The following is a 139637-nucleotide window of genomic DNA, read 5'->3' as shown; positions in this document are numbered from 1 at the left end:
GGCGTCTGGGAATCTAGCAGTGATCCCCTGTGAGGAGTAGCTGGATCACCTGAAGGCTTCCAAGCACCTCTCGGCTCCATCAGAGCGCTAACCACAGTTAGCTGCTGGCCTAACTTCCTGCCACCATGTCCGCCTCCGCTGGCTGCTCCCCGGCGGCCCACAGCTCGGGCCTCGGTCCCGGTATGTCCATGTTCCGATGGCTGGAGGTCTTAGAGAAGGAGTTCGACAAGGCGTTTGTGGACGTGGACCTTTTGCTGGGAGAAATAGACCCGGATCAAGTAGATATCACCTACGAAGGAAGGCAGAAGATGACCAGCCTGAGCTCCTGCTTTGCTCAGCTCTGCCATAAAAGCCAGACGGTGTTTCAGCTCAACCACAAGCTGGAGGTGAGTCCCCCCGCCCCGGCCCTTAGGGGCCCAGATAGTCTGTTAGGGGCCCAGATAGTCTGTTAGGGGCCCAGATAGGCTGTTAGGGGCCCCGATTAACTGTTAGGGGCTCAGATAGGCTGTTAGGGGCCCCGATTAACTGTTAGGGGCCCAGATAGTCTGTTAGGGGCCCAGATAGGCTGTTAGGGGGCCCGATAGGCTGTTAGGGGGCCCGATAGGCTGTTAGGGGCCCCGATAGGCTGTTAGGGGCCCAGATAGGATGTTAGGGGCCCCGATTGGCTGTTAGTGGCCCCGATTAACTGTTAGGGGCTCAGATTGGCTGGAGGTGAATCCCCCTGCCCCGATCCCTAGGGGCCCAGATTAGCTGGAGGGGAGTCCACCCGCTCCGGCCCCTAGGGGCCCAGGTTGGCTGTTAGGGTCCCAGATTAGCTGTAAGGGCCCAGATTAACTGTTAGGGGCCCAGATTGGCTGGAGGTGAGTCCCCCCGCCCTGTTCCCTAGGGGTCCAGACAGGCTGTTAGGGGTCCAGATAGGCTGTTAGGGGTCCAGACAGACTGTTAGGGGTCCGGACAGGCTGTTAGGGGCCCAGACAGGCTGTTAGGGGCCCAGACAGGCTGTTAGGGGCCCAGACAGGCTATTAGGGGCCCAGATAGGCTGTTAGGGGCCCAGATAGGCTGTTAGGGGCCCAGATAGGCTGTTAGGGGCCCAGATTAGCTGTTAGGGGCCCAGATTAGCTGTTAGGGGCCCAGATTAGCGGAGATGACAGCCGGTCAAACAGGTTCCTGTCTCTGTTTCAAACGTTTGCATTAGAAATTAGTGGGGAGATCAAATCTGACAGGTCTTTGTGTTAATGTGGGAGCAGATTTAATCTGGATTAGGAAAGGGTTAACAAGAGGAATTATCTGAAATATCAAGTCAGTACAGACATGGGGCTCCGTTACTATGGCAACTGAGGCAGTGAATGCAGCTGGGAACCGCCTGTGAAAGTGGAGCTCCTTCCATCATCAGATAGATCTGCACTCTGCAGCACCTGGATCTAGATATCCTCTAGATATCCAGGTGCTGAGTGACTGCCTTTTTATTCTGTTTTTATTAATACTTTTACTATTTTTCAAGGCTCCACTTTTTAAAACATGAAATTGTCCAGTGAGCTGTTTCCAAACGAAATTTCTTTTTGTTTTACACTTGTGTAAACTAAACGAGATATAGAATCTGTCTAAAGTCTAAACCCTTTACCCTTATTATGGATGGAAGTATGCATTCAGGAAGAGGGAGGGAGGGAGGAAGAAAGCAGGAATTAAAGAAATCAGCCTGTGGCTATGTCCTGCAAAGCAGGAGGGAAAATCATCCATGGCAGATGAGGATGTCAGAAGGTCCCTATGCTAACTGAAGTATCATAGGAAGCATCCTGCTTCCTTGTCCCAGCTCCTTCCTCACCGCAGCTCCGTTCACAAACACCTAATGATGCCGTTTGCTGAGGAGGAGCTGTCTGTACTGGTCGGAGGTTTTCAGATGAATGTAAGGGACAGAAAGGCTGATGGGGCTGCTGCTGGTGTTACTGAAAGAGGAAAATGACAGAAGAAAAGTACATTTCTAAGATTATAACCTTTTGTCTTTTTTGGCTCCAAGCTTCAGTCTTACCCAGTAAGTTGGAAATAAAAGTAATTTGTTGGACTCTGAGTAGAATCTCCATTCAATTCTGTGTATTTATAAACGGATTAAATATTTCAGTCTAGGTTTAATTCAAATCAGTTCAGTTTATTTCTATAGCACCAATTCACATCACTTCATCTCAAGGCATTTTACAGTTCATCATGTCATCCAGTCAGACTGATTCTATCTAAGGAAAACCAGTTGATTGCATCGACTCATTGACTCAAAGGCAATCCCTCACACTAAGCATGCTTGTTGCAACAGTGGAGAGGAAAACTCCCTTTTAACAGGAAGAACCTCAACCACAATCACACTCTGTGTGAGCGGCCATTTGTCGAGGCCGGCTGGGGTTCAAAGAGACAGAAGCAGACATACAGTAAGAAGCAGAGTAAAAAAAGGCTATTGTAAACCAGCTCCACAGGTGGCGGCGTCCAGGAAACACACAACCAGGCAGATGAGCTCTGAGCCAGCTCCCATGTCAGAGGATGAAGAGAGCACATCTAGTCAGTCACAGTGAGAGAAAGAGGACTACATTGAAAAACAGGGCAATCTCGAACATCTATAAACAAAGGTGTTGATGGCAGCAGCACAGCTGATATTTCTCTCCAGGATGGAGTCACAGCCAAACAGGAACAGACCAGATGAAGCTACTATGAGAAAAAGCAGAGAGAGCAGAACGTTAGAGATTGAACTAACAGATTCTGCAGAGTGGGAGAATAGAGATAGAATGAAGCAGGGAATAGGGTCCCTAAGTCCTCCAGCAGTCTAAGCCTATAGCAGCATAACAGGCTCAGGTTAGCTCTCTACTTTGGATGTGGTATTAAAAAGATGGAGCCAAGGAGAACTCAAACTAGACTAAAATGGGAAAGAGGTATCTGACCAAATAATCACTAAAATTGTTTTCATTTCCATCATCAGTCTTCAGGCTTACACTTATTTAACATCTTATCAGAATTCATGCTGGTTAATTGCATTTATTTTGAAAATAAAACAGTTTGACAATGAAGGTGACGGTGTACTAATTCATCCTATCAGCAGCTGGCTGCCATCCCATTCCCCTGGTTGTAATGCCAACTCTATTAACCGTTTACCTTACATTTCTGAACTCCTGATTGGGTTTGTGTTTTGGTTTGTCAGGGGTCAGGGGTCACAGCTCTGCTCTGACTCTCTTCTTTCTCCTCCGACTTTCTGATCCAGGCCCAGCTAGTCGACCTGCGCTCTGAGTTGACTGAAGCTAAATCTGAGCGGGTGGTGGTGGAGAAGGAGGTGCATGACCTGCTCCTGCAGCTTCACGCCCTGCAGCTCCAGCTGAGTGCCAAGCAGGGTCAGGCTGAGGACTCTGACACCATCAAAGAGCGGCTGGTAGGTGACCCAGAAGGTTGGCTTTCTGTCACGTCTCTCACAGTAGGGTGGGCGGGTCCATCCCACAGCAGCAGGCTAACACTACCAGTCGAGGTGGAACCAGCCTAAATTCAGCCAATCAGTGGTTTCTTTCCATTAAAGTCATCATGACTTCAGAGCCAAGCTGATGGCAGTGAATTGATGATAGATTCAGGAAATGAGAGTCCTGAATGGTTGTTGGTGAAGAAACTGATAGACTCTGAGCTCCACCTTCTGCTCTATCTGTCATCTCCAACGTAGCAGAGCAGCCTCTAACCTCCACCTTCTCTGTCCTTCTCTTTCCTCTGCATCAAAGCTTGCTACCACTTTGGAAGACATGGTAAGTTTTGTTTGTTGTTGTTGCTTTGATTTGACCCTGAAATGCTCCAGGACCAGTTAAAGCTTTTCCACCTGCTGGGCTGGAAGTTCTGTTCTGTTCTCTGGGTCTGTCAGGTCCCAGAGAACGAGGACTGATCTCTGAAATCTTTTCCTAGTCAACCGGTTGATGGAGGCTCTTCCTGCTCCATCAGCTGTTTGGTTTGAGGAGATCAGACACACAGAAACCAGGAGGGTTGGAGTTTGGCTCCAATAATCTTTTATAAACCAGATCTGGGTCGTCTCTATAAACCGGGTCCTCATTATAAATCAGAACCAGCTAGTCTTTATAAACTGTGTTGTCTTTATGAACTGGAACTGGGTCGTCTTTAAGAACCAGAACTGGGTCATCTTTCTAAAACGGAACCGGCACGTCGTCGACTCTATAAACCTGACCCGGTCCTCATTATAAATCATAAAGCAGGTCATCTCTATGAACCGGATCTGGGTTGTCTTTACGAGCCGTAACCGGGTCATCTCTATAAACCAGAACTATGACCTGGACGACTGAGAACCTTCACCAGCAAATCAGAACTGGTCATCTATATAAACTGGGTCGTCTTTCTCCCAGTCTAACCAGGCTTTCTCTGTCACAGGAACAGGAACTGGAGGCCAGTAAGAAGGAGAAGCTGACCGAGGCCAGACTGGAGGCAGAGGTGCGGCTCTTTAAGAAGGAAAATGAGGCCCTCCGCAGGCACATTGCAGTACTGCAGGCTGAGGTGTACGGCGCCAGACTAGCTGCTAAATACCTGGACAAGGAGCTGGCTGGCAGGTAAGGGTGAGTGCTTGGTACTGATCCAGAAGGCCTAACAGGAGGCTCTGGGTTCTGCTTCAGGTTTTCTCCTGGAGAGCTGAAATCTTGAACATCATCGCTTCCTTCTGAGGTGTTTGTAGCTGTGACGGCCCACCAAAGGCAGCTCATTTCTGAAGCTGGTTCTGTGGACCATCGTCACCCATAATCCGAATGTTACTAGTCCGTCTCCATGGAGCCCAGCACTGCTGTAGCTGTAGATGTTGATATCTTCCTTTTTCCAGGTTTGCTATGCCTCCAATTAGTGGACAATAAAGTGGGGAATGATGTGGTCTCCTTTTCAGGGTGCAGCAGATCCAGTTACTGGGTCGAGATATGAAGGGACCCGCCCATGATAAGCTGTGGAATCAGCTGGAGGCAGAGATCCACCTCCACCGCCATAAAACGGTCATCCGGGCATGCCGAGGACGCAGTGACCCAAAGAAGCCGCTGCCCTCCCCAGTGGGACATGTAGGTTTGACAGACGCCAGCACGTCCTCCGTTCCTCCTGACCGTGGGGTCACTGAAACTTACCTTCTTAAATCCCAGGAGCCAGATTCTCTGAAGAAGAGCCAAGGGGTGGGCCCCATCAGGAAGGTGGTGCTCCTCAAAGAGGATCATGAAGGCCTGGGGATCTCCATCACTGTAAGTTGTGCTTCGTCTTCCTGTTGTGAGCGGATAACCTTACCATAGTTCTACACTTAGCCTTACCTTAGAAACCAGGATCTGCAGCATGAGGACCTGGTTCTTATGCCCAGTAGGCCTGTTCAGAGGGAGATGCAATTAAAGTCATACTGGAAGCACACATCTGGTGGAAGATGGAGTTTGAACAAGAGCAGTTCTAGTGTGGGAGCCCAGCGGGAAGCAGTCCGGACCACCAGTAGCAGGATGCTGGTCTTTAGAGCTCCTGGGAAGTCTTTGCAGAAAGAAATGAGTTAGCAGGATGAATATCAGGAGTGCTAACAGAACCCTGGGCCCTGCAGCCACATCTGAGCTGTGGGCAGTAACTGGAACTTGAATATCTCACTATTTCTGAGTGGCTTCTGTATGACTGAATATCAATCTGTTGTTAAAAGGAGCTCCAGGAATCCCTCCCTACATGTTCTCCTGAGAGCTTTATCCAAACTCAGAGCCTTTCATACAAAGTAACTGTTATTGAACGCTGTAGGCACTGGTTTAGAACGCTCTGAGTGGCTCTGTTATACAGGCTAACTGGTTTAGAACGCTCTGGGTGGCTCCGTCATATAGGCTAACTGGTTTAGAACGCTCTGAGTGGCTCTGTTATACAGGCTAACTGGTTTAGAACGCTCTGGGTGGCTCCGTCATACAGGCTAACTGTTTTAGAACGCTCTGGGTGGCTCTGTCATACAGGCTAACTGGTTAAGAAAGCTCTGGGTGGCTCTGTGATACAGGCTAACTGGTTTAGAACGCTCTGGGTGGCTCTGTCATACAGGCTAACTGGTTTAGAACGCTCTGGGTGGCTCTGTCATACAGGCTAACTGGTTTAGAACGCTCTGGGTGGCTCTGTCATACAGGCAAACTGGTTTAGAACGCTCTGGGTGGCTCTGTCATACAGGCTAACTGGTTTAGACGCTCTGGGTGGCTCTGTCATACAGGCTAACTGGTTAAGAACGCTCTGGGTGGCTCTGTGATACAGGCTAACTGGTTTAGAACGCTCTGGGTGGCTCTGTCATACAGGCTAACTGGTTTAGAACGCTCTGGGTGGCTCTGTCATACAGGCTAACTGGTTTAGAACGCTCTGGGTGGCTCTGTCATACAGGCAAACTGGTTTAGAACGCTCTGAGTGGCTCCGTGATACAGGCTAACTGGTTTAGAACGCTCTGGGTGGCTCTGTCATACAGGCTAACTGGTTTAGAACGCTCTGGGTGGCTCCGTCATACAGGCTAACTGGTTTAGAACGCTCTGGGTGGCTCTGTCATACAGGCTAACTGGTTTAGAACGCTCTGGGTGGCTCTGTCATACAGGCTAACTGGTGTAAAACGCTGTGGGTGGCTCTGTCATACAGGCTAACTGGTGTAGAACGCTCTGGGTGGCTCTGCCATAAAGGTTAACTGGTGTAGAACGCTGTGGGTGGCTCTGTCATAAAGGTTAACTGGTGTAGAACACTGTGGGTGGCTCTGTCATACAGGCTAACTGGTTTAGAACGCTCTGAGTGGCTCCGTGATACAGGCTAACTGGTTTAGAACGCTCTGGGTGGCTCTGTCATACAGGCTAACTGGTTTAGAACGCTCTGGGTGGCTCTGTCATACAGGCTAACTGGTTTAGAACGCTCTGGGTGGCTCTGTCATACAGGCTAACTGGTTTAGAACGCTCTGGGTGGCTCTGTCATACAGGCTAACTGGTTTAGAACGCTCTGAGTGGCTCCGTGATACAGGCTAACTGGTTTAGAACGCTCTGGGTGGCTCTGTCATACAGGCTAACTGGTTTAGAACGCTCTGAGTGGCTCCGTGATACAGGCTAACTGGTTTAGAACGCTCTGGGTGGCTCCGTCATACAGGCTAACTGGTTTAGAACGCTCTGGGTGGCTCTGTCATACAGGCTAACTGGTTTAGAACGCTCTGAGTGGTTCTGTCATACAGGCTATCTGGTTTAGAACGCTCTGGGTGGCTCTGTCATACAGGCTAACTGGTTTAGAACGCTCTGTGTGGCGCTTCATACAGGCTAACTGGTTTAGAATGCTCTGGGTGGCTCTGTCATACAGGCTAACTGGTTTAGCACGCTCTGGGTGGCTCCGTCATACAGGCTAACTGGTTTAGAACGCTCTGGGTGGCTCCGTCATACAGGCTAACTGGTTTAGAACCCTCTGGGTGGCTCTGTCATATAGGCTAACTGGTTTAGAACGCTCTGGGTGGCTCCGTCATACAGGCTAACTGGTTTAGAACCCTCTGGGTGGCTCTGTCATATAGGCTAACTGGTTTAGAACGCTCTGGGTGGCTCTGTCATACAGGCTAACTGGTTTAGAACGCTCTGGGTGGCTCTGTCATACGGGCTAACTGGTGTAGAATGCTCTGGGTGGCTCTGTCATACAGGCTAACTGGTTAAGAACGCTGTGTGTGGCTCTGTCATATAGGCTAACTGGTGTAGAATGCTCTGGGTGGCTCTGTCATACAGGCTAACTGGTTTAGAACGCTCTGGGTGGCTCTGTCATACAGGCTAACTGGTGTAGAATGCTGTGGGTGGCTCTGTCATACAGGCTAACTGGTGTAGAACGCTCTGGGTGGCTCTGTCATACAGGCTAACTGGTGTAGAACGCTGTGGGTGGCTCTGTCATACAGGCTAACTGGTGTAGAATGCTGTGGGGGGCTCTGTCATACAGGCTAACTGGTGTAGAACGCTGTGGGTGGCTCTGTCATACAGGCTAACTGGTGTAGAATGCTGTGGGGGGCTCTGTCATACAGGCTAACTGGTGTAGAACGCTGTGGGTGGCTCTGTCATACAGGCTAACTTTTGTAGAACGCTCTGGGTTGCTCTGATATAAAGGCTAACTGGTGTAGAACGCTGTGGGTGGCTCTGTCATACAGGCTAACTGGTTTAGAACGCTGTGGGTCGCTCTGTCATACAGGCTAACTGGTTAAGAACACTGTGGGTGGCTCTGTCATACAGGCTAACTGGTTTAGAAAGCTCTGTGTGGCTCTGTCATTCAGGCTAACTGGTGTAGAATGCTCTGGGTGGCTCTGTCATACAGGCTAACTGGTGTAGAACGCTCTGGGTGGCTCTGTCATACAGGCTAACTGGTGTAGAACGCTCTGGGTGGCTCTGTCATACAGGCTAACTGGTTAAGAACGTTGTGGGTGGCTCTGTCATACAGGCTAACTGGTGTAGAATGCTCTGGGTGGCTCTGTCATACAGGCTAACTGGTTTAGAACACTCTGGGTGGCTCTGTCATACAGGCTAACTGGTGTAGAATGCTGTGGGTGGCTCTGTCATACAGGCTAACTGGTGTAGAACGCTGTGGGTGGCTCTGTCATACAGGCTAACTTTTGTAGAACGCTCTGGGTGGCTCTGTCATAAAGGCTAACTGGTGTAGAACGCTGTGGGTGGCTCTGTCATACAGGCTAACTGGTTAAGAACGCTGTGGGTCGCTCTGTCATACAGGCTAACTGGTTAAGAACGCTGTGGGTGGCTCTGTCATACAGGCTAACTGGTTAAGAACGCTGTGGGTCGCTCTGTCATACAGGCTAACTGGTTAAGAACGCTGTGGGTGGCTCTGTCATACAGGCTAACTGGTTTAGAAAGCTCCGTGTGGCTCTGTCATACAGGCTAACTGGTGTAGAACGCTCTGGGTTGCTCTGATATAAAGGCTAACTGGTGTAGAACACTGTGGGTGGCTCTGTCATACAGGCTAACTGGTTAAGAACGCTGTGGGTCGCTCTGTCATACAGGCTAACTGGTTAAGAACGCTGTGGGTGGCTCTGTCATACAGGCTAACTGGTGTAGAACGCTGTGGGTGGCTCTGTCATACAGGCTAACTGGTGTAGAACGCTGTGGGTGGCTCTGTCATACAGGCTAACCTTTGTAGAACGCTGTGGGTGGCTCTGTCATAAAGGCTAACTGGTGTAGAACGCTGTGGGTGGCTCTGTCATACAGGCTAACTGGTTAAGAACGCTGTGGGTGGCTCTGTCATACAGGCTAACTGGTTAAGAACGCTGTGGGTGGCTCTGTCATACAGGCTAACTGGTTAAGAACGCTGTGGGTGGCTCTGTCATACAGGCTAATTGGTGTAGAACGCTGTGGGTGGCTCTGTCATACAGGCTAACTGGTTAAGAACGCTGTGGGTGGCTCTGTCATACAGGCTAACTGGTTAAGAACGCTGTGGGTGGCTCTGTCATACAGGCTAACTGGTTTAGAAAGCTCTGTGTGGCTCTGTCATATAGGCTAACTGGTGTAGAACGCTCTGGGTGGCTCTGTCATAAAGGCTAACTGGTTTAGAAAGCTCTGTGTGGCTCTGTCATACAGGCTAACTTTTGTAGAACGCTCTGGGTGGCTCTGTCATAAAGGCTAACTGGTGTAGGACGCTGTGGGTGGCTCTGTCATACAGGCTAACTGGTTAAGAACGCTGTGGGTCGCTCTGTCATACAGGCTAACTGGTTTAGAAAGCTCTGTGTGGCTCTGTCATACAGGCTAACTTTTGTAGAACGCTCTGGGTGGCTCTGTCATAAAGGCTAACTGGTGTAGGACGCTGTGGGTGGCTCTGTCATACAGGCTAACTGGTTAAGAACGCTGTGGGTCGCTCTGTCATACAGGCTAACTGGTTAAGAACGCTGTGGGTGGCTCTGTCATACAGGCTAACTGGTTTAGAAAGCTCTGTGTGGCTCTGTCATACAGGCTAACTGGTGTAGAACGCTGTGGGTGGCTCTGTCATACAGGCTAACTGGTGTAGAACGCTGTGGGTGGCTCTGTCATACAGGCTAACTGGTGTAGAACGCTGTGGGTGGCTCTGTCATACAGGCTAACTGGTGTAGAACGCTGTGGGTGGCTCTGTCATACAGGCTAACTGGTTTTCATTTTGAAATGCTCATCTATAGTATTGAAATCTATTCAGTAAAGTTTATATTAATTTCACAGGGCTTTAGAACCATGAATAGATCAAAATATGAAGTGTATTAATTGCAATTAACAGAGTCCCATTCTAACCGCATAATAATTTGTGTTATGTGTTCAGGGTGGGAAGGAGCACGGCGTTCCCATCCTGATCTCAGAGATCCATCCCAACCAGCCTGCAGACAGATGTGGAGGTCTTCATGTGGGAGATGCTATCCTTGCTGTCAACAGCATCAATCTGCGAGACGCCAAGCACAAGGAGGCAGTCACCATCCTCTCTCAACAGGTAACATAACCATTCTGTTGGCTGGATCTGCTCGATCTCTGGGATCAGCTCTTCCATGCTGGAGCAGCTCCTTTATCTAACATGCTGCCTTTGTATATCAGCGAGGACAAATAGAGTTCGAGGTGGTGTACGTGGCCCCTGAGGTGGACAGTGATGACGAGAACGTGGAGTATGAAGATGACAGCGGCCACCGGTACCGACTTTATCTCGACGAACTTGAGGACAGCGCCACAACATCGACCACTAACAAGTGCTCAGCAGCACTTCAGGGTAGGACAAAGACTAGTATGTATGTTGCCATGTTTGTGTTTATTTGTGGGGACAATTTCCCAGAGATATGCTCCATTTTGACATGGGGTACAAAGGACAGGTCGCCATGGGGTACAAAGGACAGGTCACCATGAGGTACAAACAAAGGACAGGTCGCTGTCGCCATAGGGTACAAAGGACAGGTCACCATGAGGTACAAAGTGGTACGAAGGACAGGTTGCCATGGGGTAGAAAGGGGTACGAAGGACAGGTTGCCATGGGGTAAGAAGGACAGGTCGACATGAGGTACAAAGGACAGGTCGACATGAGGTACGAAGGACAGGTCGCCATGGGGTACAAAGGACAGGTCGCCATGAGGTACAAAGGACAGGTCACCATGAGGTACAAAGGACAGCTCGCCATGAGGTACAAAGGACAGCTCGCCATGAGGTACAAAGGACAGCTCGCCATGAGGTACAAAGGACAGGTCACCATGAGGTACAAAGGACAGCTCGCCATGAGGTACAAAGGGGTACGAAGGACAGGTCGCCATGGGGTACAAAGGACAGGTCGCCATGAGGTACAAAGGACAGGTCGCCATGAGATTCGAAGGACAGGTCGCCATGGGGTAAGAAGGACGGGTCGCCATGAGGTACAAAGGACAGGTCACCATGGGTTACAAAGGACAGGTTACCATGAGGTACAAAGGGGTAGGAAGGACAGGTCGCCATGGGATACAAAGGGGTACGAAGGACAGGTCGCCATGGAGTACAAAGGGGTACGAAAGACAGGTCGTCACGGGGTACAAAGGGGTACGAAGGACAGGTCGTCACGGGGTACAAAGGGGTACGAAGGACAGGTCGTCACAGGGTACAAAGGGGTACGAAGGACAGGTCGTCATGGGGTACAAAGGACAGGTCGCCATGAGGTACAAAGGACAGGTCGCCATGAGATTCGAAAGACAGGTCGCCATGGGGTAAGAAGGACGGGTCGCCATGAGGTACAAAGGACAGGTCACCATGAGGTACAAAGGGGTAGGAAGGACAGGTCGCCATGGGATACAAAGGGGTACGAAGGACAGGTCGCCATGGAGTACAAAGGGGTACGAAAGATAGGTCGTCATGGGGTACAAAGGGGTATGAAGGACAGGTTGTCACGGGGTACAAAGGGGTACGAATGACAGGTCATCACGGGGTACAAAAGGGTACGAAGGACAGGTCGTCACGGGGTACAAAGGGGTACGAAGGACAGGTCGCCATGGGGTAAGAAGGACGGGTTGCAATGGGATACGAAGGACCGGTTGCCATGGGATACGAAGGACCGGTTGCCATGGGGTACGAAGGACAGGTCGCCATAAGGTACGAAGGACGGGTCGCCCCGGAGACCAAGGTTAGGTCGCCCCGGGGACCCAAGGACAGGTCGCCCCGGGGACCCAAGGACTGGTGGCCATGGGATACGAAGGACAGGTCGCCATAAGGTATGAAGGACAGATCGCCCCGGAGACCAAGGACAGGTCGCCATGGGGTAAGAAGGACAGGTCGCCATGGGATATGAAGGACCGGTTGCCATGGGGTACGAAGGACAGGTCGCCATAAGGTACGAAGGACAGGTCGCCCCGAGGATCCAAGGACAGGTCGCCCCGAGGACCCAAGGACAGGTCGCCCCGGGGACCCAAGGACTGGTGGCCACGGGGACCGAAGGACTGGTGGCCACGGGGACCGAAGGACTGGTGGCCACGGGGACCGAAGGACTGGTGGCCACGGGGACCAAAGGACTGGTATCCCCGTGGACCAAGGCCTAGTTGCTATGGGGATATATTATCCTCATGAGGATAACGTTAAAGTGCTCAGGAGAGCTACCATCCAGCTGTCACTGATCAGATGTTTTTTAATTGGGAAGCTGTGATTCTGTTAAGCTCGATTGGTAGCAGAGTTCGGAACCGCGGTTCTAAAAGAACCAGACCAGTAGGAATGGGCCGTCTGGAACATAAGGAACCATAAGCTACATTAATAAAGATCATTTTGTCCTCAGAGCCCTAAAATAACACTGGAAGGCTCTAAAGTCCAGGTGAACTACCAGGAGTTTGGAACTTTAGTGAAACCAAATAAACAAGTCTGAGAAGTGACATTATTCAAAAGAAGCAAACAGGGAAAAGCCCTCGTTATGAATGAGAGTAAAGCTGACATGGTGCATCTGTCCGTCAGCGCTGTTAGCTTTTTCATTCAGGAAGCAGCAGCAGAACGTCTCTGTGCTTTCACAGCACTTTGTTATAAAACAACTGAATGATATAGATGATTATTGAAGTTATTCAATGAGGATCTTTAGAAAAAAGCTTTTTAATGTTGCTAAGTAAGCTGCTTCAACTTTTCTAGATCTCAGCGGCTCTGGATTTATTTCATTTTAATAGAATGTTGTCCTGATCGGTCTGATAACTGACAGAAAAAACAAGCCTTTCTGTAAATTGGCTTATAGAAACACTTCTGTTTATAGAAATTAATAGTAAAAGCATTCTGTTTGAGTGATGTCCCTCCATTAGACTGGTTCTGATATTTTACTCTGGAAAATGAGTGGTGAAAGTAGTGAGGATTTATGCTGATATATTGGGTCGGTATTGGTACCGGTCGATACTTAAAGCTGACTGTATCAGAAATGAACAAGTTCTATGAAACGCTCCCAGAAATAAGCTCTAGAACACAAACATGACAAATAAAGAAAGGGTTGGGTGCGTTTACAGAAGGTGCAGGTCAGCATGTCAGCTTTTAGGTTGTAGCCTCCATCAGCGGGTCGCAGGTGGATGGGTTGGTTAAAACGGACCCACAATGCCGGTTTCCTGGGCTGTTATGAAAGAGGAGGGTTTTCTCTGGGTTCTTCTGGATCCGATGTCCAGCTCTCTATTCTCTGTTCTTAACAGATCTTCCTTCTGTCCTTCAGATCTGGAAAAGATGTCGCTGAGCAACGGTCCGGAGAATGGAAATCCTGGGATGGCGACTCAGATGGACCCACAGGCAGCTGCTTCAGCGCCGCCAGAGAGCCGCTCCTCCTCATAAAGGCCCACTGGACCTGTAGAGCTTTGGACAAGAACAGAAGCCATTCTGGGACAATCTGAGGGGGGGATGGGGGTCTGCTCAGTTCCTCTGGTGAAGGCCAGCGTGTTCTTCTGGATCCTGGGGGGTAGTGGGGGGCGGGGCCTCTTCCAGGCTGCTGACTGAACTTTGATGCAGTTTTTTTCTTGCCTTCTTGGCTTTTCTTGACTTTTTAAAGTAAATAATCATAAAGGAAGCATGATGCAGATTAGAGTCTCTGACAACCTCACTGAGCGTCCGTCTGTCCTAAACGTCCTTTTCTCTCCAGCGTCCATCTGTCCTAAATGTTCGTCTGTCTTAAACATCTGTCTGTCCTAAATGTCGATCTGTCCTAAACCTCCTTCTGTCTTGAACATCTGTCTGTTCTAAATGTCCATCTGTCCCGAGCGTCCGTCTGTCCTGAACGTCCATCTGTCTTAAACATCTGTCTGTCCTAAATGTCTGTCTGCGTCCGTCTGACAGGGTGTCACCGTATCACAGCTCACAGACGTGTTCACATCCACATCCTGTTAGTAGTAGACGTAGAAGGCCGTCTTTCTGCTGACGTCGGGCCCTCATGAGGCCCCTCTATGGGTCTGTGGACCCCGTCCCAAAGGAAGCATCCCACCTCCTTCTCTGCTCTGTATTCTGCCAGTCTTTTTATTATCTGCCTGCTTGTTTAGACTAAAATAAACAATTTATTTGTCAGAACTCTAACAGCCTAACAGTATTTTGTCACTTTATTGTTTTGACTCTTTAAAAAGGATGAGGCTGTTCTTCAAGCATTTAGGGAAAGTTTGTCTCACTGGTTTGCTTTCATTTAAAGGAGAAGTTCGCTCATATTCAGAATTCAAACTTCTGAAAGTACTTTAAATCTGAAATGATTCCATCCTGTTCAATAAATGATCAGTGTTTTTAATTCAGAGTAATTTTCATGTGAACGTGCTTTACTGGAGGCATCCATGTTTGTCAAAGAACACTACTGCCACCTACTGGTTAGTGACGTCACGGTGCGGTATCGGCTGTTGATCAAGTCCCAGTGCTGTATCTGGTGTTTGTCACAACGCGCTATTATCCAAGTCATCTTGAAAACATTCTTCTTCCAAATGTTGGCTACATATTACGGGTTTTTTCTCTGGCCAGAAGTTCGATGGCAAATCCTCCCTCTTCAAGTTGGCGATCCAACGACCAACCCGTCCGTGGAGGATCAGGAATCAGAAAGGTGGAATAACTCTTTTTTTTTCTATTTTACCCGATGTATTCCAGCATCCAGCTGCCATGCACGTGGGCATTGTCAGTTTCACTATAGCTCTGGTGAATTTCAATGGTGAAGTCCTCTGGAAATCTTCAATAATTGTTGTTGATTGCAGATGTGTCTAGTAGTTCCCATTGATTTAGCTTGTAAAGCGGGGAGAATGGCGCTAGGCTTACCGCACCGTGACGTCACTGCTGGAAGATGGCAGGAGGGAGGGGTTACTATATTTGGGCAAATATGGCCGCTCCCAGACTCAGTGATCACAAAATTATTAGTTTTAGGTATAAATAATGATCCATTGATTATTCCTTGCTGACTTAAACAAAGTTTACCCCCAAGGACCCAGTCCAGGTAGAGCGGGTCTTTGGAGTACGCAGTTGCTGAAATCCCCGTTTTGTCTGATTACAGGTCACTGGATTGGGCGGCTATCAATGGGTGGAGGTCAATCCACTAAAAGGGGTGTTTAGTTTAAACTGTAAATTAGTGGTCAATCTCCCGATCTCCCGCTCCCTTCTTCCCTCATTCGTGAACAAGATCCCAAGATACTTAAACTCCTCTCTGAAAAAAAGCTTGAAGACGGATGAGAAGGAGACCCGGTAGAATCCATTAGCAGGATGTTTAACGGCACCGTTGGACCTTTGGGATCATCTGTGGATTATGTGCAGAACAGCAAACATTTAAACGTTGCTTTACCCTAAAAACTGTACCCCTTAGTGATAAAGTCAATTAAGATGTCTTTAAAGTCTAATTTCTTGGCATGCTGATGCTCTATAGACAGCATTGCCAGATCATTGAACCTTTCTGGGACATCCTAGAGCTCAGGTAGTTTATTATCATCTTCATTTTACTGAAGGCCTGCTCTCGTCCAGCCAGTCGCAGGTAGAGATGGGAAAATACATCACAGGTTCTTTCATTTCCAATAACAATGTTTGTGTGCACAGTTTCTTTCATGACCTGGAAATCTTTCATAAAGCTCCTCGGTTTATTTTTAATATTTACTCCAAAAGTCCCTCAAGCCTTTAGTGTCATCTTCCCTTTTTCATTTTTTTTTTTCTGTGCGCCAGACTTCTGAAAACCTGACATTCATCATGAAATGAACAGTTTAGAGCAGTAATGACTTTATGGGAACTTTTATAAATAAGATTCATTTTAATCAAAATAAGATCTACGACGGTTAGGGAGAGAAATAGATTCAGTATATCTATGCGTTAGGATTACAAGTTAAATAGTAGCTTATAACATTTTTATTAGCTCTTTGGTTTTAAGATTTGTTAGTTTTGCAGCAGAGTTGTTAGTTATTTATATGGCTGTCAGCAGTAGGAGATAAACAGGTTGGACACTTTTGGGCATCCCAGGTTCTTTGGGTTGATCCTGGTGGTTCTTAATAAGTGATGAAGTATCAGGGAGCAACAGGAACCTGGACTGAATCCAGTCTCTGCCACAGGTGTAGATATGACACTGTTGGAGCATTGGAGAGCCCCGCTGGCATGCATGCTTACAAGATTATCGATTGTCACCCTTCAATACAATAGTTGAAGCTTAGCTTAATAGGCCAGTTTCAATTAGCAGGTTTATCAAACTCAGACCTAAACTCTGGCTTAATCTAGCCTAAGGTCGGAAACTCTGAGTTCTCAGTTTAACAAAAGCTGCAGTGAGTTTAATCAACTCTTTTTATTTCCAATCAGAGTTGAACACGTGCGCAATAAGTATGACAACAGACAACAGGAAGTGCCTATTTCACCCCACTGGAGCAAGAGATATTAATACAGAATTACATAAAATATTGGAAAGTGTGTTTAAAAGAAACAGCAGGAGAGGGAGATGGTGAAGGAGAAGATTGTTGCTCGAGTTAATGCTTAAGTTAAATGTAGTTCCTATGGCAGGCTGTTTTAACATTTATTATACACTAAAATACGATTCATCCTGGTTGAAATCACATTCCTAGTTAGAACTGTAATAACAGATTTTCTAAATTATTTTCTGGGCAAAAACTGAATTTTCAAAAGTAAAAAAAAAATATTTGTATAAGTAAGAATTAAGGTTTATACGGTATACCTAGAAATGTTTATACATTTTTAGTGGCTGTTTTGACTTTTACTAGATTGACAAATGATTGACTAATTACATATTTATGATGTCTGATATTTGTTTCTAGAGACCCGGAATGTTTATTCTAGATGTGAAAAATGACGTTTAGTTTAAAAAGCTCATTTTATTTACAAGGAAAAAAAATGTATTTCAGATATCAGAAATACACTGCTCAAAAAAATTAAAGGAACACTTTGAAAACAAGATCTCAATGATCATGCTGTTTATTTATACTGATATGATTAGAATGTCACATCATTTGATGGAAATGAAAATGATCAACCTACAGAGGGCTGAATTCAAAGACACCCCAAAAATTACAGTGAAAAAGTGATGCGGCAGGATAGTCCTTTTGCTAAAATTTCATTGCAGCAACTCAAAATGGTATTCAGTCATTTGTAGGCCCCCATGTGCGTGTATGCATGCCTGACAACATCAGGGCACGCTCCTAATGAAACGACGGATGGCGTCCTGGGGTATCTCCTCCCAGATCTGGACCAGGGCATCACTGAGCTCCTGGACAGTCTGAGGTGCAACCTGGTGGCGTCGGATGGATGGAAACATAATGTCCCAGAGGTGTTCTATTGGATTTAGGTCAGGCGAGCGTGAGGGGGGCCCAATCAATGGTATCAATTCCTTCATCCTCCAGGAACTGCCTGCATACTCTCGCCACATGAGGCCGGCCATTGTTGTGCACCAGGAGGAACCCAGGACCCACTGCACCAGCATAGGGTCTGACGATGGGTGCAAGGATTTCATCCCGATACCTAATGGCAGTCAGGGTGCCGTTGTCTAGCCTGTATAGGTCTGTGCGTCCCTCAATGGATACGCCTCCCCAGACCATCACTGACCCACCACCAAACCGGTCATGCTGAACGATGATACAGGCAGCATAACGTTCTCCACGGCTTCTCCAGACCCTTTCACGTCTGTCCCATGTGCTCAGGGTGAACCTGCTCTCATCTGTGAAAAGCACAGGGCGCCAGTGGCCGACTTGCCAATTCCGGTATTCTGCTGCAAATGCCAATCGAGTTCCACAATGCCGGGCAGTGAGCACAGGGCCCAATAGAGGATGTCGGGCCCTCAGGCCACCCTCGTGAAGTCTGTTTCTGATTGTTTGGTCATTCACACCAGTGGCCTGCTGGAGGTCATTTTGTAGGGCTCTGGCAGTGCTCCTCCTGCTCCTCCTTGCACAAAGTTGTAACCTTTGTTACCAAAGTAGTAAATGGTCGTCTTGTTGTTGCCCCTCTAGTGCACCTGCTGTTAATTTCATTAAGACCAAAGCAGCTGAAACTGATAAACAACCCCTTCTGCTACTTAACTGACAAAATCAATATCCCAGAAGTTTGATTAACTTGATGCTATAATCTGATTACAAAGTGTTCCTTTAAATGTTTTGAGTAGTATACATATTCAGACAAACTAATAAATCTCCAAACACCCTGTCATAGCCTGTTGTAACCAGAATAACATTATGGTGTAATCTAGTTTACTGGGTGAACGGTGTTTGAACTGTAAAGTGCATAGAGATGATGTGTTGTGAATTGGCGCTGTATAAATGAGCTGAATTAAATTGGTGGATCAATGTACCTATTTAGGTGAAATCACCAGTCCTAATTTCACCAGGAAATAAAACAACAGGATTGGCTTTAAGAGGAGGAAGAGACAGAGGGCAGAGTTCATGGAGGAAAACCTGCTGCTGAGCCGGTTAGCTCTGAGAGAATGTTACCATGGTAACAGAAAAAGGTTGAGGAAACTGTGATTTCAGTAAACCTGCTTTGTGAAACTGAGCCTCGAACTCCAACCTCCCTGATCCTGATTCCTCCTAGAAACCAACACACAGTTGTGAACAGAATGAATGGTTTCCTACCATCAGAGAAATGCTGTGTTTGATCAGCTTGTGTGCCTGACCTGGAGTATTTGCAGACCCGTGCTCTCTAACACCCACAGAGGAAGAAATATGGAAGACACACTAATTCTCCTAAGCCTAGAAATCAGGTCCCTGATTCACCCTGCAAGTACCTGCAGGTCAGATTAAAGCGCATGGAGGGTCAGGGTCACACAGGCTTCCACGATCAGACACAGTAGAACCAAGCGACTGTATTCAGGTCCTTGTTAAACTGTTTTTAGATGTTGGACTAATCATGTAGACTAATTTATTTCTGTGTGTAAAAGACTCAAACAGGTCAGCACATCTAGGAGTTTTACTTCTCAGCTCAGTCATCCTACTCTGAACAGGAGAACCTGAACTGAAGCTAGGAGCACAGGCAACAGTAGGAATACTGAAGGCTTAGATTTAAACCGAAGGCTGAAACCAACCCTGATCCCAGTAGAAGCACTGGTCTGCTGGGATGGGGTCCCAGTAACTTTCTACAGGGTTTCAGGCTGGACTGCAGCAGAACAGTCGGCCTCAGTGACTTCTGTCAGTCGTTTCAGACACTCTGTTAGCCAAGAGCTTCTACGCCTTTGTAGCTGGTTTTATCCTTCCAGTAAACTCTGTGGTCCCCGGGAGCCGCTGCCACCTGTTGGATGGTCTCTGTTGGTTCTGAGGAAACTCTACGGGTCATCAGCTGATAGACCCATCAGAGCAGGTACCACAGCTGCTTCTAGTTCTGCTGCAGTGAGGGAGGTGTGCGGAGCAGAAAGGATCGTCTCTGAGTTCACTCAGCTCTCCTCCACATTGGGACAGCGTTCTGCCATGGTTCTCCTTAGCTCATCGATGCCTCTCCTCAGAAGGCCGACTTCAAGCAGCTTGGAGCTCAGCTCCTCTCCTGCTGCAGCAGCCTGAAGCTCCGGCTGGTCTGCAGAGACGCTGATAGCTGGAGAGAGACAAGGGGTCATTAGACCACAGGACATGAATCCAAGATCTGACTGGTGGCAGAGAAGAAGTAAAGCAGGGTTAGATGTTGTGGACGTTACATTTCATCCCTAGAAGAAGAGACAGGTTGGCCTCTTTGCCCTGGGCCTGGTGAGCCAGGATGCTGCAGAAACCTCGCAGGTCAAATAGACACAGTGACATCTCCTCCAACAGCTGCTCCACCTCCGACATCCGTCCTGGAGAGGAGACCTCCACCGCCTTCCCCTGGTCCTGGACAGCAGAGTTCAGATCAATTCATTCATAAACCAAGGTCTGAATAAAAGCCGAGAGCAGCTCATCATCATCTCTAAAACTAAAATAATACTTCCATAAATACAGCTGGATGTGCCAGGGATAGGCTCTGAACCTGCCACCATGTCTTTAAACTGGTTTTCCTTCGCCCTCTATGAATGAAAATGTTAATTTCACTGCTAAGCTGCTCACTCACTGTTGACAAGACGTATGCATCAAAATTTCGTGCATACATGAGGATAATAAAGTTTGTCTAAATCTAAAGATCTTTATGGGCAATGTGAGATCTTTAGCAACCAGGTTAGAAGAACTCTAAGCCCTAGCAAGGACCCAGTCAGATTATCGGTTATACAGTGTTAGGTGTTTCACTGAAACCTGGCTGCAGGATCATACCTCAGACTCCAGCATCTCTCGGCCAAGCTTTCTGACCATACCAGCAAACAGAGATTTAAAGAGGACTGGTAAATTCAAAGCAACTGATGGTGTCATCCAGGACATGTTAGTGTGATTCATCATTACAGTCCAGATATTGAACTCTGTGGTTTTTTGGCAATATTATTTGCCCAGAAAGTTCAGCAGTGTTCCGTTAGTAACCGTTTACTTTCCACCTTCTGCTGTTGCCGACACTGCAGGTGATGTAATCAGTTCTGCTGTTGATGAGCTACAGACAAAACAGCCAAATACATTTGAAGCAGTAACTAGTTATTTTAAAGTCGTATTTTCATTTCTGAATTGTCCCGAGTGGTTCCCGACTTTACCCGAGTGAATAAAGTGAATGTGATTGGCCGATTATCAAGGGGACTTCCCTACGACTTTAATCATTTCCCACTCTCTGCCAACAGTGTGTCAGTTGCCTTACCAGAGAAAACAACTGTTTAAAAAAATAAGCTGAGCGTAATCGCAACATTTGATTTCCCTCTGGGATTAATAAAGTTTCTTTGAATTGAAGTAAATTAAATTAAATGAGGCTAAGAACTGCAGTAGACTAGAGGTCAGTGGCTGCTCAGCAGATGGCAGCTCACACTTAGCCTGGTTCTGCTGGAGGTTTCTGTCTGTTCAAAGGGAGTTTTTCCTCTCCACTGTCACTACAAGCATGCTTAGTGTGAGGGATTGCTGAAGAGTCGATGAGTCGATGCAATCAACTGGTTTTCCTTAGATAGAAAACTGCTGACTGGATGATCTGGTGAACTATAAAAAGCCTTGAGATGAAATAAACCTATAGAAATAAACTGAACTGAATTGCTGCCCTCTGCTGGTGTCACACTGGAACCACATCATCACACCTGAATTGCTCAATGATTAGACATAAATCAGAAGGATAGGTTCGATATGTGGATGCTGCATGTTAAAGAGACCCGCAGCTTGAACCAAGCTAGCGCTGCTTACCCAGCAGTAAGGTCTGGGCAAGGAGTTTGACGGCTCAGAGCCCAGAACCAGAGATGAGGTTCTGGCCATACTGGCCAAGTTCTCCTCCTTCTGCAGAGAAGGTGCCAGTTGTGGATCAGCAGAACCTTGTTTCCTCTGCAGTCTGGCGCTGGTAGCCTAGCAGAAGAGAAATGTTGAAATGAGCAAAGTCTTCACAAACCATTCTGACATGTTTAGTCATAAGGATGAGTGCAGGAAGAAGGTTTCTCCTCCCTGCTGGATGAAGCCTGCTATTGCTAATGTGATCATAAAGATCTTAAACACAGACTTTAGTGTAGCAAACAGGGATGCACCAGGAGGAAGTCCAATAAAGCCTTTTATTAACAATTAAATTAAATTCTTTAATTGTCCAGCTTTAGTCCTCCTCCTCCTCCTCCTCCTCCTCCTCCTCCTCCTCCTCCTCCTCCTCCTCCTCCTCCTCCTCCTCCTCACATCAAAACATTATGTCTTTGGGAGACTCTGGCTATCAGGTATAACGGGCAGCCTAGAACCCAGCAGGTATAACGGGCAGCCTGGAACCCAGCAGGTAGAACGGGCAGCCTGGAACCCAGCAGGTAGAACGGGCAGCCTGGAACCCAGCAGGTAGAACGGGCAGCCTGGAACCCAGCAGGTAGAACGGGCAGCCTGGAACCCAGCAGGTAGAACGGGCAGCCTGGAACCCAGCAGGTAGAACGGGCAGCCTGGAATCCAGCAGGTAGAACGGGCAGCCTAGAACCCAGCAGGTAGAACGGGCAGCCTAGAACCCAGCAAGTAGACGGGCAGCCTAGAACCCAGCAGGTATAACGGGCAGCCTGGAACCCAGCAGGTAGAACGGGCAGCCTGGAACCCAGCAGGTAGAACGGGCAGCCTGGAACCCAGCAGGTAGAACGGGCAGCCTGGAACCCAGCAGGTAGAACGGGCAGCCTGGAACCCAGCAGGTAGAACGGGCAGCCTGGAACCCAGCAGGTAGAACGGGCAGCCTGGAACCCAGCAGGTAGAACGGGCAGCCTGGAACCCAGCAGGTAGAACGGGCAGCCTGGAACCCAGCAGGTAGAACGGGCAGCCTGGAACTCAGCAGGTAGAACGGGCAGCCTGGAACCCAGCAGGTAGAACGGGCAGCCTGGAACCCAGCAGGTAGAACGGGCAGCCTGGAACCCAGCAGGTAGAACGGGCAGCCTGGAACCCAGCAGGTAGAACGGGCAGCCTGGAACCCAGCAGGTAGAACGGGCAGCCTGGAACCCAGCAGGTAGAACGGGCAGCCTGGAACCCAGCAGGTAGAACGGGCAGCCTGGAACCCAGCAGGTAAAACGGGCAGCCTGGAACCCAGCAGGTAGAACGGGCAGCCTGGAACCCAGCAGGTAAAACGGGCAGCCTGGAACCCAGCAGGTAGAACGGGCAGCCTGGAACCCAGCAGGTAGAACGGGCAGCCTGGAACCCAGCAGGTAGAACGGGCAGCCTGGAACCCAACAGGTAGAACGGGCAGCCTAGAACCCAGCAGGTAGAACGGGTAGTCTGTGCTGACAGTGAAGCTGGGCTGTTGCTATAGATCAGGCTGTGAATCTCTCCAGAATTTGAGTCCAGATCCAATAAAGATGCGATCCAGTGAGGTTTTCAGATGCAACCTGGAGAATTATCTCATTTCAACCATAAACCCAGAACTGTTTCTGCAGGGATGGAATGAATCTACAGGTTCTAGGATTCAGTTCACTGAAAAGAACTCCTGTTCTCAGCTGAGCCATCATGCTGGGGTCAAACACAGCAAAGGACTCTGGTACTCTGTGCAGAGTTCCAGGGTACCAGAGTTACCCCCCCCCCCCCCCCCCCCCCCCCCTCCATGCTCCCTTTAAACCAAGACAATAGAGACATTCTGGTTCTGATCCAGACATCCAGAAGGTACAGTTTACCGTTAGCTGTGACGTTAGTCTCTCAATCTCCTCCTCCTGCATCCTCAGCACCTGTTGGAGGGGCAGCCATTAGTATGTTTCTGACTTCATTAGCTGAAGCAGTAGCTGCTCATAATGATGATGATGATGATGATACCCTGTTGCTGTAACGGTGCTGCTGCAGGAGCTGAGAGTTTTCCCCCTTTAGCATTTTGAAATCTTGCACCGGAAGCCGAACGCCATCATCCAGACACTGCTGCACCTTCTTCCTCAGACTGTCAACCAAACAGAGACGTCTGAGGTGGAGGCATGACAGGAAGTATGAGCGTGTAGGTCAAACACCTCACCTCTGAACAGATGCCATCAGCTGGTTCTCCGTCTTGGCTTGCATCTCAATCAAAGCGTCTTTCCTCTGGATCAGAGCACATCCTTCCTCTATGCTCCTCTGCAGCTGAAGCACCGTGTTCTCTAGATGCTGCTTTGTTTCTTCCAGCTTGTCCTGCTGACGTCACACAACATGAGATGAAGGACGGATAGGCATTTCTACAACTGGAGGATCCAAGGAAAAGCTGATAGAAAGCTGGAGAAGCCCCCTGTCAGCTTCCTACTGTGACAAACTCCTGTGTTTGATCCAATCAGTCATTGCCAACTAAATCATTTCAAGCATGAAGAACACTAGATCTCAATTTTTTGTTAATTATTTTTCCAATCAACAGCTGGAGTTTGTCAGCAGGATCTACTGGGAGCAGTTATATTTAGCGGCTTTTCAGACCCCTTATGCCCTTTGATTTCAAAAAAGCTCCTAGCGCCAAATCCAGCGACTTCTGCTAGTGGAGACTTACGTTAAACTAAGGGATAATAATGATATTCATGTATTTTACAGTGCTTTTAAAGAAAGAAAAACAATAACATTTATAGAAAATGAATAACTCATAGCTAAGAACTGAAAATGATTAAAGTAACAAGCGATAAATAAGGTGAAATGAAAAGTCTTAGAAAAGAGGAATTACCTGCTTGGACTGGACCTGCACCTGGCCTGGTGTGGGCAGGTCAGAGAGGTACTTCTCCAGGGTCTCGATCCGCTGCTGTCTCTCCTGGTTCTGCTCACTCTCTCTCTGGCACTTCTTCTTCAGGCTGGTGATGTAGCGGTCCCTCGTCTTTATCTGCTCACACAGAAGCTCCGTGATCAGACAGGGAAGCAGACATGTTGGTTCACATTGAATCCAGGGTTTAAACTCACCTTCTCCTCCAGTTTCCTCCTCTCCTCCTTATATTTCAGGATGACTTGCTTAAAGAACTGGTCCAGATGGAGAACTTCCAGCTCGGCCGCGGCTAGTTTCTCACCCAGTTCTTGCTCCCAGCCCAGCCTCTCCGCTCTGCAGGACGTCCTCACTGCTGCTTCCTAAACCACAAGCATTGCTTTGGTGAGTTGTGGAACATGTCAGAGAAGCTGAAGTCTCGTTGGCGTCTCACCTGGGCGTTTGGGGGGGTGAGCGGCCCCCTCTGGCCGACCAGAACCTGCTGAGCTCTCTGCTCGTTCTCTCTGATCCAGACTTGCAGCTGGAGGATTTGCAGCTTTTGACTGAAACACAGAAAGGTTTGGTTTCAGTCACAGCTCCCTAAAGGCAACCCTTAGACCAAACATCCTGGTGAAGATTCTCCGTCATCCAGGTCATAGTCAGTCCAAAACAGTAAAAAAAATAATCCGTTGGACTTTGTTTCCAAGTTTGAAGACGTTTCATTCCCATCCCTGAAGCTTTTTTCCAATCAAACATCATCATCGCAACCCTTGACAGGGGAACAGAAGACCTCACCTATTGGGCCAGGCCAACAATTCCTGCTAACGACCCCCCTTTCAGAGACATAGACAGGTATGGGGGATTGCAGGCTAACAAAGAAGCTAAACCACCCCCGTTCCAAAGGGATGGACCCGTTCATCCATTTCTATTTGCTAATTATCTAAACAAAAACAAGGCTTTGTTGTTCCACTCTATATATAAAACCTGGAACTTATTTCTGACATTTTTAATTGAAAAAGCTTCTCTTCCTGGATGGGAAGAGAAACGTCTTCAAACTTGGAAACAAAATCCTGTGGATTTTTTTTTGTTTTGTTACTTTTTTGAACTGCTTAGACGAAACACTTCAACACTCGTGGAAATGTTTGTCAAGCAGACGGATGGTGGACTGTGGGACAGCCTGGTTCTGTCCATCACTTTGTTGGAATGGACAGAACCAAGTGAGCTACACGTCCCTCTGCCACGGGATGGACTGGCTCTTCTTCGGCAGCGCTCAGAGGTTTTACCATTTGGTTCTTCCTCATGAAGCTGCAGGTTCAGACCCATCTTCCAGGTCTGGGTAGGAACGAGTGGTTGAGGCTCAGGCAGTACCTTTGGATCTCCACCTCTCTCTCCCTCAGAAGCTTCTCCTTCACCCTCAGCAGAGTGTTGGCAGGGATGGACCTTCCTCTGAGCGTCTGCTAGAACAAAAACACAGCAAACAGAACCAGGCATTAGAACATAGATCAATGCTGCACTTTGCTCATTGGGTCCAGGATCATGGAGCATTTCTGGGGGAGCAATTGGTTCTAATGGACTTGGGGGCCTGTTTTCCATGATGGAAAACCATTGGGCCATGTGTTCTACTGGCTCAGAAGCCTTTCTGCCATAGTGAGGCTTCTGCTTGGGCTGCCTGTAGGAACAGTGGATGGTGATCCAGAACAGCATCGACCAGCAGAACAATGGCCCACAGTTCCAGCTCTCCAGGAACTCAGCAGTTTGTGAAGAAAACAGGAAACCAACAAAGATTCAAGCAACCAGATTAGCTTCCAATTGAACTTTATGAGACAGCAGAAGGTCTGCTCTGGCTGTGGTTGGGGACCTCATCTAACCAACCCAAACTAGATCAAACTGGTTCCTTTAATCCCCAGAAGATGTGCTAACATTTCCATCATAAAAAGTGTGAGGGATTGCTGAAGAGCCATCTGCTGAGGCCGACTGGGGTTCAAGGAGACAGAAGCAGACAGAAAAAGAAGCCAGCTCCCATGTCTGAACCATTTCCTTGTTTTTGCTTTCTTTTCCTGTTATACTTTCTATCCCTGCTTTGGATTTGGCCTTGATGCGTCCCTATCCTCCAGCTTCAGCATCTGATGGAGCCCTCAGCAGTTCTTCGCCCCACTGCTGATCTAACAGAACAGGTGCAAACTGAGTTTAACAGGATGAACTAGAAAGAAAGAAATTAAAGTCTGTGTAAAGCTCTGCCTGCAGAGTCCACAGGGCTCCATCTAAACACGCCCCTTCTGTTCACCTCCAACCATCTACCCACTCGCTGCTCATGCTTCAGGAAGGCCAGGCTAGGCTAGCCTAGCTGCCACTTCCATCCTGACCATTAGGGTTGCCAAGTCTGAAAAGGTTTTGGTGAGGCACCGCCTTCCACCCCACAGACATTATGACTTTACTTTGGCTTATTATTGTGTGAACAGATTTTGTAAATATTGTAATCTTTAATGAGGGAATTTGGATTTTATCGTGTTTAGAGCAGCTGAAGAGTGAATCAGAGCAAAACAAATGAAAATAGAAAAGTTGAATGATAGGAACTTCCTCTATTGTTCTATTTACTGGGTTGGAATTTAATAACAGGTCCAAGGTCTGTGGAGGACAGCGGCTGCCCCCCCGAGCTGATCCTTGAACATGGGCACGTTCGCTACCTCCACGTGCAGCAATCATCCATACCTGCTGGAGTCCAGGCTCCTGATGCAGCAGGGAGAACGCGTCCACTCCCCCGTTCTCACCAGGCTCCGTTCCAGGGTCCAGTTTGGGCTGGTACTCCATCTGCTCGTTCAGCCACATCTGGGTTCGCACAGCCGGCTGGATGGGTGTGTCTATGGGTCGGTCCACCCAGTGCCCCTGCTGACCACCCCCATGCAAACTGTTGCACATGCAACTGTGCTTCACAGGAGAAGAATGAGAGGAGGACGGAGATGGATCTCTCCTCAGACCAGGAGACCTGCTGCTGTGTTTGAGGCCACAGGAGGGGTGGGAACCAGGAGATCTCTGCAGCGCGCTGCTGTACGCCGTGCTGGATGATAGAGGCAGGTGAAGCTTGACTTTAGAGTCTGTGTTTTTCCTTCTATACCCATAAAGCATACCTCTGTCCAGAGAGCCCTGGGCTCCTGTGCTGTAAACAGAGCAGGATGTCTTCATGGAGCTCTTCTCCACCCCTGAGGACAGCTTGGTAAAAGACAAGGACCTCCTGATGGGTGGATGGCCTCTTCTGTCCGTACTACTCTGGGCTTCTACAGTAGAGCTGAGGGGCTTACTAATCTTGCAGGACCTGTTCCAACAACTCAGGCTGTGGGATGAAGAGGACATCTTTAGGAAAACTCCAGGTGAGGATGAAGGAGAAGACATGGTAGCAGAAAGGAGGCCATCTTCCTCCTGCTGCGACAGAAGAAGGGTGGACAGGGGAGTCATACTGGAACTGGAGTCATCTGTGGACAGAAAAGCACGTTTCCATCAGGGGGAGAATCACTGCAGGCATTTTATTTCAAGCATATTTCAGCAGAACAATGATCTTCATCTGCATTTAATCTAAACTGAATCTATACTATTAACTTTCTACTCCATTTCTAGGAAGCTGCTAGTTCCTTGTTCTTTTTGGCTCAGCTTAGCTTTATAATGTTGCTGTTTTCCTTTATTGAAATGTATTTTCCTCATGGCAGACAGCAGCCCTTAGGAATAAATCTAGAGATTTAAGTTGTTCAGTAGGATGAGTTCCCAGAGCAGAGCTGCAGTTTCTCTGCTGTAATAGATTCAACCTTTAACCTCTATTCAGTAGGAGGAGAATCAACACTCTTGTTTTCTCTTTGGTTTGTTTTTTATTAAGAAATGATAATCATAATATTTGCCCTTAGTTTTTGTGTCTTTTTTGTCCATTCTTTCCAGATGGTGTAGAATCTATAGCAGATGGTTCTATGCATCAATAAATCAGGTGGTTTCTGAAAGTTACAGGTTCTTTAAAATGACTCTGAAAATGACATAGAAATGTACTGATAAAGAATATTTAATTTGTATTTTTGAATACTTAAGTATTTTCAACAGTGAATACTTTAATACTTTAACTTGAATAAATGTTTGACTGAGTAACTTTTACTTGTAGTTCAGTAATAGTTGACAGTGAGTATTAATACTTTTACTCAAGTACTACAGTTGAGTACTTCGTCCACCAGTGGACATACCTTCCAAACTGTCTGAGCAGTAAGTACCGATCCCTGTGTCCCCGCCGTCAGACACGGTGCTCTGTCTTCGTCCAGAACAAACCCTGCTTCCGGAGCAGAGGAGGCTGCCTTGCCAGGTGGACTCATGCCCCAGGGCCCACCCAACTGAGCCACAACTGGACCCTGAAACAAACCAGACACAAGCAACCAGAGGCCATTAAATGGTGGTTTATAGAGCAGCTGATGCCCAGGCAGGATGTTCTCCTGCATCACAAACATCAGCATGTTAACAAAGATGAGACTCTCAGTTATACAATGACCCCAATGTGGGGGAAGCTTGTTGCTTTGAACTCAGATTTATATTTGTCACATCAAGGTTAAAGAACATAACCTGAATGAGATGCTGCTGCAAAGTCTCATAAAAAGATCCAGAAATAAAACAAAATACAATAGGCTCTTGCAGCCTTCGCTGCTCGGGCCTAATGACCCCCAAAGAAGTGGAGGGAACGAGGCAGAAGACGAGGCAGAGGATGAGGCAGGGGACGAGGTGCGGAACGAGGCAGAGGATGAGGCAGGGGAAGAGGCAAAAAACGGGGCATGGGACGAGGCAGAGGATGAGGCAGGGGACGAGACAGGGGACCAGGCAGGGGACGAGGCAGGGGATGAGACAAGGGACCAGGCAGGGGACGAGGCAGGGGATGAGACAAGGGACCAGGCAGGGGACGAGGCAGGGGATGAGGCAGGGAAAGAGGCAGAGGATGAGGCAGGGAAAGAGGCAGGGGAAGAGGCAGGGGACGAGGTGCGGGACGAGGCAGGGGATGAGGCAGGGGACGAGGCAAGGGACGAGGCAAGGGACAAGGCAGAGGATGAGGCAGTGGAAGAGGCAGGGGATGAGGCAGGGAAAGAGGCAGGGGACGAGACAAGGGACGAGACAGGGGATGAGGCAGAAAAGAGGCAGAAAATGAAGCAGGGCACAAGGCAGGGGACGAGGCAGAGGATGAGGCAGAGGATGAGGCAGGGGATGAGGCAAGGGACGAGGCAGGGGATGAGGCAGGGAAAGAGGCAGAGGATGAGGCAGGGAAAGAGGCAGGGGACGAGGTGCGGGACGAGGCAGGGGATGAGGCAGGGGAAGAGGCAAGGGACGAGGCAAGGGACAAGGCAGAGGATGAGGCAGTGGAAGAGGCAGGGGATGAGGCAGGGAAAGAGGCAGGGGACGAGACAAGGGACGAGACAGGGGATGAGGCAGAAAAAAGGCAGAAAATGAAGCAGGGCACAAGGCAGGGGACGAGGCAGAGGATGAGGCAGGGGATGAGGCAAGGGACGAGGCAGGGGACGAGGCAAGGGACGAGATAGGGGATGAGGCAGAAAACGAGGCATGGGACGAGGCAGAAAATGAAGCAGGGCACAAGGCAGGGGACGAGGCAGAGGATGAGGCAGGGGATGAGGCAAGGGACGAGACAGGGGATGAGGCAGAAAACGAGGCATGGGACGAGGCAGAAAATGAAGCAGGGCACAAGGCAGGGGACGAGGCAGAGGATGAGGCAGAGGATGAGGCAGGGGATGAGGCAAGGGACGAGGCAGGGGATGAGGCAGGGGACGAGGCAGGGGATGAGGCAGGGGACGAGGCAGGGGATGAGGCAGGGGACGAGGCAAGGGACGAGGCAAGGGACAAGGCAGAGGACGAGGCAGTGGAAGAGGCAGGGTATGAGGCAAGGGACGAGGCAGGGGATGAGGCAAGGGACGAGGCAGAAAACGGGGCATGGGACGAGGCAGAGGATGAAGCAGAGGACGAGGCAGGGGACGAGGCAGATTACGAGGCAGAGGACGAGGCAGAGGACGAGGCAGGGGAAGAGGCAGGGGAAGAGGCCAAATGTGGCAATGAATGAAGCCGTGAATGAGACTGACTGAGGCTTTGAATGAAGCAACGAATTGGATCAAATTAATCTAATTCCAATTGAATTGATTGGATCATGTCCTGATTAATTCTGTACAAAACCTGTCAGAGTGAGACTGTGTCACTGGAAAACCATAGATAATGATACAGTGATTTATGTTAGAGATTTTATCATGCCATTTGGAAAACTGAATTCTTTCATAAGTAGTAGTTTTTTGTGATGGTGGTCAGTCCCATTAACATTTGTGAATGTTAGTAAATCCTTTCTGTATGAACGAATCAGTCAGTTCTGTAGTACATTCCAGCTTTTACCACATCTGACAGTTGGCCAAACCTTTCTTGCACAGCAGCATTTTGAAACAGTAATCCATACCTTTGTTACACCTCACTACTCTGCAGTGAGACTACTGTAATACGCTTTATTTAAGGTTGATCCAGCAAAATGCAGCCGCATGCCTTTCAACTGGAGCTTTTCAGAGGGAGCACAGGACTCCCATCCTGGCCTCCCTTCATTGGCTGTCTGTTCATTTTAAAATTATTTTATTTGTTTTTAAGTCTCTAAAATGCCCCTCCTTAAATCTCTCAGCTTCTTCACCCCTATGCTCCCACTCTGTACCTGCTGACAACACAACACACCAACACATAAAAACAGAGCAATTACACAGATAGAGAAATGTTAATAGAATAGACATCCATTATCTGTTCTAGGTTGTGTCCCTCTCTTCTTGTCCCTTTTCTTCTTGTTTTCCTCTCTATGTTTTGTACTCAGCTGACTTTTCATGCTGTCTCTAAAGGAATGAAAGATTGTTTCCAAGCACTAAGCTCACTTAGCTGATTGCTCCTTCCTGTGTTTCCAAAAAGGCCAAAGTAAATAACCCAGTCCTTCTTTTCACTGTAGACAAGCCATGATCTGCTTATCTGTTCTCCATTGTCATCCATCCATCCATCCATCCATCCATCCATCCATCCATCCATCCATGAGCCTAGAAACCCAGCAGGTAGAATGGGCAGCCTAGAACCCAGCAGGTAGAATGGGCAGCCTAGAACCCAGCAGGTGGAATGGGCAGCCTAGAACCCCAGCAGGTAGAATGGGCAACCTAGAACCCCAGGAGGTAGAATGGGCAGCCTAGAACCCCAGGAGATAGAATGGGCAGTCTAGAACCCCAGGAGATAGAATGGGCAGCCTAGAACCCCAGGAGGTAGAATGGGCAGTCTAGAACCCCAGGAGATAGAATGGGCAGCCTAGAAACCCAGCAGGTAGAATGGGCAGCCTAGAACCCCAGGAGATAGAATGGGCAGTCTAGAACCCCAGGAGATAGAATGGGCAGCCTAGAACCCCAGCAGGTAGAATGGGCAGCCTAGAACCCCAGCAGGTAGAATGGGCAGCCTAGAACCCCAGCAGGTAGAATGGGCAGCCTAGAAACCCAGCAGGTAGAATGGGCAGCCTAGAAACCCAGCAGGTAGAATGGGCAGCCTAGAAACCCAGGAGGTAGAATGGGCAGCCTAGAACCCCAGCAGGTAGAATGGGCAGCCTAGAACCCCAGCAGGTAGAATGGGCAGCCTAGAACCCCAGCAGGTAGAATGGGCAGCCTAGAAACCCAGCAGGTAGAATGGGCAGCCTAGAACCCCGGGAGATAGAATGGGCAGCCTAGAAATGATGGAGTTAGAATGGGCAGCCTAGGAACCCAGCAGGTAGAATGGGCAGCCTAGAACCCAGCAGGTAGAATGGGCAGCCTAGAACCCAGCAGGTAGAATGGGCAGCCTAGAACCCAGCAGGTAGAATGGGCAGCCTAGAACCCCAGCAGGTAGAATGGGCAGCCTAGAAACCCAGCAGGTAGAATGGGCAGCCTAGAACCCCGGGAGATAGAATGGGCAGCCTAGAAATGATGGAGTTAGAATGGGCAGCCTAGGAACCCAGCAGGTAGAATGGGCAGCCTAGGAACCCAGCAGGTAGAATGGGCAGCCTAGAACCCAGCAGGTAGAATGGGCAACGACTCTACTCCAAGCTCCTCCCAGGTAACTGAGCACCTCACCCGATCTCGAAGGGTGCGCCCAGCCACCCTGCGAAGGAAGCACATTTCGGCCGCTTGTATTTGTGATCTCATGATCATAGGTGAGGGTGGGAACATAGATTGATCGGTAAATCAAGAGTTTTGCCCACCGACTCAGCTCCCTCTTCACCACGATAGACCTATACAGCGACCACATCACTGCCAACGCTGCACTAATCATCTGCAAACAGCAAAGTTGATATCCTGAGGTTCCCAAAGCGGTCATTTTACTAAAGCACACCCTTCGGTCCCCCTTTTTAAAGATAGGGACCACCACCCCAGTCTGCCAATCCAGGGGTACTGTCCTCGACCACCACGCGATACTGCAGAGACATGTCAGCCAAGACAGTCCCACAACATCCAGAGACTTAAGGTCTGTGACTGTGACTTCCGCCTGGCTGATCTGCGAGTCCACCTCTAAGTCCCTAGCCCCTGCCTCCTCCTCGGAAGGCGTGACGATGGGAGTGAGGAGATCCTCGAAGGACTCCTTCCCCTGCCTGACAACATCCCTAGTCTATGTCAGCAGCTCTCCACCCACACTGTAAACAGTATTGGTGAAGCACTGCTTCCCCCTTCTAAGGTGGCGAACAGTTTGCCAAAATACTTTCGAGGCAGACCAATAGTCCTCCTCCCTGGCCTCCTCGAACTCCTCCAAGACCCGAGTTTTTGCCTCTGCCACCGCACGAGCCGCAGAACAGTTGACCTGCCGGGAACATCTTAGCTTGCACTTGCTACAAGGCCGGGTAGGCCACCTTCTTCAGCTTGACGGCATCCCTTACTTCGGGTGCCACCACCAGATTCAGGGATTGCTGCCACGACAGGCACCAGAGACCTTGCGGCCACAGGTATGAACGGCCGCATCGACATCGGAGGATGAAAACATGGACCACTCCGACTCCATGTCTCCGACCTCGCTATTATTTAATTTGGATGAAATAATAGCTGCATGAATCATGACAGCAGACAAGATAGAGGAGAGCAGGAGGCGGGGTTACCAATCTACTCGCTCTGGAGAGCAGAGTTCGCTGCTTGTTGTCTATATGCTTGTTGTCGACTATGTTGTCGCCAAAGTCTCCGGTAGCAGAAAAAAGGTGCTAGATTTGTCGCTATGCGCTTTTTAGAAATCAAAGTGCTAGAGGGGTCTGAAAAGTGGCTAAATATAGCGACTAAAGCGCTAAGTTGGCAAAACTGCTCTTTGCATGGTTTGTTTTCAAATGGTTTGCTGCTGTCTGTTTGGACCTTTCTGAACATGTGCAGCAAATGGACTGATCCAATATGGGGGACACTGAAGGGGGGGGGCTGAGACACACTTAATATTATAAACGTTCTGATGGCATTTTAGAGAAAGGATTTTATCAAAAACATAATTAATGTGCACAAATAAGGAATAGTTGTATTAACCAATTGTGTAAAAGGAGTTTTATGGGTCCCCCAGGAACTTGAGACAACTGCCCAATATACATATATATATTTTTTCCCCTAATGGTAAATCCCCCCTTGCTTGCTGCAGGTACGGAAGCTCACAGGAGACACAGCTTTTTCAGTTACGGCTCCTCATTAGACAATCCTCCTCACTGTTTTTCAAACTCGTCCTAAAACCTATTTTTATTCTTTGGCTTTTAACACAGCATGAGACTCTCTGATTTAGCATTTTTTTTTTATTGTTTTTTTTTTTTAATTAGTTAATTGTATTCTAATTGTTTCATTCCTTTAAACTTCTATGTTGTTTTTACACAATTTCAACTTTACCTGATATGTGCAGCACTTTGTGGCAGCTGTAGAGGTTTTAAAAGGCTTTATATATAGAGCTGAGATTTAATCCACTCTAGATTAATAATCTGCCAGCATCCTGTCCAGGTGATGCTCTCTGGGCTCCAGGTCTCGTGGAATATATACATATATATTAGGAAAGTTTTAAACATCCAGAGATGTTTGTTGTGTCAGAGTAAAGCGGAGTGGGCTTTAAATGAAGGGCCCCGGAGCGGGCCAGCGATCATTACCTGCTGGGGGCCCTTCAGGTCCGGATTCAGCGTCGCTTCGGTTCCACATCATCTGCAGAAGAAACCGGAACCCAGAAAAAAGATGAGAAGAGCTGCTGATAAAGCCGGTACCGGTACCGGTACCGATCGGGACAGAAGCTGGTTCGGAGCCGCTCAGGCTGCTGGTCTGTCAGCAGATCTTCCTCCTCCTCCTCTTCCTCAGCACGTAGCCATGACGCTCCTCCTCTTCCTCTGCAGCAGCAGCTCAGTCTGCATGGACTGCCTTTGTTCCCTTCATCCTCCGCTATGTGTTTGGGCTTTAACATTTTAAATATGTAATTTTAACACCAAATGAGGAGCTCTTTAAGCTGGGCACCGTTTCATTCACAACACCTGTCCCATCAACCAGGAATCAGAAATACTTTAATAATCCCAGGGAGAAATTACTTTAGTTACATTACTCCATCTGTAATAGAGGGACTATAGGACCAGTTTGATATAATACAATTTAATACTATACATAAGGGGGTCCCCGCTCCATCTGGCCATCGGTTTGGGGGTCCTTGGCCTGGAAAACCTTGAAGACCCCTGATCTAACAAGTCCTTGCCAGCATGGCTGTATAATTTTGCAGGTCCAATCAATGTGTAAATAACCGGCCTTCTCTTCACCACTTCCTCCAACATAGAGCCGGTTTATCTAGTTATGTCCTTGGTTTAAGAATTATCTTGTCAGCAGTTTCCAGGAAAAGTTTCTCCAAAATAAAGACTCAGTTTTATACATGTCTTTATATATTAGTTTCCATTTCATTTTCTGCAATCTATAACTTTAACTTAACATTCACAGATATTTTAATTAAATATTATCTAGTTGACTAAAAAGATTTTTGTATTATGCATTAGATTCTTTTACCATAAAGCTAATAAAGGAAGGACAAAATTCAGAAACCAAAAGCAAAAAGTTTCTCATATCACCTCTCTAATTTATTTCAGCCCTCCCACGATACAAATTAAAGAATAATTACTTGATTTTATTGTGTGTGTGTGTTTTGTATTTTTTATTTTATTTTTTTTATTTATTCATTTATCTTTCATTATAATTCTGTTGTATTTGACATATGTAATTATAGATATCTTTGGTTTTCGTTTTTTTCTCTCTCTTTCTGAAGTGTACTTGAAAGAAAAGAAAAAATATATTAAGAAAAGTGTTAGGAGGTATGATTGACTATATGTTATGCTGTATTATACTTTAATTTTTGAGTTTGTCATTGTTACTGTTCCAAATAAAGTTATTAAAAAAAATATCCTTGGTTTACCCAGGATTCATTGCGAGACCAAGCAAGCCGTGGTCAGAGAAAAGGTTACTTGGCGCCGAACAGTGGTGAAAATTGGAAGTGCAGTTTAATATAATCCAGTCTGTGAATAGTTCCATCTGAAATGAATGAAAATAGTTGTTTTAATTGTTATTGAGTCAGATATGTGGCGGTAATGTTTGGTTTATCTAAAGGTTTTTATCTGTTACTGATTAAATGGGTTTGGCTGCAATTTAAGGACAGATTCTAATATATCTGCAGAGTGGGGACCATAAATCTGATAGGATTCAGATTTTTTTATTGCTGTTTTGCAAAATATGCTTAACTAAGTATTTTTTGTTATTGAATATAAGAGATTTTGCAGGTATATTTTATACATACATTGTTTAGATTTACTTATATATTTCTACCATTTTTATTGAATAGAATAGAAAATCCCTTTACTGTCTGACAATGGGCAAATTTACAGCAGCAAAAAGATTATTGAAAATGGTCACACAATATTATTTTATAAATAAAATAATAAGTTGTAGTGATTCATTATCTGCATTGTTACGTATTGAAAAGGGATGTACAAACAGCCATCAAAATATATTATATGGGATTATGGCTGTTCATCATAGAATATGTGAAGAAAATAAAAATGTATTATTTTGGACTGCTGCTCATATTTTGGGAAATGAGAGTACAGATAGTTTGGCTAAGGATGCTATTAAAAAAAGATGCTGATATGCCAGTAAAGTGATCAAAAAGTTTAGCTTGGAGAGAAAGCAAGAAGATATGCAAAATTAGGTGGGATATAAATAAATGAATCTAATAAATGTAAGTAATTTGCATAGGAAATAAAATACAGTCAATGTAGCAAGTATTAGAGGGATAAACAGGAGGGAGGAGATAATCATAAACAGAATAAGAGCCAGTCACAGTTTGTTAAATGTAAATATTTATAAGATAAGGAAACATCTAACTGGTTTCTGTGGTTGGCTTCATAATCTAGAAACAATGCAACACGTTTTAATTAGCTGTAGAACATTTGTAAATCAAAGAACATTATTAAAAATAGAATTAGGTTTTAAAAAGATTTTTCTTTAAAAAAATAAATACTGGGATCATTATGAGAGTTTGAGGGATATATATTAGGATCCGATAGATGGCAGTAGTGCGACAATAATGGATGCAAGCTGCCCTTAAAATCTAAAGAAGAAGAAGAAGAAGAAGAAGAAGAAGAAGAAGAAGAAGAAGAAGAAGAAGAAGAAGAAGAAGAAGAAGAAGAAGCCGCGTAATGTGAAGTTTGGAAGCTCAGCGGCTTGTGAAGCAGGTCAGTTACTGTCCGTTTGTTGTGTTGGTGAGGGGGTTATACAGTCATGGCCAAAAGTTTGGAGAATGATTCAAATGTTAATATTTACAAAGTCTACTGCTTCAGTTTTTATAACGCCAATCTGCATTTACTCCAGAATGTTATAAAGAGTGATCAGCGTAACAGCATTTAAATGCAACGTCAATATTTGCCTAGAAAATTAACTCTTTCCCCCAAAACACATTTCAGCGTCATTGCAGCCCTGCTTTAAGGGGCAGCTACCATGGTTTCTGTGATTGCTCCATTAACTCAGGTGTGGGTGGTGATGAGGACAGGGCTGCAGATCAATCTGTCAGGATTCAGTCAGAATGACGTCACTGGGCACTTTAGAAAGAGGCTGCTACTTGGCATCATTGTTTCTCTTCTGTGAACCATGGCTATCTCTAAAGAAACACGTGCATTCATCATTGCACTGCACAAAAATGGCCTAACAGGAAAGAGAATCGCAGCTAGAAAGATTGCACCTTAGTCAGCAATCTATGGCATCATTAAGAACTTCAAGGAGAGAGGTTCCATTGTTGCTAAAACAATGCAAGAAAGACCAGCAAGCGCCAGGACTGTCTCTGAAAAGTGTTTCAGCTGCAGGATCTGAGAATGTCTTGGAGAGCAATTTCTCCCAACCATCCAAGAGCAGTCTGTTGATGAACAATGCCTTTTCCAGCATGATGATGGAGCACCTTGCCATGAAGCAAAGCTGATATCTAACTGGCTCAGGGAACAAAACATAGATTTTGGGTCCATGGCCTGGAAACTCCCCTGATCTTAATCCCATTGAAAACTTGTGGTCAATCATCAAGAGATGGGTGGACAAATGAAAACCTAGGAATTCTGACCAAATGCAAGCATTGATTGGGCAAGAATGGACGCTATCAGTCAGGATTTGGTCCAGAAGTTGATTGAGAGCATGACAGGGAGAATGGCAGAGGTCCTGAAGAAGGTTAACTATTACCCCCAGATTCCACATACTGAGTCAGCACTCCGCTCCACTCCGTGTTCTTGGTAACAGAAGCTGTTAGCGGCGGCGTCCTGAAGAATCTAAATTTGTTCCAGTCAAATTCTTTGTATAGTTGGCTCCCAACCCCCTTGTGGCTTCTGGAACAAATTTTTGAGTCATCATCTATTATTGCATTCAGCTCCAGTGAATGACACATCCATCATTAATTTTTTTGTACATTGGGGATTCCGTCCATCCGTCCGTCCGTCCGCTGCCATGATGCATCTGTGCTCCTGCAGCATGTACAGCGCTGTGCAGCAGGTGGACAGTAGAATCAGTTTGGAAGCAGCAGCACGGCTGATATTGCTTTGCTTCACAGCACGATGATACATTTTAAACCAATGACCCTCCAATTTGTCTTGTTGACGAAAACTCAAACCCATAACTAGTCATGTTTTAGTCATCAAAGATCCACGTTTAGCTTGTCAGTTTTCATTATGGTCATGAAGAAAAGGAGTGTCAACGAAAGGATTGAAGCAACACTTCCTATAAACTCTGTCAGACTTTACTGAATGCCAGTAGGTTGTTGTTCAGCCTTTTAAACATGATCTAGAAAATATGTGACATTCGGTACAGTGCTTCCACTAAGAGGAACTGTTTTAAAATTACCCCATAAAAAAAAAAACAATATTAAGATACACAATGTATATTTCCATGTAGTTCAAAAACATTATTTGGTTCAGATCGCACAGCTGTGGGCTGGTATTGGCAGTACATACCAGGAACCCCAGCCATCATGGTTGCTGCTAGAACGGGCTGGTTCTGCTAGAACGGGCTGGTTCTGCTAGAATCAACTGGTTCTGGTAGTGAGTTTGGCCTCGTAGCGTGGTTCAGCGTTTCTGTGGTGATAAAGTGTCTTCTGGGTAAAATGCGTTGGACAGTAAAACTGTCTCAGAAGTAGCAGAGTGTTGCTGGAGCTCTGGTTCTGGTTCTGTTTCTGGTTCCATCCAGTGTTCCTAGATATAGATCCAGGCCTGATCCAGCTTCCCTCAGTGGGAACCATGTGGGAGGTTTTGACCTCTGCCTTTGGTCCTCCAGAGCTCACCGCCTCGCCATGCTGATTAACCCGGAGGAAGAGGCCCTGATTGGTCGAGTGTTTGAGACCTATTTGGCGGAGCATCATCAGGATGAGCTTCTGCAGCTCCTCACCGACATAAATGAAGACTCTCATCGCTCCGTTGTGGTCAACGCCATGACGCTGTTTGAAGCCAATATGGAGGTAAGTTGATGGGGTTTGTTGTTATGTGGAGAAAGCAGAAGAAAATGTGACGTTTAGAGCTCAGAGGCTGGTTCTGATACTCAGTCATCCAGGGAGACTGGCTCCTCTCTCATCCTGATTCCTGGTTCATTGCTCTGAGCTGCTTGCTGTCACTTAGTGAGGGCCCGCCACAGTCTTATATAGACACAGAGAGAGAGAAAACAATTCAATTTCAATTCAATTCAGTTTATTTATATAGCACCAAATTCACAACACATGTCATCTCAAGGCACTTTACAGTTCAACCAGATCATCCAGTCAAATTGATACAAAGTTTTCTATCTAAGGAAAACCAGTTGATTGCATTGACTCATTGACTCTTCAGCAATCCCTCATACTAAGCATGCTTGTAGCGACAGTGGAGAGGAAAAACTCCCTTTGAACAGGAAGAAACCTCCAGCAGAACCAGGCTCAGTGTGAGCGGCCATCTGCTGAGGCCCACTGGGGTTCAAGGAGACAGAAGCAGACATAGAAAAAGCAGCTGTAAAAGGCGGCCCCGTCCAGGAAACACACAGCCAGGCAGACGAGCAACAACAAAAAGATCTGTCAGTTTATCAGACTATTCCACAGCTGTACTTTCATACCGCCTGTTACCCAGCGCCATAGAGAGACAAATGTTTATTTTTTTTCGAAGTGTGCGTCCCGCCCTCCTTTATAAAAATGCCGCCCCGGCTACCCGGTTCGCCCGAGCAGTGTTGCCAACTCAGCGACTTTGTCGCTATATTTAGGGACTTTTCAGACCCCTCCATTGACTCTTTTTCAATAAAGCAACTGCCGACTTTTCTGGTGTCACTGCCGGCTTTTGGAGACTCTAACGTCAAAGCATATATCGTTCCTCCTCGTCCTTCAGCAGCAGGTGCTGCCATGGGGCGCCTCCCCCATCCCAACCCCGTTCTTCTGCTTCCTCAGGAGTCCCTCACAGCGCTGCAGTCAGAGCCACAGACGGTTTACCCTGAGCGCCCTGAATGTCAGCCCCCCTGGTTTACATTCTGGGCTGAGCGAGCGGGATGTAAATATAAAATGTTATTTGGTCAAAAATAAATAACTGAATTTGAAATGTTTGATCTTAAATAACAGCAACAGTCACTTAATCAACTTGTGTTTTCCTCTCTAAGATAATGATTTGTAGGCTCCTTAGTGGATACAAGGGAAAAAAGAAAAAGTAAAAAAAAAGTGGCCTCAAAAAGGCACTTAAAGGGGAACACCGTTTTCTTCTCAATTGTCCCCTTGATTTTATGTTATTCCATCATGTTCTACTCACTCATATGAGTTTAGTGTCATTTGGAGCTGTTCTGAAGATATTCTGTTAGGTTATATCCAGTAACGTCTTCCTATGGGCAACGACTTGAAGGCACAAACTAAACTGTTTATAATTGATCATTTATGCTACGCCACCATTCAGAACATGTAGGAGAATCACTGTCCCCCAGACATCAGCGGTTATATTTTTAGTATTTGTATTTTTTAAAACAAAGCAGAGTGTGTCTGACGTCATCCGCGCGCCGTCATATCGGCGGAATATCTTCAGAACGGCTCCAAATGACACAAAACTTATATGGGAGAGTAGAACATGATGGAATAAAGTAAAATCAAGGCCCAATGTAAAAAACAAAAAAAAAAAAAACAAAAAAAAAAACGGCGTTCCCCTTTTACCACGCTTAAATGTGCACACATTAAAACCTGAGGGTCAGAGACTCTCCCACCACAGTCTGCTATAATCCTGTGGGAAGCACTGCCTCTGATCAGAGACACGCTTTCAGAAGCTCATCATGGGGATTTGGGGAAAGTTGCTATGATTTCTAACCGATGTTGTATCCATTAAAAGGTCACTGGGTCCATCCTTCAGATTAAGGGAGTTGTGGGAGTCAGAGAGGAGACTGACAGGCTGGCTGTCCCAGGGCAGACTAGCGAGGGTGTGTATCCTAACTCCTTTCTCTCTGAAGGTTGGGGACTATTTCAATGCATACCCAGAAGATGTGCTGGCGGTGTTTGATGAGGTGTTACAGAAGAAAGCTTTGGAGCTAGCAGATGATGCTTCCCTCAAAGACAGAAGACCAGGATCCAGACAGAGGCAGATCTATCACACCCGCATCACAGGTCAGACGTCCAGCTGCCCAGGCTCAGCCGAGTCTCGCTTTGTCTCTGCTGCTCGTTTCCTCATTGTCAGTTGAAGCGTTTATTCTAGTAGTAGCTGAATTCAGGTTCCTGCATTGTGAAGGCAGCACTAAAGGAACATCAAGTATTGCAGAGCAGGATAAGATTAATATTTAGAGCAATTCCTAAAAGATCGATGTACACTTCTTCCTCTTTAAATTCATGTTGGTTTTCTGCTCTTTGTGAAAACGTGTCCCCAGGTCTCCCGGTGTGTCCAGAACTAACCAGACATACCATCCCCAGGTCCAGAGATGTGGGTCATTTTCTGTCTGTGACTGGTACCGTCATACGCACCAGTGTGGCTAAGGTGACGTCACTCCGCCATCCACTCAGTCATCCCACCCCGTCATCTGCTCCATCCCTTGTCCTAGATTAGGTTCATTTCTTCTGTAGCTCTATAGCCCCATGTTCACTACCCTCTGAAAAAGTGATCTGTGGTGAGCTTGGATCAGTTAACCGTGCTGGGCGTTTACACACCACGGTTCCTGTCCTCCTAGTGGCGATCTACTGTACTACTGCTCTCTAGAGGGACATAAGCAAACCAAAATGGCGGCACCCGTAACATTCAGGAAGTGTGCGGAGAGTCAGGAGAAGAAGGCAGCCTTTGGTGAATTTACTTGACAGAGTCGGGTTGTAGGAAGTGGATACGACAAACGATAGTCTGATCAGGGCTTCCAGACGCAGGAAACGGCAGATGTTGAGGTTCATCACACTGCTAAACAGAATAATCACTGGAAATCATGAGGCACAGTAGGGGGGCTAGGATTGTTAAGAATGTCTGAGGATTCCTGATTACGGAGGCTGACTGTAAGGAGATGAGGCGGTCTGCTCACACAGTCTTTGTTATCAGAGAACTGAGCCAGAACTGAACCGCGCCGAACCCTACTGATGAACTACTACCAGTTTAGAGCGGTTCAGTTGTGTCTGGCACGGTCCGGTTCAGGTGTTAGTGCCATTTCCACTCAACAGTTACCTTGGTTACCATGCTTGGACTGATCTCAGCACAGTTTCTAAAGGGTAGAGTTTATAGGGCTATTGACAAACACAGTGAGAAGATCAATAAAACAAACGAGCACTGTGGGAAAACCATAAATGGTTTTATAAACATGTTTTCACCGTAAGCAAAAGCCATCCCTTGCCCTCGATTGTCTTTAATTTCATGTCTGTATGTCATTTAGAAAATATGTAGGAAAATAGTCACAGCTGTGACTCCTCCTCTCAAAATGCACACACTTTTGGGCGGTCTGGAGGAGATTTAAGCAAAACCATAAATCCTAGAGTCATTCCAAGGACAAAGCAGAGGCTTTAGTCTACAAACTGACCAAAAATGATGACTTCTAGAGGTAAATTGCATGATAGTGATGTAAAAATGTTTTTGCCTCATAAATAAGCCAACCCTCTCCCCTTTGCATTGTGATTTAATCAAGCTTTCTGGTGACTGGAGGATGACTTTGGAAAAACCTTAGCAGCTCTGAATATACCGTCTTTAATGTTGAGAAGATGAATGATTTGTCTAGAAACAAAGCTTCTAACTGTAGGTAAACCTATGATGGCGAAGCCTCACTAATAGTGGATGTTTAATTTCTCCGCTCTCCCCATTCATAGCTTTTCTGCTGGTGAAGCAGAGTCTAACTCCTCTGCAGTACGTAGGACAGAGGAGGTCCCTTAGTTGGAACTGATACCTTCCTCTCTGTTTGTAGGTTCTGGAGTTTGAACGGGACTACATCTGCTCAAAGTGCAGACATGTTTTCAAGGCGCAGGCAGATTTTGAACAGTTCTATACCTTTGTCCAGCCGGTCGGCTGCCCCAATCCTGCTGGCTGCAATTCCTCTAAGTTCAGCTGTCTGTCTGAAGCATCTGAGCCTGCCGCCTGCAGAGACTATCAAGAAATCAAGATCCAGGAGCAAGTAAGAAACATTTGCTCTCTGCTCTTTTGCTTTGAAATGCAGCCGAAAAAGAAAGGGAGAAGAGTGACGCCGTTCTCTGACAGGTGCAGCGGCTGGCGGTGGGCAGTGTTCCTCGCTCCTTAGTGGTGGTTCTGGAAGACGACCTAGTTGACAGCTGTAAATCTGGTAAGAATCACATGGTTCAACATAAGGCGGATAGAGTTTGCGCTGTGTCATTGGTTGCTCTGAGCCCCTCAGATTTGTTCAGGTAAACAGAAGGAAACTGCTGGAGCTGTCAACTTCTGTCCATCTGGTTCTGACGGTTTGATGGTGGGCCTAAAACCAATGAGCCTCTCGATTGTTCTGCCAAAGAAAAATCATCTTTACTGATATTTTAATTCAATTCAATTCAGTTTATTTATATAGCGCCAAATTCACAACACATGTCATCTCAAGGCACTTTACAGTTCAACCAGATCATCCAGTCAAATTGATACAAAGTTTTCTATCTAAGGAAAACCAGTTGATTGCATTGACTCATTGACTCAAATACAATCCCCCACACTAAGCATGCTTGTAGCGACAGTGGAGAGAAAAAACTCTCTTTTAACAGGAAGAAACCTCCAGCAGAACCAGGCTCAGTGTGAGCGGCCATCTGCTGAGGCCGACTGGGGTTCAAGGAGACAGAAGCAGAGATACAAAAAGCAGCTGTAAAAGGCGGCCCCTACCAGGAAACACACAGCCAGGCAGACGAGCTCCGAGCCAGCTCCCATGCCAGAGGACGAGGAGAGCACATCCACTCAGTCACGGTCAGAGAAACAGGACCACACTGGAAAACAGGCCGATCTCCAACATCTATTAACAAGGGTGTTGATAGAAGCAGCACAGCTGATGTTTTTTTCCAGGATGACGTCACAGCCAAACAGGAACAGACGAGGCAAAGCTACTCTGAGGAAAAGCAGAGAGAGCAGAAGGTTAGAGATTGAACTAACAGATTCTGCAGAGTGGGAGAATAGAGATAGAATGAAGCAGAATGATGAAATGGGGGTCCCTATGTCCTCCAAAAGTCTAAGCCTATAGCAGCAGAACTATAGAGATAGCTCAGGATAACCTGAGCCACTCTAACTATAAGCTTTATCAAAAAGGAAAGTTTTAAGCCTAGCCTTAAAAGTAGACAGGGTGTCTGCCTCACGGACTAAAACTGGTAGTTGGTTCCACAGGAGAGGAGCCTGATAACTAAAAGTTCTGCCTCCCATTCTACTTTTAGAAATTCTAGGAACCACTAGTAAACCTGCAGATTGAGAGCGAAGTGCTCTGTTAGGAACATAAGGAACAATCAGATCTCTGATATCAGATGGAGCTTGGCCATTTAAGGCTTTATATGTGAGAAGGAGGATTTTAAATTCTAATCTGGATTTAACAGGAAGCCAATGAAGAGAAGCCATGATAGGAGAGATATGATCTCTCTTTTTAATTTTCATTAGAACTCTGGCTGCAGCATTTTGGATCAGCTGAAGGCTTTTAACTACAGTTTGTGGACTTCCTGATAGTAAAGCATTACAATAGTCCAGCCTTGAAGTAACAAATGCATGGACTAGTTTCTCAGCATCACCCCTGGACAGGAGATTTCTAATTTTTGCAATGTTCCTCAGATGAAAGAAGGAAATTCTAGAAACCTCTTTGATCTGGGATTTAAATGACAGGTCCTGATCAAAAATAACACCAAGATTTTTTACTTTATTATCTGAAATCAGTTTAATCCCATCCAAATGAAGTGACTGACTAATCAGTTTCTTTTTCAGAGACTCTGATCCAAAGACTATAACTTCTGTTTTGTCTGCATTCAGAAGGAGAAAGTTAAGAGTCATCCAGGTTTTTATGTCTTCAAGACATGCCTGTAATCTATGTAATGGGTTAGCTTCATCTGGATTTATAGACAGATATAGCTGGGTATCATCAGCATAACAGTGGAAATTAATCCCATGCTGTCTAATAACTCTACCGATTGGGAGCATGTATAAAGTAAAGAGAATTGGTCCTAGCGCTGATCCCTGTGGTACTCCACAGGTAACCTTTGAGCGTGTTGAAGATCTATCATTAACATGAACAAACTGAATTCGATCAGATAGATAAGATTTAAACCAGTCTAGTGCTGTTCCTTTAATTCCAACAAAATATTCAAGTCTTTCTAAAAGAATATTATGATTAACTGTATCAAATGCAGCACTGAGATCCAACAGGACGAGCACAGATACAAGTCCATTATCTGAGGCCATGAGAATATCATTAGTGACTTTCCCCAGAGCTGTTTCAGTGCTATGATGAGCTCTAAAGCCAGACTTTAATATGTTTTAATATGTTTCACCTTCTGAAGGAGAGAACTAGAAGAAGTTAATGTTAATAATGTCTCCCACCCTCATGCATGAAGCTGGTGCTGAACTGGACAGCTCCTTCAGTGACCGACTGCTGCACCCTAAATGCACCAGGGAGCGTTACCACAGATCCTTCCTTTTCTTAACTCACTTATTCTGTTATTTTTATACACTTTGTAACCTTTTGTGATACCACTTCTGCTATAACCCTTTGCTGCCGGAGCACCACAATTTTCCAACTGTGGGACAATAAAGGAATTTTCTATTTCTTTTCTTAGTTGAATTTAAAAGTTGCTGATGTAGATCCTCAGTCATTCAGGTCATAATCATTCCGTAAAAGTTTAAAAACAATCTACTGGGATTGGTTTCCAAGGTTTGAAGACGTTTCAGGAAGCGAAACAACTTCAAACTTTGGAAACCAAGTCCAGTGGATTGTTTTTAAACTTTTGCGGAAAGTTAAAAATTGAACTTGAGCGAGTTAGTTTTAAACTCCACCAGTTTCCTGTCCGTTCTGAACAGGTTTTCCTCCAGGTTCTGTCCAGTCGGGTATCTAAAACTGACAGGAACATGGAGCAGACCTGCTGAGGGTGTGATGTGCTGTTTCCAGGTGATGACATAACAGTGTATGGTGTGATGTGTCTCCGCTGGAAGCCCCTTCATGATGGCTCCCCCTGTGATGTGGAGCTGGTCCTGAGAGCTAACAACATTGAAGCTAACAACCAGCAGGCTGCTGCTGCTCTGCTGGTTAGAGATGTTCAGAAGGAGTTTGAAGACTTCTGGGACGGCTACAAGCACAACCCACTGGCTGGTCAGGATTATGTCACCACAGCTCTGCATGTCTGCTGAAGCCTGCACCTCTTCATGAGGTTTCTTTTGTCTCTGTAGGGAGGAATGAGATCCTGTTGAGTCTGTGTCCACAGGTGTTTGGCATGTATGTGATCAAGCTGGCTGTGGCCATGGTGCTGGCTGGAGGGGTGCCCAGAATCGACTCCTCTGGGACCAAAGTTAGAGGTACGATTCTCCAAATTAAACTCAATTACAGAATAATAATCATTTGAACTCACTAAATCTCTGTTGTAAAAGGAGATCAAGATAAATGAAAGCAGAGCACTCTGAAAGCCAGACTCCAGTGTTTGCCTCAGATGGCGATAGGTGGGCTATCTTTTAATAACAAAGAAAGAAATGTTTAGAAAATGTTATTCTCTGTGTTAGTGCCACGGATGGAAACAAACAAGCCAGGATCTTCTTCTCCTTAGAAAAGGTCTGCCACCTTCACAGCTCCAGTTCACCCACACGGACAAGGCCAGGTCATCTGCACAAAAAATCCAGAAATCTGACAATTCAGGGTGCTGAAAACGAACATAAAATAGAGAAAAGGGACATAAAAGAAGTACGACTACCACCTAAAGCAGGGGTCGGCAACCCGAACTGCTCAAAGAGCCATATTGGACCCAGAAAAACAACTCTGTCTGGATCCACAAAAATATAAAAGCCTCGTACGGCAACACAGCCTCTAAGTGAATCAGACCACTATAAAAATGACTACGTGGGCTTATAATAAGCATTCATGATGATATGTTTATCCTGGAGCAAATGCCACATCATGTGACTAAGCTGTTATGATATTTGGTGCTTGAAGTTTAAATTCCTTAGTAGCAGAAGGTGAGGGAAGAGCAGTGAACGCTGTCACAGTGTGAAGCTCACCTCTTCACCGCCCTTCACTGTGTGCAGTTCACCCCTAACTAAGGGACAAATTCAAGAAATAAAGCCAAAATTACCAATGTCTTTGCTCTTAGCTTTTTATGGAGCAATGCAGATTGTATTGATCTGTGTGTAATGCATAATCCATAGTAGATCAGGAAGTGTTTGCTTTGGGATGGAAACCCCCATGCAGTACCTCTGTGGACCCCCTAGGGGTCAAAGACCCCCTGTTGAAGACCTGCGAAGTAGGGCGTTAATAAATAAAAAAGTTTATTCTAATCATATAAATCAACGTTTTTCTGCCCAACAGCAATGATGAACTGAACGGCAGCATTCTATACCCAGTGATTGTAGCATCTAGGATAGAGCTGTCAGTCTGGGAAAGAATCTGGTTGATATTTGAAATTGTAAAGGTTAAATGTTTTATGAATTACAACATAAAACTGACTAAAACTATCATGAAATGCTACTAAGGACTAATAAAAATTTCCATCCTGAAGATGAAAACTAAATTCTTAGATGGCTGTCAGAAACACCACTGATGACCCGTTAGACTCCCTTCACCCTAATGGTCTGTGTGTTTCTCTTGTTCTCCAGGAGAGTGCCACATGTTGCTGGTTGGGGATCCTGGGACTGGGAAGTCTCAGTTCCTGAAATATGCAGCCAAGGTTATACCCCGGTCAGTTCTGACAGCTGGAATTGGATCTACCAGTGCTGGTAGGCCTTTCTGTCCTCCTTTCTTATTCATTGCTCCTAACCTTTCTGACCAGGTCAGTCACGGTTAGGTTCCTGTGGTGTCATAGATAACTAGAGGGACATGGGTCGGTCCAGACTGAGTAAGGAAGAACAGCAGCTCCTGTGAAGATGAGCAGAATGAACACGCTATCCCAACAGCTTAGAACTGAAGACTAGAACTAAAAAGCTACCATTACAGATCAAATGATGTCGTAAAGAATCAGCTCCTGGGTGATAACCAAAGGTGTTCCGTCACCCTGTTACTATGGTAACCAATGAGCTCACACAGGGGAGGCCAGCCATTTGTCTGTCAGTCACAGCTGTGTGTCATTGGGTGGATGTACTTGATCACATCCTGTCATCTGCTCCCCCCCTACGTACGTCAGCTGTCTGGGCCGGGATGTTAACAGCCCAACAGCCGGCACCGTTAAACAGTAACACTACAGACGGGTGTAACAGGAGGACCCTGGGCCTCCAGATGTGACTTTATAATGGGGGCCAGGAGACTCTCATAGACATGCCCACTTACAGGCTCCAGGCCCTGATTGATTTGCTGTCGAATTCCATAAAGATTTCTGGAATACCCTGGAACCAACATTCCTCAGAATGCTGCAGGAAACGGAGGAGAAAGGCAGGCTTCCACTAAAGATGAATTCTGCAAATATTAGTCTCCTGCTAAAACCAGACAAACATCCTGTCCATCCTACCAGCTATCGACCCAAATATCTGATTAAGCTCGACTTTCAAATAAAATCTTCCAGCAAACGTTTAGAAAAAGTAACTTTTGTTTAATCCACTCAGCTCAAACTGGCTTAATAAAGAAAAGGCATTCATCTTACTGATGTACTCAGATTAATAAATCTAATAGACCTTCCTAGAGTGAAAACGTCAAAACCAACATATCACTAGATGCAAAAAAAAAAGTGTTTCAGAGTTAATTGGAAGTATTTGTTTGCATTTCTAAGTAAATTTGGCTTCGGTAACGGTTTCATAAATTGGGTGAAATATTATACAGCTCCCCACCAGCATGTATTAGAAATATTCAAACACACAGCCAGGAATACGAGCTCCCATGTCAGAGAATGAAGAGAGCACATCCAGTTAGTCACAGTCAGAGAAACAGGACTACACTGGAAAACAGGCCGATCTCCAACATCTAGAAACAAAGGTGTTGATGGCAGCAGCACAGCTGATATTTCTTTCCAGGATGGAGTCACAGCCAAACAGGAACAGACCAGATGAAGCTACAATGAGAAAAAGTAGAGAGAGCAGAACGTTAGAGATTGAACTAACAGATTCTGCAGAGTGGGAGAATAGAGATAAAATGATGAAATAGGGGTCCCTATGTCCTCCAGCAGTCTAATCCTATAGCAGCACAACTATATGCTGCTATAGGCCATTGGAAAATGGGAAACTGATTTATTAGTCAGGCTTGATCAAGATGTCCAAGGTTCTGACTCCGACACACATGGACGTCTCTTGAAGCTTTTTCTTTTAAGTTTACTTGGGTTTCCTGTTGTCTTCTTTTTGCTGTAATGTTCTTTTTTCTGTTCCTCTCTTCTCCTCCAGGTGTGAAAGCAGACTTCTAAGAGTTACTGTTTATCTTTTGTGCCTATTTTTGCTGTTTTGTTTTATTTTCTATCTTTTTATGCACTCTTTCCTGTCTCTATCTCTTTATTTCTCACCTCCCTTTTTGTGTCTTTTGTATCCAATTTTACTCCCCAAATAATGTTCAATAAAGTTTCATATACAAGTATTAGCTTGTGAAAGCTAAGCTGTTGGGCTATCAGCTACATCAGTTCCTAAAACAGGACACAAAGAAAAATAAAATAAAAAATAAAGAGAAAATGGGGGCCATATAAACAAAACTGTATTAGAGAAAAAATATAATAACGATCTATTGATAAAGATTAATATTTTCTGTCTGAATTGGTTTAAACTTGAATTGAAATCCAAGTTAGACAGCAGCTCATCCCCTGAACCTGATGCTGCTGTTGAGAGCAGAGGGAGCGTGAAGCATCCAGATAAGACAACCAAAGGTGCAGCTCAGAGGAGCCCCACTGTGGAGCTCAATCCTGTGTGCTTGATCTTCACAGTGACCCCAGCAGGCAGTGCTGCACATCCAGCAGGAAACTGTTTAAATACACCGTCAGTGGTTTCCCCCCGGGTCTGTTAATTCCAGTGTAGGTAACTTAACTGAGATGGAGAGTTATAAAAACATTCTGGACAAAGAAGCTTTGATTCGCCTTTGCAAAGGAAGAGGAGCATCAGCAGCAGCTTCTGCTAACAGCAACTCTGACCCCCCCTGCAACACCGGCTCTTTTTATTATCTTCATAGGGAAACATCTTACATTTTCACACAGACAGTCCCACAGAGTGATCATACTCCCTACTTCCTATCTCCTTGTATGGAGTTGCTTCCTGCCTTTCTGCTCCCCTGTTAATCAGAGCAAGGTCATTCTCAGCCTTTCCATCTGCAGATTTCATCCTCCCCTCTGCCAGCTTTGGCCTAACACCTGGGAATAGTACATCTGCTGCCCATCCTTAGATTATACAATTCTTCAATATGAACCATACGTTTTGCTGCAGCTTTAGCTTAGCTCTTTACTTCTTTTAGCTTAAACATGTATATATATCTTCAAAACCTAGGATGATATTGAAACGGTTAGAGCCGTGACACGTCTGCATGGAAGGAAAGCTGATAGAGGAAGTTTCTTCTCTGTCCTTGTCTGAGCTAGTTGCTCATTGTGTCTGTCTCCATGGTTGAAGGCCTGACGGTGGCTGCAGTGAAGGATGGAGGCGACTGGCACCTGGAAGCTGGAGCCTTGGTCCTGTCTGACGGAGGTTTGTGCTGCATCGATGAGTTCAACAGCATCAAGGAGCAGGACCGCATCAGCATTCATGAAGCCATGGAGCAGCAGTCCATCAGCGTGGCCAAAGCCGGGTAGATCCACCGTTTCCTCATCAATAATGATCAAACCAGTCTGTCAGCTTGGAAAACAGTCGCCAAGGTGTGGAGTGTTCAGGGCCCCAGGCTTAATACTCAGCATTATGCTGCCTTCAGACTGGCTGTTAAAGCATCTGGTTCACATGCAGCGTCTGAGGGACTGCGGGGAGGGGTTCTGAGAGGAGGGGACCCGTCGAGCCAGGCTAGCCGTCTCCTAACAGTCATCTAAATCTAATGGAAAAGGCATCTGTTTAATGAAAAAGCATTACTGTACAATTTTGGGAAATAAACTCATCTCCCCTGATTTAAATAAATGAGCGTCACCTTTCCCTCGCTCCCTGAACTGCGGAGCAACTTGGTAGCTTGTTTAATATCCCCAAAGAGAGGAAGGAAACTGGTTTATTCCCAGAAATGGCATCTGATTTACTAGGAACCACATGAAGCACAGCCAGTGATAGAAAACTAGCTACTAACCACCAGAGTTCCTTCCATGCTGGTCGTAACTTTAGCTTCTGTCTGGAAGCATCAAAAATACGGCATTCCTTAACACTAGAACTCTCAAGGCCGTCATTTATATTATAAATTTAAAATATATTTAAAATTAATCTTATGTTGTTCATGTTCATTTACTTTTTCTATTTCTGTATTTTCTTCATTTTCACATTGTTTTTTAATAAAATAAAAACGTAAAAAATAAATATGGTTATTTTTACCTTGATCTCCCACAGCCGTCATTTTGACGGCTCTATTAGTTACATTGTAATTTCTTCCCGCGCTTGATTGACATTTGGTACCGTTGCCTAGCAACCAACATTCAACCTAGAACTCTTTGGCTAACACGGGAAAACTGCCTTCAGAAGAAATCTAACCATGAAACAGGTTTTAGAAATCCTTCAAATATTGATGATAGTGATTCAGGCGGAGGGGGAGAGACTGATTAGGGGGTCTGGACAGGAAGCGGCTCAGATCCTGACAGCGAGTCCGAGGATGATTAATGCAGACGTATCAGCGACCCATCAGACAATAGTAAAACTTTTGTTTAAGCACCGCCCACACCTCAGCCGGCCCACTCAGCAGCCCAAAGGCCAAACCAGAGCCCGTAGGCTGCTATAACCACACAGGTCAGGGTGGATGTGTCGGATCAGATGATTGGAAAGGATTCTGTAAAACCTTCAACATGAAGGTGGCCTGTGGCTGTAATTTATGATCTCCTGCAAATATCAGCTTTAAGCGCATTGGTTTTGTTCAAGAGATTTTATCCTTGAACTGGTAAAACAGTTGCGGGCAAAGCGCAGGTTTCCAGCTCATCCACTGCAGTAGAGCAACGTTGGAGAGGGACAGAAAACAGCGGCAGGAGCTTCAGCGCTGCACAAAAAACACTCCTATTACGTTTGTCATAAATGTGAAAAGGTGGTCTGAGGAAAATGTTTGGAGGGAATCAAACAATACCTTTTAAATAAAACGGTAATTTCAAACTTTGAACCTGTGTAGTAAGTCTTACTCTACGGATTTATATTTTAAATAAATTTAGAACACAAATAATAGCAGTATACAATACGGCCTTTGAAAATATATTAGATTTTGTTTAAGGTTTACATTTCCACAATGGGTTTATATCGCACACTAGAACAATTCCTGTTGATGACATCATCATTACTCCTGCGTTCCATTGGGGAAAATGTCACCCATCAATTTGATGACCAGAAGAAGTTCTAGTAGGATCAGAATTCTGGGGTCCTAGTGTTAAAATGTATGCCACGTTGTGTGCACAAGCGTTTCTGCATGTTGGATGTATTTCCTCCAGCGGATGTTATTGAGTGAGCTGCCAAACGGTGCCATGGAACTGGAACACACAGAACCGGTTCTGAACAGGAACCGGTTTATCGATTCCCATCCCTGCCAGCATACCCATAGTCAATACCCATTTATCCCTTTAGTCATGCACAAACAAGAACAATTTAATTACTTTTTGGTGTTTTTGAAGCGTATGGTGATCTGACCTTAAATAGTTTTTCTTCTACGTGACTAAAGGCAAACACGCCCATTGAAATAGTTTCAAGTTTATTTTTCGTACAAAACTAAAGGGATAAATGCAAATCTGAGGTCTTGTGCCTGCATATTGACTATAGGTATGATGGGTATGATGGGTATGCTCATCTGACAGAACACCGGAGCATCAACCAATCAGAAAAGCTGATCCAGGAGTTTTATGGACTCTACCTGCAAGCTGACATTGATTCTGCAGACATTCTGCATATAAAAAAAATAATTTTCAAGGACTTAAACCTCAAGGGTTAAAATAAAAAGCAGGAGGAATGGATTGTTATGTAGAAGGAACACAGAGCAGAGAAACAATGATGCCAAGCACCAGCCTCTTTCTAAAGTGCCCAGTGACGTCATTCTGACTGAATCCTGACAGATTGATCTCCAGCCCTGTCCTCATCACCACCCACACCTGTGTTAATGGAGCAATCACTGAAACCATGCTAGCTGCTCCTTTAAGGCAGGGCTGCAATGACGCTGAAATGTGTTTTGGGGGATAAAGTTCATTTTCTAGGCAAATATTGACTTTGCAATTAATTGCTGTTATGCTGACCACTCTATAGAACATTCTGGAGTATATGCAGATTGGCGTTATAAAAACTGAAGCAGTAGACTTTGTAAATATTAACATTTGAATAATTCTCCAAACTTTTGGCCATGACTGTATAACCTGATCCTCCCGGAAGCACAATCCTTCCTGCACATGTGCCATCAGGTCATTGGCGCATCCAGATATACTTCCCCGTAGCCCTCGATTTATTTTGTTAAAAAAGACCTAAATTATGTTTTTCCCTCCCCACAAATAGTAAGTGTACTAAACAATAATGTGTTAAAGGTTAATAATGTATTTCCTGAGAAAATAATCCTTTCTGTTTTATCTCTATCCACCGGAAATGGGATCCAATGCTACTTCCTGGAGTTAACTTTTCAGCTTTGGATTTAAACATAAATCTAGTCTTTGAGTTTTAGTTTTTCTTTCATGTTAACATATTATGGTATATAGTGCGTTATCTAAAGAAAGAAACAAGTAAAATGCAGATAAACCTGGTTTATCCATATTCTGCCGGACAGCTCTGAGCATGTTCCATGCAGTTGGAAGGAGAAAATTTAATGTATCATCGAAATTGTCCCAGAAAAGTCATAGAACGTTTTTTAAAGATGTGTATTAGCATTCTTTAGTGAGTTAAAGATAGAAATAAGTAATTTTAGCACCATAATTACATGATTTATGGACACCCAGACGTATATCTGTTGGCATTATTGATCGTGCTTCCAGGACTGATCAGGTAGTGACACTGCCTCCTGCGGGTATGTTGAAGATCTGGCACTTCCAGGAAGAACTGCATATTTTAGTGGGATAATAATCCTGATGAACAGAGGATGTTTGGAGGTGGACTTTCTCACTTAAAAAGTGTGTTAAAACTATATTTACACCTCATAAAGTAAATAAAACCAAGCTGCTCTTTAGCTTGAAACTAAACACCGAAGCATCAAAGCAACCTGACCACAGTCTGATCCAGCTTTCTACTTTTGAGTAATTTTGACGGTCATAACGCCCTTAGTGGGAACGCAGCATGAGTCATTACAGAGGAAATGTTACTCCTCTTCCTCATACTGATGAAGAAACTATTGATGGTGATTGATAGACTGGTTGGTTGGATTCCTTCTCATCATACAGTAACCCAGACCCTCACCCTAACCCAATGAACCCAATCCAAGACCAGAACTGGTCCCCATAAGGTCACATGTCCCCCCATTCACACACATTTCCCATAGATGTGACATCGTGTTGACTCCAGTTATTCTCCAAATGTTTGTGACACCTCCTGTGACTCACTAATGTTACCAAACCATTGACTCTTCAGCAATCCCTCACACTAAGCATGCTTGTAGCGACAGTGGAGAGGAAAAACTCCCTTTGAACAGGAAGAAACCTCCAGCAGAACCAGGCTCAGTGTGAGCGGCCATCTGCTGAGGCTGACTGCGGTTCAAGGAGACAGAAGCAGACATAGAAAAAGAAGCATAGATACAAAAGGCAACTGTCAACCAGCTCCACAGGCGGCCCCGTCCAGGAAACACACAGCCAGGCAGACGAGCTCCGAGCCAGCTCCCATGTCAGAGGATGAAGAGAGCACATCCAGTTAGTCACAGTCAGAGAAACAGGACTACACTGGAAAACAGGCCGATCTCCAACATCTATGAACAAAGGTGTTGATGGCAGCAGCACAGCTGATATTTCTCTCCGGATGGAGTCACAGCCAAACAGGAAAAGATGAAGCTGCTATTAGACTCGTCTTGCTCAGCATCAGGTGCTGATGTTTTCTGCCTGTCGTCTACAGAATGGTCTGTAAGCTGAACACTCGGACCACCATCCTGGCAGCTACAAATCCTAAAGGCCAGTATGACTCCAGTGAGCCCCTGTCTGTGAACGTGGCGTTGGCCAGTCCTTTGCTCAGTCGTTTTGACCTGGTTCTGGTCCTGCTGGACACCAGGAACCCGGAATGGGACCGAATCATCTCCTCTTTTATTCTGGAGGACCAAGGTAGGGTGGGTGTTTTAGGTGGCGGTCTGTATTGATGGGCAGCATAACAGAAACAGTGGGTCTCCTCTTGGATCTGTCCAGAAGCTCCTGCTGATCCCAGCGGTCTCTGGTCCCTGGAGAAAATGAAAGCCTACTTCAGTCTGATCAAGCAGCTGCAGCCTCGCGTGTCTGAGGAGGCCAACTGCATCCTGTCCCGGTATTACCAGCTACAGCGCCAGCGGGACGGACACAACGCCGCCCGCACAACCATCCGCATGTTGGAGAGTCTGAGCCGACTTGCTGAAGGTGAGAGCGGCAGGATGTGACCTCAGGAGGACCTTGTCTGCTTACAGTGACAGGATAGAAACTGGACTACTCTTCTTCTGTCCCACTGGTTTTAATGGGACATGCAGGCTCTGATGCATTCAGGTTGACCTCTGACATCACAGATGCGGTGAAGTGACAGAGCTGCTGTTTTTTCTCTGCAGCACACGCCCGGCTGATGTACAGAGAGACGGTCACCATCCAAGATGCTCTCACTGCCGTGTCGGTCATGGAGTGCTCCATGCAGGTTAGTACATGATGACCACGGCAATGACTTATCTACTCCATAATGCTCTTCCTCTCCTCTTATGCTCATCAGGCCCGAAAGTTTGGCCCATTTTGGCTCCAGAGGAGCTGCTCAGATGCCATGAGCATTTCCTCAGGGCTCAGGCAGAAAGCCTGACCCTATGGCGTCATTAACACTCTGCTGCATCATTCCTGCAGGGCGGAGCTCTCCTGGGAAACGTCAACGCATTGCTAACAACGTTTCCCAGCGACCCTGTCCAGCAGTATCAGACCCAGTGTGAGATGCTGCTGAAAGGACTGAACCTGCCGCTGCTGCTTCTGAAGGAGATGGAGCACCTGCTCAGGTGAAAACTCACTCTTGTGGTTCATGAACTCATGTCTGAGCTTAAAGTTTGCTGCAGGTAAAGATGCTTCTGGACAACTGTTACAAATTGATGCTGAAAGAAATACATGGACTAGAATTAAAGAATTCCTTCAGCTAGATCAGCAAATACTTAATCTGTAATGGAGGAGAATAAAAATAGTCCTCATCATATCAGTGAAACAGCTCTGGTGAAAGTCACTAATGATATTCTCATGGCCTCAGATAATGGACGTGTATCTGCGCTCGTCCTGTTGGATCTCAGTGCTGCATTTAATACAGTTGATCATAATGTTCTTTTAAAAAGACTTAAATATTTTGTTGGAATTAAAGGAACAGCATGTTTTAGATATGCTCTGTGTTTCCAGCTTGAGGGTTTCTCTCTACGGTTCTTTTTCCTAAAAAGAGATCACTCAGGACAAACTCTTTAAATAACAATTCATAATGTTTATGGATTAAATAACCAGGAGGCATGACAACAGATTCTGATAGAAATTATAATCTTACTCAGATCAGAAAAGTTGCTTAGTTACAGAAGGCAGCTGCTTACTAACTGGGCTCACTTCTCAGGAAGTGGACGTGAATCACAGTTAGAGAAGCTTTTTATTCATCTCCAGTCTGTCGCATCATCACATTTTGCATCATACATTTTTGCAGATGCATCCATGGCTGCAGCCTTATCACAATATTACAATTCGTTCTTAGCTGAAGGACACCGCTCTCATTCCATTCCTGTATTTGCCACATACAGAATGAAGATTATAACTGTGTATAGCCGGACAGAAGAACTGTCTTAATCAGATAAACTATTGTGGAAAACATCAGTTCTAACACGCAACAGGCAGCTGATATTCACATCATCTATGATAACTATCCTAACAAGCTCTAGACTGGTTTAAATCTTATCTATCTGATCGAATTCAGTTTGTTCATGTTAATGACAGATCTTCAACACGCTCAAAGGTTACCTGTGGAGTACCACAGGGATCAGTGCTAGGACCAATTCTCTTTACTTTATACATGCTCCCAATCGGTAGAATTATTAGACAGCATGGGATTAATTTCCACTGTTATGCTGATGATACCCAGCTATATCTGTCTATAATCCAGATGAAGCTAACCCATTACATAGATTACAGGCATGTCTTGAAGACATAAAAACCTGGATGACTCTTAATTTTCTGCTTCTGAATGCAGACAAAACAGAAGTTATAGTCTTTGGACCAGAGTCTCTGAAAAAGAAGCTGATTAGCCAGTCACTTCATTTGGATGGGATTAAACTGATTTCAGATAATAAAGTAAAAAATCTTGGTGTTATTTTTGATCAGGACCTGTCATTTAAATCCCAGATCAAAGAGGTTTCTAGAATTTCCTTCTTTCATCTGAGGAATATTGCAAAAATTAGAAATCTCCTGTCCAGGGGTGATGCTGAGAAACTAGTCCATGCATTTGTTACTTCAAGGCTGGACTATTGTAATTCTTTACTATCAGGAAGTCCACAAACTGTAGTTAAAAGCCTTCAGCTGATCCAAAATGCTGCAGCCAGAGTTCTGATGAAAATGAAAAAGAGAGATCATATCTCTCCTATCCTGGCTTCTCTTCATTGGCTTCCTGTTAAATCCAGAATAGAATTTAAAATCCTCCTTCTCACATATAAAGCCTTAAATGGCCAAGCTCCATCTGATATCAGAGATCTGATTGTTCCTTATGTTCCTAACAGAGCACTTCGCTCGACTCTACTCCAGTCCTCCGGAAGTGGAGGAAAAGCTGCTCCACTGTTAGCCCCTCCTTGATGGCGGCACTGCTTTTCCTACCTCTGCTATGTTCACACCAAGCACGATCTGAGCAGCAGAAGCAGCCCCTTTATTTTAAAGTCTATGGTTGACGTGTATCAAGAGGTCCTTCAGGGCATCTCCAGCATTTTTATATCTGAGGCGCTTCACAGATATATATATATATATATATATATATATATATATATATATATATATATATATATATATATATATATATATATATATATATATATATATATATTAGGGGTGAAGAAAAAAATCGATTTGAGCTCAAATCACGTTTCTAACATTTTAAGATTCAGAATTGATTCTCATTTTCTTTAAAAATGATTTTTTTTTTGTGGGTGCGGAGCACCGTAGTGTTTGGCGAAACCAATGAGCAGCGTGAGAAAGCGTAAGAAAGGGCTTGACATGACTCATGCAAGACATGTTGTCTTGGATTTACCTTTCGGTGTTTACATTATTGCAATAGGTAAATAAAATATTTACAATTATAAAGTCTTTATAAATGTACTCTTCTTTCATGCCAGAGAACTGGAATAGATGCTGAGAATCGTTTTGAATCGTAAATTGATCAGTTCTGAATCGAATTGTTTGGATTTAAAAGAAATTTTGACCCCAAGAATGTGGGAATCCCAAAGATTCACAGCCCTTAGAAAACATGCTTTAGGGCACGGTCAGCCAGGCCAGCAATGCCCCTAACAACTGTCCTTTCAGAGGCATAGACCAGTATCAGACATTGCAGGCTAACAGAAAAACCCAAAGGGCTGCCAGTCCTAAGGAGCGGACCTGTTCTTCCGGTTCAGTTTGTTTTCTAAGCCAAAACAAGGCTTTGGAAGTTCTAGGATTGCTCTTAAAATGGCGTCAGTAGAACAGCTGATTGCCGATAGGCTGTCACATGGATAACAGTGCATGCTGTTCTTCTTTGCTAGGCTAAGAAGCAACAACCCAGAGACGGCGAACTGTGATCCATCACTCACTTCAAACCAACATGCCCTCCAATGCTGTGAGGAACCAGTGGATGGTCTGGACCATCTGCAGGCCAGCAGCCCCTCACCGTCCCCACATGATGTAACACCGCCCATGTTTACATCAACTCAACAAACCGCGGATGATGCAGCTAAGAGGGGCTGTTCAAAACCATCTGCAGGAGTCCTGGAGCAAAATGAACAGGGACAGATGCCTAGGACAGAGGAGGAGGTGGAGAAGGAGACTCCAGGGATGAGGCAACAGAAGGATACTGAGGCTGGAACACCATCAGACCTACGGGCTAAGCTGTCAGCCTTCTGTTTCAAACCCAGGGAGAAGAAGCCATCAGAGCACAGCATCAGTAGGGTGGAGAAGACAGGCGGCCATGATGAGCGAGGCAGCCAGCTTCCACCGGCTAAGAGGAGGAGGGACGGGCAGGAACCAGGCCAGAACCTCCAGTCACAACAACCTCCTCAGGAAACAGCAAACGGCAAACTGCAGCAGCCCCACCAACCTACCGCTGATGCCCAGCAACACCGGAGACCAGCAGACCATGGTGGGGGGGGTCTGAGGAAGAGGATGTGCTTCCATCTGAGTCCTGGATCCAAGCAGGCTGGCTCAGGGTTCTCCTTATTCACTCCAGCCGACTTCCCCAATGATGTGCTGGACACCGACTGGGATCAGGAGGTTTCAAAGACCCCCAGAGCCTAAGACCATGGATCGCCCACCACAGAAGGAACTTCTGCTTCTAAAGACTCGCCAAGATCAACAAACGGTTCATCTTTCTATTTGCTTATGGCATAGAGTCTGTCCCATCGGCTCCGTGCCAGGACAGACAGACCTCTGATCAGCTAGCAAAGCCTGTGACTGACTGATCCAAACATGATCCATCCATAATAGAGGTCCAACCTCTGACCTGAAGGGGCATCTGGACATTTGGTCACCATATTTATGAAGGTGACCATAAAAAACTAGTTTGTTTCTCTTGAAGCCTTTAAGGCCAACAGACAAATACGGTCTTAAGGGAACCATGTAGAACCAGAGAGAGAGACTGCACCTATTCCTGTTCTAGACGTCACTGCTGGTCTGCTGCAATTAATGGGAGGATTATTCCCACAATACAGACCATTTCCGGACTTAAGTCCAAATAACCAGAGAGGAACTCATAAAGGTTAATATCCATGATGTTTATTGGTGAGATTAATCCATGTTTTCCCAGTGATCAGATTCATGTCCCTGAGCTCCCAGTTCACACCCAGAGCAAAGGGAGGGCAGATGCCCTGGTTCTGACCCAGTCTGAGTCCTCCACATCTCATGGAGCAGCATGGAAGATGCTTTGAGTTTTCAGAGTATATTTAATGAGTGGGTGGAAGAGAAGCCCTGCTGCTGCCCCCCCCTGTCCTTCAGCTTGGACACCATCAGGTACAACAACTCCACGATGTTTAGAAGGACAGAGAAAACGGCCAATGCCAGCATGAAGACTACAAAAACAGTTTTCTCTGTGTGTCGGCTGATGAAGCATTGTACAGGGGTTGGGCAGGGGTAGTCCTCACATAAGATCTTTGCAGGGATGAACAGGAAGCCGTAGAGGAAGTACTGGCCCACAATGAATGACACTTCAAGCAGCATCTTGAACACCAGCTGCATGATGTAGCTGGCCAATAAGACTCCCCTCAGTTGGACTTTGCCTCGTCCATCTAAAGCACTTCTCTTCATCGTGTTTCTATGCTTTGGACGTCTCCTGGCTTTGTTTTCTTTTCGAATGACCAGCAGGACGTGGCCCAGGTACACCAGGGTCGGGGTGGAGACGGTGAGGATCTGCAGCACCCAGAAGCGGGTGTGGGAAAGAGGAAAGGATCGGTTGTAGCAGGAGTTCCTGCATCCGGTGCTTCTGGTGTTGCAGTCCATGTTTGCTTGTTCATCTCCCCAGATTCTGTCCACTCCAGCAGCCAGGATGAAGATCCGGAAGAGGAACAGTACACTCATCCACACCTTTCCGAACACCGTGGAGTGGGACTGTACCTTGTCCAGCATGTCTGAGAGGAAGGACCACTCCCCCATTATGACCACCTTCACAAAGAGACGGGAGATTTGCATTAGACAGACTTTCAGATCAATCCACAGAATGCAGAACAGAAACCAAATGTCTGATGACCAGGAGTTTTTAATCACAACCCAAGGATTAGAGGAGCTGCACTACTCCCTATCTAGAGTAAGACTGTTCTGTTTGGTTCCCGATCAAATCTGATCAGTTTCTCCAAAGTAACGTAGAGAGAAGGATATAATGCATGGAACATGTAAGCTAACAATCAGAGCTAGTTCAGGAGACGGGTTGGAAGAGCTAGACCTTAAAGGCTTTGTGGAAGATGGACGGAGCGCTGCTGCTCCTTCCACCAATGAGAAGCTACACATGAATAGATCTCTATCATCTAGACACAGCTAACCAGCAGAGGAAGCAAGTCAAGGATCAGCTACAGTGGTCCGTGTTTTCTTAATGTATGCAGGTGCTTCCTTTTAAACGAGGGATCAGAAAACCACCGAGTCACCATGAAGTTTAAATCAGGCTAGACTCTACAAAGAGCCACAACATGGCAGTGAAGCTAATATTTCAATGATATGCTTCTGAGCCACATTCAATAAATAAGTGAAATCATACGAAAAATGTCTGCATGAATTGCTGTTAAGCTGAATTTGTCAACCAGCAGCTTGAAGAGGGCAGCTCAGCGGAGGGATCTGCTTGGCATCAGGGAGGCTGGCAGGAAGACGCTTGTTGGTTTAATGAAGTAAGAGGCTGCTGAGGAGAGACGCTGTAGGAAACAGATCTGCTGGTTCCTGCTTCATGCCAGTGACGTCACACAACATGATTAGTTGAATGTTTCCACATGATGTAAAACATTGTGGTTGCCCAGACAATAATGAGGAAGCATCAATGCGCCGGGAGTATCTATAGCGTTAGCGTGTCTAATGACTGATGAAGTCTTACCTGATCGATAACAAAACAGAAAAAATCTGTTTCTGGTGAGCAAAGTAACTGTTAGACCATGATATAAAGAGCTGGGTAGCACTGACTAGCTGTGCTCAGTAGCTAACAGGTTAGCCTCTTTTAGCTCGGTCAGTTAGCCATATTACGCTACCCTACTTTTTAATTCGTATCAATAACAACCATTCATTTTCTACAAGTACAAGGTTTCCATGGGTCATTAAAAATAATTAAGTCATTCAGTAATTATTTTTTTTTTTTAATTTAGCATTAAAATTCATTAAATCTGATAATAGTGGCATTTAAAATGCTTTATTTAAAATAGAAAAATAAAAGTTTATGAAAGCATCTTCGTTGGACAAAGTATATCCAATATATCTGGCTCCGCGTGTTTGTGCGTAACTGCTTCTGGTCGATCGTAAAGACGTATGTTCGCAAAAGAAGCTCAAGGCGGAGAAAAAGCTAGAGAATGGGAAAATGCTAATTTCAACAAAAGTGGCTAAAAAACGAGGAATTCGGGACATGGCTGCAGCCTGTCTGGTAAAGATGGCAAAGGATTTTGACATGGTAATTATATAAGGTGTATATGTGTATATATATATATATATATATATATATATATATATATATATATATATATATATATATATAATGATGTGAGAATGATATACGGCGTTGGTTTAACAACTGTTTACTTTTCATTTTCGGTATGATGAAAAAAAATGAATCATATTCTTCAGAAGTCTCTCCTTTAAAAATAAAGTAGTCCTTTAAAAAAAAAAGGACAGTGGGACCTTAATTCATTCAGTCAGTTCGGTTTTGGACAACTAGCACAACTTCATAAATACAAACTAAAAATCTTTGCCTTCCGTAACAAAAGTTAAGGCGGTCCAGTGATTGAACCTCTGCCTCACCACAGGTTCTGGGATTTCTGTCAGCAATTAGAGACTGCAATCATGAATGAGCAATAAAACATGATGACCCTCACAGGATTAGCATCTGGAAATTACTGTTAGTATCTTTATTAGCTCTGCTTCTACATAAAGTCGGTGGTTAACTATAGATATAAGATTCTTAGAGACAGAAGTTTCCTCACCTTCTCTGTGTGACGTTCAGTGATTTAGAGACAGACTGATCTCACTTCCCTGTTTTCTGAAGGATCACTGCAACATCATCACATTTCACTATTGCCTGTCAAAGACACATGACTTCTATTCTGCTGTGGTGTTACCTTTTATGGCAACCCGCCCTTTTCCATTCCAGGGACTGTATAGACACTTTTTTCCTGAAATATTTTCACTCTTCTGGGTCCACACTTTCCAGATAGACCCTGGATTTTTAAAGGGGTGGAGTTAAATCAGCCAGGAAATCCCAAGGTGCATTATGCAAGCAGTCTTATACAATGGCGTAATGCCGCAGTAGACAACGGACCTGAAACGTGCCCCATACATACACACTTCATCATTATTCAACTTCACATGGATATACTTTATTATATTAGCACAACAAGCCATGGGGCGACCCTCAGCTTCATAGCCCCCCTCCTCACCCACGCTCTCTCCATTCATCTCCTGGTCACAATCTGTACTTGCTGTAGCAGCAACCTCCATCTCTCCCTCTTTGGTTCTTTGAAGCTTAAGTAGCTTTTTTTTCGGTATCCATTGTCGCTAACACATTGTACGTAACAGTTATGGTTTTAATCTACGCTCTGGATTACCCATAATTCCAAGCCATAGTGTAAAAAAATAAAATACTCAAAAACATTGTTCTTTTAAGATTATTATTGTGGCTTGAAACATATGTAAGTGTATTCTTACCGTCTAATGAACTATAGACAGTTATTAAGACAGTAATTAAAAGTATCTCTGTCTGCTTTGCTATTGGTGTCGTATTTAAACGGCTCACCATCATGTTGAAATCTGCCATGCGTTGGGTTATAAATACGGTCCGGTCAGTCACTTCAGCGTCAGGTGGGTTTAAGATACATACACCATAACATTAGCAAACAGATGTCCTAGTCTACATTTGCGCAGTGATGGGGCCCCTAAGAGGTCGGGGGCCCCTAAGCAACTGCATATTCTATAGATATTTACGCCATCGGTCTTATACCATGAAAGGTAGTTTTGAGATAATGTCAAACCTGAAAAATCTAAAAAAATCTGAGAAGAGGAATATAAACCTGAAAACCACCAAGAAAGCACCAGATGGAAACAATGATCCTGAGTATTGGAAAGTGCATTAAGATTAAGAGCTAGTGGAGAAAATCATTAATGATTAAAAAATAATGCTTCGAAATTAGACAAAAGGGAGTGACTCTTTTGTCTAGTCAAAAAAAAAGTGATTTGACATTTGTGTTTCAATCAATTGTGTATTAAGAGCAGTTCAGGTATTTACACACACGGACACATTTGTCGTTCATCTTAGTTTTATGAAAAAAAACCCACCATTGTCAGAGAAATAATTTGAATCCGACAAAAGTAATAAATAAATGTTTTAATAGAATGATTCAACAAACTCATAAACCAGCCTGAACTAAAATTAGTAATATTTTGTTGCACAACCTTTAGAGGCAATTGCTGCAATCAAAGAATTTCCTGTAACTAATGAGACTCCTGCTCCTCTCAGCAGGTTTTCTGCTACACTCATCCATTCAGTTTATTTCTCTAATGCCAATTCACAACAATCAAGGCACTTTATAGAGAAAACACCAGATCATTCAGTCTTCTAAGGAAAACCAGCTGATTGCATTGACTCAATGACTCTTCAGCAATCCCTCACACTAAGCATGCTTGTAGCAACAGTGGAGAGGAAAAACTCCCTTTGAACAGGAAGAAACCTCCAGCAGAACCAGGCTCAGTGTGAGCGGCCATCTGCTGAGGCTGACTGGGGTTCAAGGAGACAGAAGCAGACATAGAAAAAGAAGCATAGATAAAAAAGGCAACTGTCAACCAGCTCCACAGGCGGCCCCGTCCAGGAAACACACAGCCAGGCAGACGAGGGTCAACAGAGTGCAACTCCAAAAAATACACCTCTGGAACATAACCAGAAAACTACTGGAATGACACAAAATTGAATCCATCCATCCATTTCCGTCACCATTCTCCCTGCTGGGGTAGCGAGGGGTGCTGGTGTCTATCTCCAGCTGTCTACAGGTGAGAGGCGAGGTCCAACCATCCATCCATCCATCTTCTTAAGCCCAGTTGGGGTCACAAAGAACAGAAACCAATGACCAAGAAAACACAGAATGACAGAAATAAAAGTGTAACTAAAAAGAAACACAAAACCAAAAAGTCAACAGAGGGCAGAATCATGATTATTGCTATAAATTATAGTTAAAATTCACCACTGCTTGGTCAGGAGTAAGATAATGAGAGACGGCTAATTCATCCACTGAAGAACTGAATGTACTTTTGGATGATGTTTCTCAGCTGTGGATATTGAGCTTTATCAGGTCAGAGCCAGAAGCACTTCAGTCCATATTCAGTCAATGATGGAGGGGAGAGACATTGCAGTCACAGCTGCTCTGGGGCACACTGACAGAGCAAGGCTGCCATACAATCTGCCCCACTGGGCTCTCAGACCACCAATGCAGGGGAAATGGTTCAAGTGTCTTGATTCTTTCCAAGGACACAATGGCGACGATGGATGGAGCAGCGGCTCAAAGCCATTACATAGAGAAGGACCTCTATGTTCCCAGTAGAGTTAGTCACAGGACTAATGAAACTAGCAGAACAAACCTACAGCAATGAGATCTGATGTGTCAGCTTATTGAAATGAGCTCTGAGGAAGAGGAACAAGGCGGAACAGGCTAGGGTCACATGACCTCTGACCAAACTATTTCACTCCGATTTTGCCATTTTTCTTACATCTGTCACTCTTTCAACTTAAAACAAAGCTTTATCAATATCACATCCCTCACAGGCAAGTACATTTAATTCTTTTTAGAAATAAAAGCTGTTGTTTTATTGTTAAACAAGTTGTTTTAGTGACAGATTAATTGTAGACATCATCTCCGTTGTTTCCTTCCTTCTCATTGCTGATGCTTTTCTCTAATTCTGGTAGAATGAACTGGTTTGATTTCAGACATTAAGGTCTTTACTAAGTAACATTTGATGAGGATCAGGTCTGTTACTTGCATTAATAAAACCATCATGATGAGAACATCTGATGCTAATACCAACTGGACTTGGGTTCTGAATAGTTTGACTCTTCTTTTGCTGCTCTTCCTCATTCTGTTTTACATTGGAGGAACGTTTGGTCTGAGCTACCTTCAGCTGTCCAGCTGCTGAACAACAACTCATGGTTGAAGGTTTAACTTACAAGGCTCCTAGCAGCAATCCCCAAACCCAGGACCTTCTACAGTTTTTCTGAACATGCTTAGGTACATTAGTTCTCGTCGGGTCTGTCTGAGTCACCTAAAAGCTTGAAACACTTCCTTTGCTGAACCAGAGCCAAATTGACAGATAGAAAGGTGTTTTCAAATAGTAAATGGCCTGAAATCATATAGACTTTACCAAAGCACTTTACACTACTTTCAATCATTCATGCACAGGTTGAACCATTAACCCTTCGGCTGCAGGACAAACTCCTGCATCCGACACATCACGGTACCCCAAATTATTTTTATAAAAAAAATAAAAAATAAAAAAAAGGACAGAAATCTGTCCAGGCCAGCCTGGCTGCCCTTGTAAGTTTAAACTTCATGAAAGAACTGATTAAACTAGATTTTCTAGAAAGCTGAGCTGAAGCCAAACCTGTTCTGCTTAGTAACAGCCCATCTGGAAACGTTCTCCTGCACACATTTATTTCTGTTCCAGTCCAAATGCTATTAAATCAGTCTCTCTCCTCTAAACTCAATATTTATTGACTTTATTGAGTTTTATTTTTAAGTCAGATTTCTGTCTGTTATCAGTTCTCACACCTTAAATAGTTTTGTGATCCCCCGTTGGCAGCAGGTTCAGTCTCCAGTCCTTCTGAATCTGATGTCTTCAGCTTAGTTTACAGCTTTTTCTCTGCAGAACATCTCAGGCTCCATGATGCAGCATATAGACTTCTGAGTAGCCATCTTTAAATCTCACCAGATGCTGAAGCTGCTGTTTCCAGGGTAACAGCATGAAACCAGGAGGGATTGGTCCAGTTAAAGTCTGATAATGATGTTGCACCTTAGTGCGGATATCCCTGTCTCAGAATTCAATTCAGTTTATTTCTATAGCACCAACTCCCAACACATCATCTCAAGACACTTTACCAGATCATCCAGTCAGATCGATTGGAAGTTTTCTATCTAAGGAAAACCAGCTGATTGCATCGACTCATTGACTCTTCAGCAATCCCTCATGCTAAGCATGCTTGTAGCGACAGTGGAGAGGAAAAACTCCCTTTGAACAGGAAGAAACCTCCAGCAGAACCAGGCTCAGTGTGAGCGGCCATCTGCTGAGGCCCACTGGGGTTCAAGGAGACAGAAGCAGACATAGAAAAAGAAGAATAGATACAAAAGGCAACTGCCAACCAGCTACACAGGTGGCCCCATCCAGGAAACACACAGCCAGGCAGACGAGCTCCGAGCCAGCTCCCATGTCAGAGGATGAAGAGAGCACATCCAGTTAGTCACAGTCAGAAAAACAGGACTACACTGAAAAATAGGCCGATCTCCAACATCTAGAAACAAAGGTGTTGATGGCAGCAGCACAGCTGATATTTCTCTCCAGGATGGAGTCACAGCCAAACAGGAACAGACCAGATGAAGCTACTATGAGAAAAAGCAGAGAGAGCAGAACGTTAGAGATTGAACTAACAGATTCTGCAGAGTGGGAGAATAGAGATAGAATGAAGCAGAATGATGAAATAGGGGTCCCTATGTCCTCCAGCAGTCTAAGCCTATAGCAGCATAACTATAGAGATAGCTCAGGATAACCTGAGCCACTCTAACTATAAGCTTTATCAAAAAGGAAAGTTTTAAGCCTAGCCTTAAAAGTAGACAGTAGAGAGAGTAGCGTTAGACTAGAAACATAATCGCAAACTGATATTTTCTCACAATTAAAATAGCTGCCACGTAATACAAATATAGACGCTATTTCCCACAAATGTAACAAACCATTATGTTAACAGAAATATATTTTTCTGTGGGCTAAGTATTTATCTTCCCACAAAAGTAGTAAAAATAAATGTTGTGTTTGTTGTTTACCAAGGTCTGTCATTTTCATCTCTCTCTGTCTTCTGCTGTTGAATTAATAAAGCCTTAAATGTTTTCTTATTTAGACTGATAGGTTCCGTCTAATCTTCCCTCTGTTTCATGTGCATGGACACAAAGCTCCATGGGTCCACTGAGGACTACTGTGGACAACATCAGATGTGTTACACCTGTTATAAACATGGGATTATTGCAAGTTACAAGGCTTATTAGAATCAATAGAATAAGATTACAGCAGCAATTTCCTGATAGTTTACTTTTATTATGCGTGATTTGGCCCACTGAAAAACACACACACAAAAAAGAAAACAAAGTTGTTCATGTAATGTGGAAGATCTCTGGAAGAAACGAGACATTAAACCTCTCAGACCTTCCATCACTCACTGAATGTGACCATTATCAGTCCCATAGAATGGCTTCAGACTGTGCATCCTTTTCTATCTAGTAGGTTTCTCTAATGGCCGCCAATATGCAGCTTATCAACACCCACTTCCTCTGCGTCTGAAACCAGGAGTTTTATTTAACATTTACTTTTTATCTACTTTATTTAAAATGTAGGATGACTGCAGAAAAAACAGGTTTTAAAGCTTTACTTTGAATACAGTCTTCATGTTTCAGTTGACAGGATGTGAAATTTTTTTGTCTTTAGTTTGTTTGATGTGAGCAACATGTATGGGGCGCCATTGGCAAAGTTACACACTCAATAATTAGGAGCAACATTAATGGTTATTTACAAAAATAAAGGGCTTATTTTTTGCAACTCATTTTTTCACTATGTCATTCATTCATTTGTAAAATTCGACGTTTCAAACTAAATATTTAAATTGTCTGTTAAAATTTGTATTTATTTTCCAAACTAAATATTTATTATTTTAACTAAATATTTATTTTCCAAACTAAATATTTTATTTGAACAAAAATATTATTTTCCAAACTGATTATTTATTATTTTAACTAAATATTTATTATTTTAACTAAATAGTTATTTTCCAAACTAAATATTTATTATTTTAACTAAATATTTATTTTCCAAACTAAATATTTTATTTGAACAAAAATATTATTTTCCAAACTGATTATTTATTATTTTAACTAAATATTTATTTTCCAAACTAAATATTTATTATTTGAACTAAATATTTATTTTCCAAACTAAATATTTTAGTTGAACAAAATATTTATTTTCCAAACTAAATATTTATTATTTTAACTAAATATTTATTTTCCAAACTAAATATTTATTATTTTAACTAAATATTTATTTTCCAAACTAAATATTTTATTTGAACAAAATAGTTATTTTCCAAACTAAATATTTATTATTTTAACTAAATAGTTATTTTCCAAACTAAATATTTTATTTGAACAAAATATTTATTTTCCAAACTGATTATTTATTATTTTAACTAAATAGTTATTTTCCAAACTAAATATTTATTATTTTAACTAAATATTTATTTTCCAAACTAAATATTTTATTTGAACAAAATATTTATTTTCCAAACTAAATATTTATTATTTTAACTAAATATTTATTTTCCAAACTAAATATTTTATTTGAACAAAATAGTTATTTGCCAAACTAAATATTTATTATTTTAACTAAATATTTATTTTCCAAACTAAATATTTTATTTGAACAAAATATTTATTTTCCAAACTGATTATTTATTATTTTAACTAAATAGTTATTTTCCAAACTAAATATTTATTATTTTAACTAAATATTTATTTTCCAAACTAAATACTTAGTTTGTTAAATAAATATTTAGTTTGCAAATCCAGTATTAAGTTGTTAATTAAATATTTAGTTTATTTAGGTAGCAAACTAAATATTTAGATTTACCTTGAATGAAATCCAAATGTTTCAGTCACACAGATTTAATGTGGTGTTTAAAACAACTCAGTTGACAGGATATTAGATTTTTGTTTGATGTGAGCCACATGAAAGACATCATAACGACAATAAATTATGTCCAGTTTTTTTTTTCCGTCGTTAATTTGTCGGGCCAAAAAGGAATGACCTTAATGTTAGCATTCAATTGGTGAACAACCTACTGAGCCTGAAGCCGTTCTATGGATCTGATAATGCTAATAATGTCCATTTAATGTGCTGATAATAACATCAGATTTATGTTCTAGCTGGTGATGCAGTATACATTTCTGTAACTCTTTGACAGTAAAACATTTAAATACAAATTAGATTGCAACATAATCTGTATATGATTGGTTCATTTGTTTTTAGTGTTTTTTTCTAATTTCACTTTATAAAATAGTATAGAAAAACAAAGAACAGTTCTCTTTTAATTCAAAATTTCATTACCACTTTAAATATAAAAAAACACATAATGAGCAGCAAGCAGTAAGAAAAGAAGAAAGGAGAATCACAAAGGTGCTTCAGTAACAAATATTCAACAGCTTTCAAGACTTTATTTTAGAAGTATCCTTTTCTCACAATCTAGAAACAACTGTTATTTAAAGCTGAACATTTCTACCCAAAAAAGAAACACCTGCTGTAGCTGCCCAGCAAAATGAAACAAAAACAAAAACCAAAGCATTAAGATTTGGATATTATTCCTCTCTGCTGCAATCTACAGAGCCCCAGAACTGACATGGGAGACAAAAAAGAAAATACTAATCTGTTCCCACAAAATACTAACTGAGGAAGATAACAGTTGTGGTAACAAACTGTTATTTCATGGAAACAAGTTAATATTTCGTGTTTACAAATGAGTATTTCTTGTGGGAACAAAAACACAGTTTGTACTTTGTTAAAAAACAATCCACTGGACTTTGTTTCCAAGTTTGAAGACGTTTCTCTTCCATCCAGGAAGCTTTTTCAATTCAAAATGTCAGAAATAGCGTTGAGTTCCAGGTTTTATCCAGCAGCCCAACAAAGGCTTGTTTTGGTTTAGAAAACATGCAAATAGAAACAGATGAACGGGTCCATCCCTTAGGAATGGGGGTCGTTGGGCTTCTTAGTTAGCCTGCATTACCTGTCTATGTCTCTGAAAGGGGGGTCATTAGAGGGAATAGTTGGCCTGGCTGAACAGGCGAGGTCTTCTGTTCTCCTGTAAAGGGGGTTGGGTTGCAATGATAGCGGGAAGGAATCAACTCTATCGCTGCATTGTAGGTATAACATGTAGGAGGTTGAACTGAGTTGTTCCGGGAGGTCGGGTCTCTGAAGTACCTCCTTCTGAACAGCCTGTGTGTGAAAATGAAATATCTGTTAGTTTGTGATCCACAGGTTGATAGCTGAGCTCTAGATCAGAACTAGATGAATCTGCCTCTGACCATTTTCTTTTCAGGTACCGACCATCCTGAAGAGGTTCAGACCAGGAGATGTAGTTCTGTTATTTTCTCCTCGTCCTCCTGCTGTTTGTTTAATGCCTCTGCATTTCTCTCCCAGCTAACACATTAAGGTCGGTACCATGGGGGACTGGTCGTACCTGTCTTTGCTGATGGACAAAGTCCAGGCCCATTCCACAGTGGTCGGGAAGATCTGGATGAGTGTCCTCTTCATCTTCAGGATCTTTGTGCTGGGGGCTGCTGCAGATAACGTCTGGGAGGATGAAGTCAGCGAGTTCTACTGCGACACCCTGGAGCCAGGATGTGAACACAGCTGCTACAACTGGAAGTTCCCAATATCCTACATTCACTACTGGGTCCTGCAGATCGTCTTAGTGTCCACGCCCACCCTGGTCTACCTGGGCCACGCTGTCCACGTGGTTCACAAGGAGAAAAGAATGATGGACCAGGCAAAGCATGATGGGAAGCTGAAGAAAGCAAAGTTCACAGATGTCAGAGGGAAGGTGAGGATAACAGGCATCCTCTTCTGCACCTACATGAGCCAGCTAGTCTTCAAGATCCTCCTGGAGGTGGGCTTTAGTGTGGCCCAGTTCTACATCCTTGGTTCTGTATTCATGGTGTCCTACTTCCACTGTGAAATCTCTCCACCTTGTGCTGGTTTCTCTGGTGCCCAGTGTTACATCTCTCGACCAACTGAGAAGACAATCTTTGTCATCTTTATGCTGGTAGTTTCTGGGATTTCTGTGCTTCTTAATATAATTGAGATGATCTACCTGGTGTGTAAGAGGAGAAGAATGAAGAGGAAGCAGCGAGTAGGCAGACAGCATCCTCTCACCTCAGCATGCCTGCCTGAATTACCAGCGGAAGCTATCAACAGCCACTGTGAAGGGTTCCCGATGCTCCCTCTGCCGTCTGACAGCCGCCGCAGAGTCATTGATCAACACTATCAACCCTCCAGAAAGGAAAAGAACACCTGATCTGCAGGAGATACCAGAACCTATGTCAGCATTTCTCCATCTTTGATCCTGGACTGTGTCAAAAAAAACATTAGATTATTGATTTGTTTGTTCCTGGAAATTAAAGGACAATAAAATGATGAAAATATGATCCTTTTTAATTCCATTTGTGATCAGCGCTGTGCTCAGGTCAGGGGCGTATTTAGGAAATGTGGGGCCCTAGGCAAAGACAGGCAGGGGGCCCCTCTGAATTGAGAAGACAACACATAAAACAGACCCATTATCCAGATAGAGAAATGTTAATAGAATAGACATCCATTATCTGTTCTAGGTTGTGTCCCTCTCTTCTTGTTTTCCTCTCTATGTTTTGTACTCAGCTGACTTTTCATGCTGTCTCTAAAGGAATGAAAGATTTTTTCCAAGCACTAAGCTCACTTAGCTGATTGCTCCTTCCTGTGTTTCCAAAAAGGCCAAAGTAAATAACCCAGTCCTTCTTTTCACTGTAGACAAGCCATGATCTGCTTCTCTGTTCTCCATTTTTCATTTGGATGAAATAATAGCTGCATGAATCATGACAGCAGACAAGATAGAGGAGAGCAGGAGGCGGGGTTACCAATCTACTCGCTCTGGAGAGCAGAGTTCGCTGCTTTTAGATGTTGTCTCCAAAGTCTCCAGTATCAGAAAAAAGTCTCTAGATTTGGGGCTAGGAGCTTTTTAGAAATCAAAGTTCTAGAGGGGTCTGAAAAGTGGCTAAATATAGCGAATAAAGCGCTAAGTTGGCAACACTGCTCTTTGCATGGTTTGTTTTCAAATGGTTTGCTGCTGTCTGTTTGGACCTTTCTGAACATGTGCAGATCCAAGATTCTACCAAAACTAGAGCAGATCCCAATATGGCCGTTAGTGAAGCTGTAGTTAGTGAGATAATAGAACAACTGATCCAGTATCAACTAGTGGAAGGGACAGCATTTTGAGCTAAATACTGTATCTATTTCAAAATCCGGACCTTTCCACATTCATTAAGATAATAACAGAAGGGAATCATTTGGTCACCATTACTCCATTTAATTTGCAATCAAGGGATCTGAAGTGTCCAGACTTCATTCTTTATTACTGGGCTGAACTGTTTGACTTTTCACATTGAAATCTTCCTTATTTGACCAAAATGTGACATCATGGGTCTGAGTCCTCCCTTCCTCTCTATCCCTACTAAGATTCAGACAAAAACTGAAAAAAACTAAATCAAATTGAATGGCAAATATTATTTTGAGAAACATTTATTTATTTCTCGATCAGTTTTTAAAGTGAGACTTTAGATTAAATAATTCAGAAAGCTAGTTAATGTGTGACTGGGTCATTGCCAAACATTCACAGTAGCAGCCATTCAAAATGCCGAATGGCAAAAAGCCGAATGGCAGCCCACTTCCCTTCAACTCCCAACTTCCAGCCACTGCAGTGATCCCCTCTGGAATATACTTCCTGAATTACAGTCTGACCAGGATTTGATGCTTCTTTTTAGATCTTAATGTCCACCAATCATAACAGAAAGAATATTTTAGTACAAAGTATAGGCCTTTTTAGCCTATTTTTGGGGCTGCTGAAGCAGCCCTGTATGCTCTTTATAGAATAAAAAAACAAACCAAAAAAAAAACAAGACTGACATTATAAAAACTATACAGCATTTGGTTATTTAACCCCTTCAATTATGTTCCGGTTAATCAGAAATAATAATAAACAAAAAAACAACTCTGATGGAGCTCCTCAACTAAAATGTTGAGCAACGCTGTGAGGAAACTGCTGCATTCAGGTGTTTCTGAAATGCTCAGTCAGATTTCTGTGTCTGTTGGTGAAATGTTTACCAGCGAGGTGCTCTAATGTCTCTGAGACGTTTTTTTGGATTATCTTTAAAACCGCAAATTAATATCAATATTTCAGTTCACTGAATCAGTAGTAAATAATTATATTTTGTTCCTGTTTCCTGTTTTTTGTATTCTTTTTTCCGTTTTCTGATTGCCTGTCCTTAGAGGGAGAGGCGTAAGGGGGGAGCGGAGGAGCTAGGTGAGTGCAAAGTGAAAGGTCAGGAAAAAGCATGTAGGAAAACAGACAGAATAGCAGTAGTTGTTAAACTGGCAAAGAAAAACATTCATTTAATAGATTATTTTACATTTATCATGGAAGTAATTTTGGCACAAAAACAGAAAACTAATTTCACGAAAACTGATTCAAAGGTTTCTATGAAATTAGTGGATTTAAAAGCTTTAATGGTTGGATTTTTCTTTTAAACAATGCTGCTTTTTGCTTTGCTTGTTGTGTTTTTGGCTCATGTCTCAGATCCAATGCATTAGTGAATGATGGAGTCAGTCAGTAGCAAAACGCACTGAACAAGTTTAGAACATGTGTGTAACAGTGAAATTAATCTTGTCTAGCCAGACAGTTCTCTGGGTGCTTAGCCCCCCTAAACCTCCAGTCCTAGAATCACCCCAGGTACAACGACTGATACAGTCATATGAAAAAGTTTGAGCACCCCTATTAATCTTAATTTTTTTTATTTATAATATTTGGGTGTTTGCAACAGCTATTTCAGCTCGATATATCTAATGACTGATGGACTAATACTGATTATTTTAGTACTGAATTGAGGTTTATTGGACTAATTGAAAATTTGCAAATGTGCAACAGGTGAAAAAAAATGGGCACCTCAGCAAAAAAGATACATTGATATTTAGTAGATCCTCCTTTTGCAAAACCAACAGCCTCTAGTGGCTTCCTGCTGCTTTGAATGAGTTCCTGGATCCTAGATGAAGGGATTTTTGACCATTCTTCATGGCAAAGCAATTCCAGTTCAGATAGGTTTGATGGTGGCTGAGCATGGACAGCCTGCTCCACATCATCCCACAGATGTTCAATGATATGTGGGGGAGGTGTGGGGATTAGGATGGCCATTCCTCTGCATGAATGCCTGAGTAGATTTGGACAATTTTCTTAATGAAATATTCATACCCGGCATAAATTCAACTTCCTAACTGATTCTTGAACATTATTCTCAATAATCTGCTAATATTGAGTGGAATCCATGCGACCCTCAACTTTAACAACTTTAACGCAGCCCCAAAGCATGATGGATCCTCCACCATATTCTACAGTAGGTAGAAAGTGTTTTTCTTGGAACGCTGTGTTTTTTTGCCACCATTCATAACACCTTTTTTATGACTAAAACTCAATCTTTGTTTGATCAGTCCACAGGACTTTATTCCAGAATGAAGCTGGTTTGTCCAAATGTGCTTTTGCAAATCTCAAGCGATTCTGTTTGTGACGTTCTTGCAGAAAAGCTTTCTGTTGCATTTCTCTCACATCCAGCTTCTCCTGGTGCAAAGTGCGTTTTATTGTTGAACGATGCACAGTGACACCATCTGCAGCTAGATGATGCTGCAGGTCTTTGGAAGTGGTCTGTGGTTTGGGGGTGGCCTGTGGTTTGGAGGTGGTCTGTAGGTTGGAGGTGGTCTGTAGGTTGGAGGTGGTCTGTGGGTTGGAGGTGGTCTGTGGGTTGGAGGTTGTCTGTAGGTTGGAGGTGGTCTGTGGGTTGGAGGTTGTCTGTAGGTTGGAGGTGGTCTGTGGGTTGGAGGTGGTCTGTGGGTTGGAGGTTGTCTGTGGGTTGGAGGTGGTCTGTAGGTTGGAGGTGGTCTGTGGGTTGGAGATTGTCTGTAGGTTGGAGGTGGTCTGTGGGTTGGAGGTGGTCTGTGGGTTGGAGGTGGTCTGTGGGTTGGAGGTTGTCTGTAGGTTGGAGGTGGTCTGTGGGTTGGAGGTGGTCTGTGGGTTGGAGGTTGTCTGTGGGTTGGAGGTGGTCTGTAGGTTGGAGGTTGTCTGTGGGTTGGAGGTTGTCTGTGGGTTGGAGGTGGTCTGTAGGTTGGAGGTTGTCTGTGGGTTGGAGGTGGTCTGTAGGTTGGAGGTTGTCTGTGGGTTGGAGGTGGTCTGTGGGTTGGAGGTGGTCTGTGGGTTGGAGGTTGTCTGTAGGTTGGAGGTGGTCTGTGGGTTGGAGGTGGTCTGTGGGTTGGAGGTTGTCTGTAGGTTGGAGGTGGTCTGTGGGTTGGAGGTGGTCTGTGGGTTGGAGGTTGTCTGTAGGTTGGAGGTGGTCTGTGGGTTGGAGGTTGTCTGTAGGTTGGAGGTGGTCTGTGGGTTGGAGGTTGTCTGTAGGTTGGAGGTGGTCTGTGGGTTGGAGGTGGTCTGTGGGTTGGAGGTTGTCTGTAGGTTGGAGGTTGTCTGTAGGTTGGAGGTGGTCTGTATGTTAGAGGTGGTCTGTAGGTTGGAGGTGGTCTGTGAGTTTTCCTTGACCATTCTCACCATTCTTCTTCTCTGCCTCTGTTATGTTTCTTGGTCTGCCTCTTGGTCTTCCATTTCCTTCCTATGTTCCTCACAGTGGAAACTAACAGTTTAAATCTCTGAGACTCTTTTTGGATTCTTCCCGTGAACAACTATGTTGAACAATCTTTGTTTTCAGATCATGGGAGAGTTGTTTTGAGGCGCTCATGATCAGTGATGGGAGTAACGGCGTTGAAGGTACCTTTTTTTTAGTAACGAGTAATCAAAATTATTACTCTTTCTGTAACTATAACGCAGTTACAATTGCCGACACCACGTTACTGCATGTTACTCAGGTCGCACAATTAACCTGTTTTCATGATAGGACTCGTGGGGGCCTTGTCATGAGAGAGGGGAGGATGGAGAGTGAGGAGGACTCCAGCGGCAAAACAGCGTTTTCCAGATGGAAATACTGGTGTTACGTTGAGCTGCGTTTCCCCATCAGATACGGTTTCCCCTGCATCTCTGCACAGCGCAGGCAGCACAATTCACCGCGCAAGCGACAGGAAACGCGCATGCTCGCTAAAGGCGCGTAACAGCCGCCCTGTGCTCGCGCCACAGGGGAACTACGGAGAGCGTGAACGATCATTAGCCTATATGGAGAAAGATGGATGATGGATGGATGGATGATGGATTGATGGATGGATGGAATAGATAGATAGATATAGCTACATGTTGCAGTATCTATAACAACCCAAACACAGGATTTCAAAATTAGACATCCCTAGTTATTAATTTCATACACTCTCAAAAGTAACGCAATAGTTACTTTTACTAGTAACTAGTTACTTTTATTGAGGAGTAACTTAGTTACTAACTCAGATACCTTTTGGGAGAAGTAACTAATAACTATAACTAATTACTTTTTCAAAGTAACGTGCCCAACACTGTCCATGATGTATCTTCAGAGGAGATTCAAACAGGAGCACAACTTCCAACCGGCCTCCTTAAATACATTTTCTCATGACTGGATACACCTGGCTATGAAGTTCAAATCTTAATGAAATCACCAAACCAGTTTTGTGTTTCAGTAAGTTAATGAAAAGTAGTTAACGGTATTCGAATCAATAAAATGATTAGGGTGCCCACATTTGTGCACCATTCAAGTTTTGTTTTAATGTGTACTTAACATTTTCTGTTAGTCCAATAAACCTCAATTCAGTGCTGAAATATTACTGAGTCCATCAGTCCCCAAATTAAATGTTAAATATGACTTTATTTAATAAAGTAATTGTTTATTAAGGGCCCTTCAATCAAAGTGGGGCCATTTAAATGGTTACTACTGTAAACGCTAAATCCTCCCCCTTTGCTGTGGTGTCCATATTTAGGGACCACCACCAGGTGGCGCCGTGCACCAGCGGACGCAGCGCCTGGAAACTGTTTCCAAGTTGCAGCAAAACTTGGATATTTAAGGATTTAGGCTCAGATGCTAAACTTTCCAGGAAGCAGAACTTCCTCTGATCTGTACAAACTTTCATCTTCCTCAGATTGATCACATGCATTAATCCAGTAATCTGTAATCTGAAATCATTTAAAGGCAGAAAGAATGCGACGCCGCGTTAAAGTGGGCCAGGGGAGGGCTGCTGGTTCCGTTGGACCCCCACCGACAGGACGGAGGAGTTTGGGCCCCTCCGCTTTGACGTAGAGATCAGGTGACTAGAACTTCTCTGACGGGACTCTTTAAAGGAAAGTTTGAGAAGTTCTGCTCACTTTTCCCTTCGATTGCTGAACTTGGAAGGAAGTTTAACCATCAAAGTCCCGCTGGGCTGGCTTCTGTAACCCTGCAGGTAAGTTCTGCTAGAACAACAGATGGGCTCCTATCTGACATCACACACTTTCTTTTTATTTTTGACTTTTCTTCATGGGTCAAAGTTTAGAGCGTTTTGAACCAGAACCAGAACCAAAGTGGGTCTGGATTTCTTCTCTCTAAAGGTTTTTCTTGTCATGTATAGAAGGATGTATTTGTCCAGGAACCAAAGGCTGTTGTGGTTCTGATGTGCAGCAGAAGTTTGGCCCCTCCAGCCCGGCCAGTGCTCTGCTCTTCTGCTCCTTTGTTCTGACAGAAGCAATCATGTAGAAAGTGGCGGGAGGGTTCCTCTTCAATGAGAGCCCTTATTGTCCTCAGCTCCTCATTAGGACTGAAGGTCCACTAAGTGGGAGTTTATGAGGACCAGCCTGCTGCCTCCTGGAGGAACTCGGTCTGAATGCCTGCAGACCTTCATGGAGAAGGTGGACTCATCAAAGCCTGAAACAGATGTTTGTTCCTTTTAAACAGACCTTTTTAAGGGGTTTCATATGTTCTGTTCAACATGAAGCTGCTGTCATTAATATGATGCAGTGTGAAAGCTTGCTGCTGAGGATCGGGCTCTTCATAACTTCAGACAGGTTTTCTTTTTGTCCAGCGATGAAAGCTTGATAACAGGATGGAAACCATTCCTCCATAGAAATCCACCAGATATGTGGAAGTGGTTCGTAAGCAGGAAGCTGATTTATTGCCTTCACACTGTGAGTAATTTAGGGGCCCTGCCCTGCCGGGGACAGACGCCTCACAGCGTCTCCTCCACATTTAATTATTGTGGAGTTCTGCTAAAATAAAACACATCAAACTTTAGGCTTTAGATGACTTTTAATTTCATTTTGCAGCTTTCTGCCCATAAATCAGAGGCCTGAAAGTTCAACTTTGGCCCACATATTAAAATCTCTCACATGACTGCATGAGAAAAAAATCCACCAATAACCGTAGGATTAGGTAGATGATTGTGATAAAGGCGGAATAGTAATTTTATTCAGAGAATGGGTCTGGATGGTTTTAATTGAATCAGACTGCTTCTGTAACTTTCCAGTTTCAGAAAGTTTCTGGATCTTAACAGTAAAGGCAGTGCTCCTGACATAATTTACTCTCTGCATCACCTTATCTGTTTTCAGAGGCTGATATTTTAGTTTTTTGTTTTTTTTTTTCTCTGATAATTTTCACTTTTAGGTAAACACTGTTGTAACCTTCTTTTCAAACAGAGTCCATTTCGATGTTTGGGTACAGGATTTATTGGGGTGTACATTTGCTTGGTGAAGTGTGATGGGTGTCAGAGGAGGCACTTTTTATTTTAAAGAAAAAAACCCTGCTCCTTGAAGCATTTTTAAATGTTCAATGTGCTTTTGCTCTAACATGGAGTCCAGGAGGAGTGGCCAGAGACCAGTTTTTCACACTAGGGCCGGGTGATTCGACCTCAAATCAATACTGCGATGAATTGGGCAGTTGAATCTCGATAACGATAAACGCACAATAAATGTTCTGGCTCCTCTATCAGAAATAAAGGCAGGGACAGGAAATGCAGCTGATTTACTTAAAATTTATTTATTGAATAACTCACATTAGATATTACTTTGAATTAAATATTAGTCTTTTACCCATTCAGTTTAAACATTCAACCATTTCTCATTGAACAGGAAAAAATGTTTCATTTTTGTGCAAAGGTAAAGGAGCCTTGTACACATGGAGCCTTTTTCGGTCAAACTTTGCATTTCGTGTTCTCCTGCTCAACATCTATGGTGTCATTTTGGTGCCACCGAAGTTTGGTGCATGGGGAACAATGTAAATCGTTTAAACTCACACACCCTCACTCAAAGCCCGTCCGCTCAACTCTGACAACGCACTCTCGATTTCTTCTCTTCACCCTCAGCGTCCTTTCTGCTCTCGTTCGGCTCCACAGGATTAACTGATGTAATTTTGTTTAAAGCCGTGTTTAGACCCTTCTCCACTCGGCTCATCCACCATTCTCTTTGTTTAAGCGTCTGACTGGATTGGTGGCTTCATGTGATTAGACAGACGCTGCTGTGTCTTAAAGGGGAAGGCAATAGCAGCCAGCCACACAGGAAAAACGGCACAATTAAATTAATTTGTTTAACCGATATGGGAAAATTGTCGCCGGTTATCGAGGTGAATTACGGAAATAGTAAAAATCCAGTTTATCGCCCAGCCCTATTTCCCTCTGTCTCTTAGTCCGGACACCAGTATTTCCAACTGTCTTTCAGTCAAGAGACCATTGTTTCCCACTGTCTCCCAGTCCAGAGACCATTGTTTCCCTCTGTCTCTTAGTCCGGACACCGGTATTTCCAACTGTCTCCCAGTCCAGAGACCATTGTTTCCCACTGTCTCCTTGTCCAGAGACCGGTATTTCCCACTGTCTCCCAGTCCAGAGACCATTGTTTCCCACTGTCTCCTTGTCCAGAGACCGGTATTTCCCACTGTCTCCCAGTCCAGAGACCATTGTTTCCCACTGTCTCCTTGTCCAGAGACCGGTATTTCCTACTGTCTACCAGTCCAGAGACCAGTATTTCCCACTGTCTGCCAGTCCTCCCAGTACTGCCTGCTGTCTCCCGGTCCAGAGACCATTGTTTCCCACTGTCTCCCAGTCCAGAGACCATTGTTTCCCTCTGTCTCTTAGTCCGGACACCAGTATTTCCAACTGTCTTTCAGTCCAGAGACCATTGTTTCCCACTGTCTCCCTGTCCAGAGACCAGTATTTCCCACTGTCTCCCAGTCCAGAGACCAGTATTTCCCACTGTCTCCTCGTCCAGAGACCGGTATTTCCCCCTGTGTCCCAGTCCAGAGACCATTGTTTCCCACTGTCTCCTTGTCCAGAGACCGGTATTTCCCACTGTGTTCCAGTCCAGAGACCATTGTTTCCCACTGTCTCCTTGTCCAGAGACCGGTATTTCCCACTGTCTACCAGTCCAGAGACCAGTATTTCCCACTGTCTCCCGGTCCAGAAACCAGTGCTTCCCACTGTCTCTCTGTCCAGAGACTAGTGGAGACCTGAAGATGGTGAGAAATACTGGACTCTGGACCAGCAGACAGTGTGAAACACTGTTCTCTGGAGACAGTGGAAGACACTAGCCTAAGGACCCGGAGATACTGGGAAACACTTGCCTCAGGACCAGGCGATAGTTGGAAACAATGGTCACTGGACCAGGAGACACTGGGAGACAGTGGGAAGTACATGTTTCTGGACCAGAAGACAGTGGGAAACACTGGCCTCAGGACCAGGAAATACTGGGAAACACTGGGGAAAACTAGTGTCTGGACCTGGAGACACAAGAAGACAGTGTGAAACACTGGTCTATGGACAAGGAGATAGTTAGAAACACTGGTCTTTGGACAATTAGACACTGGGAAATAGGGGTAAACACTGGGCTCTGGACTGTGAGACACACTATTGTCTGGACCAGGAGACACAGGCAAACTCCAGTGTTTGGACAAAGATACCAGTGTCTCCCCATGTCTCCCTGTCCAAAGACGCCATCTCCCAGTTAAGGGAACAGTGTCCTTGTCTAAAGACCAGTGTTTGTCACTGTATCCTGGTCCAGAGACAAGTCTTTTCCACTGTTTTCTAGTGTCTCCTGGTCCAGAGAATAGTTTTTCCCATTGTCAGCAACAGTGGCGTCGGGTGCAGGAGTTTGCCCTGCAATCGGAGGGTTGTTGGTTCGAGCTCTGGCTTTCATTGTTGTTGTGTTCTTGTTGAAGACACGTCACCTGCATTGCCTACTGATTTTGGTCAGAGGGCCAATGTGCGGCAGCCTCGCTGCAATCAGTGAGTCCTAGGGAAGCTGTGGCTTCAAGGTAGATTGCCACCATCAGTGTTTGAGTGTGTGTGTGAATGGATGAATGACTGAATGTAGTGTAAAACACTTTGGTCAAGTCCCCTGACTTGAAAAAGCACTATATAAGTACAGGTTATGTATCATTGCCTCAAGTGTTCCTCACTAACTTCCAGTTTCTCTGGGATATTCGATGCATTGTTTCATCAGACCTTTCATTTGTTCAATTATTTTCTTTTAGTTTAGTTTAATCAAATTAAAGTTTCAAACAATTAAAATTACAAAAGCTAAAACTGTTCTTTACAAACACTTATCATTTAAGCACCAGTATCTCCTCTATCTCTGTGTTTAGATATTAACCTTGTGATTTCTCTTACAGCTCCCACTCCTGAAGAATGGGTGACTGGAGTGCTTTGGGTCGTCTTCTGGACAAGGTTCAGGCCTACTCTACTGCTGGGGGGAAGGTCTGGCTGTCGGTTCTCTTCATCTTCAGGATCCTGGTGTTGGGTACTGCAGTGGAATCAGCGTGGGGAGATGAACAGTCTGCCTTTAAATGTAACACCCAGCAGCCTGGGTGTGAAAATGTCTGCTATGACAAATCCTTTCCCATCTCTCATGTCCGTTTTTGGGTCCTCCAGATAATTTTTGTCTCCACACCCACGCTCCTGTACCTGGCTCATGTTTTTTACCTCCACAGAAAGGAACAGAAACTTAACAGAAAGGAGGAGGAACTGAAAGCAGTGCAAAACGATGGTGGTGATGTTGACATCCCGCTGAAGAGAATAGAGATGAAGAAGATGAAATATGGCATAGCGGAGCATGGCAAAGTGAAGATGAAGGGGGCCTTACTGAGAACCTACATTGTTAGCATCTTTTTCAAGTCCTTGTTTGAGGTTGGTTTCCTGGTGATCCAGTGGTACATGTACGGCTTCACATTGTCTGCAGTCTACACGTGTGAGAGGTCACCATGCCCACACAGGGTGGACTGCTTCCTGTCTCGTCCAACTGAGAAGACCGTCTTCATCATTTTCATGCTGGTTGTCTCTCTGGTTTCTCTGTTGCTTAACATCATTGAGCTTTTCTACGTATTCTTTAAGAGAATTAAAGACCGTGTAAAGGGAAAGCAACCACCCACCCTCTACGCCAGTGGAGGGACTCTGAGCCCCACCCCTAAAGAGCTGTCCACATCCAAGTATGCTTACTACAACGGCTGCTCTTCCCCAACTGCTCCCCTCTCACCATTGTCCCCCCCAGGTTACAAGCTGGCCACCGGGGAGCGAGGAACCGGGTCATGCAGAAATTATAACAAACAGGCCAATGAGCAGAACTGGGCAAATTACTCTACGGAGCAGAACCGTTTGGGCCAAAATGGTGCAGGGAGCACGATTTCAAACTCCCATGTTCAAGCCTTTGACTTTCCTGAAGATACACATGAGCAAAAGAAACTCCCCTCATCAGCTGGACATGACCTGCAGCCTCTGGCTCTCATTGATGCCCGGCCTTGTAGCCGGGCTAGTAGCAGGATGAGCAGAGCGAGGCCAGATGACCTGGATGTGTAAGCCTTGGCCACTCCTTCCATGTCTGTCCAACTGTCAAGGTTCCTCTATGCAGGCAGAAGATCAGGCAAGGATTGATAGCATGTTCCTCTAATCTGGGACTAACCTCAGTGGCAGTCCTTAGAGTAGACACTCCTGAGAAATAATAAACTTCATTAAAACTGAAATGTCTTCTAACCCTTTTTAAAGGTACAGGTTGCATATAATTAATGCTGTAACTTCCAAAAATGTTAAAAGAGTAAAAAAACAAACCACTGGACTTGTTTCCAAGTTTAAAAATGTTTCGCTTCCCATCTAGGAAGCTTTTTCAATTCAAAATTCCTAGATTAGAGTTGAGTAAATCTGGAAGCTTTATAGAGTTGTAAAGGCTTAGAAACTGAAAAAAACACGTCCATCCCTTGGTAATGCAGAGTCGTTGAAGTCGTTGTTGGTCTGCTACAACCATTCACACATGGACTATTGGATGGCATCAAAAAGGTCAGGTAGTTCAACAAGGGAATAGTAACCTAGAACAGTTACTGGTTAATTGAAATATAACAATTCAGAACCCTGGAACTCTATTTGTCTGGGTTTGGATCGGTTCTGATTCAGGTAAGGACACGGCTAATGGAGAATGAGCAGATAGCTGGTAGGAATGACAGGTTGCTGAAAGGAACCTCATTTTCATGTCCTCCTGCCATATCATCTGCTATTATTTGCAGCCCCTGTCAATTTGTCATCTATAGTCCAACAACAAGACGGTCCTCTATAGTCTGACCTTTAAGTTGTCCTCTATAGTACGACCGTCATGTTGTCCTCTATAGCCCCACCGCCATGTTGTCCTCTATAACTGGACCATCATGTTGTCCTCTACAAACTGACCATCCTGTTGTCCTCAATAACCTGACCGTCATGTTGTCCTCTATAGTCCGACCATCCTGTTGTCCTCTATAGTCCGACCATCATGTTGTCCTCTATAGTCCAACCATCATGTCCTCTATAACCTGACAGTCATGTTGTCCTCTATAACCTGACCGTCATGTTGTCCTCTATAACCGTACCATCATGTTGTCCTCTACAAACTGACCATCCTGTTGTCCTCTATAATGTGACCGTCATGTTGTCCTCTATAGTGCAACCGTCATGTTGTCCTCAATCGTCCGACCATCATGTTGTCCTCTATAGTGCAACCGTCATGTTGTCCTCAATCGTCCGACCATCATGTTGTCCTCTATAGTGCGACCGTCATGTTGTCCTCAATCGTCCGACCATCATGTTGTCCTCTATAGTGCAACCGTCATGTTGTCCTCAATCGTCCGACCATCATGTTGTCCTCTATAGTGCGACCGTCATGTTGTCCTCTATAATGCGACTCCAATGGCTTCTGCATTAGGAACTGAGCTTTCAGTCCAGTGTTTTTGTTTTTGTTTTGATTGTTGTAGAGATGTGCTGTTCTGGTTCTGGAGGAAAGACAAACCTCTACCTGTCCCTGTCTCATCTTCCCACATGTTTTTATTTTCTAATCTTTCTTGGTTACTGCAGCAGACTGATCTTCCACCACCTGTTGGTTTTTTTTTCTGTATTACTACAGTTGGTTATTTAATGAACAGCATCCTTGGCTTAGATACTTGAGTGAATGTTTTATTTTTCGTTTATTTAACTCATTGCTGCTTGAGGAATAGATATGTATAGTACTGTAAATCAAGCTGTCACAGAAAAATGTGAATTATGTTGAAGCCTGGTCATAGATCTGGACTAATGTTTAGTCTTTACTTTCAATCCAAATCTGTTTAGGAAAACTAGATGAAACCTTATTTGGGGACTTAATTGCAATTTAGTCTAATTTTGTGTCCGTTTTATTTTTTTCTTGGTACAGACGAAGATCTTTACAGCTACAGATAATTTGCACTGAGATCTTGCTGTTAAAAGATGTAACTTGATGCAACTTGCATATGGTGTGTTTTCTGATAAATATGTTACTAATTTATTTTAATAACACAAAGCTAAGCTGTGGTCGGTATAACAGAGAGTGACCATTTTTAACAAATCGGTTTGTGATCTTTCTTCCTCTTTGTTCCATAAATCAGAAGCAAACATTTGCAGTTTTCTTTCCCAGGGGATCTGTTATTGTAAAAAAGACAGACATTAAAACCAACATATTAACTGCCTGTGAAATGGAGTCTTACCCAATAAATGTTTTCAGTCCTCATCCATGTTTAAGGTGTTTTATTTCCTGAGATCATCAGTTTGATTTGAAACAATAGAAATTTTCTTTTTTCCATATTCTCAGCAGCTGTCTTGATTTTTTCTTTTTCAGACTTTCATGTCATCAGAATATTAAAGGGTTTTCCAGTTTCCATCAGAAACTATAGCTAGGCTTACTCAATAAATCCACAATGATTTGATTTATTTCCATCATCTCATTCTGAAAGTGAAGCTTCCAGATGAACACATTAGTTCCTCATCAGAGCAAAATTAAACTTACACTTCAGTATAATTTCTGGTCTCAGCTTTGTTAGAAATAATAAGATGGGTATCAAAGAAGTCCTTTCACATATAAATGCTGATGTGTTCTGACAGCTTTTAGATGTGCAGCTTTCCCAGTATGTAAAACCAGTGCTTACTAGTCATTCTGCCCATGGACCAGGATCAGCTCTGGGTTCATCCATACATCTGTCATGAGTCCTGCTCCTGGTTCCCACTTTGAAAATGACCATAAACCCAATCTTTATGTAAGTCCGTTACATCAGGCAGTTTTTGTTCCATCACAATAAAACCTTTATCATCTTTTATATCACTGCCTACTGAGAGGAAAGCTCTGATTAGCCTATTATATCGTCTATTTCAGGCTCTATTGCAGAATTGAGGTATTTATTACAGAAATCCCTCTTTAGAAATATCTTCACCAACACATTGTGCTGGATGACTGAACTCGGCCATCTCCAATTATGTTTGACATCTCCACAGGCCTCAGCTTTTGGCAACGCTCCCCACATACCAGCTGCCACATGTCGTTACTGAGATCTATGGGTCAGAAAAAGTCTTGACCCAAACATGACATGTCTGCACTACCTGCTTTGTCAGACGTTCACCGTGCACGAAGAAGACAACAGGGCTATATGCTAGAGCTGATTCTTGCCATGCCAAGCATGTTAATGTTCAGAAATTTCTTATATGAAATAACATTTCTTTGGAATATTCTTTAAATGGTGTTTAAATGTAAAACTTTGCTCCTGCTGCTGCTCAGAGTCGATTCTGGATGACCGACTGAGAAAACCAATAACTGAAAGCAATCAGTCCATTTAAAAATATTGATAAAGGTTTTATAAAGGGTACACAGTCATCTACTAACATGCGAAGGTTAATTAATATCATCCATTTTTCAGCCACCAGCAACAAATATTTTCTTACTAGATGCAGAAAAGGCATTTATCGAGCTGACTGGAAATTCTTATTTGCAACATTTAACAAATTCAGGTTTGGACCAAACTTTATTGACGGGGTTAAGATATTATACAGGTCAGCCAATGAGTGTTTTAAGACTAATGATCAAATTTCTCCAAGCTTCAGTCTGACGAGGGGGACCAGACAGGGATGCCCACTTTCTCCATCACTATTTGCCATTTTTATAGAACTATCAGACAAGATAAATGGAAATATTAAGGGAATTCAACCAAAGGACTTTGAGCATAAAATCAGCCTTCATGCTGATGAGGTTTCACTTTTCCTCTAAAACTCACAGGCATCTGAGGCATTGATAAATAAATTATCAGAACTCTCTGACTACCCTGTCAGTTGGTCTAAATCTGCAGCCCTGCCTATTAACTGTTGTTTCTTTTTTACATACTATTTATATTAGATATTTAGACTTAGATTCAACTTAATTTAATTCTGGTTCCAGTAGCTTATATAGAGTACAAAGACTTAATGCAAGATGCCAATAAAGATAAAAATACAACCGACAATATAAAAAGAGTGCATATAGTACAAAAAAACATAAAAAAGTTGTAATGTCCTGGAATATGTTTTGACTTTGTTTCTGTCATTGTGTTTTTATCTTTTGTACAGTGACCTTGAGTGTCCAGAAAGGCACCTTTGAAATAAAATGTATTATTATTATTATTATTATTATTATTATTATCATCACTAAAGAGTGTCCAGCTCAGAGCAATAGGATCCAGGAATTGAGGCGGACAAACAGATTTCTCAATACATTTATTGGAAACAGCAGTAAGTCAGGAACCTCTGCAAGAGACAACAGGCTAGTGATCACGTCTCTCTGATAGAGGATGATAACGAACATGTGAGTCACTAAGCTGGTCTTATAGTTCAGTCTGAGCCCAGAGGGGTACGTTGGGTCCAGCCGTTTGGCCACCAACACTGAGCAGGGGGTCCCACCCAGAGAGTCACAGATGCTGATGTATCGGTGGTCAGAGGACAGGCAGGAGAACAGAACCGAGCAGAAGAAGGTAGGCAGGATAAGACAAAGCCCATGTTGATAACGTGCTAAGTTAGCAGAGCCCGGAGGTCAGAGATCCAGTGAGGTGCTGAGGGAGAATCCATGACAAAGTTGGGCAGTGATTCCAGGTTCAGTACACAGGCAGGCAGAGATCTGGCAGGAGTCTGAGGACAAGTCAAACAAATAGATCAGAACTGGGACAGGCAGGCGCAGAGGGCAAGAGGCAGAACGGGTCAGGATCAGACAATCAGAAACAGAACTCTCATAACTGTCTCCAAAATAATCTGCAGAGTTGTCAAGTACAAATACATTGTTACTGTACTTAAGTACACTTGTTAGGTATCTGTACTCCATTATATATTTTTTCTCCTACTTTTGAAATGAATGCTTAATTTAATATGACATGTAAAAAAAACTCCCCATCAGCATCCAGCATATGTGAGGTGGAGATGAGAAATCAGCTTCCTGGTCTGTTGAAGCACCAATAGTTTGGATCCAATCTTTGAAATAAACGGTGTTTGTTTGTTGAAATATATAAGAATTATTCTCCAATTTGTAATAGGGCTTGGTCGTCATGATGTAAGCACTTTGCATCGCCGCCATCTTGAGTGCCTCTTTTACCGTACTCCCACTCAGCCGTGTTTAATCTGATTAATTTCACCTTAACTTGGTTTCAACCATGGTAAACCGTCGCTGTATTGTGGGCTGTAACAGCGCAACATATGATCGCCATGGGAAAAACATAGAAAATGGGTTAACTTTCCACCGCTTTCCTGCCTGGAGGCGCAACCAGTGAGACCAAGTGTCAGAGATAAAGAGTCGTCGGCTAGCTTGGATCGCGGCTGTAAGACGATCGAATATAACTTTCCACAGTTTCCCGATGTCAATGAGAGTGTGTTCCCTGCATTTTCATTCTGGTAAGTTAAAGATGCACGGTTTTATTGTTTACATTGTTTCTTTCCTTCAAGGTTGGGATCTTTTACGGGAAAATAATAAAAACGGCAGCAGGAAAAGGCTCAAATACGTGAGAAACCCGGAGGGTTGGCAGTTAACGTTACTAACTACACCTTTGAAACACATAGCAGCTAGTTAAAAGTACATTACATGCATGAGTGGTTGTTAGCACTTAGCAGTTACTAAACTAGCAGGTTCCAGAGCCTGTCTAAGCACAGCTTACCTTCGTACGGATTACTGTGTTCCCACTGTTTGCTGGCTTTATGATCTGCAGCTCCTGAACCCATCCATTCATGAACTGCACATGAGACTCCAAGGACTTGTAGCTTTGTTTTGAAGTTAGGGTGGCCATTTCTATAGCACCAAAAAGGAGGACATTGTGCGGCATATCAATAAATTACTAAGGTGTACATAAGAATCGGGTAAAGTCACATTTATAGCACAATTCTTAGTAGTTTAAAGAGGATGCTTGTGTAGCTGAATAGAACAAAATATTAAAGAAATGTAAAAAATAATTGGTTCCCAGCATTTGTATTTATTTAATACATTGTGGTGTTTAAAAAGTGACCATTTTTTAACACAATTAATTTGCGCAGAACTGCTGCAATTGATCATAAAGCAGTTGTTTGGAAAAGAAGCTCGAGAAAGAGCTAGAGAATAGGACAATGCAAACTGCAAAAAGTGGCTGGAAAAGAGGAATTCATGACATGGCTGCAGCCTGTCGAGAGTAAAGATGATTTCACCATGTTCTCTATCTATCCATATCTATATCTATATATCTATATCTATATCTATATATATATATATATATATATATATATATATATATATATATATATATATATATATATATATATATATATATAAACTTGAGTCATGGAACTGTGCTTACAGCTCCTTATTTCATGTAAACTAATAACTTGTGTACATGATACTTGTTGATGGCATTAAAATTATTTCTAATAGCATTAAAAGAGCATTAAATTAGAGTTCCTCATTCCTGTATAAAACCTGTGAACGCTTAATTTAATCTGACATATTAAAAAAATCCCCATCATCATCCAGCAGATGTTCAGTTTCTGCCCAAATATTTTCTTTCTGTTGTGGATTTTTGTAACAGGGATAACTAGGATCATACATAGTTTGTATGAACTCTGTTTATTCTCTGCTTCCAAACACATCATCTCTTCATCCATTCCTGCAATAAGAATTTTCTTTTAAAGTTGTGAGATTCACTCTAGAATCTTACAACTTCTTCCTGGTCTGTTGAAGCACCAATAGTCTGCATCCAATTATTTAATTAATTGCTCTTAGTTTTTGGGAATATATACAAACTATGCTCTAATTTCTAGATACCGATCTGTTTTTACTATAATTTAATTTGACAAACCGGGTCTTCTCTACATTCTTTTTTCTGTTTGGTGCGATTGCAATAGCGGGTCTTGATCTGGACGGACCGGAGGGGAGCAAAAAATAGCTCAGCTCCATATTTTGACTGTGAAGGACGGAGAAGACGTACGTGGGCGGTGACGAGCGGAGGATGTGGAACAGCTCTCATTGATTTACATGACAGACAAGTACTCCGTACGTGAGCGGGGCGGAGCGCTGACGGAGTATGTGGAATCTGGGGGTAAAGGAGGACAAATACACGTCCGGCTGGGTGCAGCGCCGGACGCCGGACAGTGCAATGAAAATCCGGACTGTCCGCCCTAAAGCCGGACATCTGGCCACCCTATTTGAAGTATAGGCGCTCACTCATCGGTGCTCCACTCATTGTTTGGAACTTCATATGGATCCAAATTATTAATAATGCTGATTTTGTCAACATACCGGTCCCTGGCTTCTCTATTTAACGTGTCCTGGTAAATTCCAGATCCTTTTTGGGATTTTAACATCTTTTTTTTCTCTCACAACGTTGTGTCGGAGCTGTGCTTTCGGAGCGATGCTACCGGAGCTACGGTATAAGAGCTATGCTATCAGAGCGTAGCATGCAACATGGCCGCCACGTCCCACAATGCAACGCGGATCCCGAGCCCTTTTACCGATCTGTTGTTACTATATTTAATTCGACAAACCGGATCTTCTTGCCGTTCTTTTCCCTGTTTGATGCGATTGTAATATATATATATATATATAAAATTCTGTTTATTTCTATAGCACCAATTCACAACACATGTCATCTCAAGGCACTTGACAGTTCAAGCAGATCATCCAGTCAAATTGATTAAGTTTTCGATCTAAGGAAAACCTGTTGATTGCATCGACTCATTGACTCTTCAGCAATCCCTCACACTAAGCATGCTTGTAGCGACAGTGGAGAGGAAAAACTCCCTTAACAGGAAGAAACCTCCAGCAGAACCAGGCTCAGTGTGAGCGGCCATCTGCTGAGGCCCACTGGGGTTCAAGGAGACAGAAGCAGAGAAGCAGAGACACAAAAAGAAGTGATATATATATATATATATATATATATATATATATATATATATATATATATATATATATATATATATATATATATATATATATATATATATATATATATATATACTGTATATCAACCGTTCATGTTCCCAAATAATGACCAATAAATTATACACAGACAGCTTTTCACAGAGCTCTTGTTGTGTTTTGACTCAGTGGGTCATATTTTGGATCAAACACTTCTAGCATGTAAAGGATGTCAGGATTCTCTACTATGTAAATGGGCACCATGTCCATCCCAATGTGAGCAGCTACGGTGACGGTCATCTGCTTCCACTGCACACCCGTCATTTTCCTCCCTGGTGATCATCTCCATTAAGGCTGGGAGACTTTCAAAACTAAAGGAAAATAAGGAGGACTTTACAAGAAAAAACAACTTATGATTTAAACAAATGTTGCAGACTAGTTTATGTTCTATTTAAAACAACACACTTTAAAAAAACTGGATCAACATTGTTTTGCAGAAAAGACAGACTGAGGTCGACAGCTGAAGTCGTTTTTTTTTTTTGCATAAAACAGAACAGATTTCATCTCAACCTCTAGAAAGAAATAAACATTTAACAGTGTTACTTCTTAAAGTTCAATGCAACTAAACAATGTAGCAAAAGCTGTTGAATGTCTCACAGCTCAGACTTCAGCTCTGGTTGTGTCCATGTTACTTAAAGGATGAGTGGGGGACTGTTCACTATCAAGCTCCTTATCTCTTTCATTTACTCAAACATCATGTCCTGCATGCCTGACAAACACTTTGCCACAGAAGTCTCTGCATGTCCCTTTCATAAGAAACAAGTTTATTTGGAGAACACTTGCAAAGTAAAGCAGCAACTGCTAAGTAGGCAGAGATGATTGTGTAGGTGTCACATCCACAGGGCAATGTACAGCTTAACCAGTATTTCTCTCATCTTGCTCCTTTATTTAAGACTCCACAGCTGCAGTTTTATTACAGTTCATCAGGAGAAGCTTAAAGAGGAGCTGCTTCTCTAGTGACACAATATTTTACTCACATGAGCGGTAATCACCTCTAATGCTGCGTTCACACCGGGGGCAGCAAAAGCAGCAAAATCGCGTCTGCTGCTTCATTTTTGCTGCTTGTACCAGTGAATTCTGACGCGCGTCTGAAGCAGCTTTGCTGCTCTCGCTGCGCGGTCCAAAAGTGTGTCTGACGCGCGTTGGGCGGAGCTTCACTATCCTTTATCTGCCTTGCAGCTATATTTGCTGTGATCAGTAGGAATAAAGTAGTTTTAATATGTTTTTAAGTGAGAAAATACACCTGAAAACTTCATCAGTGGAGTCAGTTCATCCAGATTACAATCCTGCCTCCCAATGTTATTTCTGTCGGAGCCGCTCAGACCCCCACATACCGGCGGTGCGCCGACAGAAGGAATCCATTCATCAGCAGCCTCTGGCCGGATCGCCTCCTCGCGGTTTACCGCGGTGGCTGGTAGGTGTTTTTCATCTAAATAATCCGATCTGCAGGCACCAGAATAATAAAAGCGAACATATTCTGCCGGCAGATGTATATATTTTAAGTTAATTATGCTTTAATAAACTGTTTAAGAGAAGTGATCAGAGCAGTCTGTGTCATCAGCGCTGTGTCTCTCTCCCAGCCAGCTCCCAGATCAGCTTCTCTGATTGGTTGACGCGGCGCGTCGAGCAGCAAAAATTCAATTTTTCCATCTCGAGCAGCAGCGCGTTTGCGGCGCGTCACGCGCGTCAGATGCCAAAACGCGCCCGACGCGCTGCTTCAGCTGCTCAGACGCGCTGCGCTTGCTGCTCGAAACGCGCCGCAGGACCTTTTGCTGCGCCTTGACGCGCGTCAACCATTGACTTTGCATGTAAACTCGCAGCTTCTGTCGCGCCAGCTGCCCCCGGTGTGAACGCAGCTTTAGAGTTTCTTGCTTTTTGGAGATCTGAGACTAAGCTTTCTCCCATGACACAACCAATACTCCTTTGATGATGTTGGAATTCTGGGTCCCAGGGGTCGGCTTCCGGGTTCCCAGCATCTGTGTGAAGAACATCTGTCTTGATCCCTCAGAATCTGTCAACATGGTAACCACCATCAGAGCTCTTTCCACTTACCTGCCAGCCATCTCCCTCCTGGAAGGTAAAACATCTGTTAGCCACATTAACGTCATCCTCTCCTTAACGCAGTTCAGTCGCCCTGTTCCATGTGCAGACCCCCAAAACATGATGCTATCACCCCCATGCTTCACAGTAGGGATGGTGTTCTTGGGGAGGTACTAACACAGTAAGTGGAACTAACCGCTCCCTACTACCCAGTTACTCCACACTGCCTGTCCCGACTGCCGACCCACCGCCTGGGATTTCCCATCCTTTCTTCTGGTTGAGGACATCACCAAAAGGATGAAACCTTCTACCTGTGCCCTGGACCCTTTCCCAAGAGTCTCGGTAAAATCCAATCTCCATACCATAAGTCCCTTTATCACAAAGGTCATTAAACACTCCCTCCAGTCCGGCCAGGTTCCATCAACACTGAAAACTGCTATCATCAGGCCAATTCTAAAAAAAACCACCCATGACCCAGAAGTCTTTGCCAACTACAGGCCTATCTCCATGTTTGGTGACCTGTTTCAGTCAGGTTTCCACAAGGGCCACAGCATGGAATCAGCCCTGGTCAGGGTCACATACGACTTGTTGATGACAGCAGATGCTGGCTCCCCCATCTCTTCTTTTCCTCCTGGACTTGACTGCAGCATTCAACACTGTGGATCACAACATCCTCCTCCATCGCTTAAGCTCCATTATAGAAGTCTCTGAGTCTGTCTATGACTGGTTCTCATCATACCTCACTGGAAGAACTGAGTATGTCACCTTAGGAAAGGCTAAATCCCTGGCTCACAACGTCACCTGTTGCTCGGTCCCACTTTGTTTAATCTGTACATGCTCCCTCTTGGCCATGTCATCACCCAGCATGGGGTTTCATTCCATTGTTATGCTGATGACACTCAGCTCTACTTCAGGACAGGATGATTTCAAACCATGACATCTTAGTTGACCAGCTCCTCCCATGTAGTTCTGGGCTGATTTCTCACCTTTCTTAGGATCATTGAGACCCCACCATTTGTTTTTTATAGATTATGTCTCTCACAGACATCCACCTAGGATGAAAATTTCAGACTCTCCATTGTTCCTTTGCACCTCCATGATTTTTTAATTTGAGAACTTACACAATAGCAGGATGTTCAAATACTTATTTTCCTCACTATATCTTATGCAGTTAAGAAACACAAGTTCCTCCAACAATGGCTCCCAATTCTGCATCCAGAATGTCTGGAAGCTTCCGACGCCGCTCTTCACCATCAGCTGCCCATGTTGAGATCTCTGATCCCTCCTTTGCATAAAGCTCTATAGGTTGTATTGAATTATGTATGAGTGGTAAAATGATGTAAAAAAAAAAAATAAATAAATAAAATAAACTGACCTGTGTCTGGCACTTTACATGACAGGCTAGATCATGATCTTTCATATCTTTATTTAAGATTTACAATAAGATTTAGGACCATCATGCTTTCCCCCTAAGTCACTAATGTCCCCTTCTTGTTTGTGGAAGCTGGTTGTTGCTCCCTCATCACCTTCATGGTCCTGTCTCTCTCCTGTCTCTCACCTGTCTCTTGCCTGTCAGTCTCACCTCCTCCTCCCTTTCCTACTCCAGCACCTTCATTCTCATTCTCTACAGCAAACATTAAAAAACTTCAATTTATAATTATGTAAATATCTATCATATTGCTTATAACGTTCCTAATGTAACTAGTTAGCTTAACCTTACCTCCCTCTCTCTCATCTTGTTTTACTGCTTCCCTGTCTCTGCTTCGTGTGAGGAATTTCCTGATATCCATCTACAAACCGATGCAGTAATTTTCAGTTAGTAGCCTATAAATCATGTGGTTTCACTGGGAAAATAATAAAATTGACAGGTAAGAAACGTTACCAGAACAACGTTTCTTACATGTCAATTTAAAAAAAAAAAAGCGACGCGGCCGCACAGTGTCCCATCGAACTCAGTTGAGAGCAGTGCGTTAATTTACCTGCAGTTCATGCAGTGACATGCACTGACGTGGGGGCGCTAATTCATCCTCAATTTGGAGTTAACACACTTGCTACGCATTTGAGTAGAAATATACGCCTCCTCCCGTTGAAATGATCTAAATTGATGCATTAAAAAAATGTATCACTGTTGCAAATATTCATGAGATTTATACTGGGGCACAGCTCATTTATACTGGGGCACGTGCCCCAGTAAACGGGGTCTGGCGACGTCGATGGTTTGTATTGTGTTATTTTTTCAAATCACCTATTATGGGCTTCATGATGCAAATTACAGAAAACCTTTAAGCAGTAAACCTTATGTCATGACAGTCCAGAAGTCAATAAAAAGAAAATGTTAAAGAATAAAAAAAAAAAAAAGGAAGAAATATGGCAATACAAGGAAACATTTGCATCCTACTTGATAGGATAGAAATAGAGGAACCAAGAGAGAAAGAGCCAGTTGGAAAGTTCAAAACATTATTAAAACAAGTTTGAACGTAACAGAAACCAAGCGTGCTGCTGTGGGCAAGAGGGGGGCATGGCACCGCAAAATCACTGACACTCTGGTTAAAGAGAAACACAGGTAAGTGACCACGATCATCTGAAGAAGATGATTATCAGAGTGAGTCACTTACCTGGTTTAACAGGTCAGTCCATGCTGACCTGTTAAACCCCAATCCACCCAACCTGCCTGGCTATGTGATTCCTGGACGGGGCCACCTTTGCAGGTGTCTGACACTTCTTTTTCTATCTCTGCTTCTGTCTCCTTGAACCCCAGTGGGCCTCAGCAGATGGCCGCTCACACTGAGCCTGGTTCTGCTGGAGGTTTCTTCCTTTTAAAAGGGAGTTTTCCTCTCCACTGTTGCTACAAGCATGCTTAGAGTGAGGGATTGCTAAAGAGTCAATGAGCCGATGTAATTAACTGGTTTTCCTTAGATAGAAAAAGTTGAATCATTCTGAATGAATTTGAATTGAACTGTAAAGTACGTACTTAAATTGATTGATGCTTGGGTGGTTTGATGAATGGATAGATGGTTGGATAGATGGGTGGATGGATTGTTGGATGGTTGGATCGATGGTTGGATAGATGGGTGGATGGATGGGTGGATGGATGGTTGGATAGATGGTTGGATAGATGGGTGGATGGATGGGTGGATGGATGGTTGGATAGATGGTTGGATAGATGGGTGGATGGATGGTTGGATAGATGGGTGGATGGATGGTTGGATGAATGGATGGATGGTTGGATAGATGGTTGGATGGATGGGTGGATGGATGGGTGGATGGATGGTTGGATGGATGGTTGGATAGATGGTTGGATGGATGGGTGGATGGATGGTTGGATGGATGGGTGGATGGATGGGTGGATGGATGGTTGGATAGATGGTTGGATAGATGGGTGGATGGATGGGTGGATGGATGGGTGGATGGATGGTTGGATAGATGGTTGGATAGATGGGTGGATGGATGGGTGGATAGATGGTTGGATAGATGGGTGGATGGATGGGTGGATGGATGGTTGGATAGATGGTTGGATAGATGGGTGGATGGATGGTTGGATAGATGGTTGGATAGATGGGTGGATGGATGGGTGGATGGATGGTTGGATAGATGGTTGGATAGATGGGTGGATGGATGGGTGGATGGATGGGTGGATGGATGGGTGGATGGATGGGTGGTTGGATAGATAGTTGGATAGATGGTTGGATAGACGGGTGGATGGATGGGTGGATGGATGGTTGGATAGATGGTTGGATAGATGGGTGGATGGATGGGTGGATGGATGGGTGATGTCAGAAAATCTGTTCACCTTTTCCCTGGTTGTTAAATCGTATTTGTGGAAACGGAAATAAATTGAGCTCAATGTCTGCGTCTTCAAAGAGCTCCCGTACAGTGTCTTCTAAACAGTTAGTCAGGGATGATGGTCCTTCGACCAAGAAAAAAAAGAGTTTAGATTTAAGGTGTAGCTGCTGCTAACTGGGGATTTAGTCACTTAGTTTTCCCCTTTTCATATAGGAAACATTACTTCAGGAAGAATGGTGTGTGAGTTATACCCCTTTTTCCACTGGCTTAAAAAAACAAAAACTGTTTAAACCAGAAAACAATAGGCTTTGAGTGGCAGTGGGAACAGCTCCCTGACTAAAACGCTTCCAATCAGCAGTTGGGGATCTATGGCAAATATAAGCTTTTCAGGTCAAAGGGAGCTCACTTTGGCCTCTTTACTTGAAAAGGATTAACCGTTATTGAAACACAATGAATACGCCCTGGCTTCCTTCTGTGTTGCTCTCCATTGTTTACTTTCCTGATTTCTGTCGCACTGATGACATAATCAAAGCTAATCCAGTGTGATGATGTCACCAGACACACAGCTGCGGGGAACAGAGGCCATGCAGCTGCCAGTGAGGGGTTAGACCAGCTTTGTTTGGACACTGGGAAGGGAGGGTTAGGGTTAGGGTCCCACTGAAAACCAGTGTTAACCTGGTATTTTCAGTGGGAAAGAGGCTCTGGAGAGACCAAGACACCAGAACCATGAACCATCATGACAATCAGGCAACAGGACAAAAGCATCATGGATGCTGTCTTAAATACACGGAGCTGCTCGAAGAAAAAATATACATAGATCCAGAAATGGCACTATTCAGGCAAATTATTGTTTTACTTTACTAATGTTTATGTTGGTTACAAACAATTGTCATGATTCTAGTTCTTTCCACAACACAAGAAGGTCCTACTGGCAAAGGTAATAATTATCTGAGAAGGATTTGCTGTGAACTAAATAAATATGGTTCCACCATTCTAAGGAAACTGTGTAGGCGAAGGTTAGGCTGTTTTTAAAAAACAATAGAAAAAAATCTTGTTTATCATCTACCTCCATCTTACAGACATTCTGAAGTTCTCCTGAGTGTTCCAGCCAGTACTGTCAGTGTGATGTAAAAACAAAGAAATTACCACAATTATAGTTAAGTGTTTTTGGCTGCTGATCGTGTCTCCTGCCACATAGCATACACACAAGATCTCATCTCAGTTTACTTCATTTTAGATCACCAAATAGATTTAAACCCATGCTTACAAAAAATCATTTCATTTAATTATCCCAACAAAAAAGAACATGCATGCATGCTTACATGGAATACAGGACATTTAAATGTGCCAATGCGTGCAGAGGGAAGGGCTTCTATTGGAAAAGCAGACTCCATTTTACAAGAAGGACGGCTTGCACCAGAAGCAGGCTCATAAAGCAGCAGTCCACTTTAGTTAGGCGGTGAAGACAGGACAACAAAAACACTGAAGTATAAATCCACGCTTTGGGAAAGTTCAAACAAACAATGTTAGCTTTTTTATTCTTCAAGTATACTAATTATAGCAAAGTGAAGAGGTAATTATTTGTCTTCAAACTGCTATTTTTTAGAAGTTCCAAAAAATCCTCAAAAAGGAAAAAAGAAAAGGAAATTTCTACCAGTGTCTTAAGCATTTAGATGATAAAATCTGTTTAAGTCAAGAGTTTATCTTAAGACCAAAGCAGTACGTTGCTAATAATGTCATCAAGGTTTTAGGAGTTTTCTGTTCAGTTTAAACATGTTTAATGCAACTGGAGACAAACCGATCAGCAGTGTTGATTCTGACAGCCATCTTAGATCTAGTCTTAGTCTTTAGGATGAAAAATATTATTAGTTTTTGTTGTATTTGTGATAGTTTTAGTCAGTTTTAGTCAACTAAAACTTTAAAAGGTTTTAGTTAGCTTTATGTTGCAAAAAAAAAGTTAACAAAATAATAAATAAAATAACAACCAGATTATTTCCCAGATTGACAGCTCTATCCTAGATGCTGCAATAGCTGGGTATAATTCAATTCAATTCAATTTCAATTCAGTTTATTTCTATAGCGCCTATTCACAACCAAACAAGTCATCTCAAGGCACTTTAGAGTTCACCAGATCATCCAGTCAGATTGATTCAAACTTTTCTATCTAAGGAAACCAGTTGATTGTATCGACTCATTGACTCTTCAGCAATCCCTCACACTAAGCATGCTTGTAGTGAGAGTGGAGATGAAAAACTCCCTTTTAACAGGAAGAAACCTCCAGCAGAACCAGGCTCAGTGTGAGCGGCCATCTGCTGAGGCCGACTGGGGTTCAAGGAGACAGAAGCAGACATAGAAAAAGAAGCATAGATACAAAAGGCAACTGCTAACAAGCTCCACAGGTGGCGAGCACCGAGCACCGAGCCAGCTCCCATGTCAGAGGATGAAGAGAGCACATCCAGTTAGTCACAGTCAGAGAAACAGGACTACACTGAAAAACAGGCCAAGCTCCAACATCTAGAAACAAAGGTGTTGATGGCAGCAGCACAGCTGATATTTCTCTCCAGGATGGAGTCACAGCCAAACAGGAACAGACCAGATGAAGCTACTATGAGAAAAAGCAGAGAGAGCAGAACGTTAGAGATTGAACTAACAGATTCTGCAGAGTGGGAGAATAGAGATAGAATGAAGCAGAATGATGAAAAAGGGGTCCCTATGTCCTCCAGAAGTCTAAGCCTATAGCAGCATAACTATAGAGATAGCTCAGTATAGAATGCTGCCATGCAGTTCATCATTGCTGTTGGACAACAAACTTTGATTTATCCATCCATCCATCCATCCATTTTCTTTACACACTTGTCCCGAGTGGGGCCGCAAGGGGTGCTGGTGTCTATCTCCAGCAGTCAATGGGCGAGAGGCAGGGTTCACCCTGGACAGGTCACCAGTCCATCAAAGGGCAACACAGAGACACACAGGACAAACAACCATTCACACACACACTCACACCTAAGGAGAATTTAGAGAAGACAATTAACCTAACAGTCATGTTTTTGGACTGTGGGAGGAAGGCAGAGTACCCGGAGAGAACCCACGCATGCTCAGGGAGAACATGCAAAATCCATGCAGAAAGACCCCAGGCTGGGAATCAATTCCAGAACCTTCTTGCTGCAAAGCAGCAGTGCTACCCACTGTGCCACTGAGCAGCCCCTCTTTACTTTATAAAAAAGTGTCTCACAAAAGCTGTAAAAAGAGCAGATCTAGTTCAATTTAATATAGCAGACAGACAAGCTAACAAAAATGTCAGACAAAGGAATGGTTTTAGACATCCACTTGCTGTGTCTACTATCAATTATGCATTACACACAGTAGGGTTGTCACGATACTAAACTTTTCAACTCGATACCGATACTAAGGAAAATATTCGATACTCGATCCAATTTTCGATACCACAAGGATAAAAACAAAGACTCCAAAATTCTACAGAAATATTTTCATTAATAGATAAAATAAATAAATACAATAAACAATAAGAACAATATTTTGAGGTTGTTTGCTGTGCACAATATTAAGCAAGCTTGATAAAAAACTTGATAAAAAATTAAAATTAAGTGTTCCTTTATTGGCTATGCTTTGCACACATAACAATGACGCTAGCCAAACCGTTTAAGAAACAAAAATAATTCTCAGTAGCTGCACCTCTTACAAAAAAAAAGTCTGAAACTGAAAAGTGCGTAGAATTATTCAATCACACAGTGTTCAGAAAGTGCATTTTCCTCTATTCTGCACTTTAGATGAATGACTGTTTAGGTGCCACGGGTGGTGACACTGTATCGATACTTTTAAAAACGAGTATTGTATCCGGATACAACATTTCAGTATCGATACTTTTTTGAGTATCGATACTTTTGACAACCCTAACACACAGATTAATAACATCTTCATTGCTTCAAATAAAGCAAAGGACAAAAACATTCTTCTTTCTACATTGGCAATTTTGGCTTTATTTCTGAGAATTTGCCCCATAGTTACCACTGCTCGGGGGTCAAAGCAGATTTAAATTCACGCCATTTTAATATAAAATGAGAGAACCTCCATATCTGCCTGATATTGCCATGGCAACCCAGACCTAAACTGAATGAATATGCTACTAAAATGTGGAAATATTTAAAGGAAACAGAACATTTTTAATGACAAGGAAAACTTTACATCATATTTAAATAGAAACAAGAACAATGAGAGAAAAATATTCAAAGATCTATGCACCTTTTCATCTGGATCTTTATCCCAAAATAAACAGAATTCAATTAAATATTTTCTTTAAACATATTTTGTAAGGGATTCCTTTTTAAAGAATTTAAAGAATGTTTAGCATCACCTCTTGTGACCTAGAAGAAATAAAATCTTGATAGTTTTTTTAATGCTTGGCAGAGGATGATCAGCCACATAGCTTATTAAGTAGGGAGAGCAGGAAGAGCCATACTGCTGAGAGTGAACTATCAGAGGGGAGCGTAAAGCACAGACTCTGAGCTCCGCCGTGCAAAGACGCATTTCTGCAAAAGCACAGCTGGAAGAGCAGAGTTTGATCCGGTACTGCGGTTCAGCATGCAATACCAGATCATTCTGGGTTATTTTCTCAGATTTTGCCGTCGCAGCAATGATCCATCTATAGTCATGCAGAATATGCAACGCTGCACGCCAAGTGGAGGGCGTAACCAAACAGGATGCAGCAGCACAGCTGATACTGCTAAGCAGATTACAATGATGCAGTTTAAACGTCTGCCCGAAGACCCGCATTTTTTATATGGCCTAGTCTCGTCTCATTGACTAAAACTCAACCTATGACTAGTCATGTTTTGGTCATTAAAGGTCCATGTTTAGCTCGTCAGTTTTCATTATCGTCATGAAAAAAAGGTGCGTCAATGAAATTATTTCTTAATCCTTATTGTTGATGAAAACAACACTGCCGATCAGTGTTCAACTTCTTGTTGGGATTAATAAACTATGGCATAGGTATTAGTTTGTTACCTCATCAGAGTCAGTAAAGGAACACCACAGAGCTGATGATTTCAATCAGTTCATTCCCCACTCATCAACCAAAGTGTGGCAGGATGATTATCCAGTCACTGCAGGGGGCACTGATGATGGCTGATATGGTTGGTGTCTGGTCCCTTATCATTACTGTCAGTGTTAGTGTATGATTTATTTTGGTTTACCCTCAGTCTAGTTCTGTAACTTGGGTCTAACAGTGAATAGCCAGAAGCAGGCATAGAAAAAGAAGAATGTCAGAGGATGAAGAGAGCACATCCAGTTAGTGTAGTCAGAGAAACAGGACTACATTGAATAAACAGGCTGATCTCCAACATCTATAAACAAAGGTGTTGGTGGCAGCAGCACAGCTGATATTTTTCTCCAGGATGGAGTAACAGCCTATTATCTCTCTTTTTCATTATTACTTTATTGTTGGTTTTACTGATTCATGCCTCTTGCTGTCTAGTGTGAACTTACCATGTGTGCTTTGTTTGGTGAACAATTCCTTTAAAAGGTCACAAAGAAGCTGCCTTTAGATCAGCCCTGAGTGGAGAGGAGCTGGTTTGTCTCTGTCCTCCATACTTACTCAGAAAAACAGAGACATGTAACATCTTAGAGCTTTCGTCATCACTTTAAATGTGAAATAAAAACACCCCTCTGTGTTAACGTGACACAGATAAACAACCTGATACCTTCATTTTACAACCACATCATCAAATGGTGCTTCAAGGCAGACCCCTTCACTATTATAATTAAAAAAATATATTTTCAGTCCAAATGAAGTTAAAACACTTTAAAAGGTTAGAATAATAGCATTCAGAAAATAAAACCTAATTCATGAGATTTTCTGTTAATGACTACAAGAAAAATCCATCCATCTTCTAACACGCTTAATCCCAATTGGGGTCACGAGGGGGGCTGGTGCCTATCTCCTGCTGTCACCCTGGACAGGTCTCCAGTCCACCAGAGAGCAACACAGAGACAAACAGGACAAACAACCATTCACACACACACTCACACCCAAGGGCCAGCCAAGGACCAGCCAAGGGCCACCCAAGGACCAGCCAAGGGCCAGTCACGGGCCAGCCGAGGACCAACCAGGGCCAGCCAAGGGCCAGCCAAGGACCAACCAGGACCAGCCAAGGGCCAGCCAAGGACCAACCAGGGCCAGCCAAGGGCCAGCCAAGGGCCAGTCACGGGCCAGCCGAGGACCAGTCAAGAGCCAGCCAAGGGCCAGTCACGGGCCAGCCGAGGACCAGTCAAGAGCCAGTCAAGGGCCAGCTAGTTAGTGCTCAGCTAGTGGTCCGTCGGACAGCCGGCTCAAGCCTGGCACCGCTCTGAATGTTTTCAATTTTACCACCTATATATATATATATATATATATATATATATATATATATATATATATATATATATATATATATATATATAGGTGGTAAAATTGAAAACTGTTCAATTTTACTTTAAGTTCCTTTATTATCATGTTGTTTTGTTAAAGTTCTTTTCCATCTGAATTAATCGACTGTTCAATGAAAGGACATGTCATTGTTTCCTAACAGCTGATTGGCTTCTGGGTGAAGCGTTCTGTAGGATTCAGACCATCCTGAAAGCTAGCCTACCCTGGAGCAGGTTTGTTTTTCAGAAGTTGTTGCCATGGTGACAAGCCTCGCTACGAATGAACCCCACTTCATGGTACCAGAAAGTCAGGGTTAAAGCTGAAGTTATCTGGATAACCCAGTTATCCTGCTTCCTGGTCCAGGCCTCTGGTTGCCCTGCTTTACTGATGTGTTTGCAGGTGATCTCATGTGGCCCACTTTAGTACAAGGGGTATAATTACAGCAACTGGTGGTGAAGCTAATCCCAGCTCTTTAAATTAAGAGTTTGATGGGGCTTGCATCTCACCGACTGTGGGAAAAAATGCTAAGGTGTAATTATGGTGCTTATATTTGTTTAAAATCCAATCCCTTCAGACACTGTTGCTGTTTGCTTGTGTTTTTAGGCTTTGCTTTTGTGTTTGGGTTATAGGCTCCTGTTTTTTCTAAAGCAACTGTAGATGTGTTCCTGACAAGCTTCTTTTGAATTCAAAGCTTTGATTAGGTTTTTTAAAGCTCATCTGCTGCTATGTCATTCACAGGGAAGGAAAGCAGCACTGTGTGTATGTGAGCACAGCTGCAGTACAGTCTAGACTGTTTAAAATGTTTAAGTAATCTCTCCTGAGGAATAGTTGAGCTTCTATAAAACCACATGATCCAAAATATATTAAGTATTAGAAGAGTTCAGCTCATTAACATTCTAGTGTTTTAAACAGTTTATATATAAATCCCTCTATTGTCCCACAATGGGGAAATTCCCTCTGCATTTAACCCATCCCCTTGGGGAGCAGTCATTGTGCAGCACCTGGGGAGCAGTGTGGGGTTAAGGGTCTTGCTCAGGGACCCAGAGTAGCAGTCTGTGGGGTCAAACCGGGTACTTGCAACCTTTTCGGAGCACAAGCATACTGCTCTGACCAATTCAATTAATTTCAGTTTATTTCTATAGCACCAATTCAAATCACTTCATCTCAAGGCACTTTACAGTTCAACCAGATCATCCAGTCAGATTTATTTAAAGTTTTCTATCTAAGGAAAACAAGTTGATTGCATCGACTCATTGACTCTTCAGCAATCCCTCACACTAAGCATGCTTGTAGCGACAGTGGAGAGGAAAACTCCCTTTTAACAGGAAGAAACCTCCAGCAGAACCAGACTCAGTGTGAGCGGCCATCTGCTGAGGCCCACTGGGGTTCAAGGAGACAGAAGCAGACATAGAAAAAGAAGCATAGATACAAAAGGCAACTGCCAACCAGCTCCACAGGCGGCCCCGTCCAGGAAACACACAGCCAAGCAGATGAGCACCGAGCCAGCTCCCATGTCAGAGGATGAAGAGAGCACATCCAGTTAGTCACAGAGAAACAGAACTACACTGGAAAACAGGCCAAGCTCCAACATCTAGAAACAAAGGTGTTGATGGCAGCAGCACAGCTGATATTTCTCTCCAGGATGGAGTCACAGCCAAACAGGAACAGACCAGATGAAGCTACTATGAGAAAAAGCAGAGAGAGCAGAACGTTAGAGATTGAACTAACAGATTCTGCAGAGTGGGAGAATAGAGATAGAATGAAGCAGAATGATGAAAAAGGGGTCCCTCTGCTCTCTAGCAGTCTAAGCCTATAGCAGCATAACTATAGAGATAGCTCAGGATAACCTGAGCCACTCTAACTATAAGCTTTATCAAAAAAGGAAAGTTTTAAGCCTAGCCTTAAAAGTAGACATTTCAAGCTAGATTGAAATCTTTTAAAGTTTAAATCTTGAAAGTAGAATCCAAGATCTGATGGTAGATCTGTCATCATTAAAGAAAAAATCCTTCCTTATATGAAGAAATGATGATAATGAAGTGCGAATATTTTATGAAATGTGTTAGATTTTTTTGTTTCTTAGTATAACATAACATTATTCTAATTGAAGCTACTTTATAAGGCTGAAAGTTAAAGTAGTTTGTCTTTTCTGCATCCCTCTGTGGATAGAGTCCAGGAATCCTGGTAAATGTTTTCATGCTCCTGGCGGTTAGGACCTTTATTCCACTCAGGATTCTCATGAGTGTAGTCTTTGCTCACTTTGTTTGAATTCACAGCCAAAACTCTACCGGTCTCCTTATTTTCAAGGACTTTGAAGGATCCAGTCCAGGTAGACCAGGTCCTTGGATGATGCAGCCCATTAATTCGAACACACACACTGTTAACAAATGAACACTTCAGGAAAGTACGTAATTTCAGACCTGTTGCACCTGAACTCTGACCTCCGACCCCATATGGATGAAAACATTTGGAAGTTTAAAAAGAAAAAAAATTAAATCACCAACTTTGGCCCAATCACACCTAAAGCTTCTTTGACCGATTTGAACTATTACTTTGCAACATGATGTTCAAACTTTACATCTTTTTCCCTCTAAGAGCAATGTTTTAAACATCTTTTCAAGGCAAACTAATTAATTCTAATTTACAAAAAATGGATAGCACATAGAAAACCTAACAGAGATTCTATGGTAAAAGTATAGTTTCTTGAAGCCAGGCTTACATGAGACATATATGGGTTTCCTTCCTGTTGCCTAGACAGGGTCAATGGGCTCTTGGGTCCAGGTTGCAGAAGTGTCTTCTGACCTAAAACGATACATCACATCTCCTCCCGTGGTCCACTGTCTTTGGCACTAGAAACATTTCCATTGTAGGCTGGAGGCTATGTTACTGGAGTGACAGGTAGCTGACCTCTGACCCCATGCCATCTGCCCCCAGCATAGCTTTCTATTTGCCTTTAGCATGAAACCACACTGTTGTAGAATGAGACGGATAAAGAAGGATGGCTCTGTTCTAGGAACTCCTCTAGAACCTCTGGAGATGATTTCACAAAGAAGAATTCTTCATAAAGTGAATTAGATTATGGACAACAGTTAACATCCTCTTTATCAGACTGTTCACAACACCAACAGTCTCCTCCAGAGGCTTCCCCAGATCCGCTAAAAGACAGAATCTCCTTAATGTCTACGATTATCAACTTCATCAGCAACTGGTGGAAAAAACCTTAAGGTTTTTTTTTGCCATTTAATCCTGCTTTGGGCAGGGGCGGATTTAGGAAATTTGGGGCCCTAGGCAAAGACAGGCAGGGGGCCTCTGAACTGAGAAGACAACACATAAAACAGACCCATTATCCAGATAGAGAAATGTTAATAGAATAGACATCCATTATCCGTTCTAGGTTGTGTCCCTCTCTTCTTGTTCCTTTTCTTCTTGTTTTCCTCTCTATGTTTTGTACTCAGCTGACTTTTCATGCTGTCTCTAAAGGAATGAAAGATTTTTTCCAAGCACTAAGCTCACTTAGCTGATTGCTCCTTCCTGTGTTTCCAAAAAGGCTGCATAATAATAAATAAATAAATAGCTGCATGAATCATGACAGCAGACAAGATAGAGGAGAGCAGGAGGCGGGGTTACCAATCTACTTGCTCTGGAGAGCAGAGTTCGCTGCTTTTAGATGTTGTCTCCAAAGTCTCCAGTAGCAGAAAAAAGTCTCTAGATTTGGCGCTAGGAGCTTTTTAGAAATCAAAGTGCTAGAGGGGTCTGAAAAGTGGCTAAATATAGCGACTAAAGTGCTAAGTTGGCAACACTGCTCTTTGCATGGTTTGGACCTTTCTGAACATGTGCAGCAAATGGACTGATCCAATATGGTGGACACTGAAGGGGGGGGGTTGGGGGTGGGGGGGCTGAGACACACTTAATATAATCAGCGTTCTGATGGCATTTTAGAGAAAGGATTTTTATTAAAAACATAATTAATGTGCAGAAATATGGAATAGTTGTACACAATACATGAAAACAGAGTTTTATGGGGCCCCCAGGAAGTTGGGGACCTAGGGAACTGTCTAGTATTGCCTAATGGCAAATCCCCCCCTGGCTTTGGGATCTGTGACATCATTTTGAGTGAAATCTCTCTCTTCTTGCCTGTAGTGTAGTAGCAGACTAGTCTTACCAGCTGGCAGCAGCTCCTCCTCTCTATCAAACCTGCCTGTTAAAACAGGTCAGGATGTTTGGCATGGTGACCTTTGACCTCTTACTTTATCCTCGGGTCCTGTCTGCACCTAAGGAGAAATTAGGCATGTCATTGCTTAAATGGCCAACAGAAAAAACTTTCATGTCAAATTACCGCTTACCTTTGCAGAACTAGATTTTTTATTTTTCTGACTGTGAGTTTGTAATGGTCTGATCTCAACCTGTGGGGATTATAAATGAACTGGTATGTGGGAACATTTCTTTCTGGATGTTTTTGTTCCTGAATTGAAAAGCTCCTCACATGTGCCTTTGCACTGAGAGGGAAAGGACAGAATTCCTGTTTTCTTTGAGATCTTGAGAAACTGTTTAACTTAGCATCAAACAACTGTCGAAAAACAAAGGCTCGCTTCATTTCTCCTGTTGTTTCTAAAAAACAAAATCCAACAGATGCTTTCGCATTCTTTTCAGATCAAGTCTCTCCTAAATATTTTTTCTTCTTCTCTTTGTGAAAGGATCTAGGAAATAGTCCAGAACTGGAGGACTTCATTATGCAGCTGATGATAGACTTTCCGGCTTTTAGGAGACTCTGTTATTCTAATCATTTATTGACACAATGGAACTGCCAACCCACCTCCTTTGAGTTTTTAAACGTTCTTTAAATCTCTGTCTGCTCATAAGCTTGGTAGAGAGAGAGACGATGGAGTCAGGGATCTGATTCTGCAGCCATACACCACATTCCCAATATACGGGCAATCAGGTTAGGTGTTGGAGTTGGCCCAACTTGTTTCTTAAAAATGTCAAATTAACTATAATGATTGAGGATGTGATGATTTGAACATCTTCTTCTGCTCTGCATCGTTGTGTCTCCTTTCAAAATCAACTGGGAATCAAACAGGTATGAAAAACCAGTTAGCTGTTGTTGCTATAGCTTTGTTTAATAATAGAATCCCCCCTTAGATAAAAGAAAAAAACTATGATCCATAAATGTGGGAATTGATGGGTTTTTTTTCAGAAAAGAATATAAGAATAAAGCAGGCAGAACTCCTCCGCTCAGTTCTATAATTTTTATTTGAATTTGTTAAAGCCCATTTCTCCTATGATTTGTGTTTTTGTCCCAAGTTTATCATTCTATATTTGTAGTGCATTGGAAATCTAGAACTAAGTAAAAATTTCTGAATTTAACTGTCCATCCATCCATTTTCTGACACGATTAATCCCAAGTGGGGTCGGGAGGGGTGCTGGCGCCCATCTCCAGCTGTCTACGGGGGAGAGGCGGGGTCCACCCTGGACAGGTCGAATTTAAGTGTATATACCCTTAATCTGAGTAGGTAAATTAATATGCACTTAAAATCAGACAATGCAATTGTTTTTTTCTTATCATAAATGTAAATTGTCTTGTTCCATTGGCTGTGTGTCTCACTTACCTCCTCAATTACAAGAAAAAATGCACTTATTTTAAGAGGAAATTACTTCTTAAAATCTAAAGAGAAGCGTCATCTCCTGGTCAGCGCCTGTAATTCAGTGAAACGCAGGAGTCAGAGTTAATTACCAGGCAGTGTTTTTAACAGGTATAAAACATGGCCACACTTTAGATCACATGGCCACACTTTAGCTGAATTCCTGGATTTGCAAAGTAATAATAATCCTTTACATGCAAGTAATGTGTGTGTTTGCAGTTGTGGTTTGGTGTCCATAGAATCACTGGATTACTGGTTAAAACATTTTTAAACTCAGAGAAAGATAATTTCTTCGATGTTCTGAAATGTTACAATAGCCATGCATGTCAAGGTCTGACCTCAAATTGCCTCATCCTCAATATCTAGAATATGATGACAGGATCACAGAGGAAGGTATGCATTTTTGCTTCTTTATTTTATTTATGTTGTCCAAAAACTGAATCTAAAGATAGTTTAAAATTTACTGGCCAACAGTACTTTACTGAAAGGCTAGTTTTTAGACACCCTGCCTGTTTTTACCAATAGAAAAAAAGTATATCAGACCACATCAGAAAAAAGAACAATGCTCACAACTTGTAATTAGGTTTGAAATGTGGTTACGAGAATATAGAGATTTCTAATTATTTTAAAGAAGCTCAGAAAGAAAAGCCTTCAGGAAAAAAAAGTCTCAGCCTCACATGTTTCCACTTTACAGCCTTAAAGAGAAACAAACAAATTGCACCTCATTTGGTTAGGTGGAGTATTTTTAACTGCCTTTGGCTGGCAAAACCGCACTACAATCAATTGCATGTTTGAGAACAGCACTGACTCTGCAGAAAATGCTTTGCTGTGTGCTCAGCAGACACACCCGTACACACACACAAACACACCCCCCACTCCACCCCACACACACACAAATAACCCCCCCCCCACACACACACACAGGCTCACATCCTTCTCAGTATCCAGTGGTTTTACATGAGAAAGTTCAAGCTTTTTCTGTTCATGGCCTTGCATGACTTCTCCTAACAAGAGTGAGTCAGTGAGTTTCTTGAGCAGTAAACTGATGATTGGACTGAATGAAAACTGTTATCTGGGATTCAAACTGAGCATTGCAAGCTTAACTTGGATGAAAGTGTGAACACAGGCTTAAGGTTTGTCCTCAGAGAACCCTGCCACCTTTGCAGCTTGTGGTCAAAAGAGTCTAACCATCCACTGGATCAAACATCTTTCATCTCCTCAGTGTTTGATCCTCCTGACAATGTGTTGCTTCTTATAGCAAAGCTTTTCTTCTACATGTGCTTTTAAACTAAAGCGTTTTAAGTCCCTATTATGATGGTTTGTTCTTGCTGATAGTGTCATAAAAGGAGCATAATGAGAAAAACTTCTGAAAACTTCTGTCTTCCACGCTAATCTGAACTTCCTTCAGAGAAACTTGTAGGGATAAGCGTCCCCCCCAGCGATTAAACCTGGACCTGTAAAGCAGCTCCTGTAGCTTCTGCAGGGCAATGCACCTAGACTTAGACAATCTCTCCTGTCATGCTGTATACTTAGAGTGTGTACAAAGAGAAATTTTGTTTTGTACAGCTTTCAGAACATTTCCATTCTTTAAAGTGCAGCAGTGATCAAATGTAAACAATGTGGGAGAAAAAACATGGTGCAAAAGTAACGCATTGATATGGAGGTTCAGAGCATTAATATAAATGGTGTAAATATGCAGTGTTTTGGTTTGGTGTTATAAGTGTGATGCAGAGTCTGTGGCATGATTTAGAGTTTTCTTAACAGTTCATCAGTCTGATGGCGGTGGGGAAGAAGCTGTTTCAGAACCTGCTGGTCCTGCATTGAATGCAGGTGGGCTCTCCTCATCCTCTGCAAGAAGTACATGCACTTCTGGGCCCTTTTGACCAGTGAGGCGGTGTTTCCAGTCCAGATGAAGGTGTCTGTGATGTGCACCCCCAGGAGTTTGGTGCTGTTGACCATCTCTACAGCTGAGCTGTTGATGAGCAGTGGAGCGTGGTTAGGACGGTTTTTCTGAAGTCCACCATGATCTCCTTGGTCTTCTCCAGTTTCAGGATCAGGCTGTTATCTCTGCACCACCAGCTGCCCCACCTCCTCTCTGTAGTCCAGGTCGTTGTCGTCTCTGATGAGGCCCACCACCGTGGTGTTGTCTGCAAACTTCACCATGTGATTGGTGGTGAACCTGGGGACGCAGTCGTGTGTCATCAGCAGGGGGCTCAGGAAGCAGCCCTGAGGGGAGCCTGTGCTTAGACTGATGACATCAGACTGAGGACAACTGACTGAGGTCTGTTGGTGAGGAAGTCTAGCAGCCAATAGCAGAGGGGTGTACTGAAGCCCAGCTGTCCCAGTTTGCCCATCAGATGCTGTGGGATGATGGTGTTGAAAGTTGAACTGAAGTCCAGGAACAGCATCCGCACCTGGGGGATCTTCTCCTCCAGGTGTGTCAGGCTCAGGTGGAGAGCAGCAGAGATGGTGTCCTTAGTGGAGCGGTTCGAATGTTGGCAGCAGACTGGAGACGATATGTTCTTTAACCAGCCTTTCAAAGCACTTCATTATGATGGGAGTCAGTGTGACAGACCGGTAATCATTTAGTGAGGTGAACTGAGACTTTTGTGGGACTGGAATGATGGAGGCAGACTTGAAGCATGCTGGCACTATGGATTGGTCCAGAGAGGTGTTAAGGTAAACCAGGTCTGGTAAGGTAAACAACAGCATTGTCCGGTATCGATGTGCGAAGCCAAGAGTCAGTCTGGATGATGGCCAGCAGTTACTAATCTCTTTTTTTGAAGAGATTTCGAGGATTCTGAGATTATTCATTTTGTTATCCAGAGAGTGGACTTTGGAGAGCAGGACTGATGGGATTGGTGGTTTGTGGGAATTCCTTCTTAGCTTCGCCGTTAACCTGCCTCTGTAGCCCCTCTTTCACACCGCCTCCTCTTAGGCCTGGCCTGCTCCATGAACCCGCTGCTCTGCTCTCATCTGCAGCTTTTTAAACGGTCAAGAGTGGCTCTATTTAAGAGTCTATAAGAGTCTGTATTTTGTGACCGTAGCTCCAGCAGGCACTGGCAGACGTAAATGTGGGATCGATGCCTGGTTTGTAGCGTTTTAAGCGCATTTTTAGGTGATTTATAAAATCTGTTGTCCAGCCTCAGATGGACCTGCAGATCTCACTGGTACCTCTAAGCCTCATAGAGGCATCTTCTCTAAAGCCCCCTCCCAGATCATTTCCCCCTCATTCTCCACCATCTTTCTCAGCACAGCAAGGCTTAAGATTTTGTTCACATTCCTGACTTGTCACCACAAACCTCTGCTTAGCATTTCTCCCCTTCCCCAGACACCCGTTCCCAGAAGTCATAATTGCCATGGTCAAGTCTGACCTGGCTGTTAAATACATCCTTTAAATATTTTTTCTCTATCACCCAAAATAAAAACCTTTTTTAAAATAACAGAATGACGAAACATTAAATAAATGAAACACAAGCCTCAAACATAGACAAGCTTCAGAAAAGGAGAAAAATATCTAAATATCAGCTGCAAAAGACTTAAATAGGAATGCAAATCCATTTCAAATACTCAACGTAGCAAAACAAAATCACAGAAAGAAAGGAATGATCTGAATCAGGCTAGATGACAGCGCAAACTTTCAACTGAAACGGTATAATCCTGATATTGATGCACCCCACGATGCTTCAGCAAACGTGTAACTTTTTTTTCAATGTCTATAAACTCTTACAGCGTAACATTTTAGAAATAATTGTAAAAAAACAGGTATTGTTATTTTTATGAAGATAAAAGCTCAACATATTAAATTAGCACGTCATCAGGAGATTTCATATTTTATTCTAAGGGTTTTTGTCTCTTTCCCAGTGTCTCTGTCATTGCCTCCTATAGTTTTTATGATTGAGTTATATATATTATTATGACAAACACATGATTGCCTGAAAGTCTGTGTTCACAAAACAATACATTAACAGAACTGCTCATAACTAGCTCTATAAAGCAATCTAAAGGTCCTCTGTCTACTCTGAATGGTCTAACCCTGGACGATCATCCATTGGCACTGTAGCTGCGCTTTTTCATCCTCTCCTTTTCTCTCATTCATGCCACATATCCCCCCTTCTTCTTGACATATGTGTTCATTTTCCTGAAGAATGTCTGGTTTATTTTGCATTTAAACTATTCTACACAAGATAATAACTAGATAATAATAATAAAAAAAAACCTAATGATGACAGTAAGGGATAATCCATCCCTTACTGTCAACTGTGAGAAAACAGTGCACAAATAGGGCAGAAAGAGCACCAACAAGGACGAGACTGCCAGCAATACCCCCTGGAGCTAATGAACCACAGTGGGAGACCAGAGGAGCCCGCCGAGGAAACAGCCGACCAGAGCGGGGAGAGAAGGCAGCAGCTTACCACTGCTAGCTCAGGGGGACAGCAGAGAGGGGCAGAGGTCAATTTGCAGCGCCAGGGCTAGCTTTAGAGAGTAATTGTGGAGGATAGGAGTGCAGCAGCTGATTAGGTAAGTCGGCTGGGTAAACAGAAAGCTACAGGGACTAGTTGGCCAGGAGGAGGACAGATGTACACATTAGAGAGGCCCACAAAGAAGACAGAGCTACACCTGACCGCAGCTAGACGCTAGAGCCTAACTGCCAGAGAGGTAAGGAGTACAGGATGGATAAATCAGAACCCAAGTTCCAAAAACTCATTTCAGGGAGATGCCCAACCCCCCCACCCCCACTCCCCACCCGCCAGCAATACATACACACTTAGGGCCAGCAACTTCTCAACAACTGTTTATTAACTGTACAGTATTTCTACAGTATTTTCTTAAACATGAAACAGAACAGTACTGGTCTTTTATTTTCAAATTTCAATACTTTCAATCTTGTAGCCTTGAACATCAGTTGTGCTTTCTGCTTTTCATGGGACTTTAGCATACAGTGCACCTCACCACGGTGTCATCACTCCTCACCATGGCCGGTTCTAGACAGGGGCCAACGGGGGCCAGAAATTCTGATGATGATCTGCGCTGGAACAGACATGATTACTGATAGATCCTTTGGATCTATTTCATTCTTTTTTTTTCACAAATTCTGTTTTACTAATTATTGAAAAAAAAAAAACCAATAAGGTGATAGCTTCAGTGGTACTGAGATAGGATCCCAGTTTTTATCTGCTAAATGTTTTTTTTTTCACAACAAATTTTAAAAAATGCTCTAATTTTTTAAAATTTGTTATTGTAACAAACTTGTAATTCAAATTTTATGGAAAACAGTAGTTTTGACTTAAATCAAGTAAAAAATATGTAAAATTCCTAAATTATAAATGTATATTGACCTCATAAGAAATAGAATTTCTATTGAACCTAATTGAAAAGAAATTTCACTTCATGCAGCTCTCTTATATATATGAATCCCTTGCCCTGTTTTAATTTCATGCGTGGATATACTTTAGTATATTCTTCTGTAAAATTAGTCCTATATTTTCATTGTTTGCTCGATGATTCAACCTCTGCCGTTTCCCAGGATGCACAGCTTTGAGTGGTAACTAGGTGACTGCAAGAGAGTAACCCAGAGAAACTTATCGGACTGATCCAACCAGCTCTCTGATCAACCAGTAACCTGGAACGCTGGTTGATCAGAGTATCGCTTTGGACAGACACCACACACCCCGTGCTCTCTTGTTGTCTGCGCAATCATAGTTGTTCTAATTCGCACATAATGCATGAATTATTGCCTGCCCGCTCTCACGCGCATTAAAAAACACCACCTCCCATAGTATAAAATCCGGGATGATTTATCCGACTAGCGGGGATCCATGAACAACTATCGAACTTCCGGGAGACTTGAGATGTCTGGATAAATGCAGCCTGCTGCAGGGCAGCATGCAGCCTGCAGGTTAGCCAGAGTGGTGTAACGTGGGAGAGAAGGCAGCAGCTGCTTGATGTCGGCACTTGGGAAGATTACGAAGCCCTAACCGCCGGGGCTTCAATTCGAGGCTGTGTGTTGGTAGCCAGTAAGGGCCAGTGGTTATAAGCAGTGGGTGTACTGGGATTGGGCCAAAGTCTCTACCAGTGTGCTGGAGAGGAGAATTTGGTTGAATGTCAAACTTCACCACCAGGAGTATGGAGTCAGGGGCCCTTTACTAGGCACCACCGGCTCACTTTGCTGGAATGATCCAGGAATGCTTCCAACCCCAGAGGAGCAGGATTAGATGTTTTAAAAGAGTCTTGGTGTTTCTCCTGAGACTGCTGCCCGCTTTTCTTTGTCAAGCCTTGGATAAATGAACAGAGTAGAGGATGAATAGTGTAGGGGTAGGTTAGAATTGCTACATACGTTTTCTTGTTTTTGTGTTAATTTCTTAAGTATCCGTTTTTTAATTGAAATTTTGATACAAAAGATTGTGTCAAGTGAATTATCTTGCTGTATGAAGGGATGAATTCACTCAGCTTTAACATTTTATCTCATTTTTAGAATATTCTTTTTGCAGTTTAGCTGCAGTGCTCAGCCTCAGCCCTGGGGTTGGCCTGCATGGCAGCACTGTGACATAAGAGGATGGATGGAACATACCAGTATGTTAAAACATGGAGAGTGGAGTAGCTTAGCATCTTGTGGGACCAGCTGAAGTCTATCAGTCAAAACAAGCTGTTCCTGCAAAATAGTTCAAAATCACATAAGCTGTTCTGTCAGATTTTCCAGTCTCATACAATCTAAAAGCTATTGTTATAAAACATAAAAAATGTTAGTTACAGAAGAATTTAAGAGCTTAACAATAACAATTGTTGCAGAGAGCTGATATGAAAACTCCTGTTATTGTAATACATCATTTATTTGCTTTTTAAAACTGGGAAATATGACATGAGTGAAGTTGCACATACAGTCACCAAAGGACACAGATATGCTAGTCAGAGGCACCCCACCCAACCCACGCCCACTGGACAGACTGAACCTCGGTTACCTCTAGAACACCTACCTTTTAAAGAGAGTATAATCTCTGCATGATTACAGTCATTATCTAAACGATACAAGAACCACCCCTGACTGAAGGATAATACAGCAAAAGCAAGAAGGGGTGTAAATGATAAAATCATAATTTACTGTGATCTCACTATCCAGGCTGACACTAACAGAGGGTTTCATGTTTGTCATAAGATTGAGGTAGTGGGAAAATGACTACCTTCAGGCTGGAAGATGATACACTGCAGAGCTGATTACACTGTGTCACTGCTGACTCTAAAATAAAGATAAACAAGAAACGAGACAGTCTGGCCTTTGCAAACGAGCTACCTGACAGAGAAGTTTACAAACAAGCATACACAGCTTCATGAATCTGATGTGACTAGCTCTCAGGATTGGTAATTAGACCACAAACACCAACCTAACCTAACACACACACACACACATGTCTGGACAACAGCAGTAACTCTCTTTTATATGTACTTATTCACATATTTTATCAATTGTCTCCACCGCTCTTTAGCGATAATAAGAGATATAAATAAGAGATGAAGACAGGCCTCTGGACAGGTGAAATGCTGTAGTACTGCAAAGCAAAAAATCTGTCAACACAAAGCATCTACAATAAGAGTAGGAGTTTAGGAGTGCCTAGAGAAATGTTTGCATTTAAATAATTATCAATAATGGCCATAACAGCTCCAAGCATCTTTATCAATGTTCCACATTTCATAATCTCTTAGGCAGCTGGGGGTCTTGCTCAGGGTCCCAAAGTGGGCTTCCTTGTTATTCAAACATTGAAACCTGCAGCTTACCACGCATGTAAGTGCATTGCTCTAACTACTTCCCTTCAACAACAACAGGTTATGATAATCTTTCTTATGTTTTAAAATATATTTAAAAATAGAAAGCTGGCTCCCTGGTTTAATGCACAGCTGCACACTTTAAAACAAAAGTCTAGGAAATTGGAGACAAAATATTGCTCTACGTGCCTACACGAATTTTACGTAATCTGGAAAAATAGTTTACTGCTGTATAACAGGACCCTTTGCAAAGCAAGAGCAGCATATTTCTCCTCATTAATAGAGGAGAATAAGAATAATCCGAGATATCTTTTTAATCCAGTTGCCAAACTCACTCAGAGCCATAGCTCTGTTGAACCGTCCACCCCCCCCTGCTCTTAGCAGTAATGATTTTATGGGATTCTTTATAAATAAATTGATTCTAATAAAATAAGATAATTGGCTCCTCACTAAATATGATTTAGAAATGTACATCCACTCTGTGGTATGAATGGGATTAAACTGATTTCAGATAATAAAGTAAAAAATCTTGGTGTTATTTTTGATCAGGACCTGTCATTTAAATCCCATATGAAAGAGGTTTCTAGAATTTCCTTCTTTCATCTGAGGAATATTGCAAAAATTATAAATCTCCTGTCCAGGGGTGATGCTGAGAAACTAGTCCATGCATTTGTTACTTCAAGGCTGGACTATTGTAATTCTTTACTATCAGGAAGTCCACAAACTGTAGTTAAAAGCCTTCAGCTGATCCAAAATGCTGCAGCCAGAGTTCTGATGAAAATTAAAAAGAGAGATCATATCTCTCCTATCCTGGCTTCTCTTCATTGGCTTCCTGTTAAATCCAGAATAGAATTTAAAATCCTCCTTCTCACATGTAAAGCCTTAAATGGCCAAGCTCCATCTGATATCAGAGATCCAATTGTTCCTTCTGTTCCTAACAGAGCACTTTGCTCTCAATCTGCAGGTTTACTAGTGGTTCCTAGAATTTCTAAAAGTAGAATGGGAGGCAGATCTTTTAGTTATCAGGCTCCTCTCCTTTGGAACCAACTACCAGTTTTAGTCCGTGAGGCAGACACCCTGTCTACTTTTAAGGTTAGGCTTAAAACTTTCCTTTTTGATAAAGCTTATAGTTAGAGTGGCTCAGGTTATCCTGAGCTATCTCTATAGTTATGCTGCTATAGGCTTAGACTGCTGGAGGACATGGGGAATCCTTTTTTTTCATTATTCTGCTTCATTCTATCTCCATTCTCCCATCCATCCATCCATCCATCCATCCATCAATCCATCCATTTTCTTACACGCTTGTCCCGAGTGGGGTCGCGAGGGGCGCTGGTGCCTATTTCCAGCAGTCAATGGGCAAGAGGCGGGGTACACCCTGGACAGGTCGCCAGTCCATCGCAGTCTCCATTCTCCCATTCCGCAGTATTATTTAGTTCATTAGCCTCTCGAAACCCACCGGTGGCACCCACAACCCGTTTTAAAGCGTTTACGACTAACAACTCAGAACGTATGAAAATTACACCGGTAAAATGTTTACCAATAAAGACATGTTAGATTCTTAATGGACATAGCAAGCACCAAATCACAATTAAGACAGATATAGCAGCATGGAAGAATGGAGCGGGAGATCGATAGACGGATCGGTGCAGCTGCTGCAATAATGCGGACGCTGTCGTGGTGAAGGGAGAGCTGAGCAAAAAGGCAAAGCTCACAATTTAGCGGGCGGTCTATGTTCCTACCCTCATCTATGGTCATGAAATCTGGATCATGACCGAAAGAACGAGATCCCGGATACAAGCGGCTGAAATGAGCTTTCTCCGCAGGGTGGCTGGGCTCTCCCTTAGAGAAAGGGTGAGGAGCTCGGTCATTCGGGAGAGGCTCAGTGTAGAGCCGGTTCTCCTCCACATCGAGAGGAGTCAGTTGAGGTGGCTCGGACATCTTCTTCGGACTGAAACTGGTGGGATGTTCCAGGCACGTCCCACCGGGAGGAGGCCCAGGGGATGACCCAGGACACGCTGGAGAGACTGTGTCTCTCGGCTGGCCTGGGAGCGCCTAGGCTTCCCCCAACAGAGCTGGAGGAGGTGTCTGCGGAGAGGCAAGTCTGGGAGTCTCTGCTTAGTCTGCTGCCCCCGCGACCCGGTTCCGGATAAAGCAGGAGACGATGAGTACGAGTACGAGATAGCAGCATGTCAAAATGTAAACATGATAAATGATAAATCAGCCACAACATACTTTTGAAGGCATCCAGAAGCTGCTTTATACATTCAGTCTTCAATTGCTTATTCTCCATTCGTCCATAAGGGTCCACAGATTAAAAGTAATCCAGCATATTAACAAATATAATAAAATAAATAAATAAATGTAATAAAAACATTCCATGATGAGAAAAATGCCACATAACATCTGGTTTTTGACATCATTAAAGTTAGCTGGTCATAGCTAATGCTTAGCATCTTGCTAATATTTACTTCCTTTTACTTATATACTCAGCCGTTAAAATGCAATGTTTGGTATGTTTCTTTACTTTGTCTTCTTACCTACAAGACAAAAGTGTCCGCATCTTTCAATGACTCGATTTGAGTCAGGGACAGTCTCACATGCGCCTCTTGCCTGTCAGCCAATGACGCACAGAGAAGCGCCATATAGCGCCTCATAGAGTCCTGCTCTTAGGACTACATGGGCTGTTTGGTTTTGTAGCCAATGAAATAAGGTTTTGAATAAAACTAGATATGACTGGGTTGCATAAAGCAGAGCCCTGTTACCGCCTTGCAGAAGAGTGAAAACCACTGCCGAGAGTGGATCAATGGTCCTTTTTTTTTAAAGTTTGGATGCTGATTTTGTTTTATTAAAAAGTCTAATGCTAAAAAACAAAATACAGCTCAAAAAAGGCACTGAGGCTTATTTTAGCTTTAAAAGCAGCAGTTTCATTATTTTTTTTTATAGATTTTTATGTTATTTTAGGTTTATAAATGTAAAATTTTGTTAAATACAATGATTCTGAAAAAAAAGGTAAATACTTGCGTTATAAATGTGTTGTGGCCATCAAAATGCTTTACTGTTATTCTACGAGTCAAACAGTTGAGTTAAAGCATTTAGTGAAATTTGGCACATTTGGAGAGATTTGGAGACACCAAAAGTTCAAAGCTCTAGAAATATTGTAGCTAGGGGTCTGAAATCTGCATTTGTGGTTGACATGATGTAGAACAAATGTTAAACAAGGAGACATGCCTATTCTAAAGCATTATCTTTATTACTGCTGTTGAAAAGACACCTATTATTTTTCAGAGAAAAAAAACAACTTTGAGTCATGCTTGAACTGATGCAGCTTAGGCTGTGTTTTACTCACTCAGTTTACATTTATATTTTCAGTCTGTGTTAGCTTTCAAATAATGTATCATACATATAATTTGGGCTTACAGTTCCTAGGTTATTTGCTTTTCCATTTGGGTGTGCAAAAAAGGCAAGGATTACTTTAAAATGAGGGGGATATTAAGACCTTCTGCTCTCTCTGCTTTTTCTCATAGTAGCTTCATCTGGTCTGTTCCTGTTTGGCTGTGACTCCATCCTGGAGAGAAATATCAGCTGTGCTGCTCCCATCAACACCTTTGTTTATAGATGCTGGAGATCGGCCTGTTTTTCAGTGTAGTCCTGTTTCTCTGACTGTGACTGACTGGATGTGCTCTCTTCATCCTCTGACATGGGAGCTGGCTCGGAGCTCTCCTGCCTGGCTGTTTGTTTCCTGGACGGGGCCGCCTGTGGAGCTGGTTGCCAGTTGCCTTTTGTATCTATGTTTCTTTTTCTATGTCTGCTTCTGTCTCTTTGAACCCCAGTAAGCTTTGGCAGACGGCCGCTACGCTGACCCTGGTTCTGCTGGAGGTTTCTTCCTGTTAAAAGGGAGTTTTCCTCTCCACTGTCGCTACAAGCTTGCCTGGTTTGAGGGATTGGTGAAGAGTTATTGAGTTGATGCAATCAGCTGGTTTTCCTGAGATAGAAAGAAAACTTTTATTCAACTTTACTGGATGATCTGGCTGAAATGTTTGTGTAAAGTGCCTTTAGATGACATGTTGTGAATGGGTGCTATGTAAATAATCTGAATTGATTGAATAATATATTCCTCTGCCCTCGCCGCCAGCCACAGGTTCTTTCCATTCTCCTGCAAGCAGCTAGAAAGCAATACACAATACAGCAATAAAGTCTCTCTATCATTGACCATCAGATAGAAGTGAGTGTGTTCTAACTTCCCCAGGAAGTAAAGGCTTTGTTGACTTTGCGAGTTGTGCTTGCTCCAGGTGAGGTCAGCTAGGATGTGGACACCCAGGAACTTTTATTTATCAGCTCTCTCAACCTCCAAACTGTTGTTGCTTAGAGAGGAGTGTAAGCAAGGGTTAAGATTTCATGGACTGCATAAATACTTCTTTGGTCTTTGAGGTGTTGAGCTCCAGGTTATTTTGCCCAGTTTATGAAATTACCCTTTCCATAACAACATTCTAAGGTATTTAAAGTGTAAACCATTTTATAGGTTGAGTAGGAGGTTGAAGTTTAATGCTTTGCCTTCACTTTTTTGATATATTTCCACCCTGGACAGCAGTATTACAACTGTCACTTGCAGGGTGGAAGAAATTATTATTAGAAAGGAGAGGAGTACATTATAGAGGTAAAATGTTTTCACATTATTTAGTATTTAGTGTACATGTAATCTTTCTTTTGTTTGCTTGTTATCTTCTCTACCCAATGCTGATTTTCCAACTGTGGGTTGTTATGTGATTATTTTTAAATGTGAAAGATGTATCTGTAACAAAAGCTTGTAAATTTGGAACCGTGATTGTGTAATGTCATGTCCATCGTTGTATTATTTTCAAATATGTACAACAGGATAGAGAGGAGCTTGGGAACCATTGACTGGCTTTGTTCTCCACCATTGTTCGCCATCAGGATGTCCTTCAGGACTGTAACAATGGAATTTAGAGGAGCTGACAGGAATACTGTTTGGAGAGAACACAAAGCAGAGCATTGCATGGACACCTAACAGTTATTGGTAGTAATAGCTTATTTGAAAGCGACAACTAATACATTTTACTTGGAGTCATGGCCCATTTGCAGCACTAGTTTCTAGAAGGGCCATTTCCAATGCAATATTTAAATGCCTAATCAAGGGACCACTGGTAAAAAGTAGATCTATGGGTGTTCCTCAGGTTAAAGCTGTGGACAAAGAAGCTTACTTTCAAAAGATGTTTACTCTCAGAGGAATCTGAAGTTTTCTATGGAGGCTTCTTGTGTGATGGAGTCTGAGCAAAATGACTAGAACAACAAAACAAACCACATTTATGCACATTTAAACTTTTTTCTGATTTAAGAAACTTTAACACATTTTCTAAACCTAAGTTAAAGATAATACATGAGGCAGCAATCCAAAAATCCAACTAAAAATGTTAGCAAACCAAAACCATGGAGACATCAGGGCAAAATGAGCACGAGGAGCCAGGGAGAGACGAGGTAAGAAGACAACATTGACGAGAAGCCAGTGATGACAAGGAACTACCAAAGAGTGACAGCAGAGGGAGAGTATATATGGCTGCCTGAACAAAGACAGGTCTAACAAGCTGATCAGGAGCAGGTGTGATTTGAGAGCAGTCTAGGAAGGAGCTAGGGAAAAGGACACCAACACAAGAGGGCAACAAATAAAAACCAAAGAACTCATATATCCTGAAAATACAAAATATGAATTAAAGCAATAAAACTAGAAAACATGCAGCAAAGTAAAGCATAACAAAACCAATATCATGACAGATTTACCGTCAGAAGGCCTCAGAAGGGCAAGATTTATGTTCAAGAAGTAAACCTGTTTGTGAAACTATGTTTTGTTTTTATAAAGTGTTTTTATAATGTTTTTTTCATATGAATATGAATAACTGTGTTAAGATGTAAGATACTTCGTATACGTTTAATATTTTTTTTGTATATGTCTAATTTGAATTGATAGCCCACCAGCCACCACTGCCTGTAAGCACATTAGCACTGCAGCTAACTTTTGTGTGCTTGGCTGTTGTGATAACTGGGCGATTTTTGTAAGATGGATAATCTTTTATTTGATTCGCAGTCTATTTTAACATCATATATGCAGTAAATCTGATTGTGTTAATTAATGAATTTAGTATCAGCCAGGTTTGTTCATCACAGCAGATGGAGGCCATAGCAGCTGAGGCTAAATGTGAAGTGTCGGTCTTTTTGGACTGTTTATACAAAGATTTGCAGTCTAGTGTTTCCAGCCGTCCTCCTGAAAAACAGGATAGTTCTCTATTTAGAAGCAATGCTTGTTAGGGATCCAGTTTGTGTGGTTTGTGTTTTTGTGTTTTCTTCCTCCACCACCAGGTGGTGCCTGGGTCTCGTTGGCCCCTCACACACCTGCGGATGGTTGCCTCATTACCTGAGGACTCTTAAGCTGCTGACTGAGTCAAACTGAGTTTTTGTCTACCTTAGTCTTAACCTTGTTGTTTTTTTCTTTGCTTCTTGGCAGGAAGTCATCCTGCAAACTGGATGTTTTGGACCTTCTCCCCCTGGAAGGATCGTCTTGAGCTTCAAACTGAGATGGGGATTCAAACTGGAGGTTTGGATCTACTTTCCCCAAAGAATTGTTTGAGCTTCACACTGAGCAAGGGATTCATCTCCACAAGAACCATTCAAGTCCCAAAGGAAATCTAAGTGGCAGTCAAGCTCCTCCGCTCCTCAAGGAAACACCTTAACCTGGGTAAACCCTGTCCGCCCTCCAACGAGCAAACCAATTTCTGGAACAACCCACACCGACTGGATTCAGAGAAAGACACCTTTTCTGAAAATGTGAGTCCCGTTGCCTTTTCTGCCTTTTGCAAATTGAAGCTCAAATTTCCCACTGAACCTGAACTAAACACAGAAACTTCCTCTTCACTTTTTAGTCCCGGTTCGCCAGCGTTCAGAGCAGCGCTGAACCCATCTCTACTAGCATCAATAAAACTGTTAAACCTTCCCCTGGTTCTTCTGAGTGGTTTTCTGCATGTGGGTCAGATCATTGAATAAAATCATGACAATGCTCAGTGCTCTGCATTAAAATTATTAAAGTGCTATTTGTCTGTATTTCCTATAGTGTCTTATTGTTATTGATAAACAGTTATCTGGTCAACCTGCTCCTGTTCTGTGTTCTTCTCATTTATAAGCTGCCCAAAATGGTCTGCAGCAGCCCATAGGTCAGATCATTTTCCTAAGTATTATTTCATGTTCCTAACAGCCATCCTGACAAACTCAGCCTGATTGTCAATGTTGAGGATTTGGGGGCGTGGCCTTCTTGAGGATAAGCTTTTTTAGACGTGGACTGAATGAGGAGGCAATTGGGACATGCTGTCTGCATAATCTGAGAAATGTTCCTGCTGAAATGGAACAAAAACATGTATTATTTTCTAATGCAATATAATGTGGGAGCTTCAACTGTTTAAGCTTCACCTTGTATTGTTGCACAGTTCACTGGTTACCATGAGCAGACAAAAGAATAAAATAGTAAAGATTCCTCATAGCCTTTAGTACTGGAAAGGCCTAAAAAGAGACATGAAGAGAACCAAATGCGTTACATCTTATACATCTACTGAGCCATGCTCTTTTACAGGGGGAGGGGGGAAGCAGCGGGGTAAGGGCATATTGATCAATAGCTTGGGAATGAATTTGTTTCTCAAACTATCAATTGCAGTTGAAGTTTCTAATTGCCAAAATAGTGATTTCAAATACATCAGAGACAAAGGAGATAAGATTTGTATCACCTGCAGCTTGCTAACACTGGTAACAAAATAAGACAAAAAATCTAACACATAACCATAATGTCAGCATATGCATTTATCGATGGATAAATTAGTGTCTGACTGTGGAGTGAAGTGTTTGGAGTGTAATAAAGAACAGGCCCAGGACTATTTGACCACAAGTCAACACATAAGGGTAACTAACTGCAACAAAGACACAAATATTTACAGAAATGAAGACATTTTCCTTTCTCAAGTCTACAGGAAGCAGCAAAAACAGGGGAAGCAGCTAACCTTGTAGGTAGTTTCACTATTGTGAAAACAGAGATCCTGCATAGAGATCCAAGTTGAAAACTATAAAGAAAGCAGCAATTGTGTTGTTTGATAAGCTTTGGATAAGTCCTTACTGCGCATATATACCAACTCATGATGTTTGTTCCCACACAACTAAAATATTTAGTTCTTATAATTTAAAGCCACAGCTCTGCAACTTCTCTATAATTATTGCTACTGCTTTGTAAACAAAGGTGTACTGGGCTGGTAGGGGAAACAACTATTTTTTTGTTTATAGGGAATCTAATCATTTATGATGTTTTAAATGTTCTCATGCCATTGAGATCACCAAAGATGCACTTTCCCACCATCAGGCTCGGACTGGGAATGATTTTTGACCCTTGCATTTTGCAATCTACACTAAACCACTTATGTCACTCTTCCGCCGAAGATAGATAAATAGAAGCACAGTGAAACGCGTGCGTCTCAAATGTGAAACACAATACCAATACACATTGTGGATTAACCGATCTGTCTTCAACCATCACACGACAACCATCACCAAGACTTCTAAAAATGCATTTTCGTTGGCTTTGGTTATTAACACGGATGTGACAGTGACTACTGCTGCGTAAAGTCCACACTTGCAATGCACGTAAGACAGGAAACGTTAACCTTTAGATGCAAAACTCCATCATGTACCGCAACATCCATCCATCTATTTTCTAACACACATATCCCGAGGTGTGCTGGTGCCTATCTCCAGCAGTCATTGGGCAAGAGGCAGGGTACCTTAGCCAGGGTTCCTTAGATATAAAACTTTGAATCAATCTGACTGGATGATCTGGTGAACCGTAAAGTGCCTTGAGATGACGTGTCGTGAATTGGCGCTATAGAAATAAACTGAATTGAATTGAATAACTTTCTGCTTACCTCAATAGGCCGAGGCTCAACACTCAACAGGGATTTGTTTTTTTATAGAGACTGACGGGCAGCGTTCTGTTGTTCCAGGCAACATACTCCTAAAATCATCCGCATTTTAATGCATATCTAATGCAGGTTATTGCCTAGATTAATGAAGTTGGACAATATTTTATACAAAGTTGTAACAAAAATTATTGGTGATGTTTAGCCTCGCTATATTTGTGAAAAAATGGGCCCTGCTTTAAGTTGATGATAGCCTCGACAGTAGAAAAAGGACAGGGTTTCAAACCTAAGCAGTAAGCAAATAAAAGTGTTATGGTGCACACATGTTGCAAGTAGCAGGAATTACAACTGCATATTTCCAACTAATTGCAGATAGCATATTGATTTTGAACAAACACGTTTCAGCACATTCCACAGAACCTCAATTGTTGCAGTTCATTAGCAGTTCCTGACATTGTTAATTTGAACTATATCTCTTCCTAAGTTAGCTCCCATGTTCTACTGCTGTCTAGGCAAAGAAAAGTGATAATTAATGTCAGACTTTCCATCTATCTTCAATGAGATGCACAGAACTGGAAACAGTAACCACCCCTGGCACAGTCTCTGGTCTGACTGCAAACTTGACACCACAAATTCAATTCAGTTCATTTCTGTAGCGCCAATTCACAACACGTCATTTTAAGGCACTTTACGAAACTACTTAACCAGATCATACAGTCAAATTGATTCAAAGTTTTCTATCTAAAGAAATCCAGTTAATTGCATCAACTCATTGACAGAAATCCCTCACACCAAACATGCTTGAAGTGACAGTGGATAGGACCAACTCAATTTAAAAAAGAAGGAACCTCCAGCAGAACCAGGCTCAGTGTGAGCGACCATCTGCTGAGGCCGACTGGGGTTCAAGGAGACAGAAGCAGAGATAGAAAAAGAAGCAAAGATACAGAAGGTAACCAGCTCCACAGGCGGCCCATTCAAATAAACACACAGTGAGGCAGCTCCCACTGTTAGCTCCGAGCCAGCTCCCATGTCAGAGGATGAAGAGAGCACATCCAGTTAGTCACAGTCATAGAAACAGGACTACACTAAAAAACACTACACTGAAAGCAGAACGTTAGAGATTGAACTAACAGATTCTGCAGAGTGGGAGAATAGAGATAGAATGAAGCAGAATGATGAAAAAGGGGTCCCTATGTCCTCCAGCAGTCTAAGCCTATAGCAGCATAACTATAGAGATAGCTCAGGATAACCTGAGCCACTCTAACTATAAGCTTTATCAAAAAGGAAAGTTTTAAGCCTTGCCGCTCCAGCTGAAGGACAGGATCTTTCCAAGAAAAGGAGATGGGCGTAGATTTACCTCGAGCCAATTTTTCATTCAAATAAAAAATGGAGAACAGATAAGCAGATCATGGCTTGTCTACAGTGCAGTCTAACTGCTTTTGCTGTCACCTTATTGGAATCACATGAAGGAGCACTCAGCTATGCGAAAATAGGCTTAGTGATTGTCAATATGGATGCTTGGCACACCCTATCACAGAAACGTCTGACACACAAAAAAATCAATCACACAGCTATTCATCAGGTGAACCAAAATCTTCTTTCTCTTGAAGTAAATCACTGGAAAGAAGTTCTGCTGAAACTAACTGTGATTGTTAACCATCTGGCAGAGTGCAATCTAGCATTTTGTGGTCACTCTGACAGATTGTTTGAGACTGGAAATGGAAATTTCCTTGGGCAAGTTAAACTCATAGCATAATTTGACCCAATTATGAGGGAGCATCTGAGGAGACAGGCCAAAGAGCTTAGTGACAGTTACTTAAGCAAACACATTCAAAAGGAACTCGTCTCCCTTGTGGCAAAGTGTACAATTGATTCAGTTGTAGACAGAATAAAGAAAGCAAAATACTATGCGGTTATCATGGACTGCACTCCAGACCTCAGTCACAGTGAGCAGCTGTCAGTGGCGCTACGGATTGTGAATTGTGAAAAGGGTATTTCCATTCATGAGCACTTTGTTGTTGTTTTTTTCGGGCTCTTGACAGACGAAGAGGCTTATGTGAGTCATTTTTAGGGCCCCTAGAAACACTAGGCTTTGACCTCTGCAACTGTCATGGCCTGTCTTACGACAATGGCAGTAACATGCAGGGTAAAATGCAGGGGGTCAAAAAAGAGTCTAAGAACTAAAGAGGAAGGTTTTGTGTGTTCCATGTGGAAATCACACTTTAAACCTGGTGTTTGGTGATGCTGCCAAGTCATCTGTGACATCCATCGTCTTCTTTGGTCTGCTACAGCGACTCAACACTCTGTTTATCTCTTTAGGTCACCGCTGGTTCATTCTCACCTGGTTGTTCATTGTCAACAACCCGATGAGAGTCCAGCATTGAAGCTATCAAAGCTTTTTGCTACCAGCTTCCTGAAATTGTGGTGGCACTGACTGCTCTAAAGGAATATGCCACGGAGAGAAGAGATGCAGAGGTTGTTTCAACATCTGAAAGCATCTGCCATTAGATGCAGAGCTGGCCTTTTGTGGTAAGTCCCATCGTTAGGTACAACACATTGTTTCCAGATAAATAAACCCAGCAAGGTCTTGCAGAACCACACATTTTTAGTTAAATCAGTCAGGAAAGAAATCAGGGCAGTGGAAGAATTTCATCAGGAATTTCGGGATGATGGGTTCAAAAGCGCTAAAAAAAAGGTCACAGAAATCACAGAGAGGATATACATGGAGATGAGTTTGCCAGAGCGTTGCGTCAGAGAAAAGCAACCCCGAAATTTGTATATGAAGATTGAGGGAAAACTCAGTTCACTGCAAAAAAAGACCTACAACAGAGAGCTTTTCGTGCCTCTAGTTAATACAGCTCTTATGACATTAAAGGAGAGATTTCCACACAGAAACATTTTATGAGCTGTATGGATATCTCTACTCCACTGACATCATGAGAAGCACTGAAGAGGAAGGGAAGCTAGATAAATGTTGCCAAAGGTTTGAACAGACAATGGATGATGTTGATGCAGAGGTAAAGGGAGCATTTAGATCCTCCCCAAACATCTTTATCATCTGAGATGTTTGATTATATCTATAAGGAGAATATCCTAGATCTACATCCTGGACTTCTGCTCACTCTACCTGTTACAGTCGCTTCAGGTGAGAGAAGTTTCTCTGATCTGAAGCTAATTAAAACATATCTGAGGTCAACAATGTCAAAGTAAAGGCTGTCTGGACTAGCTGTTCTCTCCGTTGAGTAAGAAGTCAGTGGATATGGATCTCCTCATTGCAGGATTTACTGAGGCCAAGGCTAGCAAAATGAGATTTTAGTTCATACTACAAAAAGGGACAAAAACATTGAGAGGAAAACAACAAGAAAAGGGGAGAGGAAGAGAAATAGGAAAAACAAGGAGGAATATGAGAAAAAGAAACACAAGAATAAAAAAAAGAGGACAAAATGGAGAGAAATTCTCCCTGTAAAACAAACGAAAAGAGAGGAAGAGAATAAAACAAAAGAAAAAAGGGAAGGGAAGAAAATGAGTAAAATGAAGCAGACAACACAGGAAAAAAAAGGTCAGGGAGAGATGGACAAAAGGTAAAACAATGCATGGGAATCCTGTTATAATGTCTGTCTGATGGGGAGTGATGGCCTAGTTGGTTAGAGCAGTCGCTTGTGCTCTGAAAAGGTTGCAAGTTTTATCCCAACAGCCTGCACTCTGGGTCCCTGAACAAGACCCTTTACCCCACACTGCTCCCCGTGCGCAGCACAATGGCAGCCCACTGCTCCCCAAGGGGATGAGTTAAATGCAGAGAGTTAATTTCTCCTGTGTGAGATTAATATAGGTCAATTATCATCAATTACTATTATAATAAAAAAATGACATGTTCTGAGTGTTGTTTTCTCATTTTAGTTGGCCCCATACCTGACTTTGAGAGGGGATAAAAAGAAAGGGACAAAAAGTAGAACAAATAATGTATGTCTATACCAATTTCTGTATCTGTATAATGAGTCAGTTGAATTAGCTGTCTTCTCAATTCCGAGGGCCTCCTGTCTGTCTTTGCCTAGGTCCCCTGCTTCTGACGTGGGAGCTGGCATGGAGCTCATCTGCCTGGCTGCGTGTTTCCTGGATGGGGCCGCCTGTGGGGCTGGTTGACAGTTTCTTTTTGTATCTATGCTTCTTTTTGTATCTCTGCTTCTGTCTCCTTGAACCCCAGTCGGCCTCAGCAGATGGCCGCTCACACTGAGCCTGTTTCTGCTGGAGGTTTCTTCCTGTTAAAAGAGACTTTTTCCTCTCCACTGTTACTACAAGCATGCTTATTTCGAGGGATTGCTGAAGAGTCAATGAGTCGATGCAATCAACTGGTTTTCCTTAGATAGAAAACATTGAATCAATGTGACTGGATGATCTGGTTGAACTGTAAAGTGCCTTGAGATTATGTGTTGTGAATTGGAGCTATAGATATAAACTGAATTGAATTGAACAAACAGGAAATTAACTAAGGTGTTTTAGCCTATCAGCTAACCTTTATTCAAAAATGTTTTTCTTTTCATGAATTAAGTGGTTATTTAAAAGAAACAATGGGCCAATCAGTATTAAAGCCCATAGTAACACAGAGAAACAATAACTGAATGTCATGCTGGCTATAAGGGAAAATGTTGTGTCTCTTTTGCAGTTACAGAAACAGATAAGTGAATATAGTAGTAGCCTACGTAAACAAAAAGGGGAAAATCTGAAGCATGTTTTATTTTGTATATAACCAGGCCATCCATGAATATTTACCCCTCATATCAGGAGTTTTTCCTTGTTTGCAGTTTCTTTCCACATGATCATAATTGATTTGGCAAAGTTTTAATTCAACCGAGCTCTCTACCCCTGAAAGAAAAAGTAATTTCTGTAGATCACAACCAGTTAACTTTTATAAAGATTTTTTCAGTATTGGTTTCCTCTGTTTGACAGAAAAACGCTGCAGAGGGTAGTCCTTTAATTTAGTGGCTTCATAAAATGTGATTTGTTGACAGTGTTCCCTGTTTTATGCAGTGGACAACGTAACCCCTTGGAAATAATTTAATTAAAAATTAGAGGTTATTTCTGTGGTTTCATTCAGAGCTGCCTACTCAGAAACACTCTGTCAGGAAATAGGACAGAAAATGACCTCATTATTTAATGCACTTCTAGATGAGCCCTACTTAACCGTTTACAAAAAGGCTTTTGCAAAGCTAAACCAGCATATTTTCAGTATATATTTATATTAATCGAAGAATAAGAATGTTCCTAGAATTCTTTTTAATACAATAGAGTAGCTCACAGCTATGTTTAGCTGTCCATTCCCCATGCACTTAGCAGTAATAATCTTATGGGGTTATTTATGAATAAGTTTGATTCTTCAAAAAGAAAATTTATTTCACTTTTTGAAATAAGTTAATTGATCCTTAGAAAACTGACACAGCATCTGTGATAATTATAGAACCTGCAGTGTGTTTGGACTGTTTTGATTCAGTTTGGCTTTGTCAGGTATAAAATGATTAACTTTGTCTACTGAAAGCATAATGTAAAGGTTTTTTTTTTTTTGGCTACATAGGTTGCCATAGTTTGTGTGAATGAGGTCGCCATGGTAACTCAGCAGCTGATTACAGGGATTTTTCTTATTTGGAGTAGGATCAGTTATATTTCAAGCATTTGTAGCGCTTAGGTTAATAGGTGTTTTATTATTATTTGTGTAAATTGCAGGCTTTTATTTTGAAATTTGCAGTAGGCTCTCTTGTGATTTAGTAATCTAATTTCTAAAACCAGCTGAGTGTGGGTCATATGCTCCAGTGAAGTGCTGTGTCTAATGAAAAGAGTTCTTATTCTGGAAACCTTAATTTAAAAGTCTGACATAGGTTAAACTACAGGGTTAAAACATCAGTAATATGGATGGGGACCATCTGTAATTTAGTCAAGTGCTGCACAGAATTGCTGTGTATTTTTTTAAAGTACTATGTTGTCTAATTAGGAAAATGTATCAGGGTTATGTCTTAAGGACATGTAATCCAACCCTAATACTTAAATAAAAAATGTCCTTATTATTATCCTATGCTTTAGAAGTGTGTAAATGGGAGCCTTTTAATTTGAAATTTCCAAGGGGTCTGTTGTGAAAGGGATTTGGTACTTTAAGTTCCTAAAGTTCCTGAGTCTGGGTCATAAAGTTGAGTCCTACTCTGCAAATATTTCCTATGTATAATGCAAATAATAATCATAATTATTGTTATTTTTTTGCAATTGTTTTGATGTATATCCTGCTGTCTTTGTTTGTATTATTTTAAAATACATGTTGTGTTTTGTTTGATATGAGTTAAATGGTAAAAAAATTAATCACAAACGAAGACGACAGGATGAGATAAACTCCTTAACATCTTCAGTCAGCATATGTCACCAGAGCTGAGTTTGAACATTTTAGAGAGTCTTTGTGATTCCTTAATAACAGTAGAGGTGAAAGTTAATAACTTTTTCAACCATGTTATCAGGAGCAAAAAGGCAGTCCTTTGGACATGACTCTGGGGTTGGTTGTTTCTTGATGGCATCTCTGATTTCCTTCTTCAGATCCAGTCTGGTGATGGACAGTCAAATAGACTCCAGGAGATCGGATTCATCAGCACCGCTGACCTCAGATCTGTTCACTGATTCTGGAAAGTGAATTAGGATTCACATTAGTCCCGGGTCTGCAAGACAAAGATAATTTGAACTGACCAAAGAATATTTAAGGAGGACGTTGTTTGGCAGATTTCAGATACTCTAAATCCTAAGGATCAGTCCAGAAAATAAAAGCTTCTTTGTCCCCATCAAACCACTATCTCCATTCCTCCATAACCTGCTTGACAGCTAACAGTTATGTTAGCCATTAGACAGTGTCCCAGAAAACACAGAGATGAATGTGATCATCATTAGGTTGTTGATTTGGGACAGCTACTACGCCTGTGCTGCTTGAGTCAACCTTAATGATGATCTGTTTTCAAATAGTATGACTTAACATTAACAATGTTTTTTCGAGTGTTCTCTTAGTTTGAGAGAACTTGGTTAGATCAGCGCTGTGGGCTGTTAGGATCGGTAATCATTTTGGCCATAATCCGAAAAAGAAGAACTGGGCTGGAGGCTTTCTCCCCAAATCAGACCAGCTCTGCCGATTATCAAGAGAGCCCACATCAACAAAACAAATTTGAAGTCAACCAGACTCAGGGTCTGTTGTAATAGCAAGCTAACACAGCAATAGAAAAACCGCTGCACTCAACACAGCAGAAACTCTGCTAGATTTGTTTATGTTCACCAGGCTGTAAAAAAAGTTTTTTTCTGACCTTTTGACAGAAGAAAAACAAATTTGCACCACCATGGAGAGCTTTAAGCTGGGCATACACTGTGCGATATTTTCAATCATTGCACGCAGCAAAAGCTCAAACTATGCGATGAAACCGCAGGGTTTAAAAGTTGTCAGCTCATGATGTTTGCTCTCACACTGTGTGGCCAACAGTCTGATGCGATGTACCTGCTCACACTGTACGTCCAAAAACCACACGTCGGAATCAGCGCTGAGAGATGAACTCCCTTATTTGCGCATGCACAGGTTCTGTTAAATGAGCTCAAAGCACTGCTTCAACAGCAGGATTCGTCCATGACCACCTTATGACGGCTGACTGAATTTCACACGTTTGATTTTCTCCTAACCTTATGATTCCTGATGGTGAGGTGGTCGTGAGAGGCTAATGACCCATTATTACCCCCTGCATACTACACGGCGCAGGACACACAAGGGGGGTGAAACTCCGCTCGATCAAAAATTCTTGAACAACTGGAGAATCAACCAGAAAAGGTAAAAAAAATAGCACAGTCTATGCCCATCTTTATGGCTATACAATTTGATATACTTCTTCTGTGGATGATTGTGAACAAAATGAGCCTATCTATGCCTGAAACAAACAACCATAGAGCATTTGTGAGACCAACTTAGGTAGAAAAGGAAAATATGCACATATGGCCATCACAAAACCTTTTTATTGGGTTGCATAATTTTCATAAAAATTTTCTTGAGAAGATATCGACTGTTTTAGCCATGGCCAGATGACATGTGCAACGCACATAGTTTTTAGGACATCATCTAGGCGCCCAGTGGTTGGATGACAACATGGGGCCAAATATGTCATCACTGATCACATCAGGAAAATATGAGCACCAAAGCAATAATAATTTAAGTGACCTCTAGTCAACATTACAAGATGTCATTACTGGCACTGTGATTAAGAATGTTACTGTATTTAACATTATTATTAACCAGCAGCTTCAGGTAGGATTTGATGTGGCCCCTTCTGGCCCCCAACAAACATTTGACCATGGACCTGGCTGTCTTTAAGCTTCTTAATGTCTGGGTATACCGACTAGGGCCTCAGCAGGTGTGTCTCTAGCAGGGGAAATTAGTTAAAAAAGTACACAGTTTGGTGATGACCAAGGAGCAGGAATACTCAGTGTTCAGGAACTGCTGGCCTCTAGAAGGCTTTGGAGCTAATCTTGGTGGCTCCAGGCTCCTCCTGCGCTTCTATGTTGTCTCTAGGGTCCTACTGAGGTACTGTGTGGTCTCAAGGCTCCTCCAAAGCCAGTCCGTGGTCTCAAGGCTTCTTCAAATGAGCTCTGCACTCTTTGGAATCCACCTAAGAACATTTCTGGTCTCCAAACTCTACCTGAGCTCCTCCCTGTTGTTTGTATCAAACATGCATTGAAGTACAACATGGATAAAGGCTTCTATAATGGGATGCTGTCCATTCAAAATTTGTTGGTTCACCGCAATTTAGTCCTTGCATTTCTCTCTAAAAGACTGTGGTTTTGCACAGAACTGATTGTGCACCCTTCACAGCTGAGAACCGTGCCAGCAACAATCATTTTCTACCCTTTTTTTTTTGCTACTCTAAAATGCCTTTCCTACAATTATTTGGACATGGGCTTAAAGCTTGCCATGTGATTTTACTTCTGCTCACAGGGTGTTCTGAGGAGAACCCTATGTTCTTTTCTAATCATGTATCTAATTTGGTTTTGTTAAATTTGTTGCACATCATGTTTATTCTGTTTGTCTGAGTCCAGGCAATTCCCACTTTGCCCAAGTCAAAGACGCCCACCTGCAAGTTTACTTGAAGATTATGAATATATTTAATAACTACAATTGAAAGCTATAGTTTATTAATAAGTAATTCAAATCGAGGGAGAACTAATTCTTATCGTTTAAATGATTATAACTTGTTTACTCATCTGGGTTCGTAGTCTTTTACATAAAGGTGGGGCTCCTGGATTAGCTATTTCAAATCCAGGAGCCACTTTTTTATTTTAGACTATGGCTATTAGCAGAGTTATTAATCACCAACTGAATAAATGTGTCTTTGTTTGTTCCGATGTTACTGAAAGAAGAGTGAATCCAGCCTGAGTGATAAATAGTTCACTGCGTAAAATAAACACAAAAGACCACAAGTAAAAAATACGATGGTACCCTTATTAGCTAATAATCACACAGTGGTAATATATCATGCAACTATACAGACACTAAATTTTAGAGAAAATAAGCACAAGTAAAGCCAATAAAAAGGGGTTTAAAAGTCTGTTCAAGAGTCTCTGAGGAATTTTCAAGTTTTAAAGCTTAATGCATTTAAGGCAGAGATGTTAAATGCAGTCAAAACAGTTTCACTCACTTTTACCGAGAAAAAATGGAGAATGATCCAGGAATGCCTTAAAATTGGACGAAGCTGAACGATAATTGGTTAGCTTAGTTGGCCCCAGGCGGTCTGGTTCGGGTCGGACTAGCTGGAAAAAAGGAAAGTTAGAGCACATAACATGACCTCTACAATATGGCCGGACATGAGGATGCTAGCCAGTCACTGTAGCATTCTTATCAGATCCACGTTGTTCAGTCGGCTCAGTGAGCATTAGCATTCAGTTAAAACTCCTAATACCATCAGCAGCTAAATCAGAAAGCATATTTCAAATAAAACACGACCATCTTTTAACGTAATTCACCTAAGCAGAGCACTTATTAAGAACCAGATGGAAACAGGGAATAATGGATGTCACTGTTTGGCTTGGTGGAGTGGTAGAGACTTTCTGACCCGGTTCGGTTGGCTCAAACCGTCTGATTCGGTCCAGTCCAGTCGTCCAACAGCAGAACTCAAAGAGATTTGAAAAAATCTGATGCAATAACAAGAGACACTTTGTAGGGGTTAATTTTATAACTCACAGTAGTCTCCCTTTAGCTACGGCTAACATGAAATCAAATCTTAAATTGATGTTGTTTAGACAATGAATTCCCTTTGCAACATACCTGCATAAAAAACAATAACACATTTTTAAAATTGCACTAAAAGACACTAATTTTTTCTTAACATTATATTTAGATTTACCTTACATTTACATTCACACCAAGGACTTTACCTATTACAGGAAAAGTCCTGCAACAATGGACCGTGGAGAAACAAGCATTCAATGTCTTGAAAAGCTGAAACCCTGATAGAAAACATGTAGAAGCTTGTGTTTGGTGCCAAAGAAAATTAAACTTAAAATCATAACCATACTATTGGCTGAAAATTATTGCAATTTAAGTTTTTCCAAATCATACAGCCCTAATGATTAATCAGCAATTTAAATGAAAAAGAATTAAAAGCTCTTGGATTGAAAAAGCTTCCCGGATGGGATGGGAAAGTCTTCAAACTTGAAAAAAAGTCCAGTGTTTTGTTTATTTTACTTTTTATTTAGGAATGACTATGACCTGGACGACTGAGAATCTTCACCAGCAATTTTACGAGCAGATTATGAATATATTAATTCACTAGAACTTCCAGTTCTAGTTAATAATAGGTCATAAAAATCAAGGGTAAAACCATTTAATGATTCTTCTTTCATCTGCAGAATATTGCAAAAAGAAAAAATATTATTAATAGAAATATTCTTTCCAGGGCTGATGCTGAGATGCTGCCCTTTGTTACTTCAAGGCTAGACTATTGTAATGCTTTACTATCAGGAAGTCCACAAACTGTAGTTAAAAGCCTTCAGCTGATCCAAAATGCTGCAGCCAGAGTTCTGATGAAAATGAAAAAGAGAGATCATATCTCTCCTATCCTGGCTTCTCTTCATTGGCTTCCTGTTAAATCCAGAATAGAATTTAAAATCCTCCTTCTCACATATAAAGCCTTAAATGGCCAAGCTCCATCTGATATCAGAGATCTGATTGTTCCTTATGTTCCTAACAGAGCACTTCGCTCTCAATCTGCAGGTTTACTAGTGGTTCCTAGAATTTCTAAAACTAGAATGGGAGGCAGACCAACTACCAGTTTTAGTCCGTGAGGCAGACACTCTGTCTACGTTTAAGGTCCTCTCTGTAATATTGAGCAACATTCACGATCAGACAACTGCTTTGGCCAGAGTGTTGGATCATCTTTCAGAAGTACACTGTTTACTAGCTGAAAGGATGATGCTGGACTCTCGCAGTCTGGTAGAACAGCATCATTATCACAGGCTGGCTGGATAATTCTGGAACTTTCTCTGTCACAGCCCATCCCTGTCTCATTCTGAAACAAACACACATAAAACAAAGTATAAGGTTTTTGCCTAGGGGTTAAATTAAGCACTTAGTTGACGTGTTGCCTTCTTGGAGCCAATGAATGAAGCTTGAACTTATTTTAGAGCATTTATTGATTCCTTTGGCTCTTGAACAATATGCATTTGCTGTCGTACATTTACAGTACACTTAAAGCCAAAGCGTGAACTTTCTGGCTGCAATGCAGCGACCACAACAAAACATAACGAATATGTCAATGGTCAAAAAACTGTATGTTTCAGCTGCAATCAGCACACCTGCTGAGAAGTTATTTAAAAAGCAGGAAACTGTTTTTCAGACTAGGTAGGATTCCCGTAGGCATGTCGAAGGACATTTTCTCTCCAGTTACCTCGCATTTATCTTTAAAGCATTAAACCAGGGAGCCAACTTTATATTTAACAGTTTTTCCTTTTTAAAAGGGCTTGTCTTAGGCAGTATGCAGGGAACTAGTAACACCATCAACAAATCAATTTGTGAAGGGGAATAAATTAAATGGTTGCCCTATGGAATATTGTGCGGTGAAACATAGGAGATAGAAAGTGGACCACATTCTTTAAAATGTATTGCTGCATTATCGGAATCTCTGCTAAAGTGAAACCTTCTTGTGGAGGAGGTGAATGTTAAAGTGAGAATGTTAGAGTAATCCTGACGGTTATTAAAAAGTGCCCAGAGAAGATAGGGTTGTGAGGAAATATTATTATTTCTTCAAATTTAATGTTAGCACAAGGTCCAAAGTATGAGAATGTGTTGGAGTATTCACATTTTGAACAAAGCCAATAGCATCTAAGATAGCATTAAAGTCTGCATTTAAGCTATCACCTTCAATGTCAGCATGGATGTTAAAATCACCCACTATGATGACACTGTCAAAATTCAACACGATTCAATTAGCAACTAGAATGTTACATAAAAACAGCTTTTGTAACTTTGTCATTATCTTGGTACTGATGACTTGATTATTGGTTCATTTCTTCCACCTGTCCGCCTACTTTTTATTCGCACTAGTCATATCCACCTGTTTCAGTTCC

At 43.0% G+C, this 139637-nt stretch overlaps 6 protein-coding genes across 7 annotated transcripts in view; 4 read left to right on the top strand and 2 right to left on the bottom strand.

Moving 5' to 3' along the window:
- Positions 1–14459, top strand: part of gopc (golgi-associated PDZ and coiled-coil motif containing) — a 14525-nt gene extending 66 nt beyond the window's left edge. The window contains exons 1-9 of one of the 2 annotated variants that reach the window (XM_038270525.1): positions 1–386; positions 3236–3400; positions 3735–3758; positions 4390–4565; positions 4889–5054; positions 5133–5228; positions 10267–10431; positions 10533–10701; positions 13612–14459. The exon at positions 1–386 is cut by the window's left edge and continues 66 nt beyond it. In XM_038270525.1, the coding sequence (XP_038126453.1) occupies positions 126–386; positions 3236–3400; positions 3735–3758; positions 4390–4565; positions 4889–5054; positions 5133–5228; positions 10267–10431; positions 10533–10701; positions 13612–13727 (1338 nt within the window). In that variant the 5' untranslated portion in view covers positions 1–125 and the 3' untranslated portion in view covers positions 13728–14459. The remainder of the gene's footprint in view (positions 387–3235; positions 3401–3734; positions 3759–4389; positions 4566–4888; positions 5055–5132; positions 5229–10266; positions 10432–10532; positions 10702–13611) is intronic. The other variant, XM_038270526.1, reaches the window with a different exon arrangement.
- A 3489-nt stretch (positions 14460–17948) lies between these two features.
- Positions 17949–34808, bottom strand: cep85l (centrosomal protein 85, like). Its single transcript, XM_038270537.1, has 13 exons — positions 34639–34808; positions 28715–28876; positions 27210–27967; positions 25869–25954; positions 24955–25063; positions 24722–24883; positions 24492–24644; positions 23829–23983; positions 23639–23756; positions 23503–23553; positions 21629–21736; positions 20005–20173; positions 17949–19904 (listed from the first exon to the last, which is right to left on the bottom strand). Exons 1-13 carry the CDS (start codon positions 34688–34690, stop codon positions 19750–19752), a joined length of 2238 nt encoding a protein of 745 aa, XP_038126465.1. The 5' UTR covers positions 34691–34808; the 3' UTR covers positions 17949–19749.
- A 2328-nt stretch (positions 34809–37136) lies between these two features.
- Positions 37137–62246, top strand: mcm9 (minichromosome maintenance 9 homologous recombination repair factor). Its single transcript, XM_038270527.1, has 15 exons — positions 37137–37245; positions 39317–39497; positions 41480–41633; positions 41891–41997; positions 43391–43597; positions 43681–43762; positions 46556–46756; positions 46834–46959; positions 48247–48366; positions 51154–51328; positions 55714–55916; positions 55998–56201; positions 56384–56466; positions 56664–56809; positions 59555–62246. Exons 2-15 carry the CDS (start codon positions 39333–39335, stop codon positions 60300–60302), a joined length of 2721 nt encoding a protein of 906 aa, XP_038126455.1. The 5' UTR covers positions 37137–37245; positions 39317–39332; the 3' UTR covers positions 60303–62246.
- LOC119773540 (gap junction Cx32.2 protein-like) lies at positions 60760–63772 on the bottom strand. The gene is made up of 2 exons (XM_038270529.1): positions 63668–63772; positions 60760–61661 (listed from the first exon to the last, which is right to left on the bottom strand). The coding sequence occupies exon 2, from the start codon at positions 61650–61652 to the stop codon at positions 60936–60938; it is 717 nt and encodes a 238-aa protein (XP_038126457.1). The 5' UTR covers positions 61653–61661; positions 63668–63772; the 3' UTR covers positions 60760–60935.
- A 2591-nt stretch (positions 63773–66363) lies between these two features.
- LOC119773543 (gap junction Cx32.2 protein-like) lies at positions 66364–73177 on the top strand. The gene is made up of 2 exons (XM_038270532.1): positions 66364–66492; positions 72171–73177. Exon 2 carries the CDS (start codon positions 72193–72195, stop codon positions 73045–73047), a length of 855 nt encoding a protein of 284 aa, XP_038126460.1. The 5' UTR covers positions 66364–66492; positions 72171–72192; the 3' UTR covers positions 73048–73177.
- Positions 73178–78909: 5732 nt separating this feature from the next.
- Positions 78910–86718, top strand: gja1b (gap junction protein alpha 1b). Its single transcript, XM_038270513.1, has 2 exons — positions 78910–79166; positions 83354–86718. Exon 2 carries the CDS (start codon positions 83370–83372, stop codon positions 84531–84533), a length of 1164 nt encoding a protein of 387 aa, XP_038126441.1. The 5' UTR covers positions 78910–79166; positions 83354–83369; the 3' UTR covers positions 84534–86718.
- Positions 86719–139637: the final 52919 nt, after the last annotated feature.

This window comes from Cyprinodon tularosa, unplaced genomic scaffold (assembly GCF_016077235.1).
Source record: "Cyprinodon tularosa strain WSP-4 unplaced genomic scaffold, ASM1607723v1 ctg764, whole genome shotgun sequence".
Classification (NCBI taxonomy): Eukaryota; Metazoa; Chordata; class Actinopteri; order Cyprinodontiformes; family Cyprinodontidae; genus Cyprinodon; species Cyprinodon tularosa.
This window is presented reverse-complemented; position numbering and strand designations above follow the sequence as displayed.

What these genes read in the sequence shown, in the direction of transcription:
- mcm9 (XM_038270527.1), top strand. Translation starts at nt 39,333, where the DNA reads ATGCTGATTAACCCGGAGGAAGAGGCCCTGATTGGTCGAGTGTTTGAG. An exon ending in AATTGGATCTACCAGTGCTG is followed by an intron (nt 48,367 to 51,153) that starts GTAGGCCTTTCT and finishes CCATGGTTGAAG; the next exon opens with GCCTGACGGTGGCTGCAGTG. An exon ending in ATCAGCGTGGCCAAAGCCGG is followed by an intron (nt 51,329 to 55,713) that starts GTAGATCCACCG and finishes TGTCGTCTACAG; the next exon opens with AATGGTCTGTAAGCTGAACA.
- LOC119773540 (XM_038270529.1), bottom strand. Translation starts at nt 61,652, where the DNA reads ATGGGGGAGTGGTCCTTCCTCTCAGACATGCTGGACAAGGTACAGTCC.
- cep85l (XM_038270537.1), bottom strand. Translation starts at nt 34,690, where the DNA reads ATGATGTGGAACCGAAGCGACGCTGAATCCGGACCTGAAGGGCCCCCA. An exon ending in ACCTGAAGGGCCCCCAGCAG is followed by an intron (nt 28,877 to 34,638) that starts GTAATGATCGCT and finishes GGTTTGTTTCAG; the next exon opens with GGTCCAGTTGTGGCTCAGTT. An exon ending in GACTAACGTCACAGCTAACG is followed by an intron (nt 21,737 to 23,502) that starts GTAAACTGTACC and finishes CTCTTCTGCTAG; the next exon opens with GCTACCAGCGCCAGACTGCA.
- gja1b (XM_038270513.1), top strand. Translation starts at nt 83,370, where the DNA reads ATGGGTGACTGGAGTGCTTTGGGTCGTCTTCTGGACAAGGTTCAGGCC.
- LOC119773543 (XM_038270532.1), top strand. Translation starts at nt 72,193, where the DNA reads ATGGGGGACTGGTCGTACCTGTCTTTGCTGATGGACAAAGTCCAGGCC.